This window comes from Falco rusticolus, chromosome 1, assembly GCF_015220075.1.
Source record: "Falco rusticolus isolate bFalRus1 chromosome 1, bFalRus1.pri, whole genome shotgun sequence".
Lineage (NCBI taxonomy): Eukaryota > Metazoa > Chordata > Aves > Falconiformes > Falconidae > Falco > Falco rusticolus.
The window spans coordinates 4,363,969-4,471,634 of NC_051187.1; the positions used below are offsets into that span (position 1 = coordinate 4,363,969).

Here is a 107,666-nt window from a genome sequence, read left to right on the forward strand (position 1 = left end):
ACAAGGGCTTGTTGGGTTGCCGTACGCATTGAGTGGGCTGGGGGACTTGTTTTTTCCATGCTAAGCCTCTTTCCATTGCATTTCACATTGTACAGATAACAAACAAACAAAGTAACAGTAAAGCTGTTCTGGTATACACAAACCCATGCGTGCCAAGATTCACATGTTCAGGCGCAGCTGCTGCCTCATTTGTTTTAAAGCTGCTCAGCACACAGCCGCAAGCGGGCCTGTCCTGCGGTTCTCGGGTCTTCCCCAGGAGGTCTGACGGCAATGAGAATTTTGTGAAAACCATGTGGAAACCCATATCTCATGTAATGTTATTTTCTCACAAAAGTACAAGCTTTAAACTGTCCTGAGCTGTGAAGTTCTGATGGGGGCATTACAGAGAAATGAACTGAGCCTCACAGTAGCTCTGGGAGAGAAATATTACTTCTTATTTTACAGCCTGCTGAAGCACTGCTTTTAAAAGACATTTAAATGTCTCCCTCACATAGTCCAAAAGATTGAAGTAATTTTTTTCAAAAGCAGCTCCTGACTATAGATACCTATTTCTAGAACTTGCACGCCTGTTGTTTCTCAGACTGACTGCATATTTATACACAGGACACTGAAATATTAAAAATAAATAGGCATTTTACTTTATTCTCTTGTCTTCTCGTAGGATGGGTGGGAAGATAAATTATCCAACAAAAGGATGTACTCTTACGGCACTGAATGATTCAAAAACTCAGAGATTATTCCTTCTTCCCTCTGCCATCTGATCAGGACTTGCCTTTAGAAGAGGATTCTCAAGAGGCCATATACACCACAAAGCTCAGAGGCAGGTAACGGGGTCAGACAGCTTGTGGCTGGCAGGCTGGCTCCAGCCTTTGCTCAGCATCTATTGCTCTATGGAAGAAGCCTCTGCTGAGCACCTAACTTCAGGTGCAAAAATATTCCTTTTGAGGTCAGGCCTTTTAGGCCTTATGTTGCCTAAGTCAGGTGCAGATAGAGGGGAGAAAAAGCTTCAGAAATTCTAGTGAATTGTTTGTCGTTTAACACAGCTAAAACCAACCCCCCAGTCACAGTCTCTTTCCTGTGGTGAAAACCTGCTGTTAAGAAAACACCCGTTATCTTATCTTTAGACTTTGGAAACATTAACATCAGCTTTGTATAATGATTCAGAGGTCTGCCTACATACAATGACAGCTATGAAAGGAATCATATCCTAGATGATTGCATACACTTGTACATGCATCTAAAATACAATGTTGTCTTTTTAAAAATTAAAAAAAGACTGCATAAGAAATAAAAGGTGATGCAGTGATGCTCACACAATGCAGTCTTTTGTTGGGTTCCTTCAGCTCAGGGAGACTTAAGACTGCTAAGCTTAGTGCTCGGACATCCAACAGCTGGAAGGATTCAGCCCTCCGTTGGGTGAGCTCAGGCCTTTCCTTACTGAAACAGATTTTGCTGGGTGCTGACCACTCCCAGTACCTCTGGTTTCACAGTTACATGCAGGAACCCTGGTTTTAAAAACAGTTACTAAAAGCGCTGAAGAACTCCAAGATGCCTGGTAATAATTCACTTCCACAAGCACCGAGTTGTCCCTGAAAAGTAAAGAGAAAAGCAGGATGAGTGCTACCTGCACCTACTTTTTAGCCAGACTGCAAAACCTACCATCTACTGCATACATAACGCTTAGTGTAACAGGACCCCAAACCTTGGCTGAGCTAGAGCTGTAGATAAGATAGTAAATTATTTGAAAATCAGTATTATATATTTAACTCTTTGCATTAGCTAGTTTGGAGCAATTTGAATTGCGCTCACGTCTCCCATTAAATGTTGGCTAGTAAATACATTAACTTGTGCCTCATCACCTCATAAAGTATTGTACATTGAGCACCGGTGTGAAATAGCGTCTGAAAGACCTCGTAGAATCCTTCATGTTTTAATTCAAACTGAAATTGTTAAAGCAAAGGGAATTGACACAGCCAAATTAATCCACGGGGCAGCTAAAGACACCTGGGCGCTGGGGCCGCCACGGCTCTGACCCAGCGTGGATGTGATCTCATTAGTAACTGTCTCCAGAAGCAAGAGCAATTAAGCGAAGGGTAAAAGCAGTGGCAAGGCTGTAATTTATTGCCCGAGACCATTACTGGGCAAGCAGCCTTTTGACAGAGAATCCATTTTTTTCCCCTCAGTCTGCCGCAAACTGGGGAATAGGAAGGGTAGCTGCAGTGGCCCCTGACAGGACACGTTCCCAGGATAAGGCCGGGCTGGGCGGCAGGGAGCGTTTGCCCCTCTGTAACGCTGTGGTGCCCGCCAGCTCCGCTCTGCCCGCTGGCACACCCGCATCCTGCGGGGCCCGCCCGGGACCGGCTGCCGGGGAACGGGCGGTGACACCCGCCGCGGCGGGACCGGCACGCGGCCCCCGGGGCACCGGCTCTGCGTGGGGGCCCGTCCGGCGGCCGGGAGGGGACAGGATGTCGCGGCCCCCGCGCTGCCCGTTTAACCGATCCCCGAGCGGCTCCTTGCCTTAGGGAGGCGTCGCCCCTCACCTCACCGGCCGCCCGAAACTTTGGCGGCGGGCCGCCCCCCTGAGGGAGCGGGTCAGCCCGCCGCCCCCGCCGCCCCCCTGAGGGAGCGGGCCAGCCCGCCGCCCCCGCCAACCCCCTTAGGTAGCGGGCCAGCCCGCCGCCCCCCTGAGGGAGCGGGCCAGCCCGCCGCCCGCCTGACGGACCGAGCCGCCGCGCCGCCCGCCCGGCCCAGGCCGCAGCCCGCCTCAGGCCGCCCGCGCCCCGCCCCACCCCTCCGGCCGGCGCTGCGGCGGCTCCGGCAGGCCCGGCCCACCGCGGGGCCCGGATTGGCGGCGCCGGGCAGCCCCGCCGCCTCTCCTCCCCCTGCTGCCGCCCGGCGCGGCGCGGGTGGCGCGGGCCGGGGGACGCCGGGGCCGCGTCGGGCAGTGCCATGAGCCGCCGCTAAGGTAAGCGAGGCAGGGCGGGCCGCGCCGCGCCGCCTCGGCCCGCTCCGGGCAGCGCCCGCGCTCCTGGCCGCGCCCGCCGGGGCGGGAAGCGCCGCCGCAGCGCCCGGCGTGAGGAGCGGGAGCCCGGGGCCCCCCGCCGCTCTCGGGCTGGCGGGAAGGGGCGTCCGGCATCGGCGGGCCGGGCCTAGGGCAGGGGGGGCGGCGGCGGGCGGTGCTGTGGGGCCGGCCGGCGGTGGTCGGGCGGGCCCGCGGTTGCGGGAGCTGCCGCCGGGCGGGCCGGGCCGGGCCGGTGCGGGTTGGTTTGTGCCACTGGGCACGGCCGGGCGGGCGGGAGCTCTTTCCCCCGCACGGGTGTAACGGCGCCGGAGCCTTGCCGGGGGGTGCAGTTCGGCAGCAGCGCAGCGGGAGCAGCAGCGATGCCTGAACAAGCAGCAGCAGGGCAGCGGCGGGAGTGCTTGTTCTGGCCGGAGCGGGGGGGAGGATTCCAGCTGGCTGCTGGTGTCAAAGGCGAGAGCTTTTCTGTCTCCTGAGCTTGTTTCCTTCTCCCTTGCCCTCGCTGTCGTGCCTCTAGCTGCTGCTTCCCTTGTCACCCTCGGTGTCATTTGCATTTTGCCCCTCTTGCAGCCCAGTGTCAGTCCGTGTGCGCTGAAGTTCCTCCCGAACGCCCGTGCCCAGCTCCCCGCCGTGCGTGTCTGCCCGCAGCCGCCCGGGGTGCGGGGGCTTCGCTGGACGGCCGAGCCTGAGCTAAACTTCTGTATGTCGCTGTCATATTGGAACTGGGAGATAAATCAGTGTGAGACTTCGGTGTTGTAAGATTATCGCCTGTTAAGATGCTTTGTCATACTCCTGTGTGCTCGCACAACTCCTCTTTCAAGAGGATCTTGCCCGCATAACCCAGGAGGGGGGGAAGAAGGCAGGGTCGCGGCCTTGGGGGCATATCTTTTTACAAGAAGATGTTTGTTTTGGTTTTTTCTTAATTTTTAAAACAATGTCACGTTCCTAAACTGAATAAAATTCAGGCAGTTTGACTGAGTGCCCTGTTTCACTTTCCTCTGAATTGAAAATGTGCTGAACTAGAGGTAAAAGCACTTGTAACTTAAGCAAAGGAAAGCAAGCTAATGTTTTGGATGTCAGAATTGACTTTTAAGGACTCTCACATCATGTTCTTTTTTCATGAGAGGTTACTGTTCTGATTGACTTTGAAGCTGATCCAACAAGCTGTTCTGTTGTGGGTGGCACAGTAATAGTAGATGCTGAGGTCTGAGGTAGCAGGGCAGGGTAAGGCGCTTTCTCTCTTGAGCAAAAGACTAAAAAGGTAGTTTTGTGCTCTTTTTACACTGAACTCCCCTGGGGTAGGGTGTCCCCTGTGAATTGCATTTCTCTGAGTACTCCTCTTGTGAACTTTGCTTTTGGTCCATGCAAAGAACTTCTTTAAATTACATACCTTGCTTTTATTTCAGAAAAGAAAATCAGTTAATGAAATCCAAAGTGAAAACTTTTAGAAGGATACAGCTCAGTAAAGTATATATTAATTGCATAGTTCTTTTTGCATGGGAACGACGTTTAGTAGTTTCAAATATTAATAGCAAAAGCTTAGTTGTTTCTAACTAAAGAACTTGAGGACAACTGTTTTACAAAGTAAAGAATGTGGAGCAGGAAACCTAGACAGACTATATAGTGCCAGTAATTTCCCTGTTGTGTTAGGTGTGTAAACAAAGTAATGGGAGATAAGGAAACTTACCTAGTAAATAAGAGGTTAGTGTAACTGAAATGAATTCAAAATTGTGTAGCTAGAGGTCTGCACAGATGCATTGTTGTATTCAAACAGCTTCTTAGTTGGTAGATGTGGCAGCTGCGCAGGTCTAACCTCCTCTTTCTGTGTGAACTCGACCAAATCCATTAGATGAAATCAGAAGACTTCTCTCGTAGCATGTCTGAAAGGCCACCAACCTTATGTTGTGTGAGCATACGAGTGACCCGTAACAAGCATGGCAGGGAACATACGTAAGGATGTGTGTCATGTGCTGTTGTTCCCCTGCCCTGTTCTCCGTGCGGTGTGAAGGACAGAGCTTTAGCCTGCGCATGGCCCATGAGGTGAGTAAACTGTGGTGCTGAGTGCGCAGAGTGTAGCTGATACCTGCCCAGGAGCCCAAGAAAAATAAGCGCTGTTTATTGGGATAAATTGTAGGTTTCAAGAGAGTAGAAGAGGTTGGTCTTAATTCTGGTCTTAAACACGTTCTTGGAGCTTGGAAAAATCCTTCAAACCTCTGGATTTCTGTTCTTTTGCTTTGGTAAGCTAGAAATTGGTATCAGATGTCCACAGTAATGTTAATTCAGTGTGCTCTAAAACACTCTTGAACAAAGATACCGTGTTCTGGAGGCCCTTGCTGCCCTAAGTGAAACAATCAGATGACAATGTATGTTGGAAAATAAGAGTGTAATATAGGCTTAGAGATTAGAGAAGTAAAGAGAAGAGTTAATACTGTGACCTTTTGTGTCTTGGTATTAGAAGAAATGTAATGTATTCAGAGTAGAAATGAACTCTGGAAATGTGTAAGGCTGCCGTGTGTGCCCAGTAAAGAGGATGAACAATGACTTTTCTTACTCTAGGTAATGAAAGGGGATGCTAGAAAGGATGTGTTGTAACTTCAAGAGGGAGGAAGGACGGTAGAACAGTGAAATACTGGGAGGACAATGCTGCGTCTCGGGACAGCTGAAGAATGCAGCATTAGGGGGTAAATGAGGGGGTGAAGTAAGGCAGTGTTGGCTTTGTGCCTGCTATCTGGCGAGAGACCTGGTTGAAGAAAGGTCTCCATACAAAGTCTAAACTTTGACATACTGTCTTGCGCTGATGGCCCAAGTTCTCTGACAGAACAAGACTTGCAATGCTCCTACAGCTGACCTTATTCCTGGTGTCCTCTCCTTGATGTAAGGCTAGAAGTTGACTCTGCTTTGAGCAAGAGGTTGGACCTGACTACTTCCAGAGGTCTCTTCCCATATAGATTTTGTTTGGATTCTACAGCAGTTACAGGGCAGAAATGACGAGCATAAAAGTAACTCCCGAGCTACTTGCAGGGCCAACATATTTGTCAGATTTTAACATTCCAGGTAATAAGCAAGTAAGTTGTTGATGTTAAACTTTCACTTTTGTTTCTGGGGAGAACAACGTATTTGCACTAGCATGTGACATCTTAGGAACCTTATTCATGAAACACTTGCTGTTTTCCAAGGTGCTGTACAAGGATGGGGAAAGATGCTCTCTTCTCTGAAGAGCTTGTATTTCAGGAGACAACAGATGACTAAATGAAGGAAATGGTGACACAATATGGACAGGCAGTGATTTCAGCGCATTAATAATACAATTACTAAGCTTTTTAAAGGCAACATGACAAAGGAGAGACAAGAGAATTTGGTGGAGAGCAGTTTAGTAGTATCTTTATTGATTCCTGCAGTCTATCTTCTTCACTACCTGTTGTGTACAGAAAAAACTCCTATTCCAAGTGCCATTTTTGATTGGTTATTAGTGTTTTTCAGATTTTTTAACCTCTTTGTGAATTTTACAAAGCTAAGTTTACTTGAAGGCTTGCTCACACTGAGTAGTCTTTCTTACCAACACCTGCAGCTCATATGGCTGTAGCTCACCAAAGTTAAGAAAACAGTTTGCAGTTTGAGATGAAAATCACTACATTCACAATGTGATGTAGTGCAAAAAGCATCTTGTCTGTGGATTTACAGAAACCATGCTAATCAGCTTTTCAAGGGGAGTGTGTATTCTGTAAAGGAAGATCTTCTGTGGGCTTTTAGTTTTGTTTTTTAGCAGTGTACTTGAAGATAGGAAATGCTACGTTCTGTGTACCAGATATGTGGTTTCTGGTACACTATACTGTTAAAACAGGATGTTTAATTACCTTAGTTCCATCTTCATCTCCCTTTTGTTTTATGATAGAGATTTGTCAGTATGCCACATAAAAATCCTTCAATGCTGGTGATTAGGAGAATGCACGGCTCAATATGGTGGGAGAAAGGACTCCGGCAAAGTGATGAAGCAAGCAGAGTGGTCCATCTTCATGGTTCTCAAACCATCCTGATGTGAAGGCATGGACATCTTGTGCTATTTCTTCCTAGTGGAAAGCTGGGTCCCTGTTCTGAGAAGTAAGCAAACAACTGGTATGTGCTGTGGAATTAAGTGTTAGTGTTGAGGGAAGGAAGGGATATGAAGGAGAGGAGGAGAAATGAGATTGCTCAACTAGGTTAGGCAGGAATTATTTTTTTTTAAAGTTATTGTTTGAAGAGGTCCTCTGGAGGACTCTTCTGAGAGTCGGCTGGTGGGAAACAACACACAAACTCCAGGTCTGCCAGGCTTCTTCATGCTTGGGATCTTTTTGTTGATGTCTCTTGCTGTCTCAGATATGCTATTTCCTGTCTGGATGTTGTATTTTTTGGAAATTGGTAAAATTTGTGACACAGTGACAGTTGTCTTGAGTATTTTCTATTGTTGCTTCACTGTTTCCAAGTGTTTTCTGTTGTTGCTTTATGCCTCTATTGTGCAGGTCTGTAGGGGAGGCAGCATCGTCATTAGGCATACTGGAAACAGACATAGAATACAGAAATAGGCTTGTATTTGCAAAATCTTTTCTTATTGCAGACTGGGATGGAAACTGCAGTTTTGAAGATACGTGCAGACTGGGAACAATTTTTCTAAATTCAGCTGAGTAACACAATCCTAGCTTGAGGAAAAGCAGTATTTAACATTTAGGGAGCAAAGGCAAAATGGCAAAGTAGAGAGTTGTCCTTGCGAAATCTCTCTCTAGTGTAAGAGCAACTTGGAAGCCCTTCAGAGGCACTAAGGTAAATAGTGAAAGCTTTAGGATTATCAGTTAGTACTCCCCATTCTGTGTTTATTCCTTCAGTGCACTGGTGCATATCGTTATGGCATGTGTAAAGCTGTTGTTGATTGCTGATTTTTTCAAAAAAGTGTGCCACTTGTTTCATTGTTGTAGAGAATTGTGGTAAATGGTTCAGATTCACAAAGTAAAGGGTCTGTTGTGGTGGGGTTTTTTTTTTTTTTTTGTAATAAAGGGGTTGAATTCAGCTTCTTTTCTGGATGTGTAGGGACAGTCCCAGTTATTGTGTCATAAAAATATACGCCCCACTGTTGGCAGAACTGTGAATGATCTGTCCTTGGACAGCTTAACTTTTTTTTTAAGCTTCTGTTATCATGACAAGCCCAGAAGGTTGAAGGCAGAAAGTTAATAATTATCGATCAAGATCCCATTTCCAGCCAGAGCCAACAAAACATGAAGATTGCATGTTGGCTAGAAACGTTTAACTTCACCCAGCAGCCTTAGCCTCTGTGCACCTGGTCACTTGGGAGCATTGTGAGGATGAAGATTTAACTACCCGGAGACTCAGCACCTAAGTATTGTCTTCTTCTGAGGAACTGGAAGTGAATAGAGTTGTGTAGGTCCAAAAATACCTACTTGGCAAATGAAATTTTAAGTCTTCTAAGATGATACTTAGGTTCTTTCACACAAGTCCTTTACTGGAGTAACTTTGCACTGGAGGCTGCCTTACGCTAACTTTAGTTTCATGAGTTTTGAGTATGCTTACAGAGCAAAATCCCCTCTTTTTGGCAAGCATAGTAACCATATGCCCCATCTAGTGTAGGACTTGCAGTCAGACCAGTTCTGTAATGCAGTATTTGCCTGCATCACCATTTTCTTTAATGGAGACCTTGACGACCAGTATCTCTGGAAAATAAAAAGCAAGTGCCTTAAGTTGAAATTACTCAATTAAGGCATCTGAGAGGAGTTGCTGAGAGACTTCTGTGTTAGCCAAGGCTAGTCTTTCCCCATTGGAAATCCCGGGAAATAGGAAGCAGAGGAGCAAGTTTTGACAACAGAGAAGATTAGAGTGGCTGAAATATCGGCAGTGTGCAGTAATCTCTGTCAGTTTTGCAGGTGTTCTTTCTTCCAGCTTCACCCCCTGCGAGGATAGGAGTTCTAAGGTGTTGGGTTATTTACCAGTCATCTTTTTTCTCTGGATACTCAGAACTATTGTCTCTGATGAAGCCAATTGTTAAGTGTCTTTGGAGAGACATGAGAAAGAATATAGTAGTAAAAAAGGGTTTATTCTCTGATCTTGCCTGTCTTTCCTTGCTGCTTCTCAAAATTCTGAGCTCTCAGTGTGCTTTCTTTCCTATTTAACTGTCTCCTTTCCAGACAGCAAGGTGTGTTGTTCTGCTGTGCAAAGTCCAAATCAATAATATAGCACAGCTTTTAAGTTAGTGTTCTAAAAGACTAGGTGACTGATGGACAAAGGATAACAGAAGATCAATAAAACATACTTAAACAGTGGTGTTTTCTCATAAAAGCCAGGAGAGTAGCACAAATGAATCGTCATTTGAACTGGGCTTTAATATTCATTACCTAGTGTCCCTGTGGTTTGTAAACTGTTGTGGTCTCTGACCCCACTGGTGTTGGATGACGGGAACATTGCAGAAGAGTGTCCCTTAGTGCTGGTGAACGTATTGCATGTCCTGGACCACTTACCCTGTCAATGTGGGATTGCTGTCCTGAAGCTGTGAGAAGATGGGGATGGTCAAGCTTGAAAGAGGATTGCTTAAAAGAGTATGAAAATGCATATTCAGGAACTGGGGATCTCTTCTAAAAGAGATGTTTTGAGTCTGAAACATTGCAGTATTGGGTTTTAGTAGTACTGAAAGCTGTAAGACTCTAGATCTTACTCTGGATTTCATGTGTTTTGTTTCAAGTATACTTCAGTTATGAATTAGGGTGCAAAAATATAAGCACAAACCAAGCTACGGTGTCCTTTCATGCTGGGAATTTCAAAGCAGATGCCAGAGGATGAAACGTAGGCACAGGCTGTTGTGAGCTGCAATGAAGTTCCAGTCTGGAGTTAGAGAGCTGCAAAGAGAGTTTTGTTTTGCTGGAGGTCTGGATTAAGACAGAGGAAATAAAAATGTCTCTTTTATGAGCCCAGACAGGCTCAAAAAATAAGGCTTCTTATTTAAGAAGGGAGATAGTCATGCTCAGACACTTGTGACTGTGGTAGCTTCATTAGGAAATACTGCTTGTGATACTAAAGGCAGACAGTGAAAGTTGTCATCTAAGTTTGGTGTGCTCTGCCTGTTGACTTTAGTTGCAGTGTGTTGTGTTTCCTTTTCTTCTGAAACTTCTGAGTATTGAGAACCTGCCTGCACGGGGCTCTGCCAGGTTTCTGGGAGCATCCTCTAGATGAGGCCGGGCATGATAATCTCACAACCAAGTCGCAGAGTTCCCATAGCTTTTCCATACCCCCCGCTGCCTGCCCACCGGTCACCTCCCACTTCTAGTTCCTGTCCCCTTGCCCCAAAGTGGCCAATACATGATTAAGATTTCTGATCTGGACGCCTTCCAAGCTGGGTATTTCCATTCTGCTTGCTTAATACGTATCTGTAACTTCTGTTGCCTGGAGGGGCTTCACTTTCTTTCCTAATACTCTTGTGTAATGTTTGGGCTTGGGCGCATACATAAATGTATTTTTGTGGTAAATGAAAGTGATCCCTACGTTTCTTCTCCTGTTTGTAGCTGCTGTGAAGTTTGATAAGGCTTATCTTTGCAAGACTTTCTCAGTAGCAGTTCTTTTTGTCTAATCGCTTTCACACTTCTTCCTTTTCAACTTGACTTGAAATATTAAACAAATGAATTGGGACAAGGGGGAAGAACTCAGGAGGAGATAATCCGAAACGTCTGTCAACTCAGAAATATGCTAGTTAAATAAAGGATTTGCCGGGTCTTTAATAAATGTTCTGAGCAAACGTGTGACAACTTTACAAAGGTGTTTTTATGGGGGCAAAAAATTGCTACTATTCTCTTTATGTTATTTTAGTGAATAACAAGAGATGTGGCTGTAGAAAGGACCAGCTTTCTGTGCGTGCAAAGTATCTTGAGTTTTGTAGTTCCCTTGAATTACAAAATTACTCCCTTTATGACAACAAGCTGAGTTTTCCAAGATGCCTTAACACTGTCTAGAGGCTATAAGTGAGCTGAAGATCTGTACTTAGCAGTTTTAGAAAACTCTGCGAGTGTCTGAAAAGATTCTTCTAGAGGTGTGTTGTATTTAAGAGCATAAATATTTGGTTGTATGGATCTCGATTTCTTTTGATGTGCAGCTTTGAGATGTGGATGTTTTTTGATTATTGAACTTTTTTTGAGCCCTTGCTTTCTCATTTATTGGCCAGATTTTAAAAAAATCTAGCTAGACATTTATTATTCTTTCTGTTGAGCTGAAACTTCACAATCAAAAAGACAAAAAATGAGTAAATCACTGTGCTGCACCATGAGTGGTGGTGTAGTACTTTCTCAGGTTATTATTTTTTTAAAATCTGCTTTTTGCATCTAGATGCCCTAAGCGGTGTATTTACCAGCGAAAACTGCCATGGGTTGACTGTCCTGCGAATTCCTTTCTAGTCACAAAACAGGTACGGTGCGAACAGTGGCTTTTCAGGGTTGTTCCAGTACCCCAAATCAAACAAATGCGGGTTTGTGTGACCCGTTCAGGTCTCACACTGTTCAAGAAGGCACCGACTGTTGGGATCGCACCTCTGACTCCCTCATGGAGTTCAGGAGAACTCTTGAGGGGGTGTGGAGGCTGTTCCCTGGTTGAACAGAGGAGCTTGTCTTGTGGTGTGGTGGTGAATGCGAGGTGAAAAGATTTCCGTCCCATGCCTGGATTTCCACTTGTACTGTGTTTTTCAGTTTCCCCAAAAGAGCAAGCAGGCTTGTCTCTAAAGCCTTGTAGCACACAGCGTGGCGCAGACGGCTCTGAGGGATGGGTGCAGCTTCCTCGCACGCCAGTCATTGTGGTTTTGTCACTGTATCCTGGAGGACAACTGTAGCTGCCACCTAGGCTTGGCTTCTCTGACTTGACCTCCCTCAGCAATTAAAAGCCTCTCTTAAGCAGCCATGCCTCTGATGGGTGGGGATGTACAAGGACGTGAGTATGTATATACTCACAAACTTATTAACGCTGTATGTAATTCAGAGCTTCTATAGCTGCATGACTCTATTTGATAAACAAATGCGTGGTGAATTTATTAAGCATGTGTATAAGAACATTGCCACGTGCGTGAAATTAGAATTGCCTGCATAATGCTGTAATTGAAGAAGGCGGGATATGGCTCAAAGACACTTATTTCCCTTTGCTCTTTTGAATCCATTTGGTGGCTTTTGCAGTTCTTTTTATCTCCCAGCAAATCAACACCTGAAAACTGATGACCTAAAATTCATTTCCTTGAAACTACTTTAATGACACTTCTTTCTGTGGATGTGCATGCATAAAATGTAACCCACATACAGTGGAGTTTATTTGTTCTTACCTATTTTACCAAGTAGTTGAGACCATAGACATAATTTCTGTCTGCAATAGCAGAAACTTTTACAGTGCTAAAGGCATTTGCTGGACAACTGTAACACTGATAATACCTGGGTATGGAATAGCAAATATCATAGGATGAGAAAGGAAAGATTTTAGCCCTTTTTTACAGGGAAATAACTGCAAAGGAGAACAACAGTGGAGAGCTTGCATGAATACTACTTGAATGTAAAGCAGAACTGGGATTCTTCTTAGAAATTCAGTAAAAAACATTTTTAATATCTTTTTTTTTTTCATATTGTGTTATGAATTCAGCAGGCAACTGGGCAATTAGGGTATGCATTGCCACAAGACACCCACCTCCTGACCTTTTAATTTTTAGCCTGTGGGGTTATCCGATGAAATTCCTGGAGACAGTTACATTATCATTTGCAAACGTAGATCTGTGTGCGTGGAGCATCAGCTCTATATGTAGCTGATCAGAATTTAGTATGTGCATCTCTGAATTAAAGAGGCCTGGAGGAATATTTTCATTTACAGATGATGTCCCATCGTACTAGTCTACCTCAGGTCTACTTTCCACTAAGATAAGGATCTCTGTCTGTGTCTGCATGCTGTATGAGTGAATTATACTGTACAGAAACAAATAATTGCTTTCTGAGCTAAGAGAGAATGAGTAATGAGTAATGGCTGTGTTCTTTCCTGCATTATTGATCTTTGGAAACTACTTCTCACCAGAGGCAGTGAGAACACTTTTCAAGGAGTACTGAGTTCAGAAAACTGTTAACCAACTTGAACTTTGGGTTTTTTGATTGTTTTGTGCTGTGTTTTTAACATTTGTGGCCTGATTCATACAGTGAAAGACCATGCTGGGGTAGATCCCTGCTGCCAGAAAAAAAAGAGAGCACTGTTCGTTGTCTTCCTAATCTTTACTCTCTTTTTTTTTTTTTTTTTTTTGAGAGTATGACGTGACAAATTATCTTTCTAGGTGTGTTAACAGTACCCACATTTTGAGAGAGAAAAGCAGAGTAGGAAGGATCCTCTCATATTCTTGTTGCTGAGGGGTGTGAACAAAAGGGCTTTAAGGTGCATAAGGACATCACTTTGTCATCGCAGTATACGTTCTTCTTCCTTATGAGAAATGTGATATCTTTATAGCTAATTTTATGTGAAATGATCCTGTTAATTCAGGTTGCTGTTGAAGCTGTTTTTTTCTTTCATGTATCTACCTGCCATAGTTTCTTAGCGATTAGGGTTGAAAAATATGTTGTGGGAGGTGCTCAGAATTTTCTGACTCAGTTGATTTCAGTAACAGTCAAGCCTGTAAAGCAGCTGTTAAAGGCCAGGCAGTCTGTGATTGACCTATCATATGTTGCAATTAAAATGTATCACAGTTTTTGGAAGCAGGAGTTACCTCAGGTGCTCTTGGGGGAAAAAAAGAGAAAAAAACCCCAAACACACAACAAACCACCAGAAAGCTTTAATACATTAAACTGACCCATTAACTATTGCTCTCTTCTGTGTCTAATGCAAGAAATGGAGGAGAATACAAATCAAGCTAGTGGCTTTGATTTTAGTAGCCTGTGTTTGGCAGGCACCTCTTTCATATTCTGGATAACAAAGTCCAGGGAAGATTCCTGCGGGTGTCTTGTCAGTAAGTTTACACCTTGAATTGTTTACAGTTATAAATATTGTATGAAAAAAAAAAATTGAAATGAGATCCCATGTGGATACTTTTGCCACATACTTCTACTTCTTTTGCATTCATACTTTTGTGGATTTTGTATGTACTGTAGTAGATTGACTAGGAATTTTTTGGTTGCCTCAGCCCTGTGCACTTGAGTGGGTTTTTTTTGCATGTCTGTCTCTCATAGTCCAATATTTTAAATCACAAAATGCTTAAACCACTCTTTAGTGCAAAATTAATCTTTGAGAGACTGTACTGAAATGTATATGATGGCTGCAAGGCTCTAAAAGCTTTTAGACAAGTTGAAAAATACCCAAGACCCCTTATGTCTTGATAGTGAGTTGGGAAGCTGGGAAAGTCTGGGTTGTCTGTCCTAATGGTTTTAATTAAGCCTCACTTAATAGCTTTGCTCAGTGATGTTTAACAGTGTTGCTGTGTTGTGCATTTGGGTTTGTGTTTGGTTGTTCAGGGAGTTTTTTGGGTCTTTTTTTGTGGGTTTTTTTTTTTGTTTGGTTGGGTTTTTTGGTTGGGTTTTTTTGGTGGTTTTTTTTTTGTTTTACAAGCCAAAATTTTGTCTTTAGCATGGGAAAAATTTGGGTTGTTAAAAGGCTGTCTAGGTTCTGTTTCAGTCTTGGGAAAACTTTGCTATCTTGGATGTTCTCCTGTCCCCATCATTCTATACTGCATCATCCAGTTGGAAAGCTACAGTGCTGCTGAACTCTTGCATTTTGGTTTCTAGGTATTTGAGCTGGACATAAATCTGAATGAAATGAGATGAATGTTGCCTTAAGCAGAGAGAAATGTCTGGTACTTGCCTATTTCAAGTTTGACATTTTGTTTTCCTGCTATTCTTAGGACAAGGTTTCTTCAGAGTTGACTTTACATTTTGTTATCCTTCTATGAATTAGAAGTTAAAGGAATTTAAAGCATAGAAGCTGTTGTTAGTGGTTTATGATCTCTGCATGTTTCTTGCTAGCATAAGATGGGACGTGTGATTTTTCAGCTGGTTTAACTCCTCTCTTAGTCTTTGCTATTGCCGTCTTAAGGAGTCAGTGATTCTGTACGGTCTTACTTGTCCAAAGTGCTGTGTGAACACTACTCTTCAGTGAGGCAAGTTAAAGCAAAATTTTTCTCACCCTCCTAATAATAATAAAACTCAAAATAACGTGGTTACCTGCTCAGGGCTTTGAGGAGTCTGGAAATGCAGTCCATAAGCCATTTCCTTCCAAAATCAGATCATGAAGAGCTTTTTTGTTCATGTGGTGCTGATTTACGTTTCTTGCCTTTGCAGTTTCCAGGTGGTAGGGAATGCTGGCGATACCTTTCTCCATTAATTTTTCATGGAACCGAACGACAGGCAAGACTGCGGAATGAATGGCACAGAGCTGCTGGTGGGACTGCCTCTGAGTGCTGGGAGCAATTCTTTTAAGAAACCTTGCAGAACAGTCTGAGAAGTGGTGGGACAAAAGTAATTCAACCTAAAAGTCAGACTGGAATGCAACTCTGCAAAGAGTTGAATGTTACGAAGTCCTATTTATTGACCTTTCCCTAAGCTTTTCGGTCCTTTGGACCCAGTTGGGGATTGTGCTTGCAAAAACTTCTGAAAAATCTTACTCTTTTCTATCTGGAATGCATTTTCTGCATTTATCAAAGGCACTTTTTGCTTTCCTTGGGTAGATGAGAGGCAAATGTAATCAATATGCCCTCTAACAGTAGTTCCCTGTGTTAATAGTTGTAGCTTGCTATGTATTTTCAGGTACCTTAGGTTAATTAATTTTCATGTGTAGTACATGAAGTACAACTACCTCTCTAGTTAGGTATGCATACTTGTTTATTTGTATTAAATGCGGGTGTAGCCCTCCCCCTTCCCATAAACAGTTCAAGCTCTCTGAAAGTAGCCTTGCTTTGATTAGTTGTTCTGGTTTTGCTTTGTTGCCAACTGCCTGGGGATCCAAAAGTTGAAATCAAGTACCACCAGAGCTGGAGGATGAGAAAGATCAGAAAGCAGATAATCATGGCATAATGACTGCATTGTGCCTGGGGCATGCCAAGGCACTAGGCATGTGAAGTCATCTACATTTCTCTGGGAATTCTGTATTTCTTGCATTTCTCACAGGGTCTGGCATGGTTGTAAAGGCAGCAGCAATGACGTGGCTGAGTTGGAAGAGCTGGAGATAACGTGCTGCTTCTGGCTGAGGTTACCTTGGTAGAAACCCAGCAGACGTCAGTGTGAGTAGCCCGCAGACGACAGCATAGACGTCTGTCTTAGCTGAAACGTGTTGACCCATCCATTCCCAATACGCCTGCGAAGGTGCATTCACAGGCGTGTGGCACTGCAGGGTGGCAAAAAGTCCTGCAGACAATGAAGCTGTAAGGACTTTGCTGGTAGAGAAGAGGGCTCGTGGAGTGTCGTGCAGTGTTGCAAAGCTACTCCACTTGTTTGAGCTGGTTTGTGCGAGGTTGAGTGGAAAGATTCCCCACCCCTTGTGCCTCTTCCCTGCTCTGCCATTGTGACGGTGTGGAATATGCGGCATCACTGGTCCATCATGGTTCTGTGGTTTTTTGGGTTTTGTTTTTTTGTTTGTTATTTTTTTAAGAGGTACTACCTCGCTGCTTAGGGATACATGCTTGGTCCAAAGCTAAATACTTTCAAGTATTAAATGCTTTAGTCTTTTTTAGTTAAACCAGAGAATACCCCTTTCTCTAATGTTGAAAACATCTCTCAGAAATAAGGAAACTATTAATTGTGTACTATGTTTTGTCCTGTTGGGTAAAAAAGCCTTGAAGCAGCACCTTCCATGCTAATCCTCTACAAAACATGAAATTAGAATGAAGGTTATATATATGAAATAGAATATTTGATGAATCATGACAAATATTTTGAAAAAAATTACCTCTTTAGATACCTATGGAGTATGCTTTGTAAATCTGTGGATTTCCTTTTTTTAAAGATCTTTCATAACTACATTTTACATGGGGACCTAGAGTTTGAGTTATTAAGTGGTGCTGCTCGTCTGTGTTAAACTTCATGTGGACAAGCATATTTTTAATATCTTTTTTGCTGTTTTCATATGAAGGTATACGATAGTTGTTTTAACTTCGCGGTTGCTGTGAATATTGCCTGATATTTTTTTTTTTTTAGTGAAATGAACGCAACTGTTAACAAAAAAAATAATAATAAAAAAATCCTGGAAGGCTCACTTGCTACCTGTAGGCAGTTTTACCTATTGATGTGCATTTGAATTGTTGGGAAAAATGAGCCTGTAATACACTTCTGATAAGCCTTTTTTAATTTAGGATTCAAGGCAGCTTATTTTACTTCATTTTGGAAACATGTTTTTCTATAAGTCACTCTGTCAAAATTTCCCCTAAAGATTGTATAGTGACCTTTCATTTAATCAGTTATGTGGACAGCATTTTCAGCTGTGGACTAATCCACAGAGGTTTTAGATAATCTTTCATCAGATTAATGACGACTTGATTTTTTTTTTCCTTTCCACCAAGATAAGAGAGAGTTACAATGCTACATAGTTTTATATGCCACCTCACCATTTACCCTCTTGATAGGATGTAATTTTTTGAGTAAGCTTTTGATGTTTTATTTCTGTAATAATAAAATGTTTTCTGTCGAGATGCAGAACTTCTGCAGCACCTGCAAATTCTGATTTAGTCTTTCCTCCCTTTCAGAAGAGAACAAATGCAGCAGTTATATATTTATTGCTCAGGATTGCTAATGAACCAGTGGTTTTTTTACTCCCCTTTGGCGTGTAAGAGTGACTCTGAAGAGAGTGCTTCAGCCATTGTAGTGTAGCAGTTTAAGAAGAGGAAAGTGGAAAAAGCTGGCTTTAGACTGTGACAAAAGTTTGCCTCTCCATCTGTGAGTATGCTCTGGTTTTAATGCGTTTATTTCTAAATCCCTTACGGCAGCAGTTTCAGATCTAAGTCTGTAAACCTTTGTTTTTCTGAGGCATTCCTCATCCCACCCACGACCAAATTAGTTTTTTTGGGTAATTTTGATGCCAGCAACTACTTACCTGGAAAAATAAGTATTTGAACCTACTTCTTAAAGACAGCAGTACATGATAGAGGAAATGACTAAATCTCCAAAATCTGTGATGGAGGGAGGGAGAGGGGATTTGGTTGTAGTTTTGTTATTATTTTGTTTTGTTCTGTTGTGGGAATTGGGGAACTAGTAAAGTAAAAGGTCCCTTTGAACTGTTTAATGTTGAGTGTGTTGGAAGGAAATGATGCTACTTGTTGCTTGCAATTATGAGTGATAAATAAAGAAGAATAAAGTAGTTCATAGGAGGCGAACATGTGAATGAAGAAAGTATAATGTGCTAGAATTTTTATTTGTTCTCTATGTGCCCACTGGGTGTAAATGTTCTTTAATGAAATTACACTCTGGTGCAGTTTGAATCTACTGCAAAGAGCAGAGGAATAGTTACTGAAAGTGAGTAATCTGGAAAAAAATGTATTGTAGTTTATGAGTTGACTATATGGTAAAAGCAGCTCTTTCCCGTTAGAACAGTTCTTTTCACAGTGGTTTACTAACACTTATAATACTCGGGGTATTGAGGAGCTTCACCAGTAGTATTGCAGTTCATTGGGAAACAACCGTTAGTGGAGGTTTTGTTGAAATTGAGTTCTTGAAGAGCTGCACATTAAGAACCAGTTTTGGGACTCAGCTTCTAGCTAACGTTACCGATACTTGCACCATACTCTTCCAGCTTCTCCCTTGAATTTCACACAAGCAGTTCTGTTGAAAAATAAAATTAGACCTATAGCAACTGAAGAGTGCTACGCTGATATGATGGCAAGGCAGGAACCTCTGTCTGGGCGTGCCAGCAGGTTTGTCAAACCGCAGAAGTCCTTCTTGCCTTGGCGTTGACAGGTTCCAGCTCCCAGCCCTGGCAGCCTGGAAGCCCTGTGCTGGCTACCCTGGGCATGTTCTGCTAGCCGCTGGTTTGTCTCACACTGGAGCGGAGCTGCTGCTGCCCTGGTCTTAACCTAGCGCTGATGCATGTTGCTTTGCTGGAGCTGGGTCCCCTCGGGACCGTGCCAGAGGGACGAGGAGCCTGTCCTGCAACTGCGAGTCGTTCTCTTTGCAGGAAACTGCCATTTCTGTGCTTCTGTATGTTCTTTTGAAAAGAATAAATGTCACAATATGTAGCAAAATAAAGTGACTCTTCTCTGCCCACTGTTCAGTGTTCTATGAGTTACTCCTTGTTTTGTTGTAAACCTTGATTTAAATTCTTTTCATTTTCTGTTAGGGGAAATGTTCAATTTCTTGTAAATGTCTCTTCACAGTCTTCAGAAAAGCATTAAATAGGAAGAAGTTAATTTTTTCTGAGTTTCTGGACATTTTTGTGTTTGTCAAACACAAAATGTACTGTTGTAGTGCAGCCTTATGAAGTTTTTGGTGTAAGTGATGTGTCACGGAAGGAGACTAGGAAAGAATAACAATTAATCTTTTATCGGTGAAGACAAAGAAACTAATGTGGTAGGTGACCTTTCTTTGGGGAAAGTGTTAATATAGAATAGACTCGCTTAGCTAATGTTAAACCATTTTAAAATTATTTTTGAAGCATTGTAAATACAGGCTTGTATTAAGGACCTTATTAGCAGTGCCTGTCTTCAAAAAAATTCCAGTAATTTTGAAGACTCCTTAGTTGCCCTTGCAATTTTACTTGACGTTTCTGTCCTAGACTTCAGTAAACAAGCCCTCTTATTTGTCTTTTTGATAGGTTTATATTTTTCATTAAAAGTATCATCTCATTAACAATACTTAAAAATCTTAAGATCTTTCATTTAAGTATCCCTAAGCATACCTAAGCACTGGTTATTTAAATTTGGATTATTCTTACCTTGAAAGCATTTGTACAAACTGGTGGAGGTATTTTAGCCGTTGACCAGCTTGGTTGTGATAACCTGGTTGACCTCCGTTAGAGGTCCATGCTGTGGAAGGTCTGTGTGTGTATATTATAGCCCCTAGTGGGGGGCATCATCTGTTTTGCTTCTGGTCCTAGTGTTGAATTCTGTTGAACACAGTGGACTGTAGTCTTTTAATAGTACTGGACATAAAATTTGTCATTTCTGTGCTTAGATTTAAAACAGGTTTGGGATTTCCTTCTGTGTCTGAAATCCAGTTCTGTGAGCTTGAAAGGTGAAACAAAACTTCTTACTCTTGTTGCAAAGTCAGCTTTAAAGTATTATCTTCAGGTGAGGTAACTGGATCCCTGACACGAAGATCTCGCAGGGCTATTGTATGGTGGTAATTACCAACACTGGCTATGTAGTTCATTTAGAAGTAATGAATAGTGGATGTAAAAGGAATAAGAGATGTTAACCATGGAATACATTAGCTTGTGGAGATGCCAGGGGAATTTAATTTGTCGTACATAGAAATTTGAATGGGTATAGGAAAGGATGTTGACATTTGGGTTTTGTATCATTTTTTGTCTCTTATGATATAAATCTGCTGAAGGAGATGGAAATTTACGTGACTGATAATGTCCTGCTAGCTGTGCGCTCTGCTTCAGTGAGGTCGTTCTGGGCGAAGTGGGAACTGACTTTCTAGACAACTGCTGTGGCAAAGTAGTGGTTGCAGATTATTGGAGATACAAACTTCCGATGATATAAAGCACTTCTTAAATAAAGACTGTCATTGGTAAGGATCAATAATACTGTGCTTTGTTTTGAAGCACCTGAAGTAAAGGCTTCTAGCTCTTAACAGAAGTTTTATCTGATGCCGAGAGCTCTGTTTATTTTAAGTAAGTATAAAGAATAACAACAGTCCTTCCATATCTCCCAGTGCTGGAAGGAAGATACTGGCTAGGCCTTAGTAAATGAAGTGGAATCTATAATTTCTGAGAGCAAATACTAATTTCAGATCGCATTGGCTTGTGCAGGAACTCCCAAACAGGACGATTTGGCATGCTTCTAGCCTGGTTTGGGAACAGTGGCTTAATGCATTAGGGTGGTCCTGTGTGTTAATGTACAATCTTCTGTAGCTCTTCTGTCACCCCACGTAGGGTGGGGTGTGGGTTTGTCCGCTGCAGGGAAAAGGAAGAGGGTTTGCACTCCTGGAGAAGGCTGTTTATGCTGCTGGGCAAAAGGATGGGTTGCTTGCTTGGCTGTTGCTGTAAACATTCCCAATTAGTCATTCCTCGTGTAGATAAGGGCACATGTTGCAGAGGGTGTCATGGCCTGACCTGACGCAGCACTGCCCAACACCTGGTCTCTCCCGGGGTGTCCCTGTCTGTCAGCCCCTGCGTCACGGCGTGGTGGGGACTTCTTGTCATCTGGGTAAAAGCCCGTCCTCAGCTCCTGTGCCACGCTGCCTGGCCGCCCAGTGGGGCAGGCTGCCTGGGAATAGACAGTATTGCACTGTTGGCCTGGTTTGCTGTCTCTTGTTGTTGTAGCGCTTTAAAAGCAATGCTTGTAGGTGAGGATTATAAACTGCTGTTATGTGGGTGATGGGGGTGCAGTGCCTTAATGTAAGAACTGGAAGTGGCAGCTCTCTCGTTCCACCCTGCAAAAGCATCCAAAGTTCAGACCTTTGGGGGAAAGGAATTATTTTCCCAGCAGCCTCCTTCCCTTCCAGTTAATGTTTTGAATCATTTGAAGCCTGAGGATCTAAGATTATTATTCAGGCCTGCCTGCCACATAAATAAAACTGATACCTTACATCTTGAGAATCAGCAATAACCAGAAAAAAAAACCCTAAAGTGGCAGCCAGAGAAGGTGGGAGCAGTGTGGCTTTCAAAAGAAGGATCAATGAAAACCTATGTTTCTGCAAGTATCGGTGTCCTCTGCAAGCAGTGGCTTTGGAACCGTGCCTCTTCAAGCAGCGAGACCCGGCTGGGAGCGCCAGGTCTTCAAACAGCTGGGAGAGGAGCTGAAAAAGGAGCAACGAGTGAGGAAAACATAGCTGAAAATCAGTAAGAAGTGAATCTGTTAGAATGATTTAAGGGATAAAAACATATGGTTCAAGTATCTGATGAAATATCTTTGTTACCAAAATGGAACACCTAGGGGAAGAGCTGTCAGTAGCAGTAGCAGCAGCAGAAGTCAGGGATGCTATTGTTGTATTCTCTATGGAAAAGCTTCAACATCTACTTTGAAAAAAACCCCACAACCCAGCCACCAAATCCTTTGCAATAAAAAAGAGAAATTGTGCTCAGGAATGGATTGGAAACATGGGTCTACCCAGAACAGGGGTAAATTTCTCCCCCACAAACACAGGATGGGGGAGCTTAGTAGGGTATCTGGTGTGTTGAGGGGTGTTAGAGTTGTTAAAAGCTTGGAATAATGTAGAGAGAGAGCTACTGCTGTAATCCCAACTGATATGCAGAATGCCTGTAATGAAATATCTACTGTTAGCCAAAATGCGTGTGCTCTCTTAAGTAAATAGCGTTACAGCATTTCTCCTCTATTTGTACAATATTTTTTTAAATATACCAATTGTTTGAAGATTTGATACAAGATACAGCTTTGAACAGCTGTGCTTGGGAAATGCATGAACTGCCTGGCAGCAAACCCCACCTGTAAACAGGGTTGACTTAGAAAGTTCCAGCAAGATCAAAGGTGGCTAAAAATTACTGTTTGGCCGAATAGGAATGGCTGTTCCTAGAAACGAGTCCCCTCAACAGAAATATCAGTTGGGCCAGATGTTTTGGGCGCTGGATACTTCAGAGTTTTCTTGTAAGTCATGGGCAGAGGATGCCAAAGTGCAAGCAGTTGGTTTATGTTAATGTTTTGCTGCTGCCCTGTTGATCGTGCATTTAAGAATGTGCTTTTATAAGACATAATTCATAGTGTAGTAATACGTTTAAGAGTAGACAGATATTGGCTAATCAAGAATTTCCTTCCTTTTTGTGTTAACTACTTAATCATGATGTAAAAAGACCCCTCACTTGTTCAGTAAGCAGTGAAATCTTTTTTTCAGTGTATTTGGTGTGTGCAAGTAAACTTCATCTGCTTCAGGTAATTAGCATTGCATTAGCACAACATGGCAACTGGTGTTTAAACACAAGGTAATTAACTGTACAGTGTAAACATAGTGTGCTAAAGAGCAAACCAAACCCATGAATTTGTAGCTGATCGAAAATAACACACTAGAAATGTTATTTGGAGGTGGGGGAGTAGTGAATCTAGCAACACAGGAGAAAAATATTATTGATACGCAGTTAGTGCTGAATGGGCAGAAGAGAAAGAGTCAGACATTTCAAGCTGATGCCAACAGCATTATGTGCAAGTGCAGCTCTTGTGTTGTTTTTTTGTCGTTGTCTTGTTTTTTCCTTCCTTATAACCTGGAATATGTGTAGTGTTTTTTGTACTTTCAAATTTTGGTTTGCTAGTCTTGCATTTTTACAACTGGCACAAAATGCTGCAGATGCATGATAGCTGATGGCCCAGCACTAGGGAAGTGGAGATAGGGTTGGATACATATCTTCTCCGGTAGGAGTGTTTTCTCTCTCCAAAATAAATGTGGGTGCATTTGTCTAAAAAACTGGGACGTTTGTGGTTTGAACTACATGAGATAAACTGTGCCCATAGGAAGCATGGTGCTGGTGGTTCCCAAGTGTGCTAATCCAACAGGGAAATGAAAGACCAAGTTTCTTACTGACTGTAACGCTCACCAAGTTATATATACATATGATTGATAAATGCATATCTAAACTTCTGAATAACTGAGAATTCTGACTGTTGGGGTAAATAACTACTTAACCCACAGATGTAATAGGAAAGGTAACTGCTGAGCCCTGAGTGGGCCGGAGGTGCATCGCTGAAAGGGAGTTCTCCATTTAATAGTGCTACTTGGATGTGTCAGATGGATTTTTGGGGAGGGACAGAAGAAAACAGTTCCATGATAAATGCTGAAGCCAGAAGTTGAAGCTGATCTTGAGACAGAATTTTTCCTCAAGCAGTTTGTCAGAAAAATAGTTAGGTGTCAATCGAAAGCATGACTGAGGTCTGAAAGCTGCTTTTGGTTCTTTGAACCCCAGCTGGCTCCCTGACGAATGCAGCAGGACTGGGACTGAAAACTGAAATTAAAATTTCTGGCAGCTTTGCATGGAGCAGGGTAGAGTCGAGCTCCTTCTGTGCAACCTGATCGGAAGCACACAAATGCTAGAAGAAGCAAGGAATAAATGAGTCAACAATTTAGGAGCCATAACATGGACAACTGTAGTGAGTAGGAAGTTGTGGACAGATAGTCGCTTCTGTTCGAACATTACTGGATGAGCTGGGTGGCAACTGTGGTTTTAAAATGTTTAACCCAGCTCATTTTACTGACAGGGTAAGAAATGTTTCATGAACAGCTCCATTAGCAAGTGTAAAGGGTTACAACCTTTAGTAGGAAGATGATGGCAAACAGGTGGCACTGGCTTGCTGGATAGTACAATGTGATATCACAACTGCTTGTGAAGTGCACATTTCTTCACCACCACATCCTCATTCTTCTGAACTGCTCTTTAAACGTCAGCAAGGGCCTCTCATTAATTCAGCTTGACAGTTTGATTACAGCATTTTAACAGCTTCTGAAAAATAATTCAGTTACTGAAGTGGTAAACTTGCTGTCTTGATAATGAAGATAAAGTGCTGCCTCAGAGCCGGGGAGGCTGGGCTAATCTTGTAATTCCAGATCGATCTTTGTGTGTGGTCACCAGTGCCTTGCTTTAAATGTGTGATATTTCCTCTCCGTGTAAATATATGCAAAGTCCACTTTCTTGGTCAATAAAATGCTTGAGATAACATGTAGATATAACTGATGTCAAAGGCAGGTATGTTGGTGTATCTATTACATGTATAGCAGTCTGCGTGCACCCATGTGAGCAGGGATCAGTGGTTTCAAAAATACTATTGCTGTATCAGTGAGAAGAACGGCTGCTTCTGCTAAAGTACTTTCTTACAACAAAACTGCTAGCAGTAATACATTCTTCGGGTATATATGTTATCTGAGGTAGATCTCAAACATGCTCTATCTGAAAGTCTGACATCTTTTTGACAACAGTTAGTGGATGCAGTCCGTTACTGAAGTGTTTGAAGCTACTTCATCTTGCTGTACTGGGATTCTGCTACAGTACGTCTGTGAAGGGTGTCTAGTTGTAGAATTCGGGAGGATAACGAAGTTCTGTCCGTACTGTGTTTTGCCTGCAGTTACTGGACCATTGCGTATCCTGATTGTTTGTCCATAGCTTGCAAAACCTGGAAAGACAAAGGCTTCATAGAATCATTTAGTTTGGAAAAGAGTGTTTAAATGTGTGATAGAGTCCAACCATAAACCATGGTAACAGGCATGATAAAATACAATTTAAATCTCTACTTCCTATAGACCAAACAGGTATACAAGAGGAGGTACTGTCCCACACATGAAGACTTTTACATATTTCTGAGCTTCCTTTGAGTTTCAACTTTCTTTTGTTTAAAAGAAATAGAAAGCATTGATTATTTTATGTAGAAGGAACTGAGAGTTAGTGAAGAATTGCAGTATCCTGGGGTGAGAAGGGTCTTGAACCCAAAAATGCATCTAGTGGAGAAAGTAGGAAGGTGCATGAGAGATGAGCTAGCATTTTAGAACACTTGAAGGCAATTTTAACAGCACAGCACTTCTTAATATCACCATTCTGTGCTATGTGGAAATATGTTAACTAGCAAACAGTAACCTAGATCTGTAATTTGGAGCATAAGTGTCTTCTGCTTATTGTTTTCTTGTGTGGGTTGGTTTTTTCCTACCTAAAATTGTGTCAGATTGTTCCTTCAAGATCATCTGAGAGGGTCTAACGCTCTCCACGCCTGTCCATGATTGCCAGTTGTCCTGAGCATGTTTTTCTCCTTGTCTTTCTTTGAATCTATTTTTGCATTTGGTGACAGTAAGAATGAGGTAGTTAAGCAGATGTGAAAGGGATATTAACTAAAATACAGGTACGTTTTCGGTGATGAAATAAATCTACCGTCAATTTCTTTAGTGCAAGTCTATAATTTGACTAGACAGCTTTAAATCCAGTGAGATCAAGAGTGTCCAGAGGTTTTTAATTTTCAACTGACCGACCTGTTGCATGTGACCTATCTCTTGTGTTTGGCTTAATGCTTGAAAATAAGGGTGTTAGAAGGGGGAAAAAATGTGTTTAACATAGTACTGCGTTTTCTTTGCAGACTCTGACACATCTCTGGGACCTGCAATGACAAGTCAGAACAGTAGCCATGCAGAGAAAACTGGTGAAATGTCCTCAAAGCAGTCGGCACCAAAAGTGCAGGTCCAACGATCTGTCTCCCGAGAAACCATCACTATTCATTTCTCTGCATTTGGGAAGGAGGAAGAAGAGGAGGAAGAGGAGTTTAAGGAATTTCTCGATGAGGAACTAGATGACCAAAGCATTGTAACAGCACTTGAAGCCAAGGAAGACCTCTGCTTTGAGCATACCGGCCATGATTTTTCTGGTCCAGCTACCTCGCTTAACGTGGCCAACTCTGCATCACTGCTGTCCTCATCTCCTGCAGTTCTGCCAGCTGCAGAGACTGTAAAGCTGTTGGATTCCCCTTCCACATCCCAAGTATTCACTGCAGTGCCACTAGCCTTGTCTCCATCGTCATACTCATGTCATACAGTTAGCATGTCAGGTGCATCACCACCTGTGGAACAGAAATCCAGCCTGTCGTCTTCCCCATCCTCATCCCCTTCCAGATCAGTTGTCTGCTCTAGTGGATCATCCACGGTTTCTAGTTCAAAGCCTTTTAAGGGTTTAGTCAAGTCCCTTTCAACAGATGTGGAACCAAAAGAACCCACCCCACCAATGCGACATAGACAGTTAATGAAAACCTTAGTGAAATCTCTGTCTACAGACACTTCTAAACAAGAATCTGAAGCTGTGTCTTACAGGCCACCCGACTCGAAACTGAACTTGCATCTGTTCAAACAGTTCACTCAGCCTCGAGCCACAGGTGGTGACTCCAAAACTGCCCCCTCCTCTCCATTAACATCTCCCTCCGACACTCGTTCCTTTTTTAAAGTACCTGAAATGGAGGCTAAAATCGAAGATACTAAAAGACGCCTTTCTGAAGTAATCTATGAGCCTTTTCAGCTGCTCAGTAAAATAATGGGTGACGAAGGTGGTAGCCACAGGCCCAAAGCCTTATCTTCAAGTGCTTCAGAACTCTCGAACCTTTCCAGTTTGAATGGCCATTTGGAAAGCAATAACAACTACAGCATTAAGGAAGAAGAATGTGATTCTGAAGGGGACTTCTATGGAAGTGACTCTCACCTGAATAAGAATGATCAGTCGAAAGTGGCTGAGGAACATGCAAAAGAGACGGAGACCAAAACCTCTCAGTCTGCAAGCACAAAGGACGTGAGTTCGAAAACTTCACTCGTACTTGAAAAGTGTTCGTTGTCTGCACTAGCAAGCAGAGAGGATGAGGAGTTTTGTGAACTGTATTCTGAAGACTTCTCCTTGCTAGAGGATGAAAGCAAAACTGAAAAACCTGCTGAAACTTTGCTCGATCCCGAGATGACTGAGGACAATGGTACTATGCTCAGTAGTGAAGATGAAAATAATCCGGATGTGCAACAGCCTAAAATACCAGTGAAAACTTTATACTTCTTCACGCTGTTAGTCTATGCTTACTTTATTATCCCTCTCCCTGGCTACTTAAGTGGACTATTATTTGGAATGGCTCTTGGATTTATGATAGCTGTTTGTGTGATTTGGCTTCTTACTCCACGTACTCGTGAATATCTCACGTTGCATAGAAGTATGAAAAAGCGATGGAATACAGGAGCTCTGGACATCAAAGAACCTGAAATACTGAAGGTGAGGTCATGGCGTTTTGTGTGTGTGTCTGTGTGTGTTATTTTGGGCAGAAGTAGTAGACTAGACTTATTCTGAAAGTGTAAATGAGCTGAATTATCCCCTTTTGTAAATAAGAGTAATGTTTTAGGGTCAGGTAGCTTTGGCAGGGGCACAAACGGTTTCGTATCCAAGAAATATGTAAGACTTTGGTGTCCTTAAGGATTAGTAAAAAACCAGAATTGCTTCAAAAATAAAAGGGCAGATGGTTTTGCTGATGGGTTTGAAATGATCCAGCTGAACTACTGAGAGCAAGTAGCGTCAAAGTCTAGTGTGTAAAATAATATTTGTGCTTGAAGCCCCATCTTGGGTGATGGGATATTTTACTGTCTAGGCAGTAATTTGTCTTGTCTGCTCAGTCAAAGCAGATTCTAAAGTGGTGTGTTCAAGTAAAGTGTAGATAGGATATGGATTCTCCTCAAATGTTAGCTAATGAGAATGGGAGGAGTAATGAGTGATGAAAGGGACGTACTAATGGGTTATGTTGTCTGTGGTTCTGCGTGCTGCTGTCTTGAATATTGTACTCATAATATGGATTACAGTTTGGTACAGTGTGTGCCTGAGAGCTGGGGTTTAAATCAAGCTTTTGGAAAATTTATCCTCCCTCCTCTTTGCCCTTCCCCATCTCCACTTCTTGTACAGATGCTGCAGGTTGCTGTCACTTCGTACGCCTGGCATGTTGCTGTCTGTCCAGTTGTGATCCATGCAGCCACTCAGTTGCTTGAGTGGCATTGTCCATCTTGTCCCTGTCCTGCCTCTCCTAATCTCTATCTGTGGTGAATTAAAGTAATATTTTCCCAGTTACAGAATTCTGAACAATAAAGCATCTGCTAGTTTCTGATGTGCAGCAGAAGTATTTCGGAATGACAGTGGTATGGCCTTTACTTGGTATCACTTGCTTATCAGAGGATTTGTGAATGCTTTCTTCTAGTTGTGTAAATATTAAATCCATCCTGAGCTTTCTGAAGGTGCATCTCCAGTTGTGTGTGCATGCAGCCACACACTGGTTGCATGAATTTAAATTGAGATGGTATTGGTTATAAGCTGTAGAATGTGTAGTGTATTGATAGCTAATCTCATGTATCTTTAGGTAACTGAAAAGTTAGAGAAACAGGGCATAAACCCCAACTTTTGCTGAATACAGGCAGCAATTGCACACCCAGCCCTGACGCTACCTTGGTGTTCCCTTTATTTTGAATGGTGTGAGTGGTGGTCTTTATTTGCTGTTGCAGATGCAAACTGAACACGCCTGTCTGCCCAACTGATTTATCTGCTGCTTAACATGTACAGATCCTGACAAACTTCCAGTTCTGTCCTTGTTAGCTGGGTGGTGAGACCATGCATATAAATTTGCCTTGATACGTGAAAGCTGGTAAACATCCTGGTACTCATTATTGGCTGGTGTTAAGCCGGCTCTTTGAGATGTTAGCTCTTATTCAGGAACGTTTAAACTGTTTTTAATGCTTTTATCCAGGAGATACATGTTATGAGAATGGTTGTAGGCAAGAAGTGAATTGTGTGGAGAAGACTGTATGAATGGAGATTAATGTTTTGTACGACCTGATAAGTATTTCTTGCGCTCATTAACGTACAAATTGTCCTTAATATGTAAAGCCTTATAAAAGGGCTTTGTAATGCTCCAGGAGTTTAAAAAACAGCTCAGTGCCTGTATTGTAGCGGAACATAATGTAACGAGATTGAGCAGATTGCAAGTTATTATTCCCACCTCATACAACTATTTTCTATTTGCATCTGTCAAAATGAGCACTGGACAGTTTAGATCCTCTGAGAAATGAGATAAAGACTTAGTCTGTAACAAAACTCACATGAATGTAGGAAAAGCAAACTTGATGCTTTTGCATAAGATGTTATCTTCAGAACTTGTTGGTCTTGTATTCTGGCCTGGCCTGTTTTCATGTCATTATGATAAATGCTATGAGTAAGATTCCTTTATGGGGCTCGAGCAGTTGGGATTCTGCCAGACTGCTGTCAAGCTATTTTTGTACAAGTATGTGTGCATTCTCCCCCATGTAAATATTATTTGAGAAGTTTGCATTTCCCTGGTTTCAAGAACGTGTGGAAAATTACCCATGGCAATCAGCTGAAATACCTGAATGTGAAGTCTCCCCCAAAATTGTTCCTTTGCAATGTGAAAGAATAAAACACTTGTGCTGGTTAGTGTGTGCTTCTGTAGATTTCTGTGCTTACTTTACTCAGATGTCTTTGGTATTGGAAGGAGAACATCCCCCTAACCAGAAAACGCACACAAAACCGCAGCATCTTCAGTGTATGTTTTCTTATCTTCTTATTCCCTTAGTTTTCAGTTCTCTGGCTTCCTCTTTTTTTTTTTTTTTTTTTCCCTTCCTCTGCCCACTGTTGTTTTTTTCTTCTGTAATGCATTAGTCTCTTCTAACATATTGGCCTTCTCAGGTGTGCATTCCCTTGGGTTGTGCTGGCTGATACAAAAAGTTCCAAGTAACAGCTAAGATAGAAATGATAAATTTACCCTTTCTATGAGAAAGAACTTCGATGGGAGGGCTGTTTGATTTGAGGGATTGACAGTGCCTGCTGCAGAAGCAAAGCTCTCTGAGCCCCAGCTGTACAGAAAGAGGTGGCTTTTCACAGCATGCTGTTCCTGAGTATCACACAAGGGATTTCATGTTTGGTGGTGGCCTCTGGTAGACACAGGTGTCTTCCTGTTAAGGTGATGGTCACTTCTGCCTACTTTAGACCTTTTTTATCTTTAAGATTCCCCGTCAATAAAAGCTTGGGAAACTGCATTACATTTTTCCTCATTTATCAAGGAAAATACTATTGAAGTATATAAAGTATTATAAAGTAGTGATAATGATACAACTAGTGGGGTCTGAGGGATCAACAGTCTTTCAAGAATTTTGGTGCTGGAGCATTTGATTATATCATTTAATGATAAAATGGGTATTACTGATCTCTCAATATCACTAAGAAGCTCTGGGGGCAGTTTTAATCCAGATTTTGGCTTGTGTCGTAAATTTGACTTGCTGATTCTTTTATTTATGTATTTGAAAATATCATAGCAGTGATATTTTATATTTATATATATATATATATATATATAACATTTTTATTTTCACTTGCAGGCTTGATCTCTGCCCCCAGCTTTCTGGGTCTTTTGTAAGGGTCTTTTGCAAGGGTCTTTTGCAGTTGCCCCCAACCTCCCTCTCTGGTTCACATTCTGAGATCTTTAACTGAGTAATATTAAAAATTGGTGCTCTGCCGTTCTTACCAACATGTGTTGTTCTGCTGAGCTGCCGTTTGAATGAAAAATTTGTAGCCCAGAGTCATGAAAGAGGACAGGTGAGCCAGGGCTGGCCTTTTGAAGCTGTTCTATGCACACGCCTGTGTTGCCCAGCCCCACGCTCGTGGCGGGCAGTGCCGTTGGTGGCACCGCGGTGGCCGAGGTGCTGAGCTCCTCTGAAGCCAGCTCGGGCGCTGCTGCTGAGCACGGACGTACGGGTTTGTGAATAGTAGCTGTGACTTTGCTACAGAAGCTGTGCCACCCAAGGTTCCCACCAGGCACTTTTCCAGGTTAGTTACCAGCCTGATGGTGAAGCGATTTCTCCTGATCTCAGCCATGAACCCGGAGCCACTGGTGACCTTTATAAACGGAGATCACAGGATCAGTGTAAATGGGAAACAGCTGCGGAGCAGCATATGACTATGGTCATTGTCCTCCCTGAATTACTAAATTTCTTATTTTAACAACTTCACTAGTACAAAAAAGACCCATCATACAGTCACTCCTCTCCTGCACAAAGAAACGCATTGTTGTTTCAGGAGTTTGGGAAAATATATTGGTTGCTAGCACATTATGGTAACATAACTTCTCTGTTTAGATGCATTGCAAAATGGTTTCTGTAGGCTGGGAATCTTTTGTTCCAATTTCTTTTTGCAAAGAGAGGGGTGGAGGTATTTCTGCTAAAATTGTTCTTAAAATACAGGAATGAGTTTTGGAGCTTCTTGGATAACCTTCTCAATGTTGTTTTTTTTTTTTAAGCTAAATGAAACAATTTACAAAACTGAAAATTGCTGAAGTGAAAAGGTAATGGTATAATTTTCCCCTTTAACATTGTTAGATATATGAGGGGGAAAAAAATTCCTGCAGCTGGCACACATCTTCAGATTCATTAATAGACTAGAAGAAGCATCATTTGGTGAAGTACTAACATTTGACTCTCAGCCATGCAGTGTTTCCCTGTGTTAGAAAAAGAACCTGGAAGTTGAGTGCAAAAAAGCAGCAGTGCATCCTTAGAAATTGGGAAACTAAAAGTTTAGGGACAAGGAGGTTTGCAGTAATGTGGTATCTCTGTCATCCTGTTGGCTAGGTACTGTCTGACAATAAAACCCAAATGTTTGAATTTAAACTTCTTTATGTTTTGGGGTTTTGGGCTGTGCCTCAAATACATGAAGCAGCAATCTCTTCCTTGTAAACAAATCTCTACGTAGGCTGCTGTTCTAGATGATAAATGTACTTCTGTTCAGTTGGTTCTAGATTTTGAATGTTCAATACTGTAGACAGCCAGAAATTGTTGTTAAAAGTTTTGGACAAATGATTCTTCAGCTGCTATAACCCGATGGCTGTGGTATGAGAAGCAGGGTTTGTGCGGGCAGGCGCCGGGCAGGGTTTGAGAGCTGTGTGTTCGGCAGATTACGCAGCTAATCCATTTGTTTGAAGTGGAAAGCCTGGGCGCATGGTAGGGATCAGAAAAGCAGGTGGGACTTTCCAGGGCTCCTGAATGCTTAAGCAGAATGGGAATATACAAACTGAGGAAGCACAGAGATTCTCTTCTGTTTATTTTTGTCCTTTAAATCCAGTGTGTCTTGCTGCTGCTGGGAAGAAGGTGGGAATCTTCAAAAGGACCTTGTCTCTGTTGTTTCATTATGTAGGGCAAGGAAATCTGGCAGAAAGGCTGATACCGGCACTGTTAGAGAAGAGACAGGGTAGGAAAGGTGCTGCTCTAGCGGGTGATGTTGTCATGGATGAATTCAGACCCCTGTGCTACCAGAGATTCACTGGACTTGGTTAAGTCACTTAATATGTGGCTGGCTCCTTTTTATCGCAGATGGCTAGCTCAGTGTGTGCTGGAGGGATAAAATTAAATGTGACTCTAAGGGTGTTGGGTAACGGTCTTATAGCTGCTGGGAAGGTACAGCAACGTTTGTGTGTCTGACGTGTGTCCCAAGGTGTTCCAGTCATCTCCACTCTTCATCTTTAAAGCTATGTTCATGGATTTTTTTACTTCTTACTATGGTACATGGCTGTCAAGGGAGTGATGTATAAATCGCTTCTTGTTATCACTGCGTGTCCTCTGCTCAGCTCAAGTGCTGGTGCCAGAAACTCCAGCCAGTTCAGTCTCAAGCAGGACATTAAAGAAACTTCCAAGTGTGCTCTGACCTTCCTTCTTGGGTATCTTGTATACCCGGAGGTTTCAACCCTCCTACCGAAAATAACACCATAGCTTATTACGGTTACAAGAAGAGCTTGTGTGGCTAAGCTTCATACAAAGATCTACTTGCCGAGTGTCCCTTTCCCTTTGTGGCAGCTCGTGTGATCCTCGGCCGAACCACCTTGCAGAAGGTGGCACTAAACTTTGGAGGCAGCACATTTTCATCTGTACGCTTGCCCGGCTGCAGGCTCCAGACTTCGGAGTCTGAGCTAGAAATAGTTTGGAGATCTGACCCAGGGAGCAGGTGGGAGTCTCTCCAGAGATCTGAGGGCCATATGGATATTCCAGTTCTGCAGAGTGAATGGTTCACGGTGCTTTTAGGCAACTCACGTGATGTCCTTGTGCTTCAGTAAGTCCAGCTGGAGTTCCTGGCTGAAAATTAATTGCTGTCTGCTCAAAGATGTCTTGGCTTGATAATTTCTAGGAAGGAAATGGGATGTGCTCAAACATACATGAACCCTGCTGTGCAGAGCCTTGACTGTTTATAGAAGACTCTTCCTCATGCATTGTATTTCCTATATGGTAGTTGTATATAACCCTGTGTAAGCAAAAGAACCCAAACACAAAGCTCCTTCAAAGAGCATGTGTCGGTGGAGGTATTTCTGTTAATAAAAGAGGTAGTGTGCTTTGGAGCCGAGCAAAGATGATTGTTGTAATCTTTCCTGGATGTAAAAGAAATGCTAATTTATCTAGGTTTTTCAGGGTTTATAGTGAAAACAGAGCTTAGATGTTGGGGCAAGCAAAGCATAGATATCACTGTTACTATGGCACCTAAGAAAGTTTATGCTGTTTATTCTGAGAAACTGTATGGCAGTGGAGTAAATGAGCATTAAAATTTACATTTCTCTTTCTGAGTGGAAAATTCTTTAATAAGTTAAAATGTTGCAGTAATTTCTGGGATGTTTTGCATAAAGTAGTTAATTTTTTTTTTGTTTTGAAGAATACTAGGGGTGCTTATTCAGCTCTCCCCACTTCCCAGCAGTGGATGCTCTCCCCCCTGCTATGCTCTTCCCCCCCCCCCCCCCCCCCCCCCCCCGGTATTTGTAAAGATGCCATTATTTTACTTTATGCTCTAGGGTACAGCTGTTTAAAGTCTTATCTCCTTCGCTTTCTGTTGACATTAATGAATACTGAGTATGCTGAATTAAGGTTTTAATGTGCAGGTAGAAGTAATTATCAAAGTATGTTGTATGGCAGGTTAAGAGGAAGATGACTTGCCCTCCATGAATGAGTCATCTGGCGTGTCTTTTGCCCCATTTTATCATCTTGCATTTTCTGTAATCAGTTGTTAGAGTAGTAGTATCACGTACAGGCGTGTTACAGCAGGGCTGGTTTGTTTGTTCTGTTTCTTTCACTGTACAGAAATGAATGAAATTTAATCCACACGTATGACTCCTGTGTGGTGACTGGGCAGTTACACAACATGTTAAATAATCTTAAATGGTTATGATGCATTAAAACAAACTCCATTGTGGTCTTCCACTCAGTCCTTAATTGTTGGTGATTAAAATGTCAGTGCTGTCTGTAAGCAGACAGACTGTTTGCTCTGCCTTGGCTGTTGGTGATTAAAATGTCGGTGCTTGCTGTAAGCAGACGGGCTGCTCTGCCAGCGTGCCCTTACCAGCTGCCTGGTGGCTTTTCCCAGCAAGCCTGTGTCCGCAAAGCACACAGTGTTTCCTGGGGATGAGGTGAGAGAGCGCCGTGTTACCTACACAAAATGATTTAGTCAGAAAAACAAAAAAAACATTGTGCGCTTGGAATATAGTCCTCATATCACGCTCTGTCAGTTTGGTGCTACCTCATTTATGGCGTTTACTGCTTCATTGTATTTGTGCAGTAGGTAAAATTCAGCAAAAGCTTGGAAAATTATTTAAAATTTTTATGTACACGCTGTACATGGCTTTCCCACAGCTGAAAAGCCTGTTAACAAGTGTTTTCTTCTCTAGGGATGGATGAATGAAATTTATAATTATGATCCAGAAACGTACCATGCTACTTTGACTCACTCTGTCTATGTGCGACTTGAAGGAAGCACCTTACGACTGTCAAAACCTAATAAAAATATTTCCAGAAGGGCTGTGTACAATGAGCCAAAGCCTGAAGTCACGTATGTCAGCCAGAAAATTTATGAACTTACAGAGAGCAAGGTGAGTGTGCCTTACTTATATCTGATTTTAACAAAAAAAAACTTGGAAGCTTTTTTAAAATTTTGAAGTCTTTTTCAGTCTTCTAGTTTCAAGTTCTGTCATTATGTAAACAAAACTGTTGTGACTAACTTGCAGAAGATTGTGCTGGGGAGGAAAATGGAGCGGGCTTTAGAAAAATTACATATTTACACAGTAAGGGGAAAGCATGATTTCCCTCTGTTGGTTCAGAGCAGGAGTGAACACGTGGGAGTTCGGAGGATTGTTCCCCACACATTAGATTACTGTGTGACTCTTCTGAAGCTTACACCAAAATACATGATCTTTGGTGGTTGTCTCTGTCCCAAGGCAGTTCAGGCAACTTCGGCGTTTCACTCAAAGAGGGAACATGCATTTTATAGAAACGGAACAGAGGAGAGCAAGAGCTGGCTGGGACAGACACAACTTGCTGTTGGTACCCACCGCTTAGGGAAGGAGATAAGGATTTTTGCAGTTGGAAGAGTGCATCAAGAGTAATGCTGGGATGTTTTTTCTATGTGTTATTTGCCTCCCCCAAATCTGTGAAGAGTCGCCATGTGAAGTTGATTCCATTGGCATTGCATTAAGTAATACATCAATACCTCATTATTAAACGAATGGATTTTTTAAACGTGCTGCATCAATAAAGGGTCTTGGCAGTACAGACGTAGACGGGAGCTGTGCTTCAGCTGAAGGTGGAAGTTAGAGGGAGAGAGGGACCAAGGCAGCCGTGAGGAAAACCTCCCTTTGCTTCCCCGAGCCGCTATGGGAAAGCAGCTGGCTGTCAGCTCCGCTTTCCAGTAAAGGAAGGCGATGGAAAAGATTAAGCAAAAGCTTAGATTACTGCCTATTCCAGATTTGTTTTCCCATAACCAAGACAAGCGAAGCTATCACATGCTACCAGAGCACTTGACTGACATTGGTTCCCCATGGTATCTTGGAAAAATTTCTAGTACTTCCCCACCAGCCCAGCCACATTGGTTACAAAACTGTCGAAGTTACAAAAGTCTGGAGTACCCTGACTGTAATGAACAGATGACGGCTATTCTTCAAGGTATTTACCCACAGTCCTTGGAGAACATGGGCAAGTTCAGCCCTTAGATAAGAATTTTTAATGCTTACCACTCTTCTCATCACTTGCATTGTCTGGGTTCTCTCTGAAGCTACTGAATTCGGAATATAATTGTCTGCCAGTCACTCTTACGGCTTGATTCGTACTTGGTGTGACTGTTGCCAACTTCAAACACTCTGTTTCCTGAGATGGGCCTGGAAAGTTGAGTTTAAAACTCAGTTTAGATTCTCATTATCTACCCCATGGTCACAGAAGTAAGGTCCTTGGTTTTTCTGGTTTTTCTGCGTATCTATTGAGAATAAGATCTTCTAAATGAAAACTGAGTTTCTAATCCGCATGATTGTAGAAGTCTAAGCTACTTAAATGGTCTTTGTTTCAATTCCAAGGCGATGGCTCAGCAAAGACTTAGCGATAGCAGTGGATTGGACATCAACCAGCTGTAAGTTAAGAGTCAGTTAAATCCAGCAGATCCAGTATCTCCTGCATTCCTATGTTCTTTATATGAGTATAGAAACATAGAAGATACAACTGAAAAATAAATTAATTTAATCCTTTTGTTTGTTCATCAGATTTCCCTGGTTCCTAAGAGTCTGGCACGAAAACGGATTTGGAATAAGAAGTACCCTATTTGCATCGAACTCGCTAGGCAGGATGACTTTATGGCTAAGGCCCAGACTGATAAAGAGAATGTGGAGGAAAAGTTACCTGCTGAAAAAGTGGACTTGAACAATGAAGAATCCAAGAAACCTCCGGATGGAGCAAAGTACGCTAGCCAAAAGGATCAAGTGCTTTATCTCTTTGGAAGGACGGGTAGGGAGAAGGAGGAATGGTTCAGAAGGTTCCTTCTCGCATCCAAGCTGAAGTCTGAAGCAAAGAAGTCATCCAGTTTATGTGGAAGCAAGCCAGGTATTCAAAAATTATGTTCTAGTAAAAGTGTCTATTAAAAGAAACAAACCAAAGTTATGTTTTCACAGTGGTAGTTATAGCAACTGTGCAGCCATCGTGGCCTTTACAGACAAATAATCCTAAAGATACTTCTCGGCTCCTTATCTTGGCCTTTCGTTCCCACTTTCCCACCCTGCCTTTTCCTCTCTCGGCTATATACTTGGCTGTATGCCCTCAACTATTCTTACTATTTTTAGACTGTTTTATGTGAATACACTATTTTTTTCAGTGTCTGTAACAACTTCTGTAGTTTTTGTAAGGATGAATTGTTACAGTCTTCCCCGCACCCCCACCCCCCCCCAAGTTGGAACTGATGTCACATTCGTGGTATTAGACTTAGTCCTCGTTACCTGTTCTTTCTTCTCCATCCTTCCTTCCTTCCACTCCAGTCTCCTGTAAACAATAAAGAGCTTTCTCATGGGTTAATGTCACAAGAAAAAACCATGTTACTGTTTAAATAAAAAGTCCTGTGCTAATACATATATCTGAACTAACAAACATGTTAGTCTGCAGTATTCAAGTAGTGTAGTCTACAGTATTCAAGTAGTATATAAAATGTTTGAAATATTAATTTAAAACCATGCTGTGATATAATTTAGAATCTGAATGACTCATGCTTTTCTGTCTTTATCTATTCTCTGGGAAGCTCTTTAAAAATTGGTTAACATCATTATTTCTGGCACATAACTTCTTGAAATGCAAATGCAAAATTAATGGCTAATTAAAATTCTAATAGTTAGATGTTTTTGACAGTCCTTTTAATTGTAACAGGTTATAATTAAATATATTTTAAAAAGTTTAGTTATAGGTACATTTTAATCATCTGACTTTTATTTTAGGCGTTCCCCAGCAGGGCTATTGGGGGTTCTGCCATATGTTATACATATGTGAGTGTCCATATTTAAATATGCTGTTGATCAGCTGAGTTTTCCAGTCCCACATCCTGCTGAGTGCTGAATCATACCAAATATTGACTGATTTGGGTTTAGGACCACCTAAGCACACAATAGTGGAATTTACTTTTACCCTTGAAAATGAGAAAGCGCTACTCTGAATGGTCTTTTTTCAGAATAAATTATATCTGCAAGCTGATTTTGTTCCTTTAAGTGTTTGATCATACTCTCTGCTATTTGACACTCGGGTTCCTTTTCTGTTAAATGATTATTATTCCTTTTAATTTAGGGATTTTGCCAACACACGGTAGGACCGATAGTCAATCTGGAGTTCTCACACACAGCCGAAGCAGCAGCAAGGGAAGTGCAGAAGAAATTGCATCCCAGCCAAAGCACAAGGATCTGGTTGGCAATGTGCGGCAGAAAATGCTTCTGGACTACAATATTTATATGGCAAAATGTGTTCCACACGAGAAGAAAAGCCCTTCAGGTAGTCCGGTACTCAGTGCAGATAGCAGCCCTACAGCTGTGAAAAAGGTAATACTTCTCCCCTGAAAGATGTGTCGGAGGTGGTGATGTATTTTATCTTGTTAACTGCTACTTTAAGGATCAGTTATGTAGAAAAAAAAATTAATTTCTTTAACTACAGGTTGGACCTAAACTTTTTATAAAGTCAGTGTGAGTTTTCATGCTTGCCAGTTCCCTGTTGACCACAGTTTCTTCTTAATGTAATATACAAGTTTTCCATTTATTTTAGTTTGATTTCTTATCTCCCAAGAACACCTGTGTTTTTTCTAGACTTTGCGTGTCTTGTACCAAAAAGATTGTACAGCTGAAGGAAATACGGCTGTAAATTTTTTTCATTAGGAATGCACAGGTGTGTTCTAAAAAACATTGGTCCCAAAAGAGCTTGTATCTTATGCTTAAGATTAAAACAAAACAAACAAAAGATCAAACAAAATTCCACAAATGTCATTTGCCAGTAGTAGTAAAAAGCTAAGTTTTTCTGTGTATATTCTGAAGTAGATTGAACTAAAAGTCTATTTTTGAGGTCTTGGCTTGTTAAAAACATTTAAGTGGAATTTTTAGTACTTGGTAGTAAAATTGATCTTCATTTTCTGCTGCTTGTGTGGAGCTGAAGACCCTCTGCAGTTCCTCAGTGCATCTGAGCACCTGATTGGGACAGAATTGTCATGTAACACAAGTATGAGTTGGATGCTGTCTGTAGCAGTTTTTCAGTGCAGATACTACGCTATAAAATCTGTTTTCAGCCCCACGTCTGGCTTGGCTCATGCACTCTGGATCACGTGAAGCTGTGCTCTTTGTGCTGGACCTGAGAACTGTGTTTCTGTTGCATGCTTCAGGAAGCCCTTAACCTCTTCGGTTCTTCTCAAGAGTGATTCCTGGCCCTGTTGCCATGAATAGAGTTAGGAATTTGCCTTCAGGATGTATCTGATGGTCCCCTGGCTGCGGCTTTGGTGACAGTGGGACAGTGTTTACTCCAGTGTATCTGCTGCTTGGGTTCGTTGGGGAGCAGAAGTGGAAGCGGCTCTTGGATGGACTGCAGTTGGATTTGCTGTAGCCTGTAGACAGCCCTGCTCAAAAAGGCACAAGAAATGGATGGATGGGTTGTCTGGTTTCTGGTTTTAGACGTTTTCTAAAGCAATACTAAATGGCTCATTTGTAAGTATTGTGTAGTATGTAAACAGCATAATAGTAAACAATGTCTATAGCCCTGATAGTATTAAAGTATGGCACTCTTAATACATGGATCCTTAGTGTTAAGTACAATCAAATTCATTTAAAAGATGTAATTCATGTCATGCATCTTTGTTGCCAGGCTTTCATACGATGCCCCGAAAGGAGAGGTCATCCTTGGTATACCCTAGGAATAAACACATCTTGTGTTCCTCCAGGAAAAAGTCTATTTCAGCCCCCAGCAACCCCTGAAGCAGCAGTGAGTTTGCTGCTGAACGTGGCACGTGTCTGAAATCATTCTATAAATAGCTCAGCGGGGCTGGCAGGGAACCTGCGTCACAGCAGCAGCTCCTAACGCAGCAGTGCTGCCTGCGTGAGGCTGCAGCCACTGGGAGCAGGCGCTGCCAAGAAACCGTGTTCAGAAACATAGCGTCTACCTGACTGCTTCTAGAAAGCACTGCTTTGCCAGTGGCTTCAGGGTTTCTGCTTGTAAGAACGAAAGGTGGTGAATTCTCCTGTCATTGCAGGCAGTTGAGAGATGTTAAATACGTCTTTCCTTCATGGAAACCTCCTGATTTTAATGAAATACATGGTGGCATGTATGCACTCAAAATTATGTCAGCTGCCTTTGCTTCTGTGTCTGTAGTCAGTGTTGCAACATCCGAACAGGTAATACCTCCAAGTATTTTGGAATTGTGCTCAAGTAAACTGAGACTTAATCTCTTGGACCGTAAGCAAAACCTTCAGCGCAGCAGAGGGAACAACATATATCCTGCGTCCTATATACACACATTGGAAGGAAGACGGTGTTTCCCTGTACTTTGTTTATCATCTGTTTGTGATGTTTCTGAACTGGATTTAAGGATGTAAGATTGGATCTTGCTTTGCTGTTTTTTTGATAAAGCAAAGGAAGAGTAGAGTAGCTGTTCTGGATCCTGTTGGGAAGAGCGTGTCTGCTACAGACACATTTAAATTCTGCCCACTCTGGGCTGATCTGCTTTTTCTGCCAGAGGTTAAATTACACACAGCTTTCTCATTTCATTGCCAGAGGTCAATCTATATCTGTGTAGTCCTGTTCACTCTGTCGCATGTCAGGATGATGACAAGCAAGCTCATGTCAGGCCAGCTGATGTGGCTGTAAAGCTGCACTCTGTGCTGGACATTGGCGTTACTGGCTAACCCGGGCTGTAACACGAACTTCCCAGTATAAATGAGGCCTTTTCTGACCTGGATTTGTAGAGCTGAATAACCTGCTCTGTGTTTTCAGTTACCGGATGCCCATGCGGAAGCTGAAGAAGAACAGGAGGCCTGGGTGAATGCTTTGCTTGGAAGAATATTTTGGGATTTTTTAGGAGAAAAGTATTGGTCTGATCTAGTGTCAAAGAAGATCCAAATGAAACTTAGCAAAATAAAGGTAACTGCTCTGGAGACTTGCACTACACATTCCTTACGGAGGAAAACAAGCACATAGTCTTTGAGTTTTAAAATAGTGGAAGAAGCACTGATTTCACACTTCTATGTAAAAGATAAGTAGATAGATACGATACAGAGTTCCAGTTCAGCTCTGCTCTCTGTTTCACAGTAGGATCTCAACATGTTTTTGAAGCAGTGTTTGCTGCTTCAGTTTCAAATGAACTCCAGCTACCACTGTTTGTGAATTTTTTATGTAAGAAGCAGAAGTATTATTTTATTTACTTTAGGGATAAGTAGAACTGTTTATAAATTATGAAATCTGCTTTGGGAAATAGTAGATTGCCTTTCAGATGGAGGAGATCAGGGAACCACAGTTCTGATGTGTTCCTGCTAAGACATACGTTACTTGCAGGAGAGGTCATTGGGTGTCTGTGGGGTGGTAGGATGTAATTGTGCATCAGCTGCATAAGCTCAAAGCGTGAAGGGAGGAGTGGTGCTTTTGAATGACTTTTGGGTCTTCCCTTTGCATTCGGTAACTCTTCCGAGCAGCAGCAGTTAATCACAGGCCTGTTCAGCCCCTGATGTTCGGGGAGGAGTTTCCCTGTTCCTAAAAGCAAAGGAAGATGTAGTCTTGCTGACAAAAGCTCTGAAACTTAGCTGGCAGTACCAGCTGTGAAATAGTGTTGCTTGTGTTTTGGGAAATAAGTGGTAACCTAATTCCACCCTGGCTGTTTCCACAATTATGACAGCAGGGTACCCAAACATCTCATTGGAAACAGCTTAAGCAAAAGACTGGGAATGGGGGATAGATGTGTTTTTGGTAGGTTAAAGCACTGTCTGTTCACAGGAGAAAGAATTTCTATCAATTAGGAATAATTACAGTAAATGGATACCAAAATAATTGTGATTCTGTGCCTCTCTTACACTAAAATTATGATACAGTTTTAAAAGCTAATGTGTTATAAAAAAATTTGCCAAGGATAAAAATAGCTGAGACATTGATGTAACTGCAACTATAAAATACGTGACTGATTTTAAAATCCAAACAAGTGTTTGATTTTTATTCACAGTAAAATAAGATTTACACTTCATTCTTGAGCTTCTTACATGTGTTGACTAAAAAGCATGTTGGAAGTTTAAGGTCAGCATCTGAACTTCAGCATAGTTTTAAAAACATTCCAAGTTCAGATGCTGAATTTCTCCCTAAAATATTATTTTGAAACTGATAACTGCAAAATCCTAGAATTGGAAGAAATTTATGTAATCATATTTGTGGTCTTTCACTGGTGGCTTTTCAGCTTGATCCATTCCTTAAGTTTAATGACCTTTCTTGTCTCAGGAAACAATGCTGTTTAGTTCCATAGCGTGGATTTGATTTTTACATTCTGTTCTTCTAGCTGCCGTACTTCATGAATGAGCTAACGCTAACTGAGCTCGACATGGGGATCGCAGTGCCGAAGATCCTTCAAGCCTTCAAACCTTCTGTTGATCACAGAGGTAAAACACATACTTCGTCTTCTGCTTTTGCCGGGTTCATGCCTTCACGCCTGTGGAGAACAGAATTCTGATCTGTTTATCTTGTGGGTGTTTTAATCGGAGGAAGGTACGCTTAATAAGAGCTTATTTTGAGGAGATGCTTAGTGGTCTCTATCTCCAATAGTAGTAGCATCAGGCTTGGTATAAACATAAATCTGTAGATAATGGAAATACAATCATGTCTTTCTATTGGAGATAATTACTGAACTAAATTAAAATTTGCATGCAATGGAGATCTGTATCTGATACAGTCATGGACGACAGAGAGCGATGCATATCTCAGGACATCTCAAGATCTGATTCTGTTACCATAGCAGAAAACAGATTTGGCATTTGGCCCTCTTCAAGAGAAGTGGCCTTGTTCTGAAAACAGCGATTCAGAAAATACAATTGTAATAACTTAGAAGACAAGAATACAGTGTTGCTTTGAAAAGAAGCTTCAAAGTACAACACTGTTTTATTTCCTTAATATTAAATATGGATTTTGCTAAGCTGAACGACTTTCACACTGCTGCTTTACGAATTGGAACTGGTTTTTTTCTTTTTTTTTCTGGCTTGTGTGTGGTCACAGGGGTATATTTGAGGATACTCTTGTCACCTAAGTAGCTTCGCAGAAAGACAAGCTTGGGTTAGTGTTTTTTTTAGCTTCAGAAGTATTTGTTCTGCATGCTGAGGAGAGGTAGATGCCATCTTTCTTCTAAGACATGTAATCAGAGCAGTCCTGAATTTTAAATTGTTTCTGAGTTATTAAGGGTTTCTTGACTTGTCTCCTCTCACTCTATTGACTCCTTTACTTACCATATTGTTACACTGGGCTGGAGAAGTGAAAGAGGTTATTTAACTCAAGGTGGAAAAGTTTGTAATTGATCTAAAGGGAAATAAATCCTTGGAGGACCTGTTGTGGTGCAGCTATGGATTGCATGGCAAACAACTTATTTTTATAGTTGTATATATATATATAGCAATATATTATTGCTCTTTCAACTCTTAGGTGAAGATATCAAAGTCATTTCTAGACGGTGCTGAAACCAATAAACTGGTAGCGAGGTGGCAGGAATTTAATGAATTTGCAATACTTGTTCAGTGTTAAGGCCAGCAATGAGCCGAACTTCAGCAAGTCTCAGTAGCGCGTTTAGAACAGTAACAGTGAACATGGACAGAGCAGAGTTTGAACAGATAACTAGCTGAAAATCTGCACAGGATCAATCTTCACTAGCTCTCCTGTACGCAGTGTTTCTAAGTGAGGAAAGGCTATCACGTTTCTTTATGTAGTACCTTCTCAGAGTGTGAGGGTATTGGACACACAGCAGGTACGTAGCACCACGTCCTTTCTTGCAGTACTGACCCTGGGGGTTTGAGGGGGGGTTTCTCTTCACTGGGGTGGTTCATCTCTTCAACATCTTAGTTCTGCTTGCTGTTCTTAAAGGTCAAGCAACCCAGGATGGAGAATTTGTGGTAGAGTTCAGCTGTGCACAGTTTCTGGCACAAGCCAGTTTCTGCTTAGAAGCAATTGGGGCTTCATCTCTGCTCCTGTTATGTAGTTTGAACCTGGTCTGTGTAAGGTTTATTTAATGTAGGTTTGATGTAAGACTCACTTGTCTGCCACTTATTACAGGACTCTTCTGTAACAGTTATCATCAGACCTTTGCAAGAATACCAGGTGCATGAAATTTAGGAGGACATAAATAAACTTTATTACTAATATTAAAAATGTTGTTCCACTCAAATCACTGACTAAAAGCATGAGAAGGTTAGTAAGCTGTAGCCTTTCTCTCGTAAAAGAGTGAATAAAATGAACTCTGGGGAATCATTACAATTCTCTTGGACATACATAACGTGTTAACTAATGCTGCCTGTGGTATCCAAACGCTATTGTTTGCCCTTATCTCACTTGAGACTTGCTGCTCTTTGGGGAAAAGCCTTATCGGTAAAACACTGGGTACTTTGCTGCCAGCTTCTTGAAAGTATGTTTTCCACTGAGCTTGATAAAAAAAGCATATTTGAAAAGAGCAAATTGTTTTGTTGTCATGAGGAACAAAAACTGTCTTTTAAGAGAAATCAAAATTGAGTAGATGGAATAAGCTCATGTGCCATCAGTATTCAGGGAACTAAAAAGTATTGCTGCTGCTTGTCATGTGCTTCCTGGGTGGGACAGCAGGTTCTCCACAGTGCTTACGACATCCTCCGGTGTTTCCAGTAGCAAAGTGGCTTCACCACTGGCAGAAATTTTATTTTGAATTATTGAAAACAAAGTGAAAACTCTAAAAATTATTACACGTATGATGCTTGCCAGGTGGTTTCATGGTTTGATTTTAGACGAACTTGCACTTTGAGGTTCCTGTCGGAGTGTTTCCCTTTGCCTAGATTTACACTTTTTAAATAATGTTCTCTGTTCTCATAACTTTAGTTGTAACCAAAGACTGTCATTCTAAGTCATGAGATGGTATTTAGAAGACTGCTGCACACTTGGCTTCAATTAATGACTGACAACTGCAGGGAGAACAATTAACTCCTTCAGTTTCTTGTTCGGTTAAACTGATAAGCAAACATTTGGGGTAGAATTTGTAATCCGTGCCTCATATTGTCGAATGACATGTGAACTCTTAGTATCTGAGTTTTTAAGAGCTTGCAGTGAATTATTACTGAAATAACTTGTTTTGCTGTTATACCTAAAAGACCATAAATAAGGGAATGATAATTGGAAATGCATGTTTTCATAAGGATAAATGTATTTGTTAGTAAGTTGACCTATGAATAAACAACACATGGGGCGGGGAGTGGGGAATCCTAAAATTTCAGGTCATTATCCAGAGCAAACACTTATAAGAAATCTATTTTTTTAAGTGTTTGAGACAGTCAGTCATTTGAGGTAGCTTTTTGTGAGGCTTTAAAATGCAGTTACTAATTGTGACAGGCTATGTTTTGTCCATGCTTTTTTACCAGTGCTCGATTACAAGAAAATATTTTTTGATTATGTGGCTCCTCTAAGTAACTAAATTTGTTAGCAGACAATGTTAGGAAAAAAATATCTTGTTTCTGTTAATACAGTCCTATTTGGGTGACAGCATATGCTGTACTATTTACTGTACTTCTGTTGAGGCCAGGGAACCAGATAGCTCTGAATCGAGTGTACCATCTGCCCAATTCTTCAACCCCCCCCCACCCCCCCAGCCTTTTTTTTTGTTTTTTTTTTTTTACTCGCTGGAAAATGTGTATGAACGTTTTGTGGCCAGAAGGGATTTTCCCTCTCAGTACTGGCATCCTTTGCTTAATTTGATCTTCTGTTAAAACAACATTGATGTTTCAAGCATGCTGACTCACTGGTTATTGCAAATGTCTGTTTAGCTGTGTTCTTGTTTCCGATGATCTTACTGCTGCTTGGTTACTCTAAAGAGGAAAAAACTATATAAGCTTGTGTTTGAGTTCTTGTGTTTTATTTAGAACAGCAGTGGAAAAGCTGTATGCTAGAAAAGAGTAATTTGGGTTAGTAAAGTAGCAGCTGGCCTTCGGTGCTGTTTCCACCATGTAATCTCGTGGTGTACCAGTGACCTGGTCTTTGGGAGCTGTATTTCTGTTAATATAAATGGGTGGGATGGGGACAGTGCCGTTCTGATACATTTTTGCAGAAAAGAAAACAGTCATTCCTTAACTAAAAAAGCGTGTCTTTTCTAGATCAATCAAACCCAAAGAGTAGTTACGATTAATTGCTTCTGACTGAGTAAATAAAAGTAGAATGCATTAGTGGTTGATGTGCCAGTTACTGGTAGGGCATCATGTGTGCAGCTGCAGTGTCTGGAATAGGAAGACGCGTAATCTGTTTAGCAGCATCTGATTTCTGATCTCTGGATCACAAATACCCTACAGGTTTCTTTAATCGGTGGGACCGCAGGGTGTCATTTAAGAGGCAGGACCTAATCTTGCAGTTATTCCCAAGACAAATCTTTTGGTGATTGCGATAAGCAAATAGTCTGTCCAGAGAATAGGATTTAATTTAATACTACGCATCTAGAATTGTTCTAAGTAACGACCCTGACCTGTGAGTCTTAAGGAGAATGCCTATAGCTGAGTTACTGAGCGAACCTTTTCATACTTCTTCCATACACCGTTGTCGAAAGCAAAAGAGACCGCAGGCTTTGATGCGAGACAGGCAATATTGCTTTGGGATTTCAAGTTTTGCTTCGTTTGGACGGCGTAAGTAACATAGAGGAGTGTCCTCTTACCGTTTGGCTTGGAGCAGTACTGTAAATAGTTTTGAAGTGAATCCCTGATTGTGTTCCATTTTCTTTATCTTGATTCAGGTCTCTTAAGTAGTTTAGGTCTGTGTAAATATTTTTCTTTTTGTTTTTTTTTTTTTGATTGTTACCTGTACTTACCGATGTGTTTTTCAGCATGGCTTTGATTTATATCTGCACATTCAACTTTGTTCCACAAGCTTAATGTGAACAGAAAACTGGCTTTGATAAGCTGTTGATTATTTGTGAATTAATGACATAAATCAGTTGACAAAAAAGAGTTTTTCTCTTTGGAAAAAAGTGTGATGTATAGACTTTTTTAAAATGAGTTTTGGTTTGACATTAAAATAAAGTGATTGTGACTGTTCTTAAAGTGACATCTTTGTTGTTGTTCTTAATTTTAGGACTTTGGATTGATTTGGAAATGTCCTACAATGGATCTTTTCTAATGACCCTAGAGACCAAAATGAACTTGACCAAACTTGGTAAAGAGCCGCTTGGTGAAGCTCTTAAAGTTGGAGAGATTGGCAAAGAAGGGTAAGGTATTACCATGGTGGAACGAAGCGAGAGCTTTCATAGTGAAAAAGTGGGATTTTCCTTGTGCGCGTGCAGCTTTGGCTCTGCAATCGATTGGAAGGAGTTGAGGGGGTTGGACACATGTGAGTGTAGAACTTGGCCTTTCTGTGCCACTTTAGTGGGTGATTCCACCATTGATAATTGTCGTAATATAAGGTTTTTGTAGTACAATCATTTTTTTAAATATGTATTTTATTAGGATTTTAAGATGTTGTGTGACTAAAATTTAGTTTTGTCTTATGCTTGACTTAGTCTTAGCCAGTAGGACTGGAATACCAGAGATACACACCTGCAGGTACGGCGGTAGACACATGTAACATGCTACTACAGCGTGGCACAGCTACAGTTGTAAACAACTGTAAACTGTAAACAGCTGTGGAAGGTAATAAGCTGTAATTGTTATGCAAAGACTTTTTAAATAGTTTTTTGGCATCGTGGGAAAAGTCACACCCCTGCTTTAGTCTCCAGTCCCACTTCTGTTTACCAGCTATGTCTAAGTAAAATGCTTTGTAGAGGAACTAATTAGAAAACACACATATTGTAACTTAGCTAACTTCTATTTGTGCTTTCCCTCTTATTTTTATAATGTTTGAATTTCATCAGTCTGTCCATTTGTATTAACCTGGTGACACCTGTCAAATATCCATCCCGTCAGCTGTGGAGTGTTGAGTCTGTTTGTGCTCTTTTTTCTTTATACTTAAGAAACCTGCAGTCCCTGAACAGTAGGTGGTCTCTGATGTAGTGTACAACCACTGCCAACAAATCAAGAAAATATTCTCTAATTCTGGCCATTTTTTAGATATGAATAAAATGTTGCGGTCTTTGAGAGTTAAGAGATGCTTTGTATACTGGTGTCGTAGCTCTGACCACTTATTTTGAGGTATGGTGAAGTAATACTTACAGCAACAGTATTTTATAGTGCAGTCATGACAAGAAAATAAATGTGAAAGAACTAATGGCTGAATGATCTCATACACTGGTAGGAATGCAGAGGTTTTAAAATCAACCTGCTCGAAAACAAATATCACTGCTTGAAATGTTTCTGAATTTGTGTCGGTATAATTAGTGGGTGTGATTTTTGAAAATTCCATTTCATCTTTTCCATCCAAAAAATGGGGCACAGAGAATGAAATGTCTATATAAGTTGAATTCTTGCTTTTCTTCCCCATCCCTTCAGGATTTTATTTGTGTCTTTTTTTAGATCTGTCCAGTGAAAGAACAACCTCAGAAATAATTAGTGAACCCATTGATTTCATATTTAAAAATCAGCTTGATGCTAGCTGAGCAATAGGCCCCCAGCAACACAAATGTAAATGTCTGTAGCTAAGCAACCAATTACTTGAAGGTATATCCATGAACCGTATTGCTCCCTGCACATGGCTGGGATGTTGCGGATGCTCGGGGCAGGTACCATGCCAGCTTTACATAAAGAGCAGTCTAATGCATTCCGGTTTTGCATGTGGTTTTTTGGTTGCTTGGTGGTTGTGGGTTTTTTTTCCCTTAAATAAAATGAATATTATAAACAAACAAACAAAGACTCTGAGGAGTATAGAGCAGTTTGATCCTTATCTATGCTTTCCATTGTGTTAGTTAATTTTACTGACTTTTTTAATTATCAGCTGACAATTGCTATGACAAATCAAACTATTCTGCACGTGCTTGCATCCACAGTCGCGATGTCTGTAATTGATGCATGTTGGTTGCTTACGCTCATTTCTGTCCCTCAAGAGCCTGGAACAAACCGCCTCTTGAGATGCAGTAACCACGAACTCGTGTGAGAAAGGCATCTTCTCATCCAGAAAGGGGGGGGAACAGCACTGGGTTTTAACTGGACTTGGATACTGTCATTGTAAAGAGAGACAAATGGTTCAGTGTTGCAGTCGATCCCATCGTTGCTGTTGTGTTACTGTTTGAAATAAAAGTGAAGTGAGCTGGTGTAGTTTGATAATGCTGTCTGGCATGCAGTCTCAGGAAAATGCAGCTCTCAAAAAGGTTGTAAAACCATTTAATTGCCTATTTTATAAAATTAATACAGTAGGAGGTTCTACTGTACTGGAGATTAGGCAAGTGCAGGCAGGCTAACCCAAAGTTACTGCAGTTTCTTACCCCATCTTTTTTTTTTTTTTGCAATGTTGTACCATGTAAAAACAAACTGACAAATGGCAATTCATAAAATATTGTGCAATCTGCTCAGGAACAATACTGTAGCTGCAAATTGTTTTTCTGCCAATGTTTGTGTCGTATAAATGGTCCATTGTGTGCGGAGATCCCCTGAAATCTCACTCAGGCTTATTTATTGTTTGCTTTGTTTAATGCGAGGAAATCTTGAGGTTTTAGCCAGTCAGTGCGTGCTCGTGGAGGCACTTCAGAGAGCCCTGTTACCTGACAAATGAAACACCTCCTTGCAAGAAGGTGCCACCTTTGAGAGCCTTGAAAATGCACTGGGCATGCTTTGAATGGGGTGGTGTCACATGCACAGGAAAGGGAACTGAGGGTACCCCCAGGTAGATAATGCACAGTTTGAATCTGACCTAAAAACATGAATTTCTCTATGAGAAGCTGCTCCAGCATTGCTGTTCGGGTCAGTGACGTGACCCATCCACACACCTCCCGAAGTCCTCGGGGAGGTGGTTCATTTTGGTGTGGTGCTCCACTCTTCTGCAGGTACAAAATGCATCTGCGGGTGAGAAGAGATTTACCGTTTGGATCCCATAGCCTGGGCAGCAAATCCTTTGGTGTAGAGAGGTGATGGGGTTGCTGCTTCAGTCCTTAAACAGGCAGTTAGGAAGGAGTGTTGTGCATTGTGAGATGTACTTGAACTGTCCTTTTACATTAGGACTTTGTGCAGCAGCTAACGGTTTGTTCCACGTAAGGAATAGTGCAGTAGTCTCAGTCCGTGCGCTGTGTGAAGTTAAATGCTACAAATAAATTTCCAAGAACACATGTGCGCGCGCGCACACACACACAATAAAAAAAAAAAAAAAAAAAAAAAGAAAATGCAGCTATAAACTGTATTCTGAACAGGCTGTAGAATATTACAGTCCTGGGTATAGTCCCTAGGGCTAAACCCGTGTCCTTTTCAAGCTTGTCATGTGTAACTCTTTCAAGCTCTTGCATTCGGTAGAGATCTGTTAATACTGAAGTTTTTTCACTGCATCCTTCCCTAATTTTAATCTGTTTGAAAGATTTGAAACCTTTTCTGTGATTGTGTACATAAATTCTTCCATAGTCAAAGTCTAGGAATTAGTTGCTACTGTGTGATATTTTGTACCCTAAGAGCAGCACTTGTTTGATTTTATTACTTTATTTTTTTTCCCCTTTTCCCTGTGACATTCTTTGCTTTATTCCATCTTGGACCATCCTCAGAAAAAAACCCACAAAATCTTAAATCCTGTAAACAGCATTCATTGTGTCAGAGGAGTTTAAAAATTCACAACCCCACAGGTCTATTTCCCCACAAATACAGCAGTATTTCCAGCAAAGCTACTGAAGGGAGATTATAGCCTAAATTTTTATGGGACAAAAGTATCTCTGCAACACATCTGAGAGATACTGCTTCCCAGGGTTATATTAGACTACTTCTGTTTGTAAAATTACCTTTTTTTCTGCATGTAATTGATAAGTGATGACACACACTGTAGCTACAGTAAGGTGAACTGCTAGTTTGAGACAATTTTGCTCTGGCAGTGCGAGCGTTGTGCATTTCCTTTTGGAAGCAGATGACAAAGATCGATCCCCTTGTGCTTTGCATGTGTTACCATTGCTGGAGATACGTCTATGTTGTAGAAATTGTGTGTGTTGAGTAGACAAAATGGAATTTATTGATTTGGGTTAAAAGTGCCGTGAAGATAAGGTGTATATATATGCTAGTACCTCATTTAACATCTCAGAGGGATTCAGGGATTCAATTCGTAGACGATGTCATTTTAAGTTGGAGTCCTGTGTTTGCTTTTAGTACAAGACAGAATCACATGTTCTCACCTTTCAATGTAAAAGCATGTCTTTGTCAGAGTTTTAAAAACAAACAAAAAAACCCTGTCCAGCCTACATACTGCTCAACTTCCATGGAAAGCCACAAGCAGCAACAAAGATGCTTTCAAATGTATTTTGAATGATCTCCACGTTTTATTTGAATATGTAGAATAGCCATTCCCCTGCCATCCTTTTTATGCAGGATTACATTCCAACAAAGAAAACAAATGTTCTGTTTTGAAGCTCGTTCTGACAGACTGGTTTCAGAGTGATTTTGGTTTTGCTGTTTTAGATAAGTTTATAAAAAAAGAGGAGGGGACATTTCAAAGTCCCCAGTAGAAATACATGTAATGTCAGCCAAAGCTGTATGTGATGAATAGCTACTTAAGAATGTTACATTTGACCTGGAAATCGCATTGTTTCAGTTTCAGACCAAGGGCATATTGCCTTGCAGACAGCGATGAGGAATCCTCCAGCGCAGGGTCTTCAGAAGAGGATGATGCTCCTGAACTGGCAGGAGAGAAGCAGGTGACTCCAGGAGCAGAAGGGTGAGCTGTTTGTATTTTTCTCCCAGCCACATTCCTAGACTTAGTATAACTGATACCTTGTTCCCATCCTACAATGCTCATTGCCAGGCAGGATGTCAGAGTGCGAGTATATCCAAGCAATTAAGCATTTCTAGAGCAAAGAACAGCAATCAAACCTTGTACTACAAATTGAAAGGAAGCTGCTGTGCTGAGTGTTTCACCATGCTGGGAGCGTTGTTCGCCATACAGTGCTCCTGCACAGTGACCTGTACAGAGCTCTCTTTGACACCTAGCTTCTTCACTCTTAAATTACAGAGAGCAACAAGTCTTTGGGCCAGAGAACCTACAGGGACCTTCCCCAGTGGGTCATGCCTGGTAGCAGAGCCAAGAACAGGATTTTGTGTGTCAACTTGAAACAATCTGTTTGCATGCAGCATTATACCCGTGCTGATCCTGCTGGTCCCTGATTTCCAGTGTATTCTTTTCTTTAAGAAAACAACTGTTATGTAAGCCTGGCTGTCTTGCTCTGGGGTTTGGGTTGTTTTGTCTTTTATTCTTTTTTTTTTTTTTTTTTTTTTTTTCCCTCCTTGAAGGGCTTTGAGTGTCTGGGCTATGCAATACTGCCCTCTGATGCTGTGCAGGAGTTTCAAAGAAAATTTTCCGACATGAGTTTTGCCACATCATTCCCTGTTTTGGTTTTGCCACATCATTCCCTGTTTTGGCTGCTGCTTTGATTTTTGCTTCCTGCATCTGATTGAAATTATGCCATGCAATGAGAAAGCTGGAGTCAGCCTGGAATGTCTCAGACAATCACAATGTTTCCTATGTCTGAACGCATCTCAGTGATTTTACAGTGAATATACCAAAAGGCTCCATGACATACTCAAAATGTTCCAAGGAGTTTCCTTAGAGTTTTCAAAAGGGTTTAGGAGTAAATAGCTGTAAAGAATTGTTGGAATTATTTTATGAGATGCATTTGATATCTTCTAAAAATACAGAGATCATATCAAGAACTCTTTTATCAAGAGAACAAAGAAGGAGAACAAAGAATTTTTAAGGAATTATTAATTGGGAAAATGTAATTTCCTTAGCAAGGCGCTCTCTGCTACAAAACATTAAGAGCCACAATTAGGTATAATATGGTGTGTGGAAAATACCAAATATGCTGTTAGAGTGTGTATTTCCAACATGGGATAGGGGTGAGAAAAGACATATTCAGTCCTTAAAGCATCTGTTTTGGAAGCTAGGATGCTATCTGACACAATCGCCAGGAAAAGCAGCTTCTTTTTTGGATTATCTTCCTGCCCACTGCCAAAATTTTCTTCCCCTTCATTTTCAGTGTCTTTATACTTGTTGTAAATGCAATAATACCTTAAAATAAAAATCTCTTTGTTCAGCATACACTGTTAACTAGATTACACATGATGGCTGGGCTTTCTATGCTGATCATGTGTGCGTATGTCTTGGTGCATCAGTGTCTTGACAGTTTTGTTGGAATGGTAATAGACAAGTTGTCACTTCTCATGCCAGCTTGCTGGCATAAATGATGTAAGTGTGTTTGCAGTTTTGAAAAGTGCTGTTTCCAGTGCCATGTGGGAAGGAGTGTTCAAACTGGACAGAATATCTGCCAGACACTCACAGCTGACAGAATACGGCTACTGTGTGCAGGTCCTGGTGTAGGTGCTGCTTAGAATTTTTAGATCAGATACTCTAATGACTTTATAGGAAATTCATGGGTGTCTTAACAAACAATAGGGTTAAGAAAATTACCTTGATGTGCTCTTTTTCTGCTCTCTATCTAAAGGTATGTAGGAGGACATCGGACAAGTAAGATCATGAGAATTGTGGATAAAATCACAAAGTCAAAATACTTTCAAAAAGCAACAGAGACTGAGTTTATTAAGAAGAAAATTGAAGAGGTCTCCAATACTCCATTGCTGCTAACAGTTGAAGTACAAGAGTGCAGAGGAACACTAGTAATTAACATTCCACCTCCACCTACTGACAGAATATGGTAAGAGGAACTTAGTGCAGAACTGGGCAATGTTTCAGGTGTGTGCTACCCAAGGGATTGCAACTGAGAAAAAAAGGTAAAGTGTAGCTGAAATGGGTTCTGCAAGAGGTGCAGTACAGACTAGTTGTAAATGAGGTAGGAACTGCTATTAAGAGAAAATTGACAGTTAAGCCACGTAAGTATATGCTTTGTAGGAGTGATTATAATAAAACCTGTTCTGTGTACTCTCCTAAGGTATGGCTTTCGAAGACCTCCCTACCTGGAGTTAAAAGCTCGGCCAAAACTTGGTGAGAGAGAAGTGACTCTGGTTCACGTAACTGACTGGATAGAGAGGAAACTAGAACAGGAGTTTCAGGTGTGTTTCATTTACATTTTCATGTCACTAATGATAGTTTTTGTCTATTAGCGGGGTGTTTCTTTTAAATTTTTGCATGTCCCTTATGTCATTCAAAACTAGTTGGTATCCTCCACTGCTCCTGTTCAGTGGAAAGGATGTTAAGAATTCCGCTGAAACTGACTTCTGGGATGGTCTCAAGACCATGTGTAGACATGGATGGAAACCTGTTTTAGCACTTGTCAGAATAATTTTAGAGCCAAAAATGCCCTTTCTTTGAAATAGGTACCATTTGTAGTACTTAAATAAAAACATGATCCTAGGTGTTCTTAGATGATAGAGGGCCAAACTGCTGTCTAAAATTTAGAACAGATGAGGCAGTAAGGCATCCCGTTACTATTTCCTTTAAAACAATTTTAAAAAAAATCACGTTGACTGTAGTGCAAAACAGGAAAAAAACCCTCCAAATTTACAATTACTTATAGGACAGGGAAACTGTTTACTGGCCCAGATTCATTCTGGATCTCAACCTGTACCATCGACCAGAAACCAAAACCGCTTATTTCATTAGAAGCAGTTTGAAAAGTAGGTGGGTAAGAGCTGAGAAAGCAGCATAGTTAAGAAAAGTGGTACATTTCCTGTAGTGCTATTTCAGTTGAACAGAAAGTGCAGAGAGCTTCATTTACAACTGTAACGTTTACAACTAAATGGCTCGAGTTAATGGACAGGGTTACGGCTTCAGTACCGGCATTAACTCAAACAACGCTGAACTCAAGAACCTTTTATTTGCAAACTTGTTGCATTTTTTAACTAAACAAATCGGAAAACTAAGGTTTCAAGTGGCATATGGAAATGTAACTTAATTGCATCTTTTTCACAGAAAATCTTTGTCATGCCAAACATGGATGATGTTTATATTCCTTTAATGCACTCAGCCATGGATCCCCGCTCCTCTACATGCCCTCCTAAAGATCTGAGCACGGAGGCCCCTGATCAGCCATGACATGTGAAGACTTGCAGTTTACAGTATTATAAAAGTTATTCTCATGGTTTTATAAACTGTGCTGTAGTTCTCATCCTTAACTTGTGCCACAATGCAATTCCCCCCCGCCCCAAGGACTGCCTATAACCATACCTTTGTGCTCACTTGCCTGGTTATTGTTCCTGTGTACTTCAGCTACATGAAGTTTCATTCCATTAAGCAGTTGATTTATTTTTGTACTGGCTGCCATCAGGATTTTAACTCAGAGGCTAAGATGACCTGTTCTTTGGGGGAGGGAGGAGGAACCTAACTGTAATAGATCAAGGAGCTTGTTGACACACCTTTTGTTCAGCTTATGTTTTCATGCTAAGTTAATGTGCATTAAAGCATTGAAAGGTTGTTTGGCAGCAAAGGAACTGTGTGCCAAATGGAAAAAATCCTAAATAAGGAATGAATTTATAAAACTGGAAGAGTATTTTTCTTTCTCAGGCAGTTGGAGGTGTAGAATGAACTGTTTTATGTTCTTTCACTTCTGCAGTCAATAGCTTGTGTCAAGCAATCGAAATATGAAATGATTTCAGGATAAAAGAATGTAAATTGGATGTATAGGTAATATTGTGATTCAATGTGGTATAGACATATTACTTTTTTTTCATACAGAACCTTGTGCTTTTTTCTGGGGAAGCAAGTAGCCATAAAACACACACAACTATCAGTGAAGGTGGGATTGTCAGATTTTTTGTAAATGAGTAAAGCCATGAGACCAAACATTAGCAAGCCGCCTTATAGTGAGGTACAATCACCTTGGTTCATGATTAATTCTGAATGTTTATAAAAGACATGAGCACACACAAAATGTCAATACTGCACATTACCAGAAGTACTTAGTTACCCTACTGTGTATAGAGCCTCTTGCTACAACGAAACACCGAGTTTTTCTTCTAGGAGAGTTTGTTGCTGTCTTTTCCATTGCACTGTGTTTACACGCAAAGCATGGGACCAAATTCTCAGGTCACAGCTGTGCTGCTCCGGGCATCAGATGACTTTGATAGTGGAAACAGCCGTGACCAACAGATTTTGGTGCCCATGCACTGGTTTTTTGGACTTAGTGGAATAGGAATCCAAGCACTGCAGTTATCCAAGCCGATTGTGATTAAAGACTTTCTGCTAATTAATGGCCAAATCCAAGGGGGGAGGGGGAACTGCCTTTTACTTCTATCTGGTATAATGATTTAAGACTAAACGTATGCAGTAAATTCAATATTTGAACACTACATATCCACTATTTAACACATGTAATATTTTTCTGATACTCAGTGTTGCCAACTGTTCATGGATGTCAGAAAATGTTTTAGTTTACAAAGGTGAGTTTTGGCTCTCCTTTTATAACATGATTTGCTTTTTTTTAGAAGTAATTTTTAAGAACTCTTTTGTACATTGTGTTGTCACATTTGATGCAAGTCAAAATTTCCATGTGTAACTTGATGATTTACCATCTCTAAATGAAGCTACTATATTGAAGGTTTTTTAAACAGCACCTTGCCTGAAACATAAAAAGAAAACTAGCATTTAATATATTTAAAATTAATTCTATATTTGAACACCTATTTTGGTTACCTTTAATTGAAATCTTAGTAGGTTATATTTGTTACCTGAACTCCTCCTTGACCATTCCAGGCTGTGTATATTCTGGGGTTTGCCGATTACATAGGCATTATTTGCCTTTCATGAAGTCTGCATGTCTTGTACGCAGGTCTTTTATAGGATTTAATTTCTATGTGCAATAACTAAAAGTCAAAGGACTAGATGCACTAATGTGTAAACAGATTTAGACTTATTACACAAGATTGTCATATTGCACTTCAAACTGTGGGTAACTACAATCTGCTTGCTTTGTTTTGTTAAATAAATTTATCCCATGTCAAATGATTACTCAGTTAAATTTTATTTCTGCAGAGTGCTTAGCCACTATTTTCTGCAAGTTGTTTCGGTAACTTTATTAGAAAGGCAGCTTGCCAAGATGACATAGCATGCCATTTGTTTTTCAGATTTTTTTTTATATGCCTGGAGTTGTACTTGGCAGTTATGGCATGTGGCGATTTTAGGGTTCACCAGTACAGAGACTCTTCTAACTCTGAAAGGGCAATTTTACTGTAGGGAAACCAAAGTTCACTGCAGCAGTCAATATTAATGTGAGGAACATGCTTTAAAAACAATGTTATTTTTCCCATTTTACCACTGTGAAAACCTTTGAATTACTACCAGGGCTCACACTGCAGTAAGGGCACACACTATGTTCTATAGGTTTAATGGCAAAAGCCTCTCAGCTTAAGCGTCTTCCTTTATGGTTTTGCTAGACTTGGGTACTAGTCTTGTACATCCAGGTCTGTCCTGGGCCTGTGTAGAGGTGCAGCTTCTCTAAAGAAAACCCTGTGTGCCTCTGCCTGCAGGACAGCACCAGTGCAGCTGCTGAGGGCAGGGGCGCAGGCCCTGCCAGCCACCCTGCTGCAGCCCTTATCGGGCTCGGATCCCCGCTTTGGTTTCAAGCGGCTTCGCTGCGCAAAGGCCCCCCCAGCACTGGGTGCTCTCTGCTGGCTCACCCTCACCCGCTTGCATCCCTCCTGCAACACCCGGCGGAGCCGTGGCACTTCAGCCACCAGCGTCCCCTTTGCAAACCAACCCTCGACCACCCCCGGCGGCATCAGGCTTTGAAGCTCCACGGCGCAGGAGCTGCCTTGGGGCCCCGCCTCAGGCCGCCATTTCGTGCGGGCAGGCCCAGGCCGTCTGTCACTTGCTTTTAAAAGCGCCACCCGGGTCGGGCCGAGCAGCCCCAGTTATGAACAAGCGCTTCGCTCTGGCACTGCAGCTTGGCCGGCGGCGCCGCGGGGAGGGCACCCCGCCGGGTCAAAGGCAGTGCGGGGAACGGGCGCGGACGCGCGCAACAACCAGCCGGACACATTCACAGGGTGCACACAGCTTTATTCACCGAGACCGCTCGCCGCCGCTCGCCGCGCGGGCCCTGCAAGACACGGAGGGAAAACGGGAGGTTACAGACGTAGTGTATCGCGGCCGCCCCGCCGGGTGTCGGCAGCCTGGGCGCTCAGTAGTAGGTTTGCTTCATGCATGTCAGCAGTCTAACACGTGTCACGAGACATCACCGCGGCCCGGCCTGCCTGCCCACCCGCCCGCCCGTCACGCCACCAACGCTCACCTCCGCCCGCCGCGCCGTCGGAAAGGCCGAGCCCCCGCCCCGCTCTGCTTTATATCGCCGGTGGCGCCCCGCCCCTCGTTTCGCCCAATAGGATACAAGCCCCGGGGCACGTGCTGGTCCGGGTGCGCGCGCGCGGGGTGGTTGGTGCGCGCGCAGCGCGGCTGAGGCGGGAGCGCGGCTGAGGCGGGAGCGCCGCGCTGGCGCCGGGCCGAAGGAGGTAAGGCCCAGGCCGAGCCTGCCCTCCCCCGGCGCCTGCAGTGGTTCTAGTCGCCTTCCCAGAAGCAGTTGTACTCTTCTGTAGTTGTTTGTTCTAGCACTTTGCTGCTGTTAAGAAACGGTGCTTAACGTTAAAAACATAGGGGCTCACCTCTCTCGGACGTTGAGGTAGTTCCTCAGCTCCTGAGGAGAGGTGCCAGGGCAGCGGGGGCCTTCCCACTGCCTCAGCACCTGCATTCGGCAGTTTTCCTGCCTCCTGCGAGGCCACTGGGAAGCATTTCTGTTAAACGGCTATGATTTGGTAGGGGCATACGCAGTGTGTGTGCAACTGGGAAACTCCATAACATAGCATGGCATGAAATTCACCTTAAAGCTAATAAAATGGTGTGTGAGGAGGTAGCGGTCCCTAGCAGCTCACCTGCCAGCGTCCAAACTCAATGGCGGGACAGTGCTGCGTGCTTAACCCAGCTGCCTTCCCAGGGGAGGCCCATGCTCTTGCACAACACTGTGGCTGCTTTTTACAACCACCCGTCTTAACCGTCGTCCTGTAGGGTTTCGAGGGCTTTCTGCATGCGTGGCAGAGGTCTGGACGTGTTCCTCGTGTGTGCTGCTGCCACAGCACTCACAAAGCAGCACGTTAGGTGGTCTGCTGGTTCTCAAACAGGGGATGCTTAGAATCCAAGACCACCTTAAAGCAAGCCGTCTGTTAGTACCAGGGAACTGAATCACAGTGGTGGTTCTAGCTCCAGCATGGTTTTATCTATGCAGATTGGCAGGTTAGCTCATAACTGTGTCTCCTGCCCATGTAATCAAAGGCACGCTTATTCAAAGGGGAGCTGCCAGGGCTGATTTGTTACGTGCATATTGCACACTTAGTACTCTGTGTGCTCTGCGGCTCCCTTAATGGTATCGGTATTAAAAAGCAAACAATATGTAGCAAGGACAAAGTGGCTTTGTGTTCTATAAATAGGTATCTGAAAGCCAGGCCTTTGCCAAGCAGTGTAAATTTACTTTCTTCTTTTTAAAGCTTCTTCCATTTGATTCCATATTTTTTGTGTTTATTTTTACCTGTTCAGAGGAGCTTGGACCTGGGTTTTGGTTCAGTGGCACCTTCTTTGTTTTCACGTTTATTTAAGGCCTTGCAAGGCACACCAGGGTCAACAGTAACTTTGTCAAAACAGGAGCTACGCCAAATAAATTTGGCCTGATCTGCTTCGAAAGCAAAAAATCAATAGGGAAATTGTAGCGGGCAGGGTACTGCTGGAGGAGGGAGCCTGTTGCTTCAGCCTGAATTTACCCGTAAGGGTTTTTTTTTACGAATAAGCAGCAGCAGCAGCTGGCTAGCGTTGCTCCCCGCCGTTTAAAACACTGCCCTTGCCCGAGCCCCCCGGGCAGGCCGCTTTCGTCGGGGCTCAGCGCAAACGGGGAGGCTGCGGCAGCGGCGCGAAGCCCCGGGGCAGCGCTGCCCCCGGTGCCGCACGGCCCCCGGTGCCGCACGGCCCCCGGTGCCGCACGGCCCCCGGTCCCGCACGGCCCCCGGTCCCGCACGGCCCCCGGTCCCGCACGGCCCCCGGTCCCGCACGGCCCCCGGCCCTGCCCGCGGCGGGGGGCGGCCCCGCAGTACCTGCGCGCGGCCGGCCCGGCCCTCTGTGACGTCGGTGGCCCGGGCCGGGCGGCCCCGCCCCGCGCCGCGCGGGAGCGCCGGACACGCCGCGGGCGGCAGCAGCGGGCGGGGGGAGCCGGCCGGGCGCCCCCGGGTCCCCGCGGGGGGCAGCTATGGAGCCGCTGCGCCGCCGCCTCAGCCTGGGCGCGCTGCTGCTGCTGTCGCTGCTGTCGCCGAGGCCCGGGGTAAGCGAGGCGCGGGCCGAGCCTGCCCGCTTGGCCTGGGGCGGGGGCTCGTCCCGCGGGGGACCGGTGGGCAGGGCGGGGGCCGGTGGCAGAGTCCCCCGGCCGCAGCGGGGCGGGGTGGGCGCGGCTCGGCGTGCTGCGGGGGCGGCAGAGCCGGAGGGGTCCGGGGGAGGCCTTGCCCCGCGCAGGCCAGGCCCCCCGGCGGCGGAGAGCGGCGCCGGGGCTCCTGCGGGGGCAGCGCCAGGAGCGGGCAGTGTGGCGGAGCCCCTTGCCCCCTGCGCTGCCGTTGATGCCCTGCGTGGGGCGGGGGGCTGCGGCGGCCGAACCCTGCCCAGAGGCCGTGGACCTGTCTCTGCGCCGCACCTAACGCCCTACCTGAACGTAGAGTGCATTTATTAATGCTTGAAACATAAAAATACCATGAATTTCCCGTAAAGTGGTGGGTGGAAGCAGCACAGGGAAACTTGGAAGTTGAAACTATGTAGGTGGATGGAGAAACTAGTGACATGTGCTAGAAAATCTATGCTCTGGCCCCCCACAACTGAGGGGGCTTGTTTTCTTCCTGAAAAAGACCCCAACACTGTATGTGTGTTGACAACCAAATACAAATGACCAGCTACATACCGAGATACTGCAGCATTTGGATCATCCTGTTTCCAGAGCAAAGATAGCAGCGTGCACTGTGTACATATGGTTGGTTGGTATCCAAAAGAGACTACAGTCCTAAATTCAAAGGTGAAAGACAAAGTGCACAAGTCACTGCTCTACAGAACCTCTTCAGAAATAACCAGGTTGGTTGTAAGGTACTGCGTGGAGCAGTAAAAGCACAGGGAACGGTGAAACTGGTGCAAAGCAGATGGCATGCTGAGCAGATTGTTTTCACAGAGGTAATAATTTTAAAGTGTACTTTAAAATGGGTGCCGTGTACTGCATCTGTAGAGATGGAAAACTAAGTCTTCAAAAATTCAGTTCTGAAAGGTGCTGCTCTGTAAATTCTCAGGATCAGGAGGCAATGAAAAGGCCAGCTGGCATTCGCTGTTTCCATTATACTGAAGCGTAGAAGAGGAAAGTTTTAAGTTACGTTCTCGGATGGATTGTTCATTGTTACCTGAAAATGCTGCTGTAATATATGGGGGTATAGTTCAGGTTAAGCAAAGCTGAAGACTTCATTTTTCACCTGGATATAATAGCTCCACTCCCCTTCTTCAAAAGTAAACACTTTTAGTAATGAAGCTGTGTAACATACCTGCTGTTGTTACTTCATTGGAAAACTGGAAAGAATTAAATGCAGGCTGTAAGCATGGTAGTGTGCTCATGTCTTTGTCTTAGTCTGGACTATAAGGTTGGACTGAAATCTCCATGGGGTCCTGACAGCTTTGGGGTTCAGATTTTGTAGGGAAAACTGTTTTGCAACTCATGAAGTTTTAAAAATAGTAGTACTAATAGATTATTACTAAATTTTGTGTAATTTTACTTGCATAGTCACACAAAAACCTAGACTCAGGCCCAGGTAGAATTCGCCCCCTTTTTTCTCTAGATTTCTCTCTCCTGGTCTCCCTGCCCTGCCATCTTACCTCAGATCAGTGTCTGATCTCGCATTCTCCATTTCTGTTTCTTTTCTTGGCGCTTACCCTAGTCTTCTTGCTCTGCCAGCTGTAGTCCTCACCGTGACTTCCAAGTTGAAATCTATTCCGTACTTCACTCCCTTTTCAGAACTAGTTTTAATTTCTGTGAACTCAGTCCCAGTCATCTCACCTGTGATTAACCCATTTAACTGGAAAAGCTTATTTAGTACTATTAATGTCACTTGAGTAATAAATTCCCATGAAAAAGGCTGGCGTACAATTCTTGGTATTGAGGTAACAAGAAAAACATGACATTGCCTGAAGATTTGCAAATTGCGTTTTATATAGATTTCTTTAAGGGTACTGCTCTGCTCTGCCTTTTCTTTCTTTGATAAATGCACTTTGTTACTTTATATCACAACGTTAATACTGTTTTCCTTCAGTTTATAAGTTCATACAAGGGCTTCCTTTCCTGTCTTTGTAAGATGAAATGCTGTCTCTTGTTATTTTAGCTCTTGGAATTGCCCTGGCAATGTATGGGAACACATTATAAAAGGGTGACATTTCAGATACAGCAATGAGAAAAGCAATAAAGCTGTAAATAAACAGTTACTGTAAATATTATACAGTAATGATTTACAGTGCTCACTAGTTTTAAAAAGAAACCTCATTTTTTGTGAGCCGTGGACGTTCCAAACTGTGCTTGTTTCTCTTTTAACATGGAGTCAGTTTACTCAAAAATAACCTTTTGGGGATTAAACTGGCATTTAGGACATGGGTCTGCTCTCTCCTGCAGCCTATGGGATGGGTTTCAGTGCTCTGGTACATGGTGTGTGTGAGCTGCACCTGGCATGGGAAAACCCCGGCCTTAGCCAGATGTCTTGTTATCTCAGCTGGAGGTGTTTGGCCACTTAACTGATTCGCATGAAAACCTCTGTGAGACAGCAGAAGGTTTTAAAGAGGGCATCTTCAATCATGATGTTAACTAACATTTATGTGTTTTGAGTTGCAGATCTCCTTGTTCACTCAAAACCCCAATATATTAGGGTTTGGGGACTGCAGACTTGTCTTGCACAACTAAAATTAATGGACAGCTTTGTCCTGGAGTGTAAATTCATGTGTTTATAACTGTGTCTTGCTTATTTTGGTTGCTGGTGTTCCTGTGAATATTGAAATAAGTTTTGGCTTTACAGAGAGAATCAAGTCTGAAAACCTAGCTGGGACGTTGTGATGTGGAGCACCACTCGCAGTCCAGTCAAGTCAGAGGGTGGCTGGAGTGGACCTCCTGTAGTTTTCAGTTTTTCCTCTTGCAGTTCGTACGGGCATATGAATGAAAAGTCGCTGGAACTGAGTTACAGTGTTGATGAGAAGTAGCTAAAGAAGACATGTTGGAATTTAGTTTAAGATTAAAAGATCTGTAGGTTTGATTTCACTTTCTAAAGAAGATAGAACTTAATTTTTTTTTTAGCTCTCTTTCATGTATTAACTTTGTTATCAGCTATACTGAAAAACTTCCTCCTCCCTGTCCAGTAACTTACTGAATTTTACAAAGAGTTTCTTCATGGAATGGTTTTATTATGCATAGTCAGTTTTAGCATCTGGCCTGGCAATGAAGCTAGAGAATAGCTGTCAAAACCATAGACTGTGATGAATATGCCAAGTGCTTGCAGCGTGTGCTGATGTCTAAAAATATTTTGCTTTGCATCTGTATTGGTTTACTGATTGTGGTTTCAGTAGCCTAATTATGGTATAGACCTTTTCTTATTTTGAGGAAAGTGTCTGGTGCTGTTAATGCCAAAGTTATTTTTAAATACTTTTTTACTAAAATGCAGGTGTACAGCTTGATGTATATTAAACTAATTATCCAGTGAGGAATATAGATTTATTTTTTTCTCTCCAGCTTGAGTGATTATATATCTTGTCAACTTTTTTGTTCAGAAAGCCAGGTGTTACCAAAGAAATTATGAGGATGTAAATTCTAGTTAGCAAACCATCCATCCTTTGTCATCCATCAAACCTTACAAATTAAGTTTGGTGCATATGTATTCCAACTTAAGACTCAGAAAAGAGAAAATTATTGTCAGGTGACACTTGGCACTGTGATTTGTTTACTACCGAGCTTTCAATTATTTCTATGGAATGGGTAACACTGCTCAGAGTCAGCACACACCATCACACATCCAGGTCACTCTGAAATGTTTTCCTGTTACTTATTCATACTCGAAGAACCTCCTGTGGTATCACTGCCACAGCAAAACATATTTCTAGGTTACAGAACGATAACCTCAAGGAACTGAGTGGCCTGGTTTTCTTTTTATCTGCTGCTTCTACTGACTTCAGTGGGATTTGTGCATACTTGGTGACCTGCATTTCAAAAGTACTGGTTTTAAGCAGATAAATTAATGGAAGGGATTATTTCTGTGGAGACTGTTTTCTTCTAACACAACAAAACAAAGTAGGGCATTGCTCTGCTAATCCTTAAAACGATGTGAAATGTTGCTGTGAATGAAGAAGGTACTGTCTTTGACATTGAACTGTACCATAGCCGTATACGAACACACCAGAACTTGTCCTACAGCTTCCCCTGACCTTCGTTTGACTCTGTGGGCCCTTCAGAATTGCTTTGAGTCATTTTATTACTTTGATTTCTAAAACGTTTTAAAGATGTGGTAGATTTGGACTGAGGGAAGATTCTTCTGCAAGCATTAATTAGTATTTATGAAATGTGTTTCTATTTCTGTTTATGAAATGCTGTTTCTATTGGACAGTATATTTCTATTGTAGCTTAAAAATGCTATTTTCTGTTTAAACCCTAATCTTAGGCTGTTAGAGATTATTAGCAGTCGGGCACCCTAAGAATGGTAGATGGGAGTGGCGCCTTCCCCCCCCCACACCACAGGGGAACTTGAACTACTATGAAAAGCTTAAAAGAAGCTATAGTGATTTCTTGATCTTAGTCGTATCTGAGAAGTTTCTAGTCATTCTGCCTGTGGGCAACATTCAGGTGTTCATCTGGTTTTCTACACAAGCTTGTGTGAATACCTGCTTCAGCTATGGTTTTCTTTCCTTATCATTTGGCTTCTAAATGATCTGGAGGGTGCATGTATGGAAAAGCGCTCGTACTCCTGTGACTGCAGGATGTGCAGAGGAACTCTTTGCACGTTAGCACTTTCTGTTTGGTCCCAAGTACTAGCAACCTTCTAAAATGTCAGTCATCTGGAAGACCACCTTGGTTAATGATGTTTTGATGAGAGTTCCAGAACAAACATTTAATTCTGTAATTTCTATAGCCTTGATGCCACAACAGATAGACATTCAAATGCTAAATATGAAAATACTAAATCTACAGATCTGCAAGTAGTGTTCCATGTACTACATGTTACTGATATCTGATGCCTGACCATAATCATGGTGGTTATCTTACAGGCACATTTTTTTGTGAAAATGGTACAAGCTTTTATACTCTTCTCAATAAGAAGACAGGAAGAGAGCTTTCTGGAGAATATACTGATTCTGTAAGATAAGATAAAAGATAAAAACTTGCACAGAGAGTAAGATCTAGCCTAGAAAAACAATTTTAGTCTGTATACATAGAAGATGTGGTAGATTTGCTGTATGTTGAATTTTATTTGCAACTAAACTTCAACAGTAGTCATTATATTCAGGGTGTTGAATTCCCACCTGTGATCTAAAGGAACTTCAGTAATTTTCACTTCCTGCCTTTAACAGTTGTATGTTCTTGCTCGACTTACTGTGTTTCACTCTAGGTGCAGCTTCACTGTATTCATTAACTAAAATGATCAGCTTGAGTAATGGATGTTTTTGGTGTATCTTTTTTGATAGAAGAGCAAACAGTCATTCCAGTCTTTTAATTTAAGTGCTTTTGTTCGTGGAGTGGGTTTAGGGTAGATAGATTTTTATGAAGAAACAGGTATTTTTTGTGTACCCTGTGGTGTATAATGTACAGGATTTATACCATATACATGGTTGTATTAAAATACTGCCTAAAAATATTTTCTGCCTGATCTACAAATCTGATCAAAGAAGACTTAAATTCTCTGGGATAGGGATTTTTTGTGAGTGAAGTGAAGATACATCTGCAGTGAAGATACACATTTGATATGAGAAAGCTGAAATGTGCTTGTCAGAAGTTTGAGTAAAAAACCAATCAAATTAGATTTAAATTAAAATTAATTTAACTAATAAATAAGAGTTTATAAGAAGTTGTTCAAATGTTGTAGTTCATTGTGATTTCTTTGAACTTGCACGGATATGTAGTATGCACTTTAAACAGCTGCCTGGTGTTGAGCAACATCTGGCAGTTGAGAGCAGTGGTTAATTACATAAGGTTAACCTGGCAGGCACGGTTTGTTTGTGCAATTAGTTGAAATTAAGAGCTGTACTATTAATTCAGTGTCTTTGGTTCATGTGTTTTGTTATGTTTCTACTTTGTAAGCCCAGAGCCCCACTGACAGCTTTACGCAACTGAGGCTTTAAAGTTATTTCATTTATTACAAAGCTTCTCAGGTAATATTTAAAGAAATCAAATAACTGTTATGTGTTATCTAAAAGAAAAGCCTGGGAAAAAATATGTATATTTGTGCATTAACTATATATTAGTTTAAAAGACTTTTCAACATCCTTACCTATCACAAATCACTGTTAACCAGAATTGTTTGCGTGTTTTGGGGTTTTTTTTTGGGTAAAATGTGTTGAGATCTTCAAATGAAAATTAATATAAGAGTGTAAAGTGTTACTGCACAAAAGCTAATTTGGAAGTAATATTGACCACCATCCATTACTTCTGGTTTTCATCAAAACATTGTTTCCAGTAAATTTTGAAGTGTTTTCCCTTTCTTAACAACTTGAAAACAGAATGATTAATAATGGCTGGATGAGCGTCAGTGGGGTAGTATGTGGCTATACTTACATACATGTTTTTGAGGATGACTGCTGTCAGTTATGTCTCAAGATCTAACCCCTGTACAAAATGAGTTTGGGAAGTGAGCTGGCATTTTGTGCCATGCCACGTGTTGGGGTGTTACCCCACCGTTACCTGTGTGGGGGAGAGGTGACTTTGGTTCCATGGTAAAGAACAACAAATAGACAATTCCTTCTTCTGTTAATCCCAATTGTTTGTTGAACATTAGAGCAAACCAGAGAGCTAGGATGACTCTGGTGAAATTTAATGTCATTAATTTATGAATGACAGATTCTGAGAGCCAGAGAAGTTACAGTTGGGCTCCACTGCAGCAGTAGTGCTGTAAATGGAATTTGGAAAGACTGAAAATAAAATCATGAGCAGTATATATTACTGGAGTCACCCAAAGAAGTAACTCCATGAAGTAAATGTTCTAAGATATGGAGGATTTCCTAATAGTTGTTCCTACTGCTGGTACCCTATTGAACTGAAATGTCTCCTCATGCTTAAATAGTTTATGCACGATGAGATCAGTATAGTCTGCAAGTCTTCTAAATTTTCTGAGCTCGAAAGTTGTTTGTCCTGCAAAGGGAAGGAAACCTGTTTAAGTGCAGCTTTTTTCACACTCCTGGTATTCCTTGAATTGGGTATCTTTTTGGGGCCTCATCACAGCCCACTCATGAAATATTCATATTATAGCTCTGCATTCACACCGCTGTCAGTCATTGCCTCACACCAGTGATAAGGCTGAGGGAATCTGTCAGTCTGATGCAAGACAGCATGTTAGAAGTGAGGAGCGTTGACACTGCTCAGTTCGTGCCTCACTCGCTCATTAGTGTTAGGAAGATCAGTTACTCTAATTCTTAGATTATTATGATGTTCTGTGGGAAGCAGTGCTTTGTTTGCAAAGAAGCCTTATCTTTTGCATAAAAGCAGCTATAAAGATATGTACAATGCAACCCCAAGCTTCCCTTCTTGTTTTTGTTCAAGGGTAGTTCTATGCAGGCAGCTAGATAGTGATGGATTTAAACAGTAAATCTTCTTGGGGAGGCAGACTGACCTCACGGTCAGATGGCTTTTAGCTCCAGATGGATGTGATGATGGACTGTGGGTTATCAGTTCCCCCGCTTGTTGCAGAATCAGTGGGTCTGGCTTGTTAAATGCTGATTTAAGAAGACGGGAAGACTAGACAAGATGATTATAAATCAACTACACCATCCTAAGTTGTTTTGGGAGTTCATGTACCAAAAGACCTAAAGGGCAACATTTTCATGAATTACTTTGATGCAGTGGCTACGGTAGTTTGCTTTATCAAAAGTTATAATACAAAAGAATGAGAACTTGTAACTTTGCAGTACAGCTTCTCTTTGCTCTTACATAAAAGTCAGGTCATTAGGCTAGAAAGATACTCTTAAGTTCATTTCTGATTAGTAACATCTTGAGCTGCATATTCTATAGGCAAGCATGAGAGGAGCTGGTATTCGGTGTCCCTGTTTGAATGAACATTGCAAAGCTTCATTCCAGATGCAGCTGTAAATGTTTTATTTAAGGGCAGATATGTTTGCAGCCTGATAATTTGACTACTTCAGATAATGAAAATTATATTTATGGGTTGCAATAAATCTCCTTTTTTTCTGCACTTCCAGCAGTTACCTCTGATCTATTGTTTGTGTATTGTTGATTTGTACTTTCATTTTTTCTGTACTGTGTGTTTTACAATTGTCTGCTGCAGCTGTTTTTGTTACGACTAGAAAGAAGCGCATAATGTTTGTAGGTGCGACCTGAAAGTTGGCTAGTTATTACTTTATTATATTATCCTTTTAACTTTATGCTTTACCTGAAAGTCTAATGCTTTGAGTGGTACTACAAATGTATAGTTTTCCAAAGAAGTTTACCCCTATATCCATGCATTTTAATTTGGCAGTGGTGTATTTTGCTTCGCAGTAATTCTAACATGACTGATAATTGTTTTTTACAGTTTAAATCATTTAAGACATTATTAATAATGTAAAATTCATACACTTCCATTTCATGAACCATGGTAGGTTAAGAGTTATTAACTGTGAAACTTGCTAAACATGGCAGGTGGCACGCAGGTGAGCAGTGCAGATACAGTCTATGAATTACCAGTTACTTGAGCGGTAACTTGAGACTTGATAAATGGAAATGGGTCGGTCTTGGGGTGTATGGGATCATCCTTAGCCAGGATGAGAAGAGCAGACGTTAAATGAACATGTTTCTGCTTTGTGCTGTGAAGCACCTTGGACTTAGCCTCACTGTTCCGGTAACAGCTACATAATTCTGAGTCCTTGATGGTTATATGACGCCCTTTTAATGAAATTGCATGCTCTGTGATACCCAATCTCAAAAGTTGCTTGTGCTGTAGGAGTGACACCAGGCACCAAACAGCTCTGTACCCATACGTGTAAATACGAAGTGATGTGTCCCCGGGGGCAGAATGATTAGAATGTCAAATTGAGGTTTGAATCCTGCAGCTAACTGCTTTCTAGGAAATGTCTGTGGATGTGTTAATATATACGGACTTCCTTACACAGCGTTATTTACTACCTACTGCAGAAATACGGTATTGGGAGACGTAAGGTATAAAAATCCAATTAAGTGGTTTAACAGTATGGATCTTACCCACCCTTTAAGCTGCATCTATCCTAAATATTTTGCTCTTGCTCAGAGAATTTACATGCTTGCAGCTCCATCCTGTCTCTCAGCTGCAGTCACCCTCGTAGAATATTGATCACCTTTCAGTTTTATTTATCCATACTCTATCCAGTCAAAGTCTTTTGATCTTTAGGGAACTAAACCCTGGCAAATGTTATGTTCTATTTACTTGGTAATAGCATGTTTTTGACATTAACACTTAGGTTCTCTGAGCTGCTTTGAAGTCCCTTGCTCTAGCTGACTTATCACATAGTCTTTGTATTAGTCCTTTCCTGTCTCTGTCTCGGATTTCTCCCAACTCTAGTACAGGAAGACATTGATATTAAATTGAAAGTGGACGTTGAGTTAAAGCAGTTTATCTCTATTTATCTCTAGGGGAACTTAGCACAAGAAACTGTTCCATAATGTTAGGGTGGGGGGGTGGGGGTGGGGAATCACTTTAATTCAAAGGGCCAAGAAAGTCGTCCACTTGTGTGATTAAAAAGAAGTGATGTTCCAGACAATGTACTATATGGGACTTACAAGTAAACTCTGTAGTAAATAATTACCTTCAATGTATGGATTTTTCTTTTCCAGAACACCAGCTCAGTAACTGTGCCAGAAACACTGTTGTTTGTTTCAACCCTTGATGGAAGTTTGCATGCCGTCAGCAAGAGGACAGGAGCAATCAAGTGGACTTTAAAAGAAGGTGAGCAGAAAGTATCCTGATGGCCTCTACTCAGTAATGGTAGTAACGTTCAAATCAATTGATAATTCAAACTGTTGTAGGGCCTGGTAATAACTTTATTTTCTTTCTTAATTTTGCTTTTGCTCCAGTATTAAGCTGCAGTGTTTCTGGAGTCATGTTCATCTTCATATTTTCACTTTGCAGATTTTCCCAGGTTGATGTTGGGGTTTTTTTTGCCAGAATGTTTAAGCTGTAGTGGTGTAATTGGTAGGTATCCTGTTTTATGGGAGTGAGTGCAATTATTTAAACAAGCATAGAACAGAATAGATGGCAAATGAGAGTGTCAGCTGGTGGAGCTGGTGGCCAAGGACTTGCGTGATTGTGTCTCTGGAATACCCTACATTCACTGGTGCAGTGGATATCATGCAAACCTCAGGTCTTTTTTCTATAATAATTGTTTGGAAACAGCAGAGTTTTTTAAATAAAAGGACTGCACTTGTATAAAGAAATTTAACATTGCTCAGTGACTGGAAGTGATTTTGTAATTTTAATTACAGAGTAGAGATAGCTCTTTATGTCTTCGTGAAAAATTCAGAATTTAATACAGACTTGTTTTAGTGGGACTCTGATTACATATGGTGGAGAGATAGTAGCACTTTCTCTTCACTTCTGGAAATAAATTGGAAAGCAGGTGTAGATGGAAAGGAGTCACAGTGATTGCATCATTCTCTCCTGTATTTTTAAACCTGATGTCAGTTTAGTAAGTGAGCTGAAATGGTAGGGAATGGATTGTGCATATCTGATACCGGCAGTACAAACAATTTTTCTTATTTGTGAAGCCATTCATATTTGAATAGAAATCTACCCGACAAAAAGTTAACTTCATAAATGAGCAAAAAATGCTTTGGTAGCTCCTTTTGGAGTAAAAAGGGATGAACAAATATTTTCTTGAAGGATCTTGATTAACAGGTGTGATCACATTTTCTTCCCTGTTTCCTCTTTAAATTTAGATCTCTCCTTTCCCTGAACAGGCTTGAATAGAAAAATGTTAGCAGCCTCCTCCTTTGTTGTTGCTATAGGCTGCTGCGGTGTTGAGAGCAGCTTACTGGTTTTTGCTGGTCGTTCAACTGACATGAACATACACCACATAGTCCTGTCCTAGAAGGGTATCTTAACTGGCAAGAGTCTTTTTGAGGAAGAAAGGAACACACTTTGGTAATGAAAAGGATCTTAGAGTGTATTGCTCAAGGAACTTCCCTTATTTAAAAAAATAAATAAATATTGTGAAACTATTGTTGGTACAGTAGAACTGCCAGACTGGATAATCTAGTTTTATAGGACTTCTTTTTTCCCCTCTCTGTTGCTAACTGTGCATTATTCTGCACCTTATGTACATGAGGTATGTTCACTTGCTTTTGGCAAAGCACTTACTGCCCATTGGTTTATTTCTGTATAATAGAACAACACTCAAGGGCCTATGGGAAAAAAATAGTGGTAGTTATCATTGTTACAAGATGTCTCATGAGTTAACTTAGTTAAGTGTACATGGAGCAAGGGCCTGTACATATAAATTGGTGATTAATTTGTAATTGGAAGGTTTTTATTTATTTTTGCAAAACTGTATTTGTTGGTGGTCACCCTGTGGGTGGGAAGCCCAACAAAGATGCGACAGTGTTGGGAAGTAACAGCCTGTGAAAGTCCATACCATCTTGCTGCGCTAAATCCCTGGAGAGATTTAGTGGTGCAGAATTCAGTATTAATATTAGTGTCTAAACACCATTGTTCGGTGCATTCTCTCTGTCAACAGTAAGCTGTATTGCTGCAGAGAATTACCCAGTGGGAAGCTGCATGCATTGCAAGCAGTGTTCTTTGCAGGTGCCATTTTACCCTGATTACCAGTGAGCCATGTATGTAGTTCACGTGCTTTGGGAAGCTGTGGAGGTCACCTGAAGTGTTGCAGCAGCAGCATTCATCAGGAGGGGAATGTTTTATTGCTGCACTTAAGCAGCAAGGTATTTAACAAAGGAAAATTCATATATGTTTTATTTTTATTGGGGGAAAAAACCAAGGTAGCATTCGTTATCAGGTGGTACTTAAACAAACATGAAAATCTTGCCATGTGTGGTTTGTTTTAATTGAGTACTGAAGCTTATCTTAGGTATGCAAAGTAAATGAGCCAGTGGTTATCACCACGATAGTATGTTTGGGTTTCCTGCCTTCATCTAGTGCTGGCAAGAAAGGCAGTCTGAATACTTGTGCTCCCCATAGAGCAGGCAAAAAAAAATGGGTCTGTTAGTAATAGGGCTCTCCAGCAGTTCAGAAATAAAGCTGCGTTCCCTGCAGTTACAGGTAGCCTTATTTGTTGAGGGTGCTTTATACCCTCATTTCCTGTTAGCTTCAAAGGGTCCTACTATCCAACAGCTCTCAGGTTTTTTCAGTGGCCAGGTGACTGATGCTGCTTGTTCCCTGGGCCTTGGAAACCTGGAATATGGTTGGAAAGTTTATAGAAAAAACCCACACTCTTCCTCTCTCCAAGTTTCTGAGAGACACCTTTGCTTCTGCTGTGACCCCACAAAAACTATGGTATTGAAAGGCATTTGTTTGAATGGGTATTGAAAGGTTGTGGCACACATTTGAGATCAGAAACTAAATAAGGCTCTTGGTGCCGTCTCTGAGCAGTAGAAGGAGCTGTCAGTTCTAAGTGACAGGGTGATCGTCTCCCATCTTTTCTGCACTTGCCACTAGTAAGGTATGTGGTGAGCGTCCTCAGTAAGATTACTTAGGTTGAAGTAACTTCCCCAAGACTGCTGGAAATGAAACTTCTTCTGTCATTCCCTATAGATCTCTTCGAAAGGTACCAGAGTGCAGCAATTTAGGTTTGCTTTTACATGCGGACAAGAAAGTAGCCAGATGGTGACATTGGCAAGCCAGAAACTGGAGAGTGCTTTTCTCCTTAATGTCAGACTTCGCATTTACAATTCTGATTTCAGTGTGAGCTTTAAGAACATGATTTTAAGACTGCCCTGTTCTCTCACATCTTTGTAAAAATCATCCTGTACATCTTTGTTAACCGGAGAACTTAAGTTAATGAACAGAATGTTGAACTTTGAGATGTTAAGAATGTAGTGTTTCAAACTGTACTCTTGGACAGAGTATTTCTCTGTTCTTCTCACAGTCAGTCCTGTGTGTCCTTCTGTACCATTCAAAGCAATCTCCTTCTCTTCGTTCACCAGCTCCTTAAAAGCTTTTCCCCTAAGAACTAATTCAGAGTAATTTGCCAGAAGAACATGTAATATATACAGATTTGGATCTAGATTTAGAGCCAGCAGAAGTTTTGTTATGATCTTCAGTTCCCTGTAGCAATCAAAAAAACAATGGTCCACAATGAATTTAAAAGGTTTTGATTTCTGATACCTTACTCATAACCTATGGGTATCAGTGGTCTGGTCATGGTAAGACAAAGATACACAGACTGTATCTATCAATGGTATGCATTCTGTAGATTGTAGAGGGCAAATCTGAGATCTGTAGGTCCTGCTCCAATAACAGTGGTTATTCCCAGGTAAGAAGCAATATCTTTATGCATAGCTGTAAATCAATAAGGATAATCAAGACAAAATGATTGTAGAACGGTACTCTTTCCAACAAATTCCAGAGGATAGTTTGTGAGTGTCTCTAACCTCATTTGGTGAACTTGCAGCAGCATGTGAGGATGACATGATCTTGAACTGGCCCATTAGCTGAAATCTTATGGTAGGGCCTCAAGTCAGTAAACCGTTTTTTCCATCTGGTTCCAGTGGGGCAGCAACTTACTCATTTGTTGTTTCAGAATCTCCCACTTCTCCTTTTCAGCCGTTGGTTCTACCTGAGGGCACGTTACAGCAGTGAAAAGACGAAGTCTATCTTGCACATTAAAAAGACTTGGGTTTTGGTCAAAGGGCAAATTTTATCTTACCATGTGTTTGTGAAATACGGAGAAAAGTCAAATGTGTTATATTTAGCATTATGGTTGGCTTCAAAAATTGCATGTATTTTTTTTTCCATATATGTATGTAAAATATGGATTAGAATTATTTCAGAGTAATCTGAAACGTGTGGTATACTTCTGCCCACTCACAAGCAATGGATAGAGGCACAAATATTTTCTGGCCATGATGCAACCAAAACTGTATTGGGACATCAGCCTGCTGCCAGGTCAAAATGTTAATTTCAGCAAGTGTAACTGAACTCAGTAATTTGCTAAATTACTGGACAGTCATTATGTTCACAGGTTTCTAGTAACTGCTGTCATTGTGAATAAACTCTTAAGAATTCTAGAAGAAACCTTTATAATCTAGTATCAATGTCCTTTAAATTCTTTTTTTCCTAACACAGTTATTTTACAGATCTTTTTATTAACTTGTAAAAATGAAAGCTTTTGAGTTCTTACAGGATAACCTTTTTGCAGTCCCACAATGACAAGGCGAGGTATCAGCTATCTTTGTAATGGCATTTCTGTGCTACTGATGCCCTTGAACTCCCTGTGCTTGTGGGCATTAATATGCGTTGCTGAATGAATTTAATGAAGAGTGGCAGTGGCAGTAATTTTACTAACAGTGTGTGCTTGTTTACGCACAGGTGTGTATTACCAGATCAGAAAGCTAAAGCTTTTGTATTATATATTATGTATGTGTGTATATATGTGTTAATATGTATGAAATTGTAGGATTTTAACGTAGGAATTATTAACATACTCTGCCTTAGTGGAGGCTACAGGAAAAACAAATCGGAAACCCATGGAAATGTTTGTAGAAATCTTGATCTTCCCTTCAGCACAAAGGAGAGATTTACAGGGTGATGTCCTGCTTCCTAACTCACCCCCGCCATACTGCATAGTTCTTTTGGCATCTTTGCTTTCTTATTCTAGAAAGAGGAAAGCTTTTGTGCAGTTATCATGCCAAAAGCTTTATGTAGGACATTACAAGAAGCTGGCTTTTCCTCTGCTGCTGGAAATGGAAGCTTAAGGGAGAGGTAGATGTATTTATATCACAGGTTTATCACATTTTCTCTGTAAAGTTTTTTGTTCCAGTACAGAATACTTCCTGCTTTGTTCAGTGGTTACTATCGCTGTTGTTGGTATTGGAACAGATTGGGCCTGTTAGAATGACTTACCTAATCACAGGGAACTGCAGTTCAGGGAAATTTTGAAAGCAGGATGACATGATTACAGTCTCAGCATGTTAATACTGGAGTGCTGAGCGGCTGAAGAGAAGATAAGGCCTCAGTTCTGACTTTTGCAAGAACTTTTACCATTTGACCTGTTGTGGAGCAGTAGATGACTTCAGTTATAAGATGACTCATCTTCTCCTAGTCTGTATTCAAGCATATGAAAACTATTGTAAGACCTGACAACAATAAATTAAACTCAAGATTCTCTTTTTATCTCAGAGTGAGTTCTTATTTCAAAACAAACGTTGACATAAAGTTGGAATATGTGCCAAACCACATGAAAGTAAGTGTGAAGAGTTCATTGTCTGTCTTCAAAGAATCTTTGCAGAGCTACAATCTTAGTTCAAGAGGATGAAAGTGTTAAGAAAATGAGAAAATTTAGGTTACCCCAGTGGTAAAGATGTAGAGAAATGGCTTTCCACAGCCTGTCTTTCCAGGTGGATGGTGCTAGTAGTGAAAGGAGAATTCCTTCCACTTCAGAAAATAAACTCCTCTATCCGTTTATGTTGACTCTGAATAGTCTAGTGCATAGAAATGAATCAGATGTTGATACTAAATGCTTTCTAACAGTTCATACAGAACACTTAGGTGTTGCAGGAAGTGTTGCAGAATTATCAGTTCTGGTTCATGTACCAGTAAGTACTAAAAAAAATTCCCTGCAGCTTTGTAATAACATCCTAATCTGTTCCATCTACCTCTTTTTTTTTTATCATTGTTAGCAAATACAATTGCAGTTACTGAGAAAACAAGTAAAAGCAGGAACTTTTCCACTTCTGATGAAGCACTGTTCTACATGTTTAAGATAAATGGTATTAAAGAAAAGGTAAGGACTTTGTCATGAGCATGATGCTTCTGTGCAGCACATGCTGAACAGCTTGGAACTTGTCATAAAGCTTTCGTGCATCTCTTCTGATATGCAAGAGTGCTTCAGAAAACGCACAGCACAAATTGAAGAGATTTTCATGGAATTTCTGGCATCATTTATTAAAGTGTAGGATAGATACATTTGTTGATGTAATAGTTATGTGACATTTTTCCAACAGCTTTCAGAAATATAAGCTTGGAGGTAAAAACCTAATGCAAGTAAATATTGCACACACATATATGTGTGTGTGTGTTGTCTTTCACTGTTATGGTACTGGTTGGTCAATACAATCATGCTTTTGTAAAAGTAGATTGCTCAGTCTTAGAAAATCATGCAAAACCAAGTTTATTAGTCAGAAAATGCAGTACTGTATTATTACTCACTGTATTTTGGGGGCAGAGGGAAGCTATAGGAAAGCATTTCTTACCAGGCTCTCCTGCAAATGTCATGGACAAACCAGGATCAGTTGCTAGAAAACATAATACACCTTTTGAGATTTCCTGTAATTATTCAGGTTTTCCTGAGCATTCTTTGAAAAAAACCCCTGAAATATTAATATGTTTGAGGAAATTGCATTCTGACCTGTTCTACTGTAAGTGCCTGTTGTGTTATGTCAGTAACGGTGCAGTTAGAAAATTTGGAACTTGATTTCAGATAGCACTAGTTTTATACTGTAATTTCATATGACAACTTTATACCTCCATTTAATTCAGAGAATAAGGAGTCCTTTTATTAAAATGAAATTTAAAAGTTTCTGAAGATAATTTGGACAATAAACTATTTTCTTATGCTTTGCCTAGGCTGACTAGAAAGTGATTTTAAAGAAAAACTGCTTTACTATACTTAAACAATGTATATGCAGTCAGTTATGACCAAAAACAAGTTGTGCAGCATTGTTATCACCAAATATCATTTGAGGAGGAGATGTTTGTAGATAGGACGAAGTTGCTCAAGCACTGTTGGTGAAGATTGCTGTTGTCTAGCAATAGTCATCATCACCATAGGCAACAGTTTACTTTTTACCAAGTGAGACTCTCTGTGTAATCAGCTCATCAGGAGACACTTAAAAGTTCATTTGGCTTTTGCCTTTAGCAATGCTTGTAGCATTTGCATTAAATTTTACTTTAACTGAGGCAGGTGCCATTTTCTGCTGATTTATGATGCTGTTTCCTTCTCAAGACTGTGAGAGTTTGCCTTCCCATGAAGCACTTATTATCAGAAAAACTCTAGCTTGTGATCTTTAATGTCTTTTTTTCTTTTAGCTCACTTCACCTAGACTTGTGAATACATTGAGTGTATAAACTTGACGTCAGCTTTTAGGAGTTCAGCTCCAGATTTCAACTGCTTTGTATAATGGTCACCTAATGCCTTTTTTTTTTTTTTTTTTTTTTTTTTTTACCCTTGCTTTTCTTTTGTAATGGAGAGCTGATGTTGTAAGTCACCATGTGTTGTGTTAGATATTGTAAAGCTCATGGAATACTTGAAGCAGACACTGAGAAATAATTGGCATATAATCAACTCTTGGGTTTGGAATGAGGAGGGTCCCTCCCAGCATATCCTGAAGTCAGTTTCTTCACAAGGGATAAAATGAGTTGCTTGATGTAGTTAATGAATGAAGATCTGACTAAGTAGCACGGTCTGTAGAGACAGCTACATAATGATGAATCACTTAGCTCCTTTGTTTGAATGTTAATTATTCTTAGGGCCTTTTGGTGTGTACTTGGGTTTTTGATAAATTAAATGCAGTTGATGATATAATGTGGAGCTCTACACTTGCATAGCATTCCCATCTTACATCAGTGAACAGTGGTAATGGTGATAGCTCATCATTAAGAGAAAAACTGCTCAATATAGGCACTTTTGCAGTCAGTCTTCTATGACTACACGTCAGTGTTTAGGACTGTTAAAGAGTAGCAGCTAAATTATCTCGGCATTCTTGTTGCCTTGTGTATGAGGCTCCAAGTACAAGGTAACAGGACAAGGTTCTGTCTGTGCTGTCCAGTGGGTTGCTTTCCAGAGCTGTGCACAGCTCTGCAGGGTCCCTGCATTAGAGGAGATTTGTTGTGATGTGGAAGGAGACTGATGTGTCCGTGCCACGCAGGAGATGCCAGTGCAGTGGTGAGTAACTGTGTGATGAGGGAAACGGGTAAAGTGTGCAACTTGAAAAGTCAGCTAAGCAGCGAGTTTGCTAGGCGTAGTAAGATTCAGGGCTTCAGTAGAGCACTGCTCCCTCTCCAGTTAATTGGGTTGTTCCCAGAAGCTTAATACGCTTTTGAGTAGTTTACTGTGACAGCTTTGAGGATGTATCTGGAACGGTTTTTAGATTTGAGGGGAAAAAAAGAAGAAAAGTAGTTAAGTTTTGAACAAAGCTGCTCTGAGAGCGTTTACTATTGTAAAAAGGAATCAATGAAAATAAAAAATGGCCTTGCTGTTATTCCTCGTATTATGCTTTCTTTCTGCCTCTGATAATGTATGTGCATCTTTTGGTGACTGCCGTTTTCAACTGCATTGTGGCTAAAGGTCTGTTTGGGTAGGGGTTTCTTATGTTTTTTAAATCTGTGGTATAAAACAAAGGGACATCCTCCTGGGCTGTTATCATCGTTATCATCAAAGCCAGTAGTTTGTGTGGTGCAACATATGCAGGGTGGTAGAGACTTTGTAAGACCCATGTAATGAACCCTGAATTTCATGTTCTTGTCTTGCTTAGCTCTGCAAATATCCCAGTACACTAAAGCTGTCCCGAATCTGTGCCAGTTTCCCAACCAAAGCCTCTCAAAACATCATTGTTTTCATTCTTCCTTCCTTCCTGCTGTGTCATGATGTTTGCATGGAGACAGGACAGGTGAAAAAACAGTGTTTGTTTGCTTGGTCATCTTTCATCTTCTTACTTGGGCTCATTCTACTGTGATGGTTTGATTTCCCCTGCGGAAGTGAAGATACCTTGCATCCTCTTGACTTCTGCATTACTTTCTGCCAATATACACACAAATAAGCACACGTTTGTCTTGGAAGTTGTAGTGTATGTCTCACAAATCTGGGAACTTTTGTGGTTTTGGCATCTGGATTGCAATTCCCATGATTCAGGATTTTTTGAGGCCTCAGATAGTAATTTCAAGGTCGCATCACCTTAGATTAAAATCAAATCATTGAATTTACCTTTTAATATGTAAGGATTTAGATTTAGCACTGTCAGGTTTTATTTCGTAACTTCTTTTGTTGATGACAGCTAAACTGTGATTCTGAACCACTGAAAATACAAATTACTGTGAGATTGTTTCCAAACCTTTTGGTTTTTATGTAATGTGGATTCTTGGATAAATTTTAGCGGGGAGATTATTCAAGTGAAAAGATCAAGGTTTAGGTAATTTTGTATAGCCCTTGACAGGCTTCTGGTTTTATTTTCAGTGACGTGCCGATCATGGAGGTTTTATCTTGGAGTAGGAAGTGGAACTAAGCTATTTTTTTCTGACTTACGTCAGAGTCTTGCTCTTAAGTCATTGGCAGTCGTCCTGTTCATTTCCGTAGGTGTAGCCCTGAGCTTTTTTCAGTTTGAACGTTGCATCTTAAATGTTGAATTGGCTGGAAAGCATACACTTACCTGCCTGGTACAGGGGCACCTGAGACATAAGGTAGCAGAGGTTCAGAAAACACAGATTAAAAAATATCAAGATACCTACTTTTGTATCCCTGTTCTCACAGTGCCTGCAAACCTCCATTAGCTGTAGCGTGTTTTTTAATTAAAATTGGTTGTTGAAGCCTGCAGGGTGGAAGCAGTTGCTGCAAGTTACGGTCTGCTGCCTCCTGGGCAGCCAGTGCCCAGCGATCTCACACACCTACGGGAAGCAAGAGTTTTTATTAAGAGGTGTACAGGTGGTTCTAACAGACTCTATGTGCTCTGACCAAGTGAGAAATAAAGAAAAAACTCAAGATACAATAACTTGTGAAAACAAGAACTGCTGTCTTCTCAGAGTCCTCTCCCAGGGGGTGGCTGGGGAGCACTGTGGATAAAACTGGGCAAAGAACTTCAGGAGGTTTAAAACTTCTCAAGTGCTTTGTACTTTCCCATTTTATAAACCTGGTTTCTAGACCAAACAGGAGATGGCTGCAGCTGCTGAGATAGCCGCTTTCAAATTCCATGCCTCAGACGTTCAAAAAGAAGCAAATTGTTGCAGGCTTGACTTAATCCTGTGTCTAGTGAGTTCAAGGAACTGAGTTGCCAGTGTTACGACATTTTCTTTTTATCTTTATGCAGATCCTGTACTCCAGGTGCCAATACATGTGGAAGAGTAAGTCTGTTTCCTTTATCTCATTTACTGCTTGTTCGATTTTCTCTGACATCTTGAAATTTGGTTTAATTTGACCTAAATTATCTATGTACTAGAAAAGTTGCATACCTTGCATAAGTCAATTTAAGGTGGTTTAGAGAGCAGATACAAAAAATAATAGTTCTGTTATTTGTAGTGCTAGGAAGAAACATCATGTCTGCAGACAGTTCTCAAGCCCTTGCTCAGGTTTAGGGATGAAGCGTGCTGACTGTGCCACAATCTTAGTTGAACACCTTTGAAAATGGCAGAAACAGCTTGGGAGTGATCTCTGGTCTTTGCGCTTATGCTCTTCAAATGAAAGACTAAAAATAGTGAAGCCAAAGAAACTCCAGCTACCACCACCACCAGAATCTTCAAATGAAACCCTCGGGCTGTTACTGCAGAGTAGTTCCTCCAGCGCAGCAATCTCACATTTAGCTAGAAAACCTGGGGCTGTAACTTTATGTCACTGAAGTCAGTGGTAATATCCTTTCTTTTTTGTGGTTTGTTTTTGATGTTGGGGTTTGGGTTTGGTTGTTTGGGTTTTTCTTCTAGTTTGGAGTGGGAGGGTTGCCTTTACCTCTCAAATGTACATAATTCTGGCAACTCGTTTACTGTTCCTTGCCTTCCTTATGCTCTCTGTTTTTGTTTATTTGTTTGGTTTGTTTTTAATTGCATTCTGTGGCATTTTAAAAGCATTCAGGACTTGTTTAAGAGCTTTCACCCAAGTGATTGTCTGCCATATTCGGATCTTTAGATTTTCAGATGTATTAGTAATCTTAGGTTATATCAGTTCTGAAACAACTTCCTTTTTTTTCTTTTTTTCTTTTTCACAGTTAATAAATTAAACTTAAAAAAATGGGTAATACAAAGTAAAAAATATAATGTCAGTTGAACTTCTCTGTAAAGCCAGTGCTGGCCATAGTTGCTTTCCTGTTCTCTGAGAAGCATGGTACGTCTTTTTATCGTTTATAATTCCTGCTTAAATCCTAGGCCAGCATTTCTTCCAGACCCAAATGATGGCAGTTTGTATACACTTGGTGGCAAGAATAGTGAAGGCTTGACTGTAAGTATGTTTGTTAAATTCTCTCCTCTGATAATTTGTAGAAAAGTGCCCTAACCAGACTCACACGAAGGACAAGTCCCCAAGGGAGCTTCCCGCTTTCTTGGCGGTACTGTAGTTTGGCAGGTTTTTGTGCTGTTTAATGGAAGTGTACCAGTTATTTGGAAAAGCTGGGTCAGACTAGCCAAAAACTAGTGTCCACTGCCTGCGCTGATGTTAGGATACAAGTGTTTGGGATCACAGTGGCCTATGTTATGTTGCTAGCACCTTTGCAGAGTGAAAACATACTGTATTTTATGAGAGCAGAAAGTTGCCACTTTTCTTGCAATCATCAGGAGATAATTTCTACTTGAAAATACCAATACCTGATATGTTTTGTTCACTTGTACTATTTTTCTGTAACTTACTAAAATAACGATGATGACAGATACTGAATAATCTCTGTACGATTTGTTGGGAAAGTTGTACCCAGCATAATACAAAACTGATACGTCACTTTCACACAAATACATAATTTTCTAAAACCATCTGCCAGAAGGCAGGATTAATAGATACTTTGTGCTGACACCTTTAGATGTCTTTGTAAGATTTACTAAGCAGACAAAAATACTGAACCTTATCAAAATAGTCACCAGTCCATGTCACCCACAGATACTAGCTAATACTTGACTTCTATTTTTAAACATTGTGATGATACTCAGACAAAATGTTTGGCTTCTCACAGGTTTCTTTTCTCTGGCAGCTGTTATGATTTCCTTCAAGAACTTTAGTGTTGTCAGTAAATACTGAAATATTTGACTGCCCCCACCCCCCAGCACAGCCAGATCATAACTTGCAAAATGATTCTTGGTTCTTTTCCTGGGTGAATCCATGAAGCAGCAATCTATTTGAATCTATTCCTTTATTCTGCTAATCTCTCTTTCTGAATTAATTTAATTTCTGTTTAGGATCATTATTATAGAAGTTTTAAGCAAGAGTGGAGCAATTTTAGCATATTCAACTAAACTCACAAAGGCCTGATGTTTATTGTTGGTGCAGCTTGTGCGTTACTCTTGTGACCTCATCCCAATAGGAGTCTTAAAACTTAGCAAGGTTTGTCACCCATTCTGTAAGCGCAGTGCGGGCTTGGCACTATCTCAGGAACTCTTCAGCTGGAGATTTGCGCTTCACCATCTTAACAAATTCATTTGTCTGAAGACATCTGGCCTTTGTAAGTATTACTGAATGTCCTGTGCAGAACCATTTTATACTCGTTATAGGTGAGGCAATTAAACCATGGTATGTTGAAGCCCAGGCAGTTCGTACGTGGTGATGGTAGACCTTAAAGCCACAGAGCCTTGGCCTCCAAACCTCCGAGCTGCAAGTAGTTCTTCCATTCTATATACATATTTCCTGTGGTAAGCTCACCGAGACACACTCCTCTCTGTTCCGGGTTTGCAGAGCAGGGCCTTGACCTGAAATTTTGAGTTCTCAGGCACTACGGTAATATAAACAATAAAACCCTGTCATTTGAGATTTCTGAAGTTGTCTGACTTCCCTTTTCTGCGAACAAATGCGAAGACTGTCACACCAGTGTGAATAAGCCTATTTTGTTGGGTTTTTTCTTCCCTAGAAACTGCCATTTACTATCCCAGAGCTGGTGCAAGCATCTCCCTGCCGCAGTTCAGATGGGATTCTGTACATGGGTGAGCTCAAATTTTCTCTCTTTTAGATTATAAATGTTGAGTGTCTATAAAATGTAGAGACTCCCAGACAGACTGCATGGAAATATGCTTTACTTTGGGTTTTAGTTATGGGTTTTCGTGAACCTTTCTGATGTCAGAAAATATGATCAATATAGAATTCAATTACTGTTGGAAGATTAAAACCCACCTACTTTTCCTGAAAGAGAAAATAGCTTTTCTAAGCAGTGAATAGCCTGTATGGGGTTTTTTGGTTTCTTGAGATGCTATCTCTCAACAAAATGTGACTTCTGCTTAAAATCTTCTTATGCTTATAAATGTCACTGCCTCACAATTATAATTAAATTAGAAATCCCGTTGCATCACAGTTAGACATCCTCCATTATCTGAGGTACAGGCAGTTCATTTATACTACAAATAATAATGAATTTATGGCTCACTGTCCTGACTCGTTCTAATTGCAGATGGATTTGGGAGGAGAAAGGGAGAAGAAAGGACAGTTATTTCTTCACACATTTTACTGTTGTGATAAGGATCAGGATGAACTTAGTATTGTTTTTTTTTAATCTCTTGAAGGGCCAGTATCTACTTATTGTGTCTGTCCAGTAAAGGAATCAAAACGTTTATTTGAAGTCTCTAAACACAACACACATGTTAGTGTCAAAGAAATACTTAAGGTCATAGTTCCTGGAGTCTTGAATAGGATACTAGAATTATAGTCCTTGAAATCAATTTGAAATGTGTGGACCCTCATAATTTTTTTTCTACCTACTGTCCTTCAGCATTAGCAGTTCAGTCTCCTTTGCTGCGGGCTGACAGGATCTTCTACACTCAGAACTTCGTTAGATTTTTAGAAAATTATTTTTTCACATCGATAAATACTGTATTTTGTTTTTCTTGTCAATATTTGGGGTTGGCCGGTAGTGCTAAAAGATGAAATTAAGCCTGACTGAGAAATTGTTTTATTAAAAATGCTGTATTCATGCTAAGTTCATGAGCTTACTAAAGAAAAAAGAAGACTGAAAAGCTTGATGGAAGTGCTGTTTTTCCAGCTGAATGGTAACGTGGCTGAAATTGTGATTCCAGGTAAAAAGCAGGATATTTGGTACGTGATTGACCTCATGACTGGGGAGAAACAGCAGACCTTGACTTCCTCATTTGCAGAAAGTCTTTGCCCGTCAGCATCCCTCCTGTATCTTGGGAGAACAGGTCATATGCTTTTTTTTCTGCAGCTTAGAAGAAAATTTGTTGTCATCTTTGTTTTTCAAGTTTAGGCTCTTAACAAATGACCTTGTGATCAGTTCAGGTTTTCAAGTTGACTTCTTAGGAAAAACTTCTGCACATTATAATTTTGGACTGTACAGAGACAAACTATAACAGCAGAAAGATACTGTTTTTTTAAAACTTTGGCAGTAGGCATCGTCCCTTATTGTTCTTGGTGAGTAAGTGGCATTTATATGCCGTGTAACAGGGCATTCCAGCAGCAGCTGTGAACCCAAGTTTGCCCTGTAACATACAGCTTTTATAAAGAGTGTTTAAAGAAAATGGAGATATAGCATATCCACTGAAATCACAAATGCCGTATTCTAAATAACTGGTAAAATTAAACCAACACCATATAGCTGTTGACTAGTAGAAAGGAGTAAGTGTCAGACTTGTTCTTTAACGTCTATATCCATGCGTTCTTTTAATGTGATAGTTCAGTTACAGAACACGGTATACTGAATTTTAGAATACAGGGTTTGGAAACTTGTAAGTAAAACAAAAGTACGTCAGAAGCAGCTGTGCAGTAAAAACCTTGTCCTGAGATTCCTGCAGATCACTATGTGAGTGGATTGGGTATTATCTTTAACAGCTGTGAAATATGTATTTATCAGGAGTGTTGGGAAACTGAAATGCGGAGAGCAGCGAGTGGTGTGTGTGGTGTTTTGAAGAGTGTCTCAGATTTGAGATGATTGATTCTATTCTCTCATAGGTTTTTTTGCTTCACAGACTGTATATTTTTTAACAGAGTACACTATCACAATGTATGACACCAAGAAGAAGGAGCTGCGGTGGAATGCCACCTATTTTGATTACGCAGCTACTCTGCCTGACGAAGACATAAAATACAGTAAGAATTTAACTGCTGTCTTTTGTTGTTGTTCTTCCCCTTTGTTGTTGTTCTTCCCCTTCTCCATATATGTATCAGCTGTGAGGTTTGCATACGGGCAAAAAAATTCTGATTTTTTCTGTAATTAATAGATCAAGCTGTCCTGTCTGAGTTTTGTGCAGTTGATAGGCATCTGCCAGCTTTTATCCTTCACATGCTGTAAAATCTACAGCCTTCTAGGTAGCTTCAGGTAAACTGAATCTACGAAGACAACGCTTGAAGATACGACTCGATAAAATTTAGTGGAAAATAGCAGGAGAGGAGTTGAACCTAAACTGTGGTGCACGCTCAGAAAAAGCTATTGCATTGCAACTGAACCTCTATTAACCTAATTCTGACAACTGATTTGCTGATCAGCAATTCTTTTGCAATGTAAGGTGTAATGGACTCCACAATTAACATAAGGCTTGAACTGTTAACATGTATTATTAAAATTGCCCATCTGCAGCAATCCAGATATTCTCCTGTGTATTTGTGTATTGCAGAGATGTCCCACTTTGTGTCTAATGGAGATGGGCTGGTGGTGACGGTGGACAGTGAGTCTGGGGACGTACTGTGGATTCAGAACTACGCTTCTCCTGTGGTAGCCTTTTACATCTGGCAACGTGAAGGATTACGGAAAGTTATGCACACTAATGTGGGGATAGAAACTCTGCGGTACTTGACATTCATGTCTGGGGAGGTTGGACACATTACCAAGTGGAAATACCCTTTTCCGAAGGAAACAGAGACCAAGAGCAAACTGACGTGAGCATGAATATTCCTGTTGTTCTCACTGTCTATTCGACAGAACTTTGTTGTGAAAACCTCATTTATATACATTCAGTTATGGATTTTTCTACAAATTTCAAGGTGGTGAAAAGAATACATGAAAGCAGCTCTAGTTCTCCAGCCATTATTTGCATCGTATTTGATCTCTTACTGTCTAAAGTCAGAGACAAAAAAAAACCCCCCACCTACCGTAAACTTAGGAAATGTATATTCATAACTTTAATCAGATGCTCTGTGTTTAATAATGTCTTACAATGTGGAATGTAATTGGTTTTTGTAATGTGAAGCCTTTCACGTTGTAAATATGTGCGTGGCATTTTGGCAAATACCAGTTATTGAATAATGCAGAAATAGACCATGAGTTCTGTCAAATGAGTAATTCTGATGTGAATAATCAACTAAATAATGCTTTCATAATGAGGAAGAATGGCTTCATAATACAGCAGTACTTAAAACAATTTTACAGATCCAGGCTTTTCAGGATATAAATATAGATGATTTGAGAAACTTATACATTAGTTCTACAGGATTGTGTTGCCAAGGTTTTAGCTAAGATGGCAAAACATCCATTTGTCTGCTTTCTGACACTTACTGTTTTTTTCCAGACCAACTCTGTATGTAGGGAAATACTCCACAAGTTTGTACGCATCGCCATCAATGGTGCATGAAGGAGTAACTGTTGTGGTAAGTTGGGAGCTGCAAGAGCTGGATGACACCTGCTGAAAAGTGCCTTTACAGAATTAGTACTGTCCTGGGCTTAAAAAAAAAAAAAGTTGAAATGGAAACATACATTAAAATATATGAAAAAAGACAATTATGCTGTAGTAAGTAGCAAAGGGATCTGGTTAAAACAGAATAAAACACTGAAGACTGTGCACCTACAGAAATTTGGTTTTAAATTGCAGATTGCTATCAAGAAATGCGTAGCAAATTAAATATTTCATAAAACAATATAACAGTAAGCCTTAGAGTGCATGACCGTAGTTAGGAATCATTTCAAATGCTGCAGAGTAACTAGCTCATCAGGAATTGTGCCAGGCAAGCTTAGCAGAAGTGGACCTGAGGTTGCTACGTGGTATCGTCGGTGCATTGTGGTTAATGTTAAGATTGCTGGTTTGTTCATCAAAGTAACTCCCCATAGATAGGAAACTGCATCACGGGTTTGTTTTGCTGTGGCTGCCTGGGTAGGAAATAAAGATCCTGTTTAACTTTTCAGAAAAAAGAGAGAGTAATCTCATCTCCTAGGCAACACGTAACTGAGAAGGTCTAATGTCCAAGGCTGCTGGAGCAGTTGCTGAGGGCGTAATGGCAGTGTTTCCTTTACAGTGACTTTGCTGCCAGAAATTTTTGCTTGCCCACCAATTCTGACTTCTGGTTTTTTTATTTAGTTGCCTATTTAAATATTATAGGGGCACAGCGCTTCCTTAACGGTAACGTTACTCTCTGTCTCTAGCCCCGCGGCAGTGCCATACCCTTACTAGAGGGTCCGAAAACAGAAGGCGTCACAATTGAAGACAATGGCGAGTGTGTTATCACCCCCAGTACGGATGTGAAGTTTTCGAGTGGACTGAAGGAAAAGAACAAACTCAACTACTGGAACGACTGGCTTTTAATAGGTACCCGAGGGCCGGCCGTTGGGGCGGGATGTGGTGCTCATCCACACCGCAGAGCCTGCTGTTCAGCTGCTGTAAATCAGTCACAATCACTGCCTAAACTCAGGCAGTAATTACTAAATTCTAGTAATCGTTTCTAATTTGTCCTCTTTTCCGTATGAATGAATGTCTTTACATATATGCGTGCTGTTTTTCTCAAGGCCCCTGCCCTATTCAGTGCATAGAATGAAGAGCGCTTAGCTCAGTATGTGGAAAGTTGTTTATTTACCCCCTCCTTCAGGGAGGGGTATAGGTAACTCATTATTTACTGTAAATACTGTATTCTGGTTCCTTTGGACTTTTGTTATTGTGCATAATGTTACTTTCATTCTTATCATGGATCAGACAATCACATTTTGCCCTTTTTATGAACGGAGGCCTAAGGCATAGAGGCTGAGTGTCAGCCTGTCCTGTGTGTCCCAAATCCCCAAACTCTGGAATTGACTTTTCAAGGCATTTGCAATTTTGCTTCAAAACCGAGTAGCTGTTCAGGTTTAAGTGATGCAGGTCTCTAATGAAGTGATGTATACCATAGGATCTCTGTGGCAGGGGCGGTGTGTAACTTTCAGCTTCTTTTAACTGCCACCTTTCTCTGCCGGGGATCCCCTTCCCTGTTAATACCATCCTGCTCTTCCAGTATGTCAGGCAGCTCCCTTGAAACAGTTGGTATTCCTCTGCAACCCTCCGAGCTGAACAACCTGTGCCCTCAAGTTTTTGCCTCTTTTTTTTTTTTTTTTCTTTCCTGCTGTACACCTGAGCGGGAGTCTTCCTCTGTGCCCTCCAACTGCCAAAGCTGGCAGCACAGTAGCATCTCCCTCTTCTCACTTTGTTGGCTAGCACGAGCCAAAGGAGTGTGAAGAGCATGCCGAGTACCTGAGTGCTGGATAGATTCTTGCTTCCTTCTTGTGCAGCACAAGCCATTCCCTTCAGAACCATTTCATGTCTACAACGTGGTCTTCACCTCAAGGCCACATAGCGAGCTAGGAGGCATAATGTGTGTTCCCCTGATGGTCAGGAACCAAATCTGCAGCCAGTGCTTGAACGTGGTGTTCTTCAGGATTCCGATCATTATACCTGTGACTGCTTGAGGAGGACAGAGGGAAAAATCGTTTTTATTTGAGCTTTTGCTCTGTGATGTTCTCAAGCCTTTGTAAATCAACTTTATATACACTCTTCTGCAAAGATGCTGAAATCAAGGGTGTCTTTCCTAAAAAGGGACAATGTTTTATTTCAACAAATGTGTTCTATTTAAAGGGCACCATGAAACACCACTATCTGCTCCTACAAAGATCCTGGAGAAATTCCCAAGCAACTTACCTAAGAGGCCTGAAAACGTGATTCCAGCTGACTCTGACAAAGCCACTATTGAAGAGGTCTGTGATGTGAATAATCATCTTACTGGATGATAATAGAAAGGAGTAGAAGTTTGGGAATGACTCAGAAGGAAAGCTACATGGAATTGCTTCACGTTTGTTGTGTCAGATTTTTGTGTAGTTTGCATGCAGAATCACTGGTATGATGATGTGTCGTTCCTTATTTCAGAATTAGGGCCTTCAGCTGCTTTTTTTCTTTTCCCCCACATGCAAAGCTTTCTTTGACTTTGGTAGGGTTAGAGGTTATTAAAAATTATTTAGCAGAAAGGCTAGTGCATAAGTGCTCCATTACCCCTGAAGATACTGAGCTAACACAGCTTTCTTTGCATCTTAGGTTATTGAAATCGTTGAAGGCTCTTCAGCAGAAGTGCCACCTGCTGTTCCGAAGGATATTGAGGAGAAACCTGCTCAGCCCATCACCCGGCCCGAGGCTCCGGTGGACTCCATGTTGAAAGACATGGCCACGATCATCCTCAGCACCTTCCTGCTTGTGGGCTGGGTGGCTTTTATCATCACTTACCCAATGGTAATGCTGACTTAGCTTGATGTACTTTTCACTTTGGGGAGAGTCAGTAACATTTTGCAGCCCAAGAAATTATACAGGAGGTAGAAAGTAGTGTACTACAGGGTTTTTCCCCTCCTCAGAGGTGTGCAGTCGGCTGCTTTTTGTAGCAAAGGCTACAAATCTGACATAGCAGTGATTTCTCTGGGCATATGTGCCAACTCCAGAGGTATTTTTTCTCATCCCACCCGTTCTGGTTTTTGTATGTGTTACTCTTTTCACAGACACGATCTTAATACTGTTGGCTGCACTCCTCTCTTCCTCGCCTGAACCACTGTCAGGTTTCCAGCTTTTGGATCAAGCCTTTAGCGACACCTAATAGCAGTTAGCTTTGGCCATCTTAACCATCCACTGGGGTGTCTCAGCTTTGCGGTGGAAGTTCAGGATGAAATGGGAAGCGTGTGAGGGAAAGCTCCCCAGCCTACTTGGCCAGTAGTGTCGTAACAAGAGAGTTTTCCTCCCACCTTTTGGGTGCGGCTACCCCCAGCTAGAGGGTTCCCTTTTGTGACAGGACTCTGAGGTCCTTGCCCCACTTACGGAACTGTGGTCCTTTCTCACAGAGCGTACACCAGCAGCAACAGAGGCAGCATCAGCTGGAAGAGAAGATACAGCTCCTGCAGCAACAGAAGCTGCCCTTCCGTGCTCCCAGTGATCTCCCTCCCGAAGCAGATTTCTTGGATGCCTCCTGTGGGCGGACAGAGAGCTCGGCTGCCAGCACCCCAAACATGTCCCCCAGAGCATCAAACCATTCTGCGTATTCCAGCATCTCCACATCTGACGCTGGGAGCTGCCTCTCCACTGAGCAAGAGGAGGGAGGTAAAGTTGATCCAGTGTCTTTTATTGTGAGTCTGTGTGACGATACAGCACAACAATTAAAATACTTATTGACGATACATCCCAGAGCAGAAGGCTGAGAAGGGCCATCATTCTCATTTAGCCTGACCATTTGCAGAACACGGAGCGGCTGTGCCAAGCCCTGACTTTGAGCAGGATGATTGATCTGCTTTAGGGAAACACCCAGTTCCTAACTGCCGTCTGAGGCATTATGCGGTCCGTGGCGGTATAATCTTATAACCTGTAGCCATTCTAGGGAGAGGATCATTTAAATAAAAATATGTGTTATGATTAACTGGAATCAGGAAATAAGGGCTATGCAGCGCTTCCCGCCTGATCTTCCTGTGCACTCTTGTCCTTCCAAAGGCTGTGCAGGGGAACTGCTAGTAAACCCACTTCTGTAACGGGCAGGCACCATTTCCTAAATTCAACATCTACAAAACTTTCTAGAAAGAGTTTGTGTGTCAAGAACTGCTGGTCTCTTACACTGGCTGGAGACGTGATCTTTCCGGACCCGAGCTCCGGCGTTGTGTCCAGCATGTGTTTGACTCTGTACGTTGCATCACTTGGTCACCAGAGGGTACTTGCCTACACCGTGTGAGTACCTAATGGAGATGATCAGAAGGTTTGACCATGTGGTGTTGTTTTAAACATGAGCAAAAAGACTTCTGCATGTGGCCCAGCAGGATGTGCAGCTGTGAAGGGCTGACTGGACCCCCCCTAAACCAGCCCTTCTTGTTTTTCATTCAGATGAAGATGTGAACAGGGTGATGGTTGGCAAGATTTCATTTAACCCAAAAGATGTATTGGGACATGGAGCTGAAGGGACAATTGTTTACAGGTAGAAGACAATATGTGCATTCAGCATTTAACAGACCAATGAATGTCTTATTTGCATTCAGTATTTCTTTCTTTCTTTCTTTCTTTCTTTCTTTTATTATAAAGCTACCCAGGTATCTAATATGAACAGAATTGAAACTTTTTCAACAGTGTTTTGTGTGTGTCTGGAACATTTTCCACTAATTCCACATTTCTCCACTAGCAAAAGCTACTTTACTTCCCTTAGAAATGTTTAATCACCAAACATACCTGTTTCCAGCATGAGAAATGCTTTAATACACCTCTGTAAAATGTCTTCTGTTGTCACTCGCTCTCTACAGTCTTTGTCTGCAGAGTGTAAAAGGCTGATGTGATTTTCCTTCCCGTCTGTAGGGGCACATTTGACAACCGTGATGTCGCAGTGAAAAGAATTCTTCCCGAGTGCTTCAGCTTTGCAGACCGTGAAGTACAGCTGCTGCGAGAGTCAGATGAACATCCTAATGTGATCCGCTACTTCTGCACAGAGAAGGACCGGCAGTTTCAGTACATAGCCATCGAGCTGTGTGCTGCCACTTTACAGGAGGTGATGGGGCACTTGCAAACCTACAGAACCTGTGGAAGTCTCCCTGGAAGCCCTCCATTTCCTTTAGCTTATGTTGAAGTGCCTGCTGCAGGAGAGTCCCCCGTCACCTCTGTGACAGTTACATGTCCCTGCAACAGGGCTGTTTTCAGACCTTTAGAAGGACATCCCTGACCCTCTACTATCTACGGACAGAAGCTGTCATCCCTTTTTTTCTTCTTGTGAAGGGCTCCCTTCTATTCATCCTCCCCGTCCCACCTATCTGAATGTTGGAGACCCTCTACTCTTGCCTCTGGAGCACAGTGCCATGTAGAATTCCAGCTTTGAGTGATGTTTTAGAGACCATGAGCTTCAACCAAAGCCCAAAAGGCTCATGTGTGTTACCAGCTGGCACGATTTACCCAGTCTAATCTTTTTTTTTTTTGGCGCGGAGGGGTGGTGGTGAAGGGGGTAGACTTACTGTTTATGCAGAGGGTGATGATAAGCAATGTTGTGGCTGAATCTTCTGTTTTTCTTGTAATTCGCAGTACGTTGAGCAGAAGCCCTTCAGTCACCATGGCTTACAACCCATCACTCTCCTGCAACAGACGACATCTGGTCTTGCTTACCTGCACTCCCTCAGTATTGGTAAGAATGGCTATTGTCTCGGTATGGGATAGACAGCGGTGCGTTTTCTTAACTGAAAAAAAGAAGAGAAACCCTCCTGGTGCTGGGAGCTTGTTTAATCGGTCCCAGAGGGAGTTGTGGAAGCTCCACCTCGTGCTGGCAGCAGTGGTGCCTGTCCTCTGACACCGGCCTTGTCCCTCTAGCGCTCTGCTGCACCGGAGTAGTCAGGCTAGTCGTTACCATTTATTCAGGGTGCTGCTTTTTGGATGGAAGGCATGTAAACCATGTTGACTAGTGATGTGATGAGCCTCTATGAAGGACGCTAGTTTGAGGTTAGGACTTTGGTTTAATGAACGGTGGTTCAGCCTTCTGACAGATTGGCAATGCAAATGTATTAAAAATGTACAAGTATTGTTGGGATGGGCTGGAGTGGATAAATGGGCGTTTCTAATAGTCCACAGGGACCTGAAGCCCCATAACATCCTCATCTCGATGCCCAATGCCCATGGGAAGGTCAAAGCTATGATTTCAGACTTTGGACTGTGCAAGAAGCTGGCAGTGGGCAGGCACAGCTTTAGCCGCCGGTCGGGCGTGCCAGGCACCGAAGGGTGGATCGCCCCGGAGATGCTGAGTGAAGACTGCAAAGAGAACCCCGTAAGTCTGCACCCTTCCACCAGGCTCCCCGGCGAAGGCAGCGCAACCCCTGGGTGGCACGTAGTTGCAGTCAGACTTTTAAGATACACAGTACTTGGTACCTGGGCATTCATGCTGGCTTGCAGCTGAATATGCTGAAAAGTTTTCTTCTGCTCTTAATTGCAAAATAAACTACCCTGTGATGATCAAAGTCTTCAGGGGGAAAAAATGTGTTATTGCTATTAAAGGTTGTTTATTTGCAGACATATACCGTGGACATCTTTTCAGCTGGCTGTGTCTTTTATTATGTGGTATCTGAAGGCAGCCATCCCTTTGGCAAATCTCTGCAGCGGCAAGCCAACATTCTGCTGGGTGCATACAGCCTGGAGTCTTTAAATGCAGGGAGGCATGGTAAGAAAAGCTCGGGAAATGTAAAGCGCTACGGAGTTCAGTGAACTTTCCACGGGTGTTAAAATGCCGACGGCAGTGATGGAACTGTGGCCCACAGCGATGCCCAACCTGGCAGTGGTGAAAGCCGCACTCTGTACTCCTGAAGTAACGCTCCTAAAGAGTTAGTGCCCCAAAGCGTCTCTGGGGTACGCGGTTCGGAACCCTGCGAGCTTGACTGTACAGTTATTTCATGTAGGACAGAGCTGAGCTTTGATCTTCATAATCACACCTGTTCAGCACCACTGACGGACTGTGGGTGGTCCAGTGTGTCTTCGAGGTGGGCACTTGAGCTAGCGGGGTAGTGTTCAGGACTGCTGGAGGAAGAACACTATTTTCTGCAGTAGAGAACGTTACATCTCCCTACAGCCTAAGAATTATCACCCTTTTCTTTGCAGAAGACATAGTTGCTCGTGATTTAATAGAGCAGATGATAAACATGGACCCTCAGAAACGTCCGTCTGCCAGCTGTGTGCTAAAACACCCATTCTTTTGGAGTTTAGAAAAACAGCTCCAGTTTTTTCAGGTGTGTTGACCTTTTCTGTCCTTTCAGTTCTAAGAACTCCTGTAGCCATTCTTCAAATCCTGAATTCAGTCTCTCCTAGCTGTGTGGGTGTTTGAGGTGATAGAACCCGTGACCTTATTGCAAGGAATGAAAAAGCCAAGTTTGTAGCACCTAGGTGCTACCTCGTAACAAATATTTAAGTCTTCTAGAAGATAGTTCATAGGAGGGCTAGAATGTGATGTTATAAAGTGGAGTGAGGAAGGATCGAGCAGCTACAGTAGGAGAACATGTTGCCAAAGGGTGCTGAGGGAGCTGGTGAAGGAGCTCACCAAGCCACTCTCCATGATTTATCAGCAGCCCTGGCTCACTGGGGAAGCCCCAGCAGACTCTACAGGGGCAGGGAGGAGGATCCAGGGAACTAGAGCCCTGCCAGCCTGACCTCGGTGCCGGGGGAGGCGATGGAGCCGGTCACCCTGAGCGTCATCGCATGGCACATGCAGGACAGCCAGGGGATCAGGCCCAGCCAGTGGCAGGTCCTGCTTGATGAACCCAGTCTCCTTCTAGGACCAGCTGACCCACTGAGCAGATGAGGGAAAGGCTGGACCTTAGCAAAGCCTTTGCTACCATCTCCCACAGCATTCCCTGAAGAAGCTGGCTGCTCAGGGCTTGGCTGGGTGTCCTCTGTGCTGGGTCAAAAGCTGGCTGGACAGCTGAGCCCAAATTCCTTCCCTGGAAGGGTGGCCAAGCAGTGGCGCAGGCCGCCCAGGGAGGCAGTGGGGTCACCACCCCTGGAGGCGTTCAGAAAGCGCGTAGAGGTGGTGCTTAGGGACATGGTTCCATGGTGGCCTTGGCAGCGCTGGGTTCACGGCTGAACTCTATAATCTCAAAGGTCTTTTCCAACTGAAATGATCTGTGTCGCCAGGCAGCTTTGGCAGGAACAGGGTAGGCAGCCCCCGGTAGTGAGTATCTGCACTTAGTCCTGGTGTGGGGTGGGAACTGGCCGAGGGGCTGACGTTCTTCCCAGCTGTACCTTCTGCTCTGGGGTAAAAGGCTTTGGAAGATGGTGAAAGAACTCGCTGTCTCAGGCTTCTCGATCCTGGTCCCAAGCACAAGCCAGTGTACGGCGCTTTGTCACGGAGTGAAGCAGAATCAGCTCCGTTATCTGTGATGAGCCAGAAGCAGCAATCTTAAATTGTTGGGAAAAGCATGGAACTAAAACTAGAAATTAACCTGTCTGTCTCTTCCAGGATGTTAGTGACCGGATAGAGAAGGAATCCTTAGATGGTCCCATAGTCAAGCAATTAGAAAGAGGCGGAAGAGAGGTGGTGAAGATGGACTGGAGGGAGCACATCACTGTTCCTCTTCAGACAGGTAACGGACAGGATTTTATCGGCGGGGAAAGGAGTCACATGCTGTTCCCAGTTTGCTGGGACAGGACAGTAAGGCTAACGCTGCCTCAGCGTTGGTACGTGGCCTTCACTTGTCAGCAAAGTCTTTTCTTCCAATCGAAGTATTCTGCATTGACACACATACTGTGTGCCTATTTTGAGTCCAGCAACTGAAACTGCATCGAAACACAAAAAGAAATCTTGTAATCTCTTTTGCAGACCTCCGAAAATTCAGGTCCTATAAAGGAGGCTCAGTACGGGATCTTCTGAGGGCAATGAGAAATAAGGTAAAGGCCGCCTTCCCCCAGCAACGTGCACGCTGGGGTTCTGCCTCCAGCTGCTGTTCCTTGTCTGTGTCTGTCCGGGGACCGAGCTCCTTCAGGACAGACTGACCCGAGGTCACTCTGTCCACGAGCAGGGCAGCGCTCCTTAAAAGAGGCTCCTTGAACACATGGCCCCTGACTGAGCTTTCCCCGATTTTTCCCTTTACAGAAGCACCACTACAGAGAACTGCCTCCCGAGGTGCAGGAGACGCTGGGCTCCATCCCGGATGATTTTGTACGTTACTTCACAGCTCGTTTCCCTCGCCTGCTCCTGCACACCTACAGCGCTATGCGCATCTGCTGCCGAGAAAGGCTGTTCCAGCATTACTATCATCAGGACGCTGCAGAGCGGAGCCTGGCAGGAGACGCTGTTTGAGGAGAGGAATGGAACTTTCTTCTCTGGGACAAACATTCCACGCACAGGGCTGTGAAACAGGCCTACCTTTAGCAGGGAAAAGTGGGATCAAAGAGCTGAATTTTCTCTCTTTGAAGAAGCCAAGCTTCCAAAAAGTGCCTTGTACCTCTGCCTGCACCGGATCGGGAGATTGTAGGAGCCGACGGAGCGAGCGGTAACTTCAGCAAAGCAACGAACCCTGATGATGGAGTTACTCCAAGACGGTGAAAATGGAGAGTAAAAGCTGGATATAACTGTCACCCAATATCCCTGTACTGTATGTGATTTTATAACTGATGTGTTTTATTTACTACAGAGAATCAAAATACAGTGATTGAAATCATATAATTACTAGGGACTGGGAACTGCAAATGGAGCCTTTTAGTTGTAGCAAAATCATGAGAACCTGCCATTGCACTACTGCCACATTATGCATTAGGCACACCACAGTGATTGTAAAGGAAATCGCTTCATTATCAAAAAACCCGTAGAGTCAATTTGTTGCATCAGTACTACCCTGGAAAATTAGTGTCTCAGACTTCAGCAGATACAGTGAGGTTCTAATGAATATGGACTTGAAAAATCAGGTAAAGGTTTACATACTTTGAAAATAAACCTCATTTTTTAACTATCAACCAGTATTCACGGAAGAGCGTGACAGTCCTTGACTGAAATCAGTGTCAAGACTAGATCTACACCAGGAACTGCAGAGAAAGGCACCGGTGTCAGTTGCTGCGAGTGTCCCGCGTCCCTCGCTTCCTTATGGGGGGGCAGCAGCTGCAGAGCCAGAGGTGAGGCGAGTCCTGGGGGAAAAGGAGCTGCCCAGGAAACAGAGGAGCTGCCCAGAGCAGTGCAGTCGGGGGCAGCGGTTTTAATGGGTGCGATAAAGCAGTAAAAGAACCGCCCCCTTTCTGGGGGTAGGGGTTGCTACCTGGGTCCAGGCTCGCCTGCGGTTTCGAAGATGCAGTATTGCTTATCATTGGCCCTAAAGCTGTGACAAAGCATTAAGTGTGTGCAGGATGAAGAAATGCTGAATTCTAATATTTAAAGTGAGGGGTTCTTATACAATATATTTATTTAACGTATTTATATTTATTTAATTTTTAATACAAAGTGGTATTAAATCCAAGTGGTACAAGTATAAAGCATGCCAAATCATTCTTAATCAGTTTTGTCTTTATAGTTAATGATATTATAACAACTAGAAGAGGAAAGTGATACTGCACCTTTCAATGGCACTCATTAAAGGAGAAATTACAGCGTGGGAATCTGTCTGTGCCATTGTGTCTTAAAACTAATTAATAAATTATTGATGGTGATTGTATGATCGGGTACATACAGCTACTTTTCTGGAGCTACTTTATAGAACCTTTTTTTTTTTCCTAGTCTTAAAATGTCTGAGAGCAATTTACCTAAGATGCCAACTGTGCAAGTTGTTTCTAAAGCTTGAAAAAAAAAAAAAGTAGTAACAGTAGTTTTAGCTAAGAAGATTCAAAGCCTATTTCATATTTTTGTACTTCTCATGTAAAGTTGTTTTATAAATCTACTAAATAAAGACTTGTACTCAGATTTAAAAAAAAAGTATTTCCATACCTTCCAGTGGTGATGCGTGCCTGGGAATATGCTGGGGTGCTGCCATACGGGACGGTGAGCAGGGGCAGCACAGCTGCAGCAGCACCTCCTGCCCCCCCGGCATCTGGCAGGCAGGGGCTTGCTCAGGCCTGCTGGACTCTTGCCAGGCAGGGCAGGATGGTGCTGAGGCAGGACACACTGTTTGGGGGTGAGTGCTGAGCCCCCCCCAGAGGCCCGGGAGCCTCGGTGAGTACAGCTGCAGGGCACGAAGCTGGAACTGGCTAGAATGGGCACATGCTGCTCTTACTGTTCTGAGACAGCAACAGAAAGTTGAAGTGAACTGAAAACATTAATACTACGCCGGCTGTAGTGTACTTTGCCACGTAGGAAAAGCTACCCATCAACGGGAAGCCGATACTCGGGGCAGAAGCACAGAGGGAAAGTAATTGTTAAGCTGCCTTTGCAAAGCATCAGGATTGGCAACCAGCAGGTCTCCAGGGGTACAGCACTCACCGCTTCCCTGTGTAAGAAGGACCACAAACCACACTGGACAGGACTAGCTGCGGAGGGGTGCAGAGATGGGAGCAGTTAGAAGATTTGTAAACACTTATGATTTCATAGCCCAAACAATTCCAATGTTTTTACAACAATATCCAGGGAATGTCCACACTGTACAGGACTCGTCTCTCTACTGCATACACCCGCAGCTCGACAGCTCTGGCTAACCTGACTTACTGCTGTGAAACACAAAGGGGTCTGTCTCGGCGCTGTACCTCCAGCCATCCTATCACATGATGCCTCTTGTAATAAAGCTGGATACTCTTAGAGTTTCACATTGACACTGATATGGTCACCAAAACTTCTCGAAAACCTGCCATACAGCTTAAATTTTTACCTTAACCTTTAGGAAGAATTACCATTTCTATACAAGCTTAATTACCCTACCTGAAGCTGTAGTTCTAACAGTAGCAAGGTATGATTTGCCTTTCCAGCTTCAGCCAAGATCTGGGCACAGCCAAAAACTGTAAAAGGAATTGCAAGGCGCTGTGAACTCACAACACAGGATGGCACCACAGGTTATTCCCTCCAGCCCCAACTGCCACAGCTGGCCCAGCAACACTCACCTCCTTCCCTGGCCTTCAGCCTGGGGGACAACGGCAAAACGCTCCCGGAGGGCTGCGCCTTGTGCTTGGGGAATCCCGGCTGGCAGATTGCACCAGGGTTAAGGAATGCCAAGGGGTTAAGCAGACCACAGGCAGCTTTCCCCAAGGTTACCTAGGCAGGGCACTGGAAGAGCAGACCTGGCATCTGAACCGCTAGGAGCAAGAGACCAAGCGCTAGAGAAAGGCCCCTGTCCCCTACTCTTGACAGGGGGGTGGGTGGAAGGGGGTGGGTTTTGTTTGAAAAGTTAATTGGGCTAAAGGCAGCCTTAGGTCTAGCAGGGGGCAGAAGGACGGCTTTACACACTTGTGGAAATGCACAGGAGCTAAAGGAAAGCACTGACTGCGTTAACAGTTTGTACCAACTACTCAAATGCAAAAGCACACCTTCTTTTCAAAAAGAAACTGTTAACATGGTGAAAAATTAAAAGCCAGACCACTGGGCCAAGAGACCAATCCTGCACCTTAGCGTCCTTCCTGCCTGCCAAGAACTGGCTCGATACTGCAGCCAGCGACCCCAACCCTGCACCACTGCACCCCACGCTCTTGCCTCCGAGCGCTAGAGAAGGGCTCCTGCTTTCCAAAACCTCCCATTTCTAACTCTTAGGAAACAAAGGCTTGGATCCAAACTCTATCTCATCAGGGCATTATAAACACAATCCTTCCTCCATGCCTTGCAGAAAGACCAAGATTTAGAGAAAACGCCTAAGCCTCCAGGCCAACACTCGGGGTCCCAAGCCGTACAAGGCAGAACGCGCAGCACTGCTCTTTACTCTTGACCCATATTCCAATTCACCAGAGTCCAATAAATCAAACTCGGGACCGCCTTAAGTGGCCAGGCAACACACAACTGCCCCAGCTCCCGCTGAGGACCAAGCGGTCCCACTTCTCAAATGCCCCCTCCGCTTTCCCTAGAGCCAAAAGGGCCAGAGGACAAACTCCAGTGAAGAGGTCACGCAAAGCAGGAGCCTCCTAAAGCGTCCTCTACTTCGTGTCAAGTTCCTCTTCATTACACACATCCAATTCAAACCAGCATGAGTTGGTCCAGGTAGTGCAGCATTAAAATAATGGATTTATCTTCCTTTTACCACCTTTTAGAAATCAATCTATGTGTAAACAGTGAGACCAAGTGGCCCAGCACAGTAATCCATTCTCGTCCTGCAGACAGGAGTTGCAAGGACACGCATCTCTCCAGCATTCTGCTTTAAAACAGTTCAGAACAGACCACTCCACAGCATGCTCGCTCTACCAGCTTTCATGAAAGTGTCAGACATTTTCCCTCCATACTCCCCCGACTATTCCAGCTTATCTTCCAACTTAGTCAAATTTTTTGTGTAGTCAGTTCAGCAGCAGGACAGCAGATCAGCAGCAAAAGGAAGTTACAGGTTAAGTAGTCAGGATTCATTTGCTCGTCTCCAGCTACAGCTCACACAACACACAAATGAGGTTTGTAGTTTATATAACAACCCGAGAGCTAGCACAAACTTACTCAAACCCAAACATGAGTGAAGATGGACTTCATACTTACACGCACTTTGCAACAGTTAACATTCGTTGCAATAATAATTTAAATAGGTCCTCAAGAAGAGAAAAAATACACAGAATCAGTGGTTCACTTCTCTTTAATCAGAGGCTGTTACAAAGCGGCAGACACACATTACAGCCGTATATATGTGCAGTGACCATTCCTGAAGCACACAGTTCACAGAAGGCTCCCAATGGATGCAAATGATGTCAGCTCTGTACTGTCTTTATATCTTCTTTGTAAATCAAATGCTATAACATTAAGCTAGTTGCTATTATTTGCATGCATTAAAGTGATGCACATACTTACCAGTCTCACTTTCTTGAATTAAATTCAACACCAGTATTTTGCCACCTGTCTTTTAAAAAAGATCAATGGTCTCATCCCTTCCATAATACTTCCACAAAAGCAGTATCAAGTTACAGCAAAAACCTTCACGACACACTAACTTCTGTGGCTGTACTGCTACCGAGAGGGGACATAATTCAGTCACGTGCTTTAAGGTACTTTTAAGAAGGTTCTAAAACCAGTTTGGAGTCTGGGTTTGTTGCACAGTGACCGGAACCTGTGAAGAGGTGATCTGGAGTCATTAAGCAGAAGTCTATGGAAATAGTGTGAAACGACTCACTGTTCCATATATAGCCTACCAAACCGGGAAGGAGGGCTGCTGGACCGCTGCTGCAACCGTGTATCAGAAGTTGAGCTACAACTTCAGACTGCTCACATGGTTCTGAAAGCTCCCATTCCCAGTGTTATTTTGGTCTTTGTCTCAAAAGAAAATAAAATTCTGGTAGAATTTAGAGTACCGTAATTAATTGCCATAAAAAAAGTTTCAGAAAGAGATGATGTTCTACCAGAGTTCACCTATCCTGGACAAATAAACCTTTTGTTCATAAGACACTAGAAACCACCACTACCCTTTATTTATCCGCACTGGTAGCCAAGCTGGTGTACAGGTAGTGCGGGTCAGCACCAAACCCCTGTCAAAACTAAGACTTCACAAAGTAACTGAGCAGCCAAAAGCAACCAGTTGCTCATTCCAACTTATTACTGAGCGCTGCATCAAGTACCAACGAGGGCGAACCACAGAAGCTAAAAGAAGATGCACACATTCCGTTAATAGGATAATGGCCCCACAGCAAGGTATCCCTGTTATTCATGCACATCTGCCATTAAGATTTAGGAAATACAGGCAAAAGTTACAAATTTTGTTACACAACTTTCCTGTTTGTTTTTTTTTTTTTAATTCTAGGGAGAAACACCTATGGAACGTTATTCAAAAATCTGCATGTAGGTAGTTTTGCATACAAAGAAATATTAAGTGAATGACTGAGAACTGATGTAGAGAAGATGCCAGGAGATGGGCTTCAAGCATAACTATTCTAAAACCTGGAAAGATACAATCCCGTGGGAACTTTTCTGTTAGTACAATGAATTCTGCCATGTCGCAGAAGATTTCAAAATTCTAAAACAAGCAATACTGCTGGAAGCGTCAAGTCACTCACAAAACTACTCTAGACCATTCAGATGAGCTGGCAAAACCGAAGTGTCTGTTCAGCCACCACACTGGTGTGACCTTCCCAGCACCCAGCCTCTGTGTAATTACCCCCCTGATGATGTCGTCAGCCCCTCAAATTGACCATGGGATAACGTGCCCTGCAGAGCCGAGCTAAAGCACAGTGCTTTACAGCTCATCCAGCTGGGAAACTACGCTACCTGCTGCTGCACAGAAAGTTTTCATCTCCTGTGCTGATAATGTCGAGATGAGGTACACAAAGCTTAAATAAAAATAAACATATGCTGCTATTCTTGAGAAGGTTGCATGTTTTATCCAATCAGAAAGAATCCCCCTTTTATTTTCTTTTAAAGTGTAAAATATTCTGTAAAACAAAGTGCCAAAATTTCCAGGCATATGGAATACAGCCTAAGAAAAAAGAACAGAGGCAGAGCAGTAACTCTGGAATACAGTAAAACAGCTGGGCAAAACCACATTTGTAGGCAGCCTCTGAGGTACTGAAATGGGCTAAGGAGGAAAAAAAAAAAAAAAAAGCAGAAGAAGAACAAGGTCCTGGCTTACAGGCCTAACAAAATAAAGATCTGTTGGTAGGAGAAAGTAATTAGCAATAGCTAAAGAAAATCAAAAGAAAGATTACATTACTGCTACGGATTCTTACAAACAGAAATGCTTATTCCCCAACACAACAAATATAATATCCTATAATTGGTTCACTGATAAAACAGCCTCTTTATAATAGGCATGTTACTGAAGAAGTTACTTCAACTTTAGATCTTCACACTTTTCAGTAACTGATGGCAATTTGTTAAGGTTCCATATTAAATTTTCCTTAGAAGCGCTTGCAGATATTACCTACCCATAACTGTAGTTAAAACCATTACAGATCTTAAAAAAAAAAATCTAGACGTTCACTCACTACTGAAAACAGTAGTAGATAACAGATACATTCACATTTCAGAGACCAGAATTCCCCTCATGTATTTAAGTGGTATCATTTGAACAAATTATTTCAAATAGGAACATCAGGTACTTACAGATTAAACTAACCTGTACTGGCAGTGCTGTGGAATTTTTCTTCTCTACCAGTAAGTAGCAAATGCTGAAATTCTGCTGCTAGTTAACAGAAACACAAATTGTATTAAACCAAGTAGTTTAACCCATAATTTAGTTTTTCATTAAAAAAGCTGCCAAACTTCAATTACTGCAATTTGTTGCTTAAGAAAAGCATATGAAGTAAAGGCAACTATAAAACTACTTTCAATTTGCTCTTATTTTCTGGTATTTTTCATACATAAGCCAGAAGTTTAACAAGGTAATCCTGCTGTCTACCACAAACATAAAGGAAATTACAATACTTACATTGCCAGGTTCCTTCATTAAACAGTCTCATTAAGTGTGTTTTCTTACTCTAGACTTTACAAATGAAAGAGTAAAATGTATTTTCTTCCATGAAAATTTATGGGAAAGAAGCTGAAGAATTCAGTGCAAGTAACATATGCAAATAACTTGACCAAAAAGAAAGAAAGAAAAAAAAAAAAAGAGAAGCTCTGCATGACACCTTCATCTCAAAGCATTATGTAATGTCCTAAGTTGGGAGACAGTGAAATAGCTTCCTCTCATTGTATAGCAGTGATTTCTAGTAATTCAAAATTGCTGCTAGCAGAAACCATTTATAGATTGGCTACTAAGGGCAGCATAAGTTAAAATTCTGTACACGCACTCTTTATGAATAGCACCTAGGGACATCGTTAAGACTTAGACAAAATTTAAGAAATAAAACTTGAGATGTCAGAAGTTGAATCTGGTCTAAGGCAGCCAGCTAACAGAGATATATGCTTTAACTGCTACATGAGAATTTTTAAGGAAGCTTTCAAGCTCTCAAGAGCTGTGCCTTCATCTCTTTATTTAAGATTATACTGGCATCAAAATTCTACTATTTTCTCAAAACTTTTAAACTTCTTTTAATCCCTAAGAAAAAAACCAAGCTTGTGACAGTATTTATGGAGATGTTAAACCCCCCAGCATTAAAAGAGCAGTGCTGCCGATTGTTCCTCCTGCAAGAAAGCTCGTAAAAATAAAACAAGCTGTTGCACACTTGCTCAGAAGCACCTCACTATTCACAGCAGCGAACAGGTGTACGAACACCCGCCCTCAGTCAGTCAGCACTGACTCACCAGGATGCTAAGAACACGTGACTGAGGGTAACATCCTGCACCCTGTGGTTCAAGGCGGGATGTGGCTGTCCAAAAAAGCAACAAGCTTCTAGCTTGGGCCTGGCTCCCTCAAAGAGACCTTCACAAGACAAAACTAAAAATGCATTCACTATACAACAGAATCTACAAGCACTGTACTCAAACTGTATTTTCTTCTACTAGTCTTCATGAGAATCTGTGCTCTGACAATCAAGAGGCTGCATAAAGCTGCTGTTTTTAGAGTGTGGAAGAGAACACTCAGCTTTTTTCAGAACTTCAAAAAATTTTGCTATATACGTTACACTTCAGAGTCACTTCAATTCTATCCTGAGCCCTCCAACAGCTGCCTCAAAATTTCTTAATTCTCAACTAGTATTTACCCACCCCCAACTGTTACAGGAAAACATGGTAGTCACCGACAGCTGCCTTGTTATAGAACCCAGTCACTACCATTATTTCATTGGTCTGATTACTTTAATTGCAAGTACATGCACTTAAAAAATAATAAATTCTTCTGCAGGTAATCAGCCTATTCCTCAGAGTATTTAAGGGCTACAACCTGTATTAGGCAAGGCACAGGAAACATGATCTCATCACACAATTCTAAAGCAAGCCAAAAACTTCATGCGTGGTATGTACTTTATTTGCCACATCCCCCTTTCACTTCTCTTATTAAAAACAGTGGGTGTAAATTCACCCAATTTATCAGAGTATCAGCTATTCTTGCCCTTTGAAAAAGAAAAGGTATGTACCTCTACTTAAGCTTAAAAAACCCAAACTCCCCAATACCTACTTCCATTAATATCTATAAAGTCATGTCACTAAAATACTAACATCATTAGAAAAGAAATTCCACAAACAGCGAGATGTACGACTGTGACAGACAGACTGCTGCAATACTGAGAGCTGCAATATCGGAGCGTCAGTAAAAACTCACTCAGTCTCTCTAAAGAGATCTCATTTGCAGCGTAAATGTAAACTATAGTAAAAAAACTATCCACCTTAGATCCACACGAGGAGGCAGGGACAAAACCACCACTAACAGAACTTCACAAAAAGAGCAAAATATGAATGATTTGCACCAGATGAAAGTTTTACAGGTTGTTTTAAAGAGGTAACAGGCCAACTGGTCTAATAGCTGAGGAAATACTCCCAGCAAAAAAAAACCATAAAGCCATTACGCCATCCTTGTGACCAGAAAGAGCAGCACGTGAATGTGTATCTTCGAGGACAAAACTGAAGAAAAATGCACATCATTACTTGTAAGGACAAACATTAGTCTGTGGTAACATATCACAGTAACGTGAACGTAGCCTGCTAAAGCTACCGCCTTCCAAAGAGGGAACAAAAAAGACCTGTCCTGTCCAGTCCTTTAAAGACTTACAGAAAGGACAGGAATGTAAAAGGATGGAAGCGAAGGATGTATGAACTACCCGTCAGAGAGTACAAGTAGTATTTAGGGTGTAGCAGGAAAACCCAGAGGGAAAACCCCCCTTTAATTCACACAGTAACACCCTCCAGTATTGTCTTAATGTCAAATGCATCTTTCAGAAATAGTGTGAAATTAATCTTCTTGGAATTGTCTAAGAGCAGCTTCCAAAAAAAAAAAAAAATCTACAGCGATATGGCGCTGAGAAATGCCGTTTTGCTCACAAAACATGCCGAATCACAAACTGTTCATTTGCTCTGAAGTATTAGTACACAGAGCTTAAACAATGAAACAGTGAAAACAGGAACTGAATTTTGGAGACATTTTTTCCATGAGCATGTCAAATCTAGTTACCTTCAACAAGAACAGATCAAAGCAATTTCTCCGAAATCAAAATGGGTATCAATTTGTAAGACAGAACCCGAGTGTGGATCTAAGTAGGGTACTCCACTGGACACAAGACAGCACACGTATCTGAACTGTAGCCTTGTGTGCTTGATTACAGAGTATTAGTAGCTGGATAAAAACTGCCTAGTGCTGCATCGGTCTTAAATGAAACAGATAACAAAGCTCAGTACCAGGCAGTCAAAATTTGCCTATTTTTCACTTTGAGTCTAAGAGATTCAGATACTTAAAGCAAGAAGTACAAGCCATACCCATACTGCATATCATTTTTGGTTACACGATTTCTCTAGGATGTCTAAGGTAGCAAGAACCAAGCCAAACGCTCCTATAGGCTAAGTATGTGGAACAGTAAATATTGGTTGCAGTAGTATACCTTGAAGTGTTGTTCTCATCTTCACTGTTATAATGGGCAGCACCACAATGAGAATTAGAAAAGCAACACCATGCTGAGTAATCATTTTGAAACAGTTAACATAGGACACGTCAATTTTCCAGTCAGACTAGACTATCTGGGGGGGGGGGGGGGGGGGGGGCTTTTAGGGGAAAAATGCAAAGGGCAGAGTACAAACAAAGAAGAGTACAACAGGAATGTGAAATCCACTCTCATGACTAATTTCAGAATTACAACTCTATCCTTTAATTAAAGCTACTGGAAACCATATGGGAGTCATTATTTAGTAAAATCTTGAAGAAATGAAACAGAGTCTATGCTCATCAAAACCCACAAATCTTAAAAAGATCTCAAAAATTGTAAAAAGCTATAAACCCCAACCCCCAACATTTGTTAATTTTCTCTTTCACTGCTGACAGGCTGCAAGACCTCCTGGGACAAAACCTGTTCTTCTGAAAGCTGCAGTGTCTTTAAGCAACCTCAAGCATTCAA

At 41.9% G+C, this 107,666-nt stretch overlaps 2 protein-coding genes, 2 long non-coding RNA genes and 2 other non-coding genes across 13 annotated transcripts; 2 read left to right on the forward strand and 4 right to left on the reverse strand.

The window, feature by feature from the left end:
- The first annotated feature begins 2,843 nt into the window (after nt 1–2,843).
- On the forward strand, nt 2,844–56,381 carry TEX2 (testis expressed 2). 4 transcript variants are annotated; one of them, XM_037405775.1, is made up of 13 exons: nt 2,874–2,965; nt 3,590–3,719; nt 26,187–27,841; nt 35,310–35,510; nt 37,167–37,503; nt 38,725–38,972; nt 41,401–41,547; nt 42,944–43,043; nt 47,719–47,851; nt 52,288–52,410; nt 54,194–54,403; nt 54,638–54,758; nt 55,618–55,797. In XM_037405775.1, the coding sequence occupies exons 3-13, from the start codon at nt 26,213–26,215 to the stop codon at nt 55,738–55,740; spliced, it is 3,372 nt and encodes a 1,123-aa protein (XP_037261672.1). In that variant the 5' UTR covers nt 2,874–2,965; nt 3,590–3,719; nt 26,187–26,212; the 3' UTR covers nt 55,741–55,797. The 4 variants fall into 4 exon arrangements, with proteins under 4 accessions (XP_037261654.1, XP_037261672.1, XP_037261645.1 ...); XM_037405757.1 differs by lacking the exon at nt 3,590–3,719 and having other exon boundaries at nt 2,844–2,965; XM_037405748.1 differs by lacking the exons at nt 2,874–2,965; nt 3,590–3,719 and adding an exon at nt 6,944–7,132 and having other exon boundaries at nt 55,618–56,381.
- Nucleotides 56,382–58,495: 2,114 nt separating this feature from the next.
- LOC119156358 lies at nt 58,496–59,147 on the reverse strand. Its single transcript, XR_005107086.1, has 2 exons — nt 58,931–59,147; nt 58,496–58,738 (listed from the first exon to the last, which is right to left on the reverse strand). It is a non-coding gene; the product is annotated as an uncharacterized LOC119156358 (long non-coding RNA).
- Nucleotides 58,502–58,636, reverse strand: LOC119142584. Its single transcript, XR_005102342.1, has one exon. It is a non-coding gene; the product is annotated as a small nucleolar RNA SNORA76 (small nucleolar RNA).
- LOC119142571 lies at nt 58,818–58,880 on the reverse strand. Its single transcript, XR_005102330.1, has one exon. It is a non-coding gene; the product is annotated as a small nucleolar RNA SNORD104 (small nucleolar RNA).
- A 1,700-nt stretch (nt 59,148–60,847) lies between the features above and the next one.
- ERN1 (endoplasmic reticulum to nucleus signaling 1) lies at nt 60,848–103,290 on the forward strand. 4 transcript variants are annotated; one of them, XR_005107027.1, is made up of 23 exons: nt 60,848–60,994; nt 70,733–70,844; nt 81,149–81,182; nt 82,194–82,266; nt 83,876–83,948; nt 85,032–85,154; nt 85,957–86,058; nt 86,583–86,844; nt 87,474–87,552; nt 88,322–88,484; nt 89,775–89,893; nt 90,228–90,419; nt 91,016–91,271; nt 92,040–92,130; nt 92,502–92,691; nt 93,216–93,315; nt 93,749–93,948; nt 94,191–94,338; nt 94,773–94,900; nt 96,127–96,250; nt 96,487–96,554; nt 96,760–99,777; nt 99,812–103,290. XR_005107027.1 is itself a non-coding variant. In XM_037405787.1 (22 exons), exons 1-22 carry the CDS (start codon nt 60,923–60,925, stop codon nt 96,964–96,966), a joined length of 2,916 nt encoding a protein of 971 aa, XP_037261684.1. In that variant the 5' UTR covers nt 60,848–60,922; the 3' UTR covers nt 96,967–103,290. The 4 variants fall into 4 exon arrangements, 3 of the variants coding, with proteins under 3 accessions (XP_037261684.1, XP_037261694.1, XP_037261702.1); XM_037405787.1 differs by having other exon boundaries at nt 96,760–103,290; XM_037405797.1 differs by lacking the exon at nt 85,032–85,154 and having other exon boundaries at nt 96,760–103,290.
- LOC119156349 lies at nt 88,723–93,258 on the reverse strand. 2 transcript variants are annotated; one of them, XR_005107084.1, is made up of 3 exons: nt 93,149–93,258; nt 92,379–92,624; nt 88,723–89,603 (listed from the first exon to the last, which is right to left on the reverse strand). It is a non-coding gene; the product is annotated as an uncharacterized LOC119156349 (long non-coding RNA). The 2 variants fall into 2 exon arrangements; XR_005107083.1 differs by lacking the exon at nt 88,723–89,603 and adding an exon at nt 91,398–91,894.
- Nucleotides 103,291–107,666: the final 4,376 nt, after the last annotated feature.

What these genes read in the sequence shown, in the direction of transcription:
- TEX2 (XM_037405748.1), top strand. Translation starts at nt 7,063, where the DNA reads ATGGACATCTTGTGCTATTTCTTCCTAGTGGAAAGCTGGGTCCCTGTT. An exon ending in GAGAAGTAAGCAAACAACTG is followed by an intron (nt 7,133 to 26,186) that starts GTATGTGCTGTG and finishes TTTTCTTTGCAG; the next exon opens with ACTCTGACACATCTCTGGGA. An exon ending in ATGAACTTACAGAGAGCAAG is followed by an intron (nt 35,511 to 37,166) that starts GTGAGTGTGCCT and finishes TTTGTTCATCAG; the next exon opens with ATTTCCCTGGTTCCTAAGAG.
- ERN1 (XM_037405787.1), top strand. Translation starts at nt 60,923, where the DNA reads ATGGAGCCGCTGCGCCGCCGCCTCAGCCTGGGCGCGCTGCTGCTGCTG. An exon ending in AGAATAGTGAAGGCTTGACT is followed by an intron (nt 82,267 to 83,875) that starts GTAAGTATGTTT and finishes TTTCTTCCCTAG; the next exon opens with AAACTGCCATTTACTATCCC. An exon ending in AGATGGGATTCTGTACATGG is followed by an intron (nt 83,949 to 85,031) that starts GTGAGCTCAAAT and finishes TTGTGATTCCAG; the next exon opens with GTAAAAAGCAGGATATTTGG.